Here is a 132,899-nt window from a genome sequence, read left to right as displayed (position 1 = left end):
AGGAGAGGTGGTAGTGGTGGTGGAGGGTGAGGGGGTGTAGTGGTAGTGGTGGTGGAGGGTGAGGTGTGGTAGTGGTGGAGGGAGAGGTGGTAGTGGTGGTGAGGGTGAGGTGCGGTAGTGGTAGTGGTGGTGGAGGGAGAGGGTAGTGGTGGTGAGGAGGTGTGTGGTAGTGGTGGTGAGGGTGAGGTGCGGTAGTGGTGGTGAGGGTGAGGTGTGGTGGGTGGTGAGGGAGGTGTGGTGTGTGGTGGTGGTTGGGGACCGGATGTAACCCTCACTACCTGTGGTGCCCTCCCTGCCTTCCCCTCCCCCACGCTATTCTTCCTCTCCCTCCTAGCTCTGTTCCTCCTTCCCTCCCTCCTCCTTCCCTTCCCTCACCTTCACTGCCTCTTCCCTGCTGACGTTTTTTAGGAAAGTCTTCGAGGTAGTAGATAATGACGAAAATTACGATGTTATTTACTTAGACTTTAGCAAAGCGTTTGGCAGAGTACCGCATCAGAGGCTTCTGAGAAAAATTAAGGCTCATGGTATCGAGGGGAAAGTTTTAAATTGGATAAAATCATGGCTCACCGATAGAACACAGAGGGTCAGCGTAGATGGTGTTAAATCTGAGTGGGGTCGTGTAACCAGTGGGGTTCCCCAGGGGTCAGTACTAGGTCCACTCTTGTTCATAATCTACATAAACGATCTAGATACTGGGATCAGCAGTGACATAAGCAAGTTTGCGGATGACACCAAAATAGGGCGGCAAATTAATTCAGGGCAGGATGTAAATGCATTACAGGAGGATCTAAATAAACTGCAGGGGTGGTCTGAAAAATGGCAAATGAAATTCAACACCAGCAAGTGCAGCGTACTTAATATTGGAAGAACAAATACTGACAATGTATACAGCCTTAACAACATCAACCTAGAGAAGTCGACTTGTGAAAGAGACTTAGGGGTACTTGTAAGCCCGGACCTACGGCCTGGAAAACAGTACGTTAATGTTCGAAATAAGGCAAACAGAGAATTAAGTTTTATATCTAGAAGTATAAGTAACAAGAGTGCAGAGGTCTTATTGCAACTATATCTTGCTCTAGTCAGGCCGCACCTCGATTATGCGGTTCAGTTCTGGTGCCCCTATTATAGAATGGATATCAATTCACTGGAGTCGGTGCAGCGAAGAATGACAAAATTGATTCCGGGACTTAGAAACCTTCCATATCAGGATAGGTTAAAGAAACTTAACTTGCATTCCCTAGAAAGACGAAGAGTGCGGGGAGATATGAGAGAAGTATTCAAGTGGGTGAAAGGAATCAATAAAGGAGATACAGATTAAGTTCTTATAATATCCGAGCAGGATAGGACTCGGAGCAACGGATTCAAGTTGGATAAGTTTAGGCTTAGGAGGGAGATAGGAAGAAACTGGTTCACAAATAGGGTGGTGGACGAGTGGAACAAGCTTAGCAACTTTGTAGTAAGTGCTGGAACTCTGGAAAGTTTCAAAAGGAGACTGGATAGATTCATGGATGATAGAGAGTGGTAGTAACTCTCGACAGGAGCTGCCATGCACAGGCCAACCGGCCTATTGCAGACTCCTTATGTTCTCTGCCTTACTGTGTCATCCTACTACACATCCTCCTCCTCCTCCTCCCCTTTCTATTTTTATCACTACGAACATCTTCCGTTTCCCTTCCTGTCCATATATCTTACACCCTTCCCCTTCCTCCTCCTCCTCCCCCCTTCCTCCTCCACCCCCCTCTCCCCTAACCCCCCTCCTCTTCCCACCTTGCCGTTACCTGGCCACTATTTAAGGGGGGGGTTGATTAGTCACGGCTCCTCCCTCCCTCCCTTCACCCTCTCTTTCTCTTCCCACCTCTTTATGATCCTTCTCCCACATCCCCTCCCTCCACCTCTCCTCCCTCCTCCCCTCCCTCCCCTCCCTCCCCTCTCCCCTCTCCCCTCTCCTCCCCTCCCCTCCCCCCCCCTCCCCCCCTCCCCTTCCACCTCCTTCCTTTCCTCACCCACCACCTCACCTCAACACCCTGTGACCTACCCGTGAATAAGCTGGTACCGCTGTCTTGCTTGTGAGAGAACTACAGTACTACTAATCTTACCCTAGTTTACCCTAATCACCCCTAATTTACCCTAATCACCTAATTTACCCTATTTGACCCTAATATCCCCTAATCTACCCTAATCACCACTAATTTACCCTAGTTTAACCTAATCTACCCTAGATTTAACCTAATTAACCTAATTTACCCTAATCTCCCCTAATCTCCCCTAATCACCCCTAATCTACCCTAATCTCCCCTAATCTACCTTTATTATTACAGTACAGTATTCTACTTCTCTCAGTTGTTCCTGTAGGTATTGTACTGTCAGACTGTACCTTCTGTAATGTCTGAATGATCGTTGTTATTATTATTATTATTATTATTATTATTATTATTAGTATTATTATTATTATTATTATTATCATTATTATTATTATTATTATTATTATTATTATTATTGATTGTATTTTTATTGTTGTTTTTGTTATTATTATTATTATTATTATTATTATTATTATTATTGTTATTATTATTATTATTATTATTATTATTATTATTATTATTATTATTATTATTATTATTGTTATTATTATTATCATTATTGTTATTATTATTATTATTATTATTATTATTATTATTATTGTTATTATTATTATCATTATTATTATTATTATTATTATTATTATTATTATTATTATTATTATTATTATCATTATTATTATTATTATTATTATTATTATCATTGTTGTTATTATTAATATAATTATTATTATTATTATTATTATTATTATTATTATTATTATTATTATTATTATCATTTTTATTATCATCATTATTATTATTATTATCATTATTGTTATTATTATTATTATTATTATTATTATTATTATTATTATTATTATTATTATTATTGATTGTATTATTATTGTTGTTTTTGTTATTATTATTATTATTATTATTATTATTATTATTATAATAATTGTCATTAATATTATTATTATTGTCATTATTATTATTTTTATTAGTTACCATCAGTATATACAAGGTCAAGTAACAGGCCATAACCAGCCACCATTTCTTAATAATTAATCACCATGAACCATCCATCAGGGGTTTAGCCAGCGGACAAATTACCCCGCCCAGTAATTAGCCAATATCGTCTTTATGATCCCACCTAATTATTGCTCATCTAATTAGCCGATACACTGGTGATCGCTGGGGTTAATTGGTGGCCCACGGTAATTACCTGTTTGAGTGGTAAGTCAACAGATGATTTCCCAGAGTTGATTCACATTGAGGGGGGTGGATGGGTTCATAGTGGAGATGGGTGGGTTGAGAGTGTGGATGGATGGGTTCAGAGTGTGGGTGGATGGGCTCAGAGTGGGGTGAGTGGGGGTGGGTTAAGAGTGTGGTGAATGGGGTGGCTGAGGTCGGAGTGAGGTGGGTGAAGATAAAAACATAACATAAGAAAATAAGGAGTCTGCAATAGGCCGGTTGGTCTGTGCATGGCAGCTCCTGTCAAGAGTTACTACCACTCTCTATCATCCATGAATCTATCCAGCCTCCTTTTAAAACTTTCCAGCGTTCCAGCACTTACTACAAAGTTGCTAAGCTTGTTCCACTCGTCCACCACCCTATTTGTGAACCAGTTTCTTCCTATCTCCCTCCTAAACCTAAACTTATTCAACTTGAATCCGTTGTTCCGAGTCCTATGCTGCTCGGATATTATAAGAACTTTATCTATATCTCCTTTATTGATTCCTTTCACCCACTTGAATACTTCTATCATATCTCCCCGCACTCTTCGTCTTTCTAGGGAATGCAAGTTTAGTTTCTTTAACCTATCCTGATATGGAAGGTTTCTAAGTCCCGGAATCATTTTTGTCATTCTTCGCTGCACCGACTCTAGTGAATTTATATCCATTCTATAATAGGGGCACCAGAACTGAACCGCAAAATCGAGGTGCGGCCTGACTAGCGCAAGATATAGTTGCAATAAGACCTCTGCACTCTTCTTACTTACACTTCTAGATATAAAACCTAATACTCTGTTTTCTAAGCCGTAGGTCCGGGCTTACAAGTACCCCTAAGTCTCTTTCACAAGTCGACTTCTCTAGGTTAATGTTGTTACGGCTGTATACATTGACAGTATTTGTTCTTCCAATATTAAGTACGCTGCACCTGCTGGTGCTGAATTTCATTTGCCATTTTTTCTGACCTCTCCTGCAGTTTATTTAAATCCTCCTGAAGTGCATTTGCATCCTGCCCTGAATTAATTTGCCGCCCTATTTTGGTGTCATCCGCAAACTTGCTTATGTCACTGCTGATCCCAGTATTTAGATCGTTTATGTAGATTATGAACAAGAGTGGGCCCAGTACTGACCCCTGGGGAACCCCACTGGTTACATGACCCCACTCAGATTTAACACCATCTACGCTGACCCTCTGTGTTCTATCGGTGAGCCATGATTTTATCCAATTTAAAACTTTCCCCTCGATTCCATGAGCCTTTACTTTTCTCAGAAGCCTCTGATGCGGTACTCTGTCAAACGCTTTGCTAAAGTCTAAGTAAATAACATCGTAATTTTCGTCATTATCTACTACCTCGAAGACTTTCCTAAAAAATGTCAGCAGATTTGTTAGACAAGATTTTCCCGTTGTAAACCCATGTTGAGAGTTGTAGATTAATTTGCTTTTCTCTAAATGCGATTGGATGCTATTTGCTATAATTGATTCAAGAAATTTCCCCACTACTGACGTCAAACTAATCGGCCGGTAATTTGACGCTGATGCTCTGTCTCCCTTTTTGAATATGGGTACTACATTTGCCTGTTTCCACAAGTCTGGCACAACTCCCGTGTCTACTGATTTTGTAAATAAATTTACGAGGGGTCCGCATATCTGTTCCTGACAGTCTTTCAAAATTCGAGGGAAAATTTCATCCGGCCCTGGGGATTTTGTGTTCTTTAATTTTTTATCTATTTAAGAACATCCTCTTTTCTGATAGTGATATTCTTTAATTTCTCTTCTTCATTTCCCCTAAATATCAGTTCCTCCTCTGGAATTTCCTCGTGAATTTCTTCTGTGAAAACTGATAAGAAGTAGCTGTTTAATGCTTTGCTTATTTTCTCACTGTCATCAATCACTTCCCCCCTCCCTGACTTTAAAGGCCCCACTTTGTCCTTGACCTTTGTCCTATAAACCTGGAAAAATCCCTTGGGATTCGCCTTGGATTCTCTTGCTATCCTGATTTCGTAGTCCATCTTTGCCTTCCTTACATTTTTCTTAACATTCCTAGATAGTTCATTATATCTATTTCTGGGCTGCTCCTCCCCTGCCTTTAATTTCTTATAAATTCCTTTCTTTATTCCTATGTCATGTTTAAGTTTTCTGGTCATCCACCTTGGCTCATTTTTATATGATGGCTGGGTTCAGAGTGGGGACGGGTGGCTTCAGAGTGGGGGTGGATGGGTCCAGATTGGGGGTGGATGGGTTCAGAGTCGAGGTGAATAGGTGCAGAGTGTGTTGGATGGGTTCAGTGTGGGGTGGGTGGGCAGAGTGGGGGTGGATGGGCTCAGAGTGGGGTGGATGGGTAGTAGAGGTGGATGGGTTGAAAGGGGGGTGAATGGGTTCAATGTGGGTGGATGGGTTCAGAGTGGGGTGGATGGGTTCAGAGGGTGGATGGGTTCAGAGTTGGGTGGATGGGGTTCAAAGTGGGGTGGATGGGTTCAATGAGGTGGATGGGTTCAGAGGGGTGGATGGGTTCAGAGTTGGGTGGATGGGTTCAGAGGGGTGATGAGTTCAGGAGGGGGGTGGATGGGTTCAGAGGGGTGGATGGGTTCAGAGTGGGGTGGATGGGTTCAGATTGGGGTGGATGGGTTCAGAGTGGGGTGGATGGGTTCAGAGTGGGGTGGGTGGGTTCTTATTAGGGGTGGGTGTCAGGCCAGGTCGTGTCGTCAGGTCAGGTCAGGAGTCAATCGGAGGTTCTGTCTCGCTGTCTGGTGTATGTTGAAGTCAATTTGGGATGATTGGAGGCAGGAGACTGTTAGGTGGATGGCTGTTAAGTCCTCAGATGAAAGAGTTGGGGTGTGTGGCGGCGCTGAGGTCGAAGGCTTGTCGAGTCTTGGGTTAATTCCTTATGAGATTGTGGTGACGGCGGGTCTAGGTGTGTGTGTGTGTGTGTGTGTGTGTGTGTGTGTGTGTGTGTGTGTGTGTGTGTGTGTGTGTGTGTGTGTGTGTGTGTGTGTGTGTGTGTGTTCTAGAAACTTAAGAGGAACCATTGTAATTTCTCTCTCTATATATATATATATATATATATATATATATATATATATATATATATATATATATATATATATATATATATATATATATATATATATATATATATATATATATATATATATATGTATATATATATATTCACACTGAATCTCTTGGCATGTACTCGTCAACTTGTGGTTCACCTCCATTCATTTGTGTCCTCGTCATCACCACCTCCTCGTCACCACCACCTCCTCGTCACCACCACCTCCTCGTCACCACCACCTCCTCGTCACCACCACCACCACATCACCACCACCATTCCACACCTCTGCATCACCGCCACCACATCACCACCATACCACCACCTCGTCATCACCACCACCACATCACCACACCTGTAAGTTTTGTCGCTCCCACACCTCCCATGATGAACTCCGTCAACACTTGAATGGAAGAACGTGAAGGACACAGACGACGCACTGTTTTACACCGAGACGAGTAAACAGGAGCGGTTTTTTTTGTGTTTGTAGAGAAAGGAGGGTGAAAGAAGATAAGAGGTGGGGGAAGGAAGTTATAGTTCGGAAATATTCAGGAGGAGGTAAGAGAGGGCGGGCTGACCGCTTAGCTAAGCTAATAGTGTGTTAGGGTTGTGTCATGGGTTAGTTATTGTCTGTCGGTACAGGCACTAGACATCCTACCCTGTCCCATATATGGGTGTTTTAACGGCCTTATGTCATATTCCACCGACCCTACTGGCGGATGCTGGTCTAGGGAGGTTGTCTATTGCCTGGCCGTGTAGATCGCGGGTGGTAATGGACCTTTTGAGATTTGGTAACTTTTTGGGAACCATGTATGGTTGTCGTTATCTGGTGGGAGTCTTTGAAGGAGTTCTTGCTCTGATCGTTCTATCTTTTGCCAGATTCTGCTGGCCAGGGTGTGCAGCTGCTGGTTGATGGGTTTCATTCTCAGGTCTCTATGTATCTCGGCTGTGGTTCTGGTGAAGGGGAATCTTTCACCTGTGACATGGTGATGAGGTTATGGAGGGAGGGGTGGAGGGGCTGAAATAGGAGGTAGGGAGGCAAGGAGGGAAGATAAGAGGGTGGGGAGGCAGTGAGGAAGGTAAGAGGGTGGGAGTCAGAGGGGAAGGGGTGGGAAGAGGGTGGGAGGTGGGGAGGGAAGGTAGAGGTGGGGAGGCATGAGGGAAGGCAAGAGGGTGGGAGTCGGGGAGGAAGGTAAGAGGGTGGGAGGTATGAAGGAAGGTAAGAGGGGTGGGGAGGCTTGGAGGGAAGGTAAGAGGGTGGGAGCATGGGAGGAAGGTGTAGGGGAGTGGGTGGGAGGCAGGGAGGAAGGTAAGAGGGTGGGGAGGCAGGGGAGGGCAAGAGGGGTGGGAGGCAGGGAGGTTGCAAGAGGGTGGAGCAGAGAGGGGAAGGAGGTGAGGCAGGGAGGGAAGGTAAGAGGTGGAGGCAGAGAAGGTAAGAGGGTGGGAGGCCGGGAGGAAGGTAGGAGGTGGGAGGCAGGGGAGGGGAAGGTAAGAGGGTGGGAGGCAGGGGAGGGAAGGTAGGGTGGGAGGCAGGGGAGGGGCCAAGAGGGTGGGAGGTGCAGGAGGAAGGAAGGTGGGGTTGAAGGAGAGAGAGAGAGAGAGAGAGAGAGAGAGAGAGAGAGAGAGAGAGAGAGAGAGAGTTAGAGAGAGAGAGAGAGAGTTAAGTGGGTTATGTTGGTGTGACTTTACCTTTGTGGTTTTTAGGGTGTGACTGTACTTGACCCTAGTAAAGGTTGCATTGTGGATATGACATGTACCTTTATTTTGAACCTGTAAGTGTTGTATTGTGGATTATATGACTGTACCTATCTGTAGCCTTTTAGTTTAGACTGTACCTGTATTTTTACGTTCTTTATACTATTTTTAGTCGTGCCTTTGTGATTATTACTGCACCTTCTAGCAATATATTGATAAGGTTGGATAAATCTTAAAATATATCTATTGTTTAGAACATAAGAAACTGCAGCTGGCCTATTGGCCCATACTGGACAGTCCCATTTACACCCAACCCCTATTGCTCATATATCCACCCAACCTATGTTTGAAGCTATCCAGCGTGTTCAAGTTAATGATGATGTTTGATAACTTGTTCCACTCGTCCACTACTCTATTTCCAAACCAATGCTTACCTATTTCGCGCTTAAATCTAAATTTGTCTATTTTAAAACCATTGTTACGAGTTCGCTCCTGGTTGGATAGTTTGAGTGCCTTTGTAATGTCCCCTTTGTTTAGCCCTGACTTCCATTTATACGCCTCTATCATGTCGCCCCTCGCTCTACGTCTCTCGAGGGAGTGCAAATTAAGATGCTTTAACCTGTCTCTGTACTCCAGGTTCCTAAAGCCCGGGATTAGTCTTGTCATTCTCCTCTGAATTCTTTCCAAGGATTCTATATCCATTCTGTAATATGGTAACCAGAATTGAACTGCGTAATCCAAGTGAGGTCTCATAAGTGCAAGATATAAGTTTTAGGATGACCTCGCTAGTCTTGAACTAACACTCCTTTGTATGAATCCAAGTACTTTATTAGCCTTGTTTCGAGCAAATTCATATTGTTTACTTGGTTTAAGTTTCCTACTTATCATTACTCCTAAATCTTTCTCGCAGTCGGATTTCTCAATAGCATCGTTGTTCATCTGTTATCTGGTTTCCCTGTTTACATCTCCTAAACTGAGTACTTTACATTTGTCCACATTGAATTTCATCTGCCATTTTTCAGACCATTCGAAAAATTTGTTTAGATCTTCCTGTAGTTTTGCGGAATCCTTGTCAGATTTAATTACACGCCCTATTTTAGTGTCATCAGCAAATTTACTTATGTTGCTGTCTATGCCGATATCTATGTCGTTTATGTATATAATAAATAATAATGGTCCAAGTACAGGTACTGAGCCTTGGGGAACTCCACTTGTGACGTTATTCCAATCGGATTTAGTGCCGGTAATGCTCACTCGCTGTTTCCTGTCCTGTAACCACTCCCTAATCCATTTTAGAATATCTCCTCCAATGCCATGAGCCTCCACTTTTCTTATTAGTCTTTCGTGGGGGGACTCTGTCGAAAGCTTTGCTAAAGTCGAGATATACCACATCATAATTGTGCCCCTCGTCCACTGATTCGAAAACAGCTGAAAAGAATGTTAATAGATTAGTCAGACATGAACGCACGCTTGTGAAGCCATGTTGGGAATCATTGATCAACTTGTGCTTCTCCAGGTGATTTCGAATAGAGCTTGAAATTATTGCTTCCAGTAATTTGCCTACAATTGATGTTACACTGATTGGACGGTAGTTAGAGGATAGTGATCTATCTCCCTTCTTGAAAATCGGTATTACATAAGCTCTTCCTTACATTCCTTTATACTCTGGCAAATATCTCATCGGGACCTGGTGACTTATTAGGCTTTAGTTTGTCTATGTGTTTGCTAACATCGTTACTAGTTACTACTATCTCACTTAATCTATTTTCTTCACTATCTCTGTATAGAGTCGGTGCCTCGGGTATCATGTTTAAATTTTCGGTGGTGAAAACTGATGACAAATATTTATTCATATCATTGCTCATTTCTCCGTCGTTATCAGTTAGCTCGCCGGTATCTGACTGTATTGGCCCAATCTTGTCTCGTGTTTTAGTTAAATACATTTGATAGAATCCCTTGGGGTGTGACATCGCCTTCCTTGCTACCTTCAGTTCATTATTCCTCTTTGCTTACAGTGTCACGTTGATAAAAATTCCCATCACAATAATGATATATTTTGCCGTCATGACATGAACCTGATTGTCTGTCTGTCCCTCTGTTTCTGTTGTCTTCTTCCGCCCACTCATCAGGTTTACTGTACATCAACTCTACTATAAGAATGTGTAAGTACTTATAATATAAATGTACAAAAAAATAATCAACATAGTGATAATCGTGGTACCATTCTATTATGTATTTACCAACATCCTCGAGATAAATGTACAGTATATATTAGGTGCCTTCAAGAGGGCTCAGGCTCTCACTTGGATCAGCCATGCCAGTGTTTTTATTGTCCACTCTATCAGTATTTTTCTGGTCCAAATAAACTGTTTCAGTTTCACTATCAATCAACCCCAGTGTATATAATGGCAGGAGTTATGTTGGCGATAGTGATGACAGGTGATAGTGGGGGATAGTGACAGGTGATAGTGAGGGGTAGTGACAGGTGATAGTGAGGATGGTAGTGGTGGTAGTTGGTAGATGAGTTATGTTGGCGATAGTGATGACAGGTGATAGTGGGGGGTAGTGACAGGTGATAGTGAGGATGGTAGTGGTGGTAGTTGGTAGATGTGGTGGATGGAGGTGTTGAGTCCTTCCAGTGGTGCAGGTGGTTGTAGGCGTCACTGGCTGGCTCGATCCACAACACCCCTCCCTCCCTCCACCAACCTGTTCCTCTCCTCTCTACTAAATGTCTCACTACTATAATTGATCACTTCTCCTCACTACCAGGGCGGCCGGGAGATAAATTTCCCCGGGTGTTGCCTCTTGTAGTTGTCTCAGTATCGATGGAGGGATCTCTGAGTACGGGGGGGTGGGGTGAGAGAGAGAGAGAGAGAGAGAGGTGTGTGTGTGGCGACCTGGTGTCTGGTCAACAGTTGTCAGGAGGTGTTGTGTTCTGGAGATGCAATCATGACGTACTTGTTGAGGTGGGTGAGTCTGTCTGCCTCCCTGCTGCCTGACCTCCCGTTGTTTCCTCCGTCCATCTGTCTCAAGAGCTGTCCATTCTACCCACAAGCACTCAGTCAAGTCATAATGTTGCTGCCTCCATCCATCCATCCATCCACATGCTCTCTCTCTCTCATACGTGTCCACCGGTAACCTCTTCCACCCATCCCACCCACTAGCACCTCCTCCACCCATCCCACCCACAAGCACCTCTTCCACCCATCCCACCCACTAGCACCTCCTCCACCCATCCCACCCACTAGCACCTCCTCCACCCATCCCACCCACTAGCACCTCCTCCACTCACGCCACCCCTCACCCTGGTCACCACACTTGGGACTCAGCCATTGAGGGAAAACTGATTGAGAACTGCAGTGTGTGAGCTACCATGAGGCGCCGAGAGGCATGGTTATTGACAACCTCTCATGGTCGTAATGGTGTGGTGAGCGGCTAAGGGGGTCGTGTCCTGCTAGTGTGGTGTGGTGTAGTGTACAGTAGTGTAGTGTGGAGTGTTGTGTTGTGGTGTGTGTGTGTGTAAGCTGCTAATGGGGGTCGTGTATCTGTTGTTGTTGACCTCAGTGTGTGGAAAATGTGACCAGAATAACGGGTGGCAGGCGGGACGGGGAGGGGTTATGCGTGTGTTTTGAACAAGAGGAAATTGTGATTCATCTATTTATTTTTATTTATTTATTTTTTACTTTTGTGGTTATATTGTGCAGGTAATGGAGGAGGATGATTCATGATGATTGGTTATACCTGAGTCACCACCATACTAGTTTGATGAAGACACACACACACACACACACACACACACACACACACACACAGACACACACACACCTGGTCGTTAAGTGTGTTGTGATTGAGCTCTTACACTGCCACCCCCTCCCGCCATCCCCATAACTTAGGAACTCCCCCCACTCACCCCCTTAAGTCCCTGACCCCACCTCCCCTCCCCGACCACTATCACCACTATCACCTTGTTGTCTCCGAGTCTCAATGGTAAATAAACCTGTGTGTGTGTGTGTGTGTGTGTGTGTGTGTGTGTGTGTGTGTGTGTGTGTGTGTGTGTGTGTGTGTTACCTATACCACACCTGTACACCACATGTAACCTATCATACCACACCTGTAGCTACCTGGTTAATGTATCACCTGAGAACCAGTTTACGGCCGTGGATAATGACTACTGTGTGAGCTGCCTTATTACTCAACTGCTTAACATGGTCACCCCAATCAGGTAGTGAGGTGACGGTAAGTAGTGGACCTGGCCACAGGTGAGCAGTAGTGATACCTGGCCACAGTGAGCAGTAGACAGGGGTACCTGGCCACGGTGAGCAGTACAGGGGGGGTGATGCCTGGCCACGGTGAGCAGTAGACAGGGGGTACCTGGCCACGGTGAGCAGTAGACAGGGGGGAAGGGTGATACCTGGCCACGGTGAGCAGTACCTGACGGTGAGCAGTAGACAGGGGAAGGGTGATACCTGGCCACGGTGAGCAGTAGAGGGAGAATTACCACGCGTAGACAGGTGGTGAGCAGTAGACAGGGGAAGGGTGATACGGCCACGGTGAGCACGGTGTAGTCTATGTCACACCACGGGCGGGGGACAACACGGTGTAGTCTATGTCACACACGGGCAGGGGACAACACGGTGTAGTCTATGTCACACACGGGCGACAACACGGTGTAGTCTATGTCACACACGGGCGGGGACAACACGTGTAGTCTATGTCACACACGGGCGGGGAACAACACGGTGTAGTCTATGTCACACACGGGCGGGGTCACACACGGGCGGGGGACAACACGGTGTAGTCTATGTCACACACGGGCGGGGGACAACACGGTGTAGTCTATTTCACACACGGGCGGGGGACAACACGGTGTAGTCTATGTCACACACGGGCGGGGGACAACACGGGTTCCTGTTATTGATGTGTTCACTTGTATAGGAATATTATCAGCTGTAGGACGTGGTGCCACTTCGTCTCCCCTCACTCTGGGGTTGTGACTCGAGGTATCTGAGAAACATATCGAGGTCAGTCTTCTTCAGTTTTATTTTCAAGCATGTTGGAATAAAATGTCAACTTGTCTTTGGCAACATTATGTGTTTCGGCAAAAACCTAAGCGCTAATACCTTATAATCCTTCAAGAAAACCTAACCTAACCAAATCTAACCCAGTTGAGTAGCCAGTGGGATTTAGTCGGTGTACTGAAAGTCTTATTTTGTGTTAAGGTTCAGTCACGTTCCACCTCATTAAGCTGTAGTCATGATCCTTCAGTGGAAACTTTACATATATTAGGGTGAGTCTCGCCTCCCTCCCTCCACTACGCTTTATTTAACTCCTGAAAAATATTTGCATGTTTCCCATCATTCCTGCTTACTAGTACTGGCTGCCTGCTGTGTGGTGGCCGCCCTGTTACTACTAGCTGGCCTCCCGTCAACGCTCTTAAAAGAATTATTTCCCCTAAGTATTTTTCCACTACAGCGCGGATTCTGTAAAGGAAAAAGTGACTAGGGGAAACTTTTCTCGTCAGTATGAGAGTTGGTCATTGGGCGTGGTAGTGACTCCCTGGGTCCGGGTGCTCGGGGTTCTTACGGTGACTCTTCCTCATGTAAGAACGCACTTGACTGGTTGACCGAAGCTGATCCGAGAAAAAAAAACACTTTCAACCGTTTCATAAAAGTTACATGGAAATTCTACCTTGATACTTTCACTACTTTTGCTTTGTTGTTAGGGAAGAAGAGTAGTGTTAGGGAGATCCCCCCCCCCCCATGTTGGTTTTGTTCGTTTTCGTATTCGTATTTCAGGAGAAAAGCGTTATACCGGGGAAAGACTCGGCTGTGTTAGAGTAGACAGAATTGATTACATTAGACGAGCGTAACAAGTATCCAGCGTGTATGAGGTGACAAAAGGTTGATAAAGCCAGACCACAGTGGGCGGAACTCTTAGTGCCATTTGCCATAGTGCCTGCCTGGCCTAGGACAAGCGCCCAATACTGATCTTGTTACTGAACTTGCCGTATACCTGTGGTGATGGTGGGGCTGGTGGTGTTGTTGGTGTTGGTGAGGCAGATATTTTTTTTTTTTTTACAGGGATTAGCCCACCCGGGCACAGGTCACTGACCCACATCGGGGCCTGGGGGGCGAAAATGTAATAATAATAATAATAATAATAATAATAATAATAATAATAATAATAATAATAATAATAATAATACATAGTAAATAAATGTTATAATCAGAAATAAAAATTTGTAAATAAAATAATAATGATAACAACAACAACAACAACAACAACAACAACAACAATAATAATAATAATAATAATGATAATAAAGAATCATAAAGAAATATAAAAATGAAAAAAAAAAGATAAAAAGTGAGAAACAAATGAAACCTTGCAATTGTGTGTAAATGAGGCAGAAAGTCAGATGAGGGAGGAGAGGGTGTGGTGCTGTGCCATTAAATATACTGTACAGTGTGCTTGGATCTGTCCCTAAAATGTTCAATTTTTTCGCAGTCTAAGACGTAGTGTTGGAGTGTGTGGCCTTACACTTTACATTTAGTTTTGTTCACATCTGCCTGAGGGATATACTGCCAGAGGTACTTATATCCTAACCTTAGTCTAGCAGTTACAACATCTTGTAATCTAGTGATCTTGTTACTGTTCCATATACATGTTTCACTTGATACATCTCATCATGGTAAACATTGGACTGACTAGTGGTGGTGGTGGTGGTCGGAAGGTGCTGTGGTGGTGGTGGTGAGAGACACCCCCGGGGTTGTGGTGTACCATCCGCGCCATGACCATGCACATCCTGACCCACCACCATCCTACCACCATCGTCCTACCACCATCACACCACCACCACCATTGTCCTACCACCACCACCCACTCTTCCCCCACAACAACACCCATCCTTTAATTCCTCATTCGTTTACACGGTTATATATCAGCGGGTGACAGAGGTAGTGTGGAGGAGGTGAGGTAGTGTAGCAACCTCCCAATGAGATGTGAAGGTTTTCGTGCACACTCTGGGATATGTCTGCTCGGGATGTGTAGACTTAGTACTGGTAGACAGACAGACAGACAGACTTCCCGGCCACAGGCGATACACGTGGCCCCAGCAACAAAGCTCATCCTGGACCATGCCTGCCTGCTCTCTCTCTCTCTCTCTCTCTCTCTCTCTCTCTCTCTCTCTCTCTCCCATTCAACACTTCAGCTGGATCTCTTCATTGTTATTCTCGAATAATTCTGCAAAGTTTCTTCATTCTCCCCCCCTCCCTGCCTGCCAACCTCCTCCTCCTCCCTACCTGCCAACCTCCTCCTACCTGCCAACCTCCTCCTCCCCTACCTGCCAACCTCCCCTCCTACCTGCCAGCCTCCTCCTCCTCCTTACCCCACCCAACCTCCCCTCCTACCTGCCAGCCTCCCCTCCCCACACCTGCCAACCTTCCCCTCCCCTACCTGCCAACCTCCTCCTCCTCCTTACCTGCCAGCCTTCCCCTCCCCTGCCTGCCAACCTCCCCTCCCCTGCCAACCTCCTCCTCCTCCTTACCCCCTGCCAACCTCCCCCTCCCCTACCTGCACCAACCTCCTCCTCCTCCTTACCTGCCAACCTCCCCCCCTCCCTTGCACTGCCAGCCTCCCCCTCCCCTACCTGCACCAACCTTCCCCTCCCTGCCAGCCTCCCCCTCCCTACCTGCCAACCTTCCCCTCCTTGCCTGTAACCTCCCCCCTCCTACCTGCCAACCTCCCCCTCCCTACCTGCCAACCTCCTCCTCTTCCTTACCTGCCAACCTCCCCCTCCCTACCTGCCAACCTCCTCCTCTTCCTTACCTGCCAACCTCCCCCTCCCTACCTGCCAACCTCCTCCTCCTCCCTACCTCCTCACTACATCCTTGACCACCGAAGGGTCAAGACGTACCGGGCGCTCCTCTGGCAGCAGCCAGGTCAACTGTTAAGTTGGCCCATACCAACCCCCTCCCCTGAACCCTCCTCCCCACCGGAATATCAACAAGTTCTCGCCAGAAGTTACTATTTCATTTAGGAAAGTAATGGAACCAGTGTTGAATAGTGGTGAACAGTGCTTAAGTCAGTGAGAACAACTCAACAGTAACAGTCGTACCCAAGTTAACCTTCACACAGTGAGGTCCCAGGTACCCAGTGATAACGATCCGTGAGACCCAACAACAACCAGCGATGTGTTAATCCGTCTACGATAGGAAGGCCTAAGACCAAACCTCACTCATATAAGACCATCTGTGAGGGAATTACTACACCACATGAGGTCCCTCATAACACCATCTGTGAGGGAATTACTACACCACATGTCCCTCATCACACCATCTGTGAGGGAATTACTACACCACATGTCCCTCATAACACCATATGTGAGGGAATTACTACACCACGTCAAGTCCCTCATCACACCATCTGTGAGGGAATTACTACACCACGTGAGGCCCTCATAACACCATCTGTGAGGGAATTACTACACCACGTCAGGGTCCCTCATAACACCATCTGTGAGGGAATTACTACACCACGTGAGGCCCCTCATAACACCATCTGTGAGGGAATTACTACACCACGTGAGGTCCCTCATAACACCATCTGTGAGGGAATTACTACACCACGTGAGGCCCCTCATAACACCATCTGTGGGGAATTACCACACCACGTGAGGTCCCCTTAACACCATCTGTGAAATTACTGCACCACGTGAAGCCACTCCAACGCCATCTGCAGGGAGTTACTACACCACGTGAGGCCCCTCATAACACCATCTGTGAGGTAATTACTACACCACGTGAGGTCCCTCATAACACCATCTGTGAGGGAATTACTACACCACGTGAGGCCACTCATAACACCATCTGTGAGGGAATTACTCCACCATGTGAAGTCCCTCATAACACCATCTGTGAGGGAATTACTACATCACGTGAGGCCACTCATAACACCATCTGCGAGGGAATTACTACACCACGCCAGGTCCCTCATAACACCATCTGAGGGAACTACTACACCACGTGAGTTCCTCCTAACACCATCTGGGAGGGAGTTACTACACTACGAGTTTGCTGTTCAACACCTATATTAATCTGTATGTTCACTATATGTTCCTTTACCTTTCTCTAATGAAGGCTTTTGTTAAACCACCAATGTATGTAATAAGTCATTTATGTCCAATGTATATTTTCAGCCTTCGGGCTGCAGAATTTTTTCAATAAACCGTTAATTATTATTATTATTATTATTATTATTACCCCAGCACACCTCCCCCTTTCGCCTGTTAACCTCCCATATTATTATTATTATTATTATTATTATTATTATTATTATTATTATTATTATTATTATTATTATTATTATTATTATTATTATTATTATTATTATTATTATTACTATTACTATTACTATTACTATTACTATTATTATTATTATTATTATTATTATTATTATTATTATTATTATTATTATTATGTGGGGTTCCCGAGTACCGCTAACATTCAGCGTCAGGAGTCACATCATTCAGGCTATGGCTCGTGTAATTATCTAGATACCTGACACACTGAATTAATCCCCGTGTTAAGCCGAATTTTTCCTGAATTATTATGCAAAAATGGATCCAGGTCACGTTTAAAGAGTAACACGTGTGTGTATGTATGTATGTATGTATGTATGTATGTATGTATGTATGTATGTATGTATGTAGACCAAGGCAGGGCTGATTGTTCATTTGACACCTCTCCCACCAAGATGTTTCACCACCACCACCACCACCACCAAAGCATGTAAGGTGTTGACCCTGGTGTTAATAAGTTAAGTGGTTGGTTAAGTGTCTGTGTGTGTGATGTGAGGGTGTTAATGGTGGGTGGAGGGGGGTGATAGTGGTGGAGGGGGTGATAGTGATGATGTGAGTAGAGGTAGTGGGGGTGATAGTGATGGTGAGTAGAGGAAGGATTGATAGTAGTGGTGTGGGTGGGGTGGGTGACAGTAGTGGGGGTGGAAAGTTGGCAGTGTCGTAGGTAGAGGGGTGGTGGTGATGGTGAGTGGAGGTAGTGGGGGTGATGGTGATGGTGAGTGGGATGATGGTGATGAGTGAGTGGGGGTGATAGTGATGGTGGAGTGGAAGTGGTGGGGTGATGAAGTGGTGGTGGGGGGGATGGTGATGGTGGGGAGGGTGATGGTAGTGGTGAGTGGGGGGGTAGTAGTGATGGTGGTGAGGGTGATGGTGATGGTGGTGGGGTGATGGTGATGGTGAGTGGGGTGATGAGTGATGGTGAGTGGGGTGTGTTAGTGATGTGGTGGGTAGGGGTGAAGTAGTGATGGTGGAGTGGGGTGATGGTGGGTGGGGGTGGGAGTGGTGGAGTGGTGGAGTGGGGGTGATGGTGGTGGTGGGTGGGGTGGTGGTGATGGTGGGTGGAGGTGGTTGGGTGGGGGTGGGGTGGGGAGGTGATGATGAGTGATGAAGTGGTGTTGATGGAAAAAATTGTGAGTAGAGGTGATAGTGATGGGTAGTGGGGTGGTGGTGATGGTAGAGTGGGGGGTGGTGGTGAGTGGGGAGGATGATGGTGATGGTGGGTAGAATTGATGGTGATGGTGAGTGGAGAATTGTGGGTGAATCTATCTCATTTGGTATCAATTTATGTATTATATTATAGAGTTATTGATTGCCTCCTTTCTCTTCAGGGATTATGCTGACATGTTCATGTCATTTGCTTCTGTCACTAGGTTGACCGTGTGTGTGTGTGTGTGTGTGTGTGTGTGTGTGTGTGTGTGTGTGTGTGTGTGTGTGTGTGTGTGTGTGTGTGTGTGTGTGTGTGTGTGTGCGTGCGTGTGTGTGGACATTGAATTGCACTTGTGTATCTGAAATATTATCTTGAATGTATTTGATTCAGTGATGCACACGTGGTAATGAAAGGGTGTGCTTACCTGCTAATTTAGAACACCACAGAAATTATTATTATTATTATTATTATTATTATTATTATTATTATTATTATTATCATTATTATTATTATTATTATTATTATTATTATTATTACTATTATTACTATTATTATTATTATTATTATTATTATTATTATTATTATTATTATTGATAAATATTGTTCTAAGCTCATATTGATTCTGGCCAATGTATATCTCGTTAAATCTCTCTCTCTCTCTCTCTCTCTCTCTCTCTCTCTCTCTCTCTCTCTCTCTCTCTCTCTCTCCTCTCTCTCTCTCTCTCTCTCTCTCTCTCTCTCTCTCTCTCTCTCTCTCTCACACACACACACACAGATTGTAATGGTGTATTTTTCTTGTTTTCTTCAGGTGAGGACCAACACGACTCCTCCATAGCACTGAGGAGGGTGAGGCAGCACCAGTACCGCCTCCTTCACTAGCACACTGGGTAAGGTCCTCCCTCCTCTTGTTAGGTGGGGTTAAGTTACATTGGGTTTGGTTAGATTGGATTAGGTTAGGTTGGGATGGGTTAGGTTGGGTTAGGTTAGGTTGGGTTAGGTTGGGTTAGGTTGGGTTGGGTTAGGTTGGGTTGGGTTAGGTTGGGATTGGTTGGGTTAGGTTATGTTGGGTTAGGTTAGGTTGGGATGGGTTGGGTTAGGTTGGGTTAGGTTGGGTTGGGTTTGGTTGGGATTGGTTGGGTTTGGTTATTTCAGGTTTATGTCTGTCTGGCTACACTGTTTATGTCTGTTAGGCTACACTGTTTATGTCTGTCTGGCTACACTGTTTATGTCTGTTAGTCTACACTGTTTATGTCTGTCTGGCTACACTGTTTATGTCTGTTAGGCTACACTGTTTATGTCTGTCTGGCTACACTGTTTATGTCTGTTAGGCTACACTGTTTATGTCTGTTAGGCTACACTGTTTATGTTTGTAATGCCTTAGGTGACCAATAACAGCTTTAATTAGGGTAGTTTAAGGTGATGTGAAAATATACCTTTTTTATTTTATTATTTACATATTTATTATTATTATTATTATTATTGTTGTTGTTGTTGTTGTTGTTGTTGTTGTTGTTGTTGTTCGCCATAGAAGTAGCTCACGCCTCATATTCCAAAATAAAATAGACATTATTAATAGATACAATGAAAGCAAATGTTTATAGAGACACAGTAATGGACCTGTTCTCTGTACACACACACACAGAGGCAGGGGACGAGCCAGGGACCCACTTGGTAGCAGCCAGTCATGAGGCATTTCCCGAGTCTCTCTGCAAACCTGCCCAGACCTAGATACCCCTCCTGCCCCACCACCCTTCTTGCCCCACTACTCCTCTAACTCTCCGGGATGTAGCGAAGGCATTTGACAAACTCTGGCATGACGGTCTAAAATATAAGATCCTCCAACTCGGACTTCCCACCAACATTGAAAAGTTGCTTTACAACTTTATTGACGGCAGAAATGCTAGACTGAGGGTAGGACAACACACAGGAGAGACCTTCCCACTCATGAGCGGAGTCCCTCAGGGGAGCGTCCTCTCCCCCACCCTATATATTATCTACACAAGTGACACCCCGCCTCCCACTAGAACAGGAAACGAAGATATTATGTATGCAGATGACATCACTCAAATAACAACACATCAAGGAAAATCGCGAGTGTTACAGGTCGACAACACCAGGCGGGAATTAGAAAGGGTAAATAATTACGAAAAACAATGGAAAATCCAAACCAGTCTCCCGAAATTCACAGTGGTGGTGGGTGTGGTGGTGATGGGTGTGGTGGATGGTGTAGTGGTGGTGGTAGTGGTGGTGGTGGTGATGGGTCTGGTGGTGGTGGTGGTGGTGGTAGTGGATGTGGTGGTGGTGGCGATGGGTGTAGTGGTGGATTTGGTGGTGGTGGTAGTGGATGTGGTGGTGGTAGTGGATGTGGTGGTGGTGGTGGATGTGGTGGTGGTGGCGATGGGTGAAGTGGTGGATGTGGTGGTGGTGGTGGCGATGGGTGTAGTGGTGGATGTGGTGGTGGTGGTGGTGGCGATGGGTGTAGTGGGGTGGATGTGGTGGTGGTGGCGATGGGTGTAGTGGTGGATGTGGTGGTGGTGGTGGATGTGTGGTGGTGGCGTGGGTGTAGGTGGTGGATGTGGTGGTGGTGGCGATGGGTGTAGTGGTGGATGTGGTGGTGGTGGTGGTGGCGATGGGTGTAGTGGTGGATGTGGTGGTGGTGGCGATGGATGTAGTGGTGGATGTGGTGGTGGTGGTGGTGGCGATGGGTGTAGTGGTGGATGTGGTGGTGGTGGTGGTGGCGATGGGTGTAGTGGTGGATGTGGTGGTGGTGGTGGATGTGGTGGTGGTGGCGATGGGTGTAGTGGTGGTGGTGGTGGCGATGGGTGTGAGTGGTGGATGTGGTGGTGGATGTGGTGGTGGTGGCGATGGGTGTAGTGGTGGTGGTGGTGGCGGTGGGTGTAGTGGTGGGTGGTATTACACTGAGGTCTGTTGAGTGTGACCTTAATTAAGTTTGAGGTGAAGTTAGCCAGGTGTCGGGGTGGGGGGGAGGTGGTAAGAAGGTGAGGTATGTGTGGCACTGCTGGCTGGCACTGACAGTGACCTTGGCATTGGGTGTTGCATGGCATCACCCACGTACCCATCTGCTCAATCCCCTCCCCAACCTCTCTCTCTCTCTCTCTCTCTCTCTCTCTCTCTCTCTCTCTCTCTCTCTCTCTCTCTCTGACACACTGGCCTTGACCCTTGGCCCATTTAGGTCACCTCAACAACTCCGGCAAGTTATCATCCATCGCTTCATCCGTGTTTCTGTTATTTTTCCCTATACGATTCCTTTTCTCCTCCTCCACTCCTTCTCCCGCTCCCTTTCCCTCCTCCTTCTCTCTTCCTCCTCCTCATATCCTTACTCTTCTCCTCTCCTCCTTCTCCTCTTCCTCTTCCTTCTCACTCTCTCTCTCTCTCCTTCTCTTCACCCTCCTTGTCTACCTCCTCCTCCTTCTCCCTCCTTTTCTTTTCCCCTCCTCCTTCTCCTCCTCCTTCTCTTCTCCCTCCTCCTTCTCTCCTCCTCTTATCTCCTCCTCTTCCTCCTCCTTCTCTTCACCTCCTTGTCTCCTCCTCCTCCTTCTCTCCTCCTCCTTCTTATCTCCCTCCTCCTTCTCTTCACCCTTCACCCTCCTTGTCTCCCTCCTCATTGGCAGAATATCACCCCACCTCCATTTTCTTTAAGGTAGTCTGTAATTAAGTAGATTCCAGTTAGTTCATTTTGTGTTGTGCTGGCCCAGTTGTTCAGCCTTTGCTTTTTTGACACTATCCTCTCTCTTTCTTTATATATTACAATTGTTAATGAATATGTTGTATTTCTTTGTGTATGAACCTCTGTCCTGCGTGGCAGTGAGAAGTGATACCACCCTCAGTGTCAAGACCTGACTGAATTACTCACAATAGGCAAACTGTACTACAAGCTTTGTCAATAAATTTGTTAAACTAAACTTGTCTCCCTCCTCCTCCTTCTCTCCCTCCTCCTTCTTATCTCCCCCCTCCTCCTCTCCCTCATTCTCTTTCTCTCCTCCTCGCCCCCTCCTTCTCCTCTCCCTCCTCTTTCTCCTCTCCCTCCTCTTTCTCCTCTCCCTCCTCCTCTTCCTCTCCCTCCTCCTATTCCTCTCCCTCCTCTTCTCCCAGCTTCTCCTCTCCCTCCTCCTCCCCCTTCTCCCTCTCTCCCTATTCCTTTTCCTCTTCCTCCTCCTCATGTCCCTACTCCTTCTCCTCTCCCTCTTCCTCCTCTCCCATCTCACCTATCCTTCCATCTCTGTACACGACCTGGTCTCCCTGGCATCCCAAGAACGTGTTGTGGCATTGTGTGTGACTGTTGACTCGCTGTTGGATGCTGGAACACGTATAGACAAGGACACGGCCTCCCCTGGTCCTCTTGATCACGTACCTACAAGGGCACGGCTCTAGTCCCTCTTGATCACGTACTATTAAGGGCACGGTGGCCTCCCCAGTCCTCTGATCACGTACCTACAAGGGCACGGCCTCCCTAGGTCCTCTCTTGATCACGTACCATATGGGCACGGCCTCCCTAGTCCTCTTGATCACGTACTCTACAGGCGACACGGGCCTCCTTAGTCCTCTTGATCACGTACTACAAGGGCAAGCACGGCCTCTAGTCCTCTTGATCACGTACCTACAAGGGCACGGCCTCCCCTAGTCCTCTTGATCACGTACCTACAAGGGCACGGCCTCCCCTAGTCCTCTTGATCACGTACCTACAAGGGCACGGCTTCCCCTAGTCCTCTTGATCACGTACACACAAGGGCACGGCCTCCCTTTGTCCTCTTGATCACGTACACACAAGAACACGGTCTCTCGCAGTCCTCTTGATCACGTACACGGCCTTCCCTTGTCCTCTTGATCTCGCACACACAAGGACACGGTCTTCCCTTGTCCTTGTAGGTAGTAAGCAGCTACCAAACAGGGAGGTACTACCGCCTGGGAAGATATTGGAAGCATAATGTGTTGTCTAATGGTAGACCCTGCTGCCATATGGCATCACGAAAATTGTGACCAAGTCCCAGGTTGCTGATCTGACTTTCTGCCTCATTTACACACAATTGCAGGGTCTCAATTGTTTCTCTTACTCTGACAACACAACATACATATATTGTTTCTCACTTTTGATTTTTTTTCATTTTTGCATTTCTTTATGGTTCTTTATTTTTATTATCATTATTATTATCATTATTATTATTATTATTATTATTATTATTATTATTATTATTATTATTATTATTATTATTATAATTATTATTATTATTATTATTATTATTATTATTATTATTATTATTATTATTGTTGTCGTCGTCGTCGTCGTCGTCGTCGTCATCATCATTATCATTATCATTATTATTATTATTATTATTATTATTATTATTATTATTATTATTATTATTATTATTATTATTATTATTATTATTATTACAACATTTTCGCCCCCCAGGCCCTGATGTGGGTCAGTGACCTGTGCCCGGGTGGGCTAATCCCTGTACAAAAATAAAAAAATAAAAGGACATATGTTCTTCAATGTGTTCTTCGTCCATTGATAAACATCCACACTTGTTGTAGTTGATGATTTTGTTTGTTTGTTGTTGTTTTAACTGTTAGTTCTTTGTCAGTGTATTAGAGGTAAAAATGTGTGTATGTGTGTGTGTGTGTTAGGTTGAGTTAAATTAGGTTAACCTGGTTAGATTGGATTAGGTTAGGTTAGATCAGGGTTGGGTAATTTAATAATAAAAAATAAAATAAAAATCATTGCCATACTTCTTATTAATAACTTGGCCATCAATTATTAGCATTAAAGTCTTCATAGCACTAGAACACATTATATAATATCAAAACCCTATTATTTTTTTTAAATTCTGAAAATCTTTAAATTTTATCCATAGTATTTTTAAACTCACTGATTCTATTTATTTATTTTCTGGTGCCAGGAATAGATAGTCACCCCCAAAAACTATCTGTACTCGGGGTGATCGATGACTCTCAGAATGAACACTGTGCCTCTTGTTATCTCGGTAGGGTTGTCAAGAGCTTCGTACGTTGTGTCATTTTTTATCAACACAATTTTGTATAGATAATTTGTTGAGTGTAGGTATATTAAATAGGGTTCATACACTCCTTGAATTACCTTGAAAGTTCTTGAAAATACATGAAAAGTGGCCATTACTCCTTGAATTTTAATTTATATTCTTGAAAATAGAGACATACGCTTCTCAGACAAGTACGTTAATGCCTATCAGTTGCTGCTCATGTAAATTAGTACAGTATAGTGTACAGTACTTCACAAGTGTACTACTGTATCGCCTGTATTTAGTTCAGATAATCCCCTTGAAAAAAAAAATCGAGAAAATAGTTGAAAGCTTGTTTTTTTTCCTCCCAGCTCCTCTATGAAGTTACAAATGCTGTTTAAATAATCTTCCTATAGTGTTGATTTTTAGTTCCGTAAGTTTTTCTATAGATTTTTTCGCTCCGATGATAGAAATTTCAGATTTTTTAGCTCTCAGTCGATAGGATGAAACACCAACGCAAGTCACTATATTAATGACCAAATTCATCACAATAAAATATTTTGAGTAAATTTTTTTTTTTAGAATTTTCTCCACTTTTGTAAAAGTTCAAATAATTTCACCAGATATATTGAATTAGGTTTTTAGGTCAAGTAGTTTTTTTTAATTATTATTACTCTTACTACCAATTCACAAAAAATATCAAATACAGTACTGTACTTATAACTGATTTCATTGAATTTACTGTTTATACACGACAAACACAACCGCCTTACAAACATCAACTCTCAGCTGAGCATTGACCAATTCAGTGGTAGGGGGTTACTCTCAGCTGAGCATTGACCCATTCAGTGGTAGGGGGTTACTCTCAGCTGAGCATTGACCCATTCAGTGGTAGGGGGTTACTCTCAGCTGAGCATTGACCAATCTAGTGGTTACTCTCAGCTGAGCATTGACCCATTCAGTGGTAGGGGGTTACTCAGCTGAGCATTGACCAATCTGGTGGTTAGCGTTACTCTCAGCTGAGCATTGACCATTCAGTGGTAGGGGGTTACTCAGCTGACATTGACCCATTCAGTGGCAGGGTTACTTCCTTAGCTGAGCATTGACCCATTCCAGTGGCAGGGGTTACTTCTCAGCTGAGCATTGACCCACTCAGTGGCAGGGGGTTACTCTCAGCTGAGCATTGACCCATTCAGTGGTAGGGGGTTACTCAGCTGAGCACACCCATTCAGTGTAAGGCCATCAGCTGAGCATTGACCCATTCTAGTGGTAGAGGGTTACTCTCAGCTGAGCATTGACCAATTCAGTGGTAGGGGGTTACTCTCAGCTGAGCATTGACCAATTCAGTGGTAGGGGGTTACTCTCAGCTGAGCATTGACCCATTCAGTGGTAGGGGGTTACTCTCAGCTGAGCATTGACCAATTCAGTGGTTGGGGGTTACTCTCAGCTGAGCATTGACCCATTCAGTGGTAGAGGGTTACTCTCAGCTGGATATTAACCCACTGAGTGGTAGGGGGTTACTCTCAGCTGGATATTAACCCACTGAGTGGTAGGGGGTTACTCTCAGCTGGATATTAACCCACTAAGTGGTAGGGGGTTACTCTCAGCTGGATATTAACCCACTGAGTGGTAGGGGGTTACTCTAAGCTGGATATTAACTCATGGTAGTTACTCAGCTGGATACAACTCCACTGAGTGGTAGGGGGTTACTCTCAGCTGGATATTAACCCACTGAGTGGTAGGGGGTTACTCTCAGCTGGATATTAACCCACTAAGTGGTAGGGGGTTACTCTCAGCTGGATATTAACCCACTGAGTGGTAGGGGGTTACTCTAAGCTGGATAAAGTCGTGTGACGTTAACCAGAATAATATACGTAAATGCTATATTTCTCCTTCAGGGTAATAAATCACTTACGTCATTTGTTGTCTAATGTTATTTAGTTAGATTTAGTAAATATTCATTACATAACCATAATGAAGAAAAAATAATTCCCATATTATTTTAATAATTTTTTCATTCACATGTAGTATTATAAACGCCATGGTTTTGGACGTTCAGGTGACGGGCGAGTCGAAGGGAATGATTGAAACCCGTCTTTTGACGCGTTCAATATTTATTGATGAGGTCAAAACCTGCAGAGAACAAGGCGTTCATTAGTATTACATGGTGATCTATCTGATACATAATTAGTTAGTCTCACACATTTTATCTTAATTTTTATTGATTATTGAGTATAGTGACATGATACAAAGTTCATAACTCTATTACTCTTAACTTTGCTTCATTCTGCATTGTCTTATTGCTCCAGGTTAGGCAGAAACGAGTCGATGTAATTAGTCAACAATATTTCAGTACCGATGGGTATGTTCTTTACTTATGCTGTACTTACAAGTGCGGGTCAATGCAGATCAGTATGGTGTTCCAAGAGACAACAGTACTGCATAAATTGTCTCAGCACAAATTCTTGGACAGTATTGTGTGGTGTTTATCATTGCGAGCAGAAGGCTGCTCCTTACAGCATCACTCGAGAGAGTGATCACCTGGAGTCCAGGCGGCCACGCCACTCTTTAAACCATTCATTTAGCAGAATGAGGACCTCCTCTCCGTAAACACCGCCCACCCCCCAATCTTTGTTCGGGTAGGGCAGCAAACGCCAGCACTCACATGCCAGTACTGACGCCAGAGGTGATAACACTCCCGGGGTGCCAGCACTGACGCCGGCGATTCCCCCCCGCCGCATCTCATGAGATTGCAGTCGCGGGGGAGACACAGGAGGCGATCTCTTGTCCGTCCGTAAACACCCGTCCCCCCAGCCAAACAGGTTGAGGAGATCCACGTTTGCTCAAAAGTAAGGCAAAGGACGCTGTTAATCTGGACACCTGCTTAATAAGCCAGCGGCGATAACAGTATAATTGAACCCAAAAAAGGTTTAACTTTCAGCCCCAAGTTTTTTCTTTGATATATATATTTATTTTTTCTTGATATTTTCAGTTTTAAATTTGCTGAAAATCTCGAGGAATGTTTTTTAAATGAAAAAAATAAATTTTTTAACTAGTTTTCATAATGGTTTCAGAAGTAATTAAGTTTAACTTTGGGGATTAAAATTTACGTATTTTGTTGTAGGTGATGTGATAAATAATTTGTTGTAGTTGTAAAGCAATCAACTTGCTTTATTAGGCTGACTTGGTTATGCTATACTGTGTTAGTTTAAATTTTCTCCTGTGGTAAGCTTGTTTAGTTTTGGCTTGGTTATACAGTATTAAGTTTAAATAAGTTTGGTTATGTTAGGTTAGGGCAGGTTAGACTTGTTTACGTGCAGTTAAGCGAGGTAGATTTGGTTTGAGTTAAGTACCTACTAAATGTCGTCTTGTATTCCAGTACTATATGGATATCTGCCATTCATAAGTACAGTAATGGCTGCGAACAGCCGGCCACTTCTTACAGCTCACTATTGGTCCTGAATATATTACTAAGATTACAGAGCCATTTACTTGTGTTGAGATTTTTATGTTAATTTTACCTTACCTTATCCACATAAATACTGTTGTGAACAAGGGTGATAATGACAGTTAGTCAAGTAACGAAGAAAACGAGAATATATAGTTGTGCCTCATATGTATTGTTCCTTACTGCTATCTCTCTTGTTTCTCTCTCAACATGCACACAGCCAGATACATTCAGTAGCCACGGTATGTGAGAACAAAAATAGATTTCGATTTCTGAATTATTTGCTGTCATACCCACACACCTTAACTTTGGTGTGTGAAATTTAAACTTAAGTTCAGAATTATTGTTATCTGTGTACTGCTCCTAGACTACAGTAGAGCAACTGAGGTTAATGAAGGAGCTATATTGTACAGTATCAGAGTTTCAGTGTTGTTTCTGACGTTGGGGCCCCGGGGTGTTAGTAAGGTGATAGTTTTGCTGTTGTTCACGTCATGTGTGTTTGGGTGGGCTTCCACCATGATAATTCTGTGAATTACACTGTATTGTATATAAATTAAGTGTGAACGAGTTATTAATTTGATGCTGTTCTTTTGCAGGAGGTGATGGGTCGGTGGTGGGGGTGAGGGGGCGGTATAGGGTGTGGGGCAGGATGAGCCTTCCCCGGGACGTGCCCTGAGCCCCAACTGTCGCCCACGCCCGCCCCGCACCTGCCGCCGTCATGGCTGCTGACAGCGGCGTGCCGGGGCGGCGCTTCTTGTGCCGCGAGTGGGCGTGGGCCAAACTGTGGGCGTGCCTGGAACAGCGGCCTGCAGCCAAGACCTGCGGCGCTCTGCTAGTGGGTGGCCCCGGCACAGGCAAGACCGCCCTCTGTACTGAGCTGGTGATGCCCTCCGCCTCACATGGCCGCCATGCTACCGCCCTGCAGGCCCGCCTGATGGCACATCACTTCTGTCACGCTCACAATGCTGCCTCCCTCAGCGTAGGCTGTTTCATCCACTCCCTAGTGACGCAGCTGGAGCAGTCGCCCCTCATTGCCGGGTATGGCACCAAGGCAGGTGAGGCCGAGGTACGCGCTGCCCTTGAACCATGTGCTCTCCACGCCAACCCGGACGAAGCTTTCCGCCGAGCTGTACTCTTTCCCCTGCTGGAACTTGACCCTCCAGATCGCACCCTCCTCTTGGTGGTGGACAGTATAGATGAGACTGACCTGCAACCATCATTAACAGCCACCCCACGTGATGGTAATAATGCTGAAGTGGGTAACAACGGGCCCTCGCGGACCATCGCTGAGTTACTGGCCACACACCACCACCTGCTGCCTCAGTGGCTACTGCTGCTGGTAACAGCTCGCCGGGGCTCCCGCACTATCATCAGACAGTTTGCTGGGTTTAGAAAGGTTGCTCTGGATGACCTCCGTCGTGGTCATGTGGTGCGTGACGTGCAGCAGTATATCCTGTGTCGCCTTGACCGGGAGCCCGCCCTCAGGCATCATCTCTCCCGGGAGACTGCCGAGATGCTCAACCAACTCCACATCAAGAGCAATGGTTGTTTTCTGTACCTGGAACGTGTATTGGACGGTGTGGCCGAGGCTTGGGTCACGCTCCGTGAGATCAGACACATCCCCGGCACTTTAAATGGTCTTTACTTGTGGCTGTGTCAGAGGCTGTATCCTCGGAGACACTTCCAGCGTGTAGTGCCCTTGTTGTCCGTCATCCTTGCCGCCCGCGCACCCCTCACCAAGGAGGAGCTGCGGCTGGCTGTGGAAACACGTATTCCTTCACTGACAGATGAAGACTGGGGCAAGCGGTGGTCTCTCCTCACCCGTGTTCTTGCGGTGGAACACGATCAGCGGGTTCTCCTCTTTCACCACAGCTTCGCTGAGTGGCTGCTGGACGTCAAACATTGCACTCAAAAGTACTTGGTTGATGTGGGTGATGGCCATGCCATGCTGGCCATGCGTCTCTCCATTGATGCTCCCACCTTGACAGTGACACAAGTGCACCAGTTGGCGCTCCACCTGTCACGTATCCACCTAGAAGCTCCACTCGAGCAGTTCCATCTTCCGCTCTGGATGGTCTCGTGTGGTGTCCCTCTTGACATCTGCCAAGATCTGCCACCACCCAGGGACCCTCGCGCCCTCAAAATTCTTCAGGAAGCTGGTGCCACCCTGCCTGACGATCAGCCACAGGATGACGATGACGAAGATGAGGACGAAGATGATGACGAGGAAGATGAAGAAGATGAAGTAGAGGAAGGTGGAGAGGAGGAAGGACCCGCTACTGATATTAGATATGAGGAACTGGAGCAGGAAGAAGAAGTCGAGGATGGAGAACATGAAGATGGTGAAATGCAGGACAAATCGGCCCCGGATGAGGAAGCTGAGGGGCAAGTGCATCAAGATGAGAGTGATAAAATATCTGGTGATGTTGATAATATTCATATTAAAGAAAAATCTGTTGAGGAAGACAAAGAAAAAGACGATGAGGAGGAGAAAGTGAAACTGGAATTGAAACCGATACATGAAAAGAGTGAAAATGATGAAAATGAAAAAGATGAAAATAAAAAAGATGAAAATGAAAAAGATGAGGAATATGTGACTATGGTGCCTCTCCCCGGGGAGTTTGTCAATGGTAGTACAGGGGGGAGGCGCAGTAATGAAGGGGGTGTCAGTACAGGTGGCCGACAGAGTACAGGAGGTCGTCAGAGCACTAGTGGCCGACAAAGTACTGGTGGTCGTCAGAGTACTGGTGGTCGTCAGAGTACTGGTGGTCGTCAGAGCACAGGGGGACGGCAGAGCACAGGTGGACGCCATAGCAGTACTGGGGGGCGCCACAGCAGCGAGCACAGCAGTAGTAGTAGCCGACGACGGGAGCGGCGCAGAAGGCGGCACCGTGAGGATCCCTTATATCCCTATCTCCGAGGAGGTCCAGTTGACCAGGTAGATAGTGCCGGTCGCTCTCTGCTGCACAGTGCTTCCCATCAGGGCGATGCATCACTAGTGCGCCTGCTGCTGGAACGAGGTGCATTCCATGGTCTCCAAGATAGAGCTGGACAGACTCCCCTAAACCTGGCAGCACGCCATGGTCATGCTGAGGTGGTAGCTGTCTTATTAGCTGCAGGTGCTGACCCTGACCATGCTGATGCTGATGGATGGACGGCCCTTAGATCAGCAGCATGGGGTGGCCATAGTGGAGTGGTGAATGCCCTCCTAGCAGGTGGCACTCAGGTGGACCTCGCTGATGGAGATGGTCGCACTGCATTAAGAGCTGCCGCTTGGGGTGGTCACGAGGATGTGGTGTCATCACTCTTGCATCACGGAGCTGCAGTTAATAGAGCAGACAGTGAGGGCCGCACGCCACTCATTGCTGCTGCTTATATGGGACACTCTGAGATAGTGGAATCTCTACTGGAAGCTGGTGCAGACGTGAATCATGAGGATGTTGATGGGAGGACAGCACTGAGTGTAGCAGCACTGTGTGTACCGGCCAGTGAAGGCCACACCAGCGTGGTTACCACACTCCTAGAGTTAGGTGCCAAGGTCAACCACCAAGACCATGACGGCTTAACACCCCTCCTTGTTGCAGCATTCGAAGGTCACACGTAAGTGCTCATTATTCTCAGCTATTCTATAACATTTCTGATTGTTACAAAATTGTAAGGTTCATCTACGTTATGTCAGTGTTTTATGACGAGATTGTAGTCATTCTGTCATGAAATGTTTCTGTAAGATATCTCACTTTTCTATGCCCAATTAAATTGTGTTAAGGATGAAGTAATGTACAGTACTAAGATTATGGTTTTGTGGAAGAATTCAATGAATTCAAAGTGGAAGAGTATTCAAGCTTAACTATGGTCGAGTATTAACTTACAAAAGGTTTAAATATCATCCTTAAGGTACAGTATTTGTATACAATATGAGTATCAAGACCTTCATATTTAAATTTTCTTAAAAAAAGAGGAATAAAAGTGTTTGGCAGTTAATGACTATCAGTTACATGTGTACAGTTGAATGTGGCAGTTAACGACTGTCAGTTACATATACAGTATACAGTTGAAAGTGGAGTATGGGTGACGTGCCCAATGGTCACATATGATCATATTCAATGACACCAATGAAATGTGAAAGTGGGTCCCATAGGCCTGGTAGGCCATTGGGTACAGTATGGATACAGCACACTGTAAGCCTTCAGTACACAAGGAGGCAGATAATTGACACTGCACTCATCTGCCTTTTCTTCTCCAACTGTATACTCAGGTGCCCTTAGACGGCTGGGTGGACTGGGCATGTCTAGAAATTGAACCAGTAACTCACAAGACATCTGGCGAGCTCTGCAAACTTTAAATAAGAATGGTTATTGGTTTCATCTTCGCATTGTGCGGATGTTAGCATTTTTCTCGAGGGTTGATTTTTTAGAAGTACAGTACAGGGAAATTAAAAAAGTACAGTACAGTACAGTACAGTACAGTACAGTACTCAGATTTAGTGTTTTTATTGAATGAAGTACAATTTTTATTTTTACAAAAGAGAAACCTAGTTTTATTCATCAGAACTACGTACAAGAAAAAGTATAAGAAACACTATTTTTCCATCAAGTTTAATAGACCTAAAGTAAAAACACTTGATATTTTATTATTATACATGTACAGTATTTTTTATTACAGTAATGTACTGTATTTTGTTTATTGAAACACTTTTCCTTAACCTGCCAAAATATTCTATTTTACTCTATATACTTTGTGCTGTAGCCACCACTTGGGTGAAAATTAAACCAAATACTAATTCTGTAATTACTAATATTTTCACCCTAAAATATTTTATTTTTGTTTTCATGAGTCCTGCTTACAACCCACTGACAGGCCTCCCCAACCCATCCTTAGGTTCCACTGATATCAAAATTTTTAAGGGTTTACACAGACAGGCGGAGTTACCTGCCCGTACATACCAACCACATTTATAGTATAATAGATCCCCATGTTGTATCTTATGTAAAAGATAGTAACTACTGTACCTGTTACTGTGTAGGTACTGTGTGCTGTGAGGCTACTGCTTACAGTATAGGTTGACCTGTTCAAGGCTCATCTGCATTTTTCTTTTTGTGATGAATAAAGTTTCATAATCAGAGACCTCTTGACACAGCATTTATACTGTATAACCTTTTTCTATTAACAGACTATGGTAAAAGGTGGAACTGTACTTATTGTTTGTTCTCAATGTTTAAAACCAGACCATCCTTTTTTGTATGTACAGTAGTGTAGTGTGCTGGTAAACAATATGAAGCACTAATACATGGCATTCAATAAATTAGTGTACAGGTACAAGTGTTATATCATAGACATGTGATGCTTGTGAGCACATGATGCAAAATTAAGTTTCTAATATGTGAGATATTATTGCCTTAAAATTTGTCAATTGTCACACAGCGAGGTATGTGAATTGCTACTAGAGTATGAAGGGGATGTTGACCATGTGGATCGCTCTGGCCGAACTCCTCTGTTGGCTGCAGCATCCATGGGGCACGCTGCTGTAGTGGAGCGCCTGCTCTTCTGGGGCTGCTATGTAGACCATATAGATGCTGAGGGACGAACTGTCCTCAGTGTTGCTGCTGCCCAGGGATCACAGGTGAGTCGTTTGGTGTACTGCACTTCTTTCTGGTATCTAGCAGCCATAAATGTAAAGTTATTCAACATTACAATGCTGTATAAGATGTAATACTACAAGCAGCTGGTTTTAGTTTCTCTTCATGGTGTAAGCCTTTAAGGAAATTACAGTAATCCATCCACAAATCAGTACAGTACAGTACAGTACAGTACAGTACAGTACAGTACAGTACAGTACAGTACAGTACAGTACAGTACAGTCTTCTTGAATTTGGAATTCCTCATATTTCAGATCATTCTGGTGGTTCGAAAACTAGCATTAATATCTAATTAATTCATAATACCACACTACAGTATACTTGTATGACACCCTCCACTATAATTGTATGACACCCTCCACTATACTTGTATGACGCCCTCCACTAAACTTGTATGACACCCTCCGCTATACTTGTATGACACCCTCCACTATACTTGTATGACACCCTCCACTATACTTGTACGACACCCTCCACTATACTTGTGTGTATGACACCCTCCACTAAACTTGTAGACACCCTCACTACTACTTGTATGACACCCTCCACTAACATGCACACCTCCACTATACTTGTGACACCCTCCACTATACTTGTATGACACCCTCCACTAAACTGTATGACACCCTCCCCTATACTTATGACACACTAGCTTGTATGACACCCTCCACTTAACCCTCCACTATGACACCCTCCACACTATACCTTATGCACGACACCCCCTCCACTATGCTTGTACACCCCACTATACTTATGACACCTCCACTATCCACCTCCACTAAGCTTTGTGATACACCCTCCACTATACTTGGCCTACACTAATGTACTTGCGACACCTCCCTACTTGTATGCTTTTCCCTCCACTATGCTTATGACACCCTCCACTAAACTGACACCCTCCACTATACTTGTATTACTACGACACCCTCCCTATCTTGTATGACACCTCTACTATACTTGTATGATACCCTCCACTGTATGTACGACCCTCCCTATACTTGTATGGCCCTCCATTATGCAAACTTGTATGTGCACCTCACTATACTTGTATGCTTGTGCACCCTCCACTATGCGACACCCTCCACTATGCTTGCCGCACCTCCACCTTGTATGACACCCTCTACTATACTTGTGTGGCCTCACTATACTTGTGTGACACCCTCACAATACTTGCCCTCCACTGCTTGACCCTCCACTTACTTGTTGACACCTCTACTATACTTGTACATGACACCCTCCACTATACTTGTATGACACCCTCCACATCCACTTGTGTGCTTGTGTGACACCCTCTCTACTATGCTTGTATGACACCCTCCACTATACTTGTATGACACCCTCCCACTATGCATTCCTCCACTACTTGTATGACACCCCTCACTATACTTGTTGACACCCTCTACTAACTGACACCCTCTACTATACTTGTATGATACCTCACTGTGCTTATGCGACCCTCCCTTGTCAGCTTGTATGATACCCTCACTGTGCCTTGAAGCTATACTTGTCTGTATACTTGTATGGCACCCTCTATTAACTTGTATGACATCCTTCACTAAACTTCCTTGCAAGAAATTATTTCCTTGATAATATTTTCAGTTAAGTAAATTTAATGGCCTTAATGTATTTTTGTGTAATGTACTGTACAGTACTGTACTTAATATAATTTAAAAGTTTATACGAGTAGGCAGTAAATTTGCAAGTAACAGAATAGATAATTTTAGTTTTAGAAGTAGTTTGCAGATTTACATAATATTTTATCCTAGTGATAAATAAACGTAAAAAAAACTACGGCATTGCATTTCTTCAATCCCTCTGTCTTTCTGACTGTCTATCTGTTTGTCTATCTATTCTCAGATTTAGTTACCAGGTACAGTATTGGACACAAACCGATGAAGAATATTTTTATCAAACTTGGTTGTGTAATGCACATTAAATGGTGTTTAAATTAAATAATTAATAATTGCCGAATGGCTGTGGCACATTGTCACACAGTACAGTATGACACTGGTGGGGTACTATTTTTTGTAATTTTCACCATTTATCAGCTTACCAGTACTAGCCATTTGAGCGGTTGGTGTATCCAGTGTTAGTGCAGGAGGACCTCATAGTAAGGGAAGCCTGTGATGTATGGTAGGTCACACTGGATAACCCTTGACATATTGGTGCTGATACATGCATTATTGCTTGTACAGTAATGTACTGTTCTTGAATCCTTGTTGTTATCATCGTGAGAAGTAAATTTTAATATTAATTACAGTATATATATCATCTGTTCTCTTACAAGAGATATGAAAGCCCAACAACATTTCAGAATCTTTACATTATTATATTTTAAGTTTTATGATGGTTTTATTTCAGGAGACAGTGCGGCTACTTCTAGACAGAGGTTTAGATGAAACTCATCGGGATAATGCAGGTTGGACGCCGTTGCATTATGCAGCATTTGAAGGTCATTGTGGGGTGTGTGAAGCCCTCCTGGAAGCTGGTGCACGTGTTAATGAAGTAGATAATGATGGTAAACATGCATTAGTGTTGGCCGCACAAGAGGGCCACACTGCTGTGGTTGCAGCTCTTTTAGATGCTGGGGCAGATATTCACCACACTAGTCATGATGGACGATCTGCTCTACGTGTAGCAGCACTTGAGGGGCATAAGGATGTTGTGCATCTTCTTCTCTGTCGAAGTGCTGACCTTCACTACAAAGATGCTGATGGTCGCTCAACGCTTTACCTCCTTGCCCTTGAAAATCGTCTTGATATGGCAAAATTTTTAATGGAGAATAATGCAGATGTTGAGAGTACAGACCTAGAAGGCCGTACGCCTCTCCATGTAACAGCATGGCAGGGTCACACCCGTATGGTGGCTCTATTACTAGATGGGGGTGCTCATGTTGATGCTGTGGATAGAGAACGCCGGACACCGTTACAGAGTGCCGCTTGGCAAGGCCATGCAGAGGTAGTGAGATTGTTGCTAGAACGTGGTGCCACAGTAGATCACACTTGCTCACAAGGTGCTACAGCTTTGAGCATTGCAGCACAAGAGGGACACGAAGAGAGTGTTGCAGCTCTTCTTCAATATGGTGCAAACCCAGCACATTCTGATCGTTGTGGTCGAACTGCAATTAAAGTGGCCTTGAAAGGTGGTCATATTCATCTTGCTCGCATGCTAGAGGAGAGCATGGCGGTGCATGGTGGTGCTTCACGGGGAATGGCAGCCTCTTCATCAGTAGGCTCAGGATCAACTGCAGAAACAAAACCTTGCTCAGCATTATTGTGTCCAGGCCTAGCAGCTTCACCAGCTGAATCTCCAGAATCTACCTTTGAGAAACGCCGCTCAGTTGCCTCTCTTGGACAACACTCTTCTTCCAAGTCTTCAGGCAATCTCACTACCTCGACTCGCTCTTCGGGTGGCCCCAGAGCTCCCACACCCCGTGAGGCTCATGCTCATCTTCTTCTCCAGCACCAGCAACAACCACCACCACCACCTGCACCTTCTGCACCACCAGCATCTGCCATGTCTCCAGTCCTCAGTTTTACACAGCAGCTTCAACAGTGTGGTCGTGGACGTGGTCGGCGCCATCCCCCGCCACCCCAACCAGCGCTCACTCCTTTAGATGAACCAGCTTCACCAATTTATGCCTCTCCACCACTATCACCACTGAGTGATGGTCCTGGTGGAGGACGACATTTACCAGCTGGAGCCATTTTAGAAGATGACTACACTGTTCCAATTCAGCACCCAGCAGGACGAGCACCAAGACCATCTGCCCCCCCTGTCAATATTACACCAGAGGTAACTGCTGTAGTAACTAAATAATTAAATCTCTTGAATGTTGAACTTTGTGCATTCAGCATCGCAACAGAATTGAATAATTCAGTAATGTGAATTGATAATGCTGACAAATGGTTAACATTAATATTATTATTATTTATTTTTATTTTTTTTTATTTTTTTTATACAGGGATTAGCCCACCCGGGCACAGGTCACTGACCCACATCGGGGCCTGGGGGGCGAAAATGTGATGATGATAATAATAATAATAATAATAATAATATTACTGTACTATTAATAATAATAATAATAATAATAATAATGATAATAATAATAATAATTCATAGTAAATAAAATTTGTGATACAAATACAAAATTAAAAATAAATTAATAATTTCAAGTAAATAAATTTTATAATAAAAATTAAAAATTAAAAATAAAATAATATAAAATAATAATGATAACAATAATAATAATAATAACAACACTGTAATAATAATAACAAAGAACCATAAAGAAATATTGTACAGAAATGAAAAAAAAAATCAATAGCGAGAAAAGATGTTATGTTGTGTTGTCTAAATAAGAGAAAAAATTGAGACCCTGCAATTGTGTGTAAATGAGGCAGAAAGTCAGATCATCAACCTGAGGGGTCTGCCATTAGACAATACATTATGCTTCCAATATCTTCCCAGGTGGTAGTACCTCCCTGTTTGGTAGCTGCTTTTGAATATGTTGAGAGTGTCTGAATTGCAAAAGGTGCTGTCAGAGGCAGTGAAGGATTATTGGCTTGACGCTAAAGTTGGGGGTGGTAACTTTAGTGTTTGGAAAGTGACCATGAATGTTTTGACATCTTTTTGATAGATCAATTATGGAATTCATTTTAGTACAGTAATAAAAAAAAGAGAACCTAAATTGAGAAAGGAGGAAAGAGAGTGGAGGATGGGAGGCTCTATGAAGATGACTTTGTTGATAATATAGAAGAGCTGTTGACATTGTGGATCATTTTGAGAGAAAATGTTGGAAGAAATTTAATGAAAATGCTGTTACTGTGCTGTGCTAATTTCTAAATGTCATCTTTTAAATATATCCATTTTTACACACTTTCAGATTGGTCGCCGTGTAGGTGTTCCAGGCCTGGGAAACATACCAAGTATGGGTGTCAGTGTCCCAGGAGTACCTGGAGCTGGATCACCAGGCTCCTCTGGCTTTACCTTTACCCAGGACCAACATATGCGCATTATCCTGGGTACTCGATCTCCTGAGCCACGCCCACGTCGCAATGGAATAGTGACCAACCCAAGCCTTAAGGCTGCCCATGCCAAGGCCGCTCACCTTCTAAGGAACGGTTTAAGTGGCCGCCCAAGACCACCACCAGCCAGACCTAATGGTCTCCCGCTCAAGAAAGAAACTCCACTATGACCGTATGTTTCTGGAGTGTTAAGTTTGGTTGACAGTGGGTCCCATAGGCCTAACAGCTTGTTAAAGATAGTGCAGATACATTACACTGTATAATAAGCCTTTTTTTAGGTACACAAGGAGTTATTCTGCTTGTCACTACACTTGGCCACCTTCTCTTTCCCAACAATACAATTAGGTATCCATTCATAGGTGGGTGAACTGGGTGTGCTCCAGGTACAAACCAGCAACTTTTAGGACAAGAAGCAAGTTTGTACCACACCACATAACTTTGGTAAAAAATCTTTAAATAGGTATTGTCCATCAAAACTTTCCATACTGCTGCTAACTCTTCCTTGTTATATTTTACTGAGCATGGCAAACTTGCATCATAGTCACGTACTGTACTGTAGTAGACTTGAATTACTTGGTATAGCATTGATGATCAAATAACTTAAAGGAAAAGTTTGCCTATGAATTAACTGATATTGACAGTTTATAATGAAGGTTAAAATATATTGTTGCCATTTACTGTATACTACAATATATACCCCTGTAATCTACAATCCTTCATGACTGCAATATATTTTTTCGTAATGTTCTCTAACTAATAATTTTTTTCAGAAAGATGAAAACAGATTGCGGTAACCCCCTACCATGGCACCAAGGATACAACTGAAGATGCCAACTGTCACAAAACATAGCCACTTCTCAACAAAAAACACATATATCTTCGTGTTCTGTGGTGTCCTTTAAGCTGACCTCCTTGCAGCACATATTTGAATAAATGGTACAGTACTTTGATATTATACTTATAAATTTTGTTTAATTATTTTACTTTGCTTTTTAATGTGAATGAGGTCATTCTAGTTGGAAATTGTGTAAAGCAAGTCACTGGTATATGCTGTGGATGCATTCTAAAAATCTGCATCATTGTCTGAACTTTACTGCAGATTATAGTGTTATAAAGCAAATCAGCACAGAACACTAATGATATGCACAAATAGACAATTTAAGGAACAGAGTTATGTGGGTAAAGTACTCATCAAAATCTAGGGCAAGCTGCATCTGTGTCTGCATTAGTGGCTTTTCCAGTCACAGAAATGTTATGAAGGTTAGCACACTGCTTAACCCTTCAGAACCAACCAGTGCTTGCCATACTCTCCTCCATATCACTCAGTGCACCATCATCTCCTTTATTTACCTATGAGTCTTTACCCTTCATACTACATAGTGCAATTCCTGGAGTCAGATTATACTTACTAACCTTTAATTTTTCATTGTAACACACAATGGTTAGGACTGTGGTAGGTAGCATGACTTGCATCTACTGAACATTCACCCCACTCCCCACATTTGCAGGAGTATTTGCAATATGTTTTCCATTCTTGGTTATGGATTTCTTGGAAGTTAGTTGCCAAAATACCATACAATAAACACAAAGAAACACTCAACTTTGACTCCAAGACAAAACACCTGATAATGAGACAGACAAAGCAATGCTGTGCATTACATCCAGTGAGGAGGAGCAATATTGTCATATCTACACTAGTGGGTGGATGGGCAATGCAAAGTTGTTGCTTCTGCATTGGAAGACAGATGGTTAAGGCTGGCACCACACTGGCACACTTAGTGCATGATTTAAAAGGAAGTTATATTGATCTAGGAACTTATATTGGCCAGAATGTTTCCTGGATTATATTTATCAAGTGGGTTGTTTTGTTCATTTCCTTGTGTATATGTTCAAGCCACAATTGTTATCATCTACCACATACAGGTTCTCTTCCTTCTCTCATCATCAGCGTTTATGGCCATTTTCCACGCTTGCAAGAATGAAGCTCACAGTGCTTAATTTTTTTCCAACTGTTTTGCACTGTGAATTTATGTGGGAACTAAGCAGTATATTACAGCTTAAAAACAATATAGTATGCTAAAAATAATTGGTATTAACCTTATGTATGTTTGCTACTCTTCATAACTTAACACCAAGAGGTACAGTATTTTTTGTGTTATGAAAAAGTAAGGAATGAGTTATTAGGATCAATGAATATTAAGTGATTGCAATATACAATTCTATTGTATCGTATTCAGATAACTGTAATATAATTATCTTTAATTACTGGAGTTTGAAATTGAAAAAATTGGTTTATTTTAGAGAAAATGTAAGACCTCTCCCCACAACTGATGTTACTTTGCTTTATATCTCATTTTTTATGTACCTGAGTGAGAAATATTTCACTTAAAATCTGAGGAAGTATTACCCATTTGATGGTTATTTCTTGTGAAAATATGCCATTAACATAAAAAAAAAATTTCAGGAGCATCATTCGGAAAATTACTCTTTCTCATAAGCTGTATTCTTAATAAATGCCTTTATTTAGATGTCAGAGTCAGTGCTAATACCTAATATAATGTCATCCTCCACTTAGGTTTGTGAGACATTCATTATACAACCGCTTATGTTTTTTTTAAATGTTGTGAAAAAGTATTTGTGCATTTCATGATTTTTTCTGTCCAGAAAATGTCATTAATATTAATTTGTAGCTTAGGAGCTTCACTCTGGAATTTTTTTTGGTTGGAGTTGTCCTTTGAAAAGGAGACATTCATTTAAAATGATATACTGTACTTACAACTACCTACTGTACAACTGTACGATTTGAATATTTCCCTAAATTTTAAGATGTTTTAAATTTGCTCTTGTACAGTACCGGGGGTATTTTACTATTTTGCAGATAGTTTAATTTAGATGGAGCATAGTGAAAAATACTTATTTCAAATATTTTCTAACAATTTAGTTTTTTCTATGTTTTGGGGGTTTTCTTATTGAACATACAGTAGTCTAGATTGCATTTGGTGATGTAATGCAAACTTATTTTCATTACAGGAAAGTTGTGGCAAAGAAGGAAACCACAAAAGATATACAACTACTACAGGTACAGTGAAGGAAGAAGAATTAGAAAACACACATTATGACGTATACAAATGTACTGACACCAAAAGATGTTCCAGATATATATGTATGATATATCTGTAATGATGGTGATGCAAACAAAAAAAGAAATGTTTACTGTGTTCAGGTTTCCTTTAGCAATGGTAATATGACTGTTGAGTGTTATATACAAGTTTAATATGTTAAGTGACAGCATTGGCATCTTCAACTGCCTGGGTAGTGTGAAGTTTGAGAAAATCTGGCAAGAAAATATTTCAGTGAGCAAACCTCAAAAGTTTATCTTGTTTGCAAGAAAAAGTCAGTCAACCTATTTGGTGACTTTAAACTGAGATTAGTGACATTACTTTTACAGGGAAATTAATCAAGCTTTTGAAGGTTATTTTAAGATAGCCATTAATGCTGTATATGGACCAAGAGGAAAATTTTGGGTTCAGTTCTGTTATATTTAACTTGATTACCTTGTGCAAACACAACTTTTACTTTTCGTGGCACATTACCGTCCCTGGTGCCAAGTTAATAACAGAACTCGAGCAGTGTTTTAACGGCTAAGCTGAGACCCCCCACACCAAAGTCTGCAAGGCTGTCAGTATGGGAGCTTGGAACCCAGGCTAATAAGTGACTGCTTTAGGCACTTTTTTTTTTATAAAGAATACATTACTGTACAGTACTACTATTGTTCTCTTATGAGTCTTGACAGTTATCAACTTGTATGTCAAGTCAGTTTTTTCCGATGGAATATATAACACTTGACTTATAATGAGTTATACACATAGTCTCTGTTCTCAAGTACAGTATTTAATATTTTCGTTTTCCCCTGTATTGTGATAATTTTTCCCTATATTCATGAGTATTGGGATTTTCTCTTATTAAATGTGGGTCCCAAACTGCCATATGAACATGTCAAAGTATGTTTTATTGCTGTTGTATCCTATGTGTATATAGCGGTGCCCTGTACTAGTCGTGTAGTTCGCTGTGTTGTACTACTCATGTGCAAATGTAAAAAGTGTCCTCACCTTGCACATGTACAGATTAGCAATGTAAACCTTAATAAACATTTACAGTGTGTGATGTAATAATGTACAGCTCCATAACTGTATCATTTACTCCTGGTCATTGAGCAGTTATTGGTTGGTATCCAATATGATGTGAGAATACTTTTGTTGGATGCACTTATCAACACTGATTTACTGGCTCCTGATGCTTCTGCATTAAAGAGGGAGTCACTCTAACTCAGCAAGAAAGCAATAGAGTATTTTAATTCACTTTACCACATGCTTAACAGGTTTAGCCATAGTTGGTCCTTCATGCTTTTGCCTTTATTATCTTATCTTCAAAAGTATGTTACAATTTTATTTTGAGGTACTTTGTTTTTGGACGTATGATTATCAGTAAAATGCACAGCTGCTCTGTATTCTCTTATAAGCTTGCATAAAAAATCAGCCAGGTGTTAATTTTAGTTAATACAAACTATCGGCATACTGAAAATGCATTAAAGTATCACCCGCACTTTTTTATATTCAAGAATTATTTTATGTTTCTATAATGTATTTTCACATATATGAGTGTCAGTAAACTATACAGTTAATATTACAACATATCCAGTTTATTGATAAGTGTGTTGGGAGGAAACAACTTGACCTCAGTGACTTTCCTGAGAACTGTATAACCCTCAGGTATTGTTAATACACATGATGTTGATAAACAAGTACGTAGTTTGACCTATTGGACAGAAGTATGAGAACACTATAATGTAATTAAAGTATTGTAATACTACTTAAGTATTAATGAACGTTTATGTTACTCCTCAGAAATTTTTAATTATACTTGAAGAACAACCAATGAAGCATATAATACAGTACACATACTTCTGCAATTGATTATTTCTAATATTAATATTATACAAATATATTGTAATGGCATACCTTAAAACCCCTAGGAAGTGAATAACATAGGGCTCGAGCTGTGTGTACCATATGACTTTGTATTTGATGCTTGGGCAGTCTTTTTCTTGATATTTAATAATCTGCACAGTTTTATATAGTGTTGCTGAAGTGCTATCAGTAGGTGAAGGAAGTACATGTTGAAAGAACCAGCTTGGTATGTGTTGATGAGGATAGTATAAAATCATCATGATTAAGTTGATGAAAATGTATACAATCAATGTGTTTGAAGTAACAAATATATCTGGAACTAGTAAAACTATTGAGGTAGTATATGTCTAGAACCATTATGGCTAAACTGCTGAAAAATGCCTATAACCAGCATGACTAAATATGCTAAAAACTTGCATAGAGCCAGTTAGAAAAATTTAACAGTAAATGTGAGGGATCAATATGACTGAGATTATGAAAACTGCTTAGAACCAACATGATGTATAATTTTTTTACAAATAACATTAATTAATACATGAACAAAAATGCCTAGACCCAGAATGACTCGTGTAATAATAAGTGTCCAATACCAATGTGACTAAAAGGATAAAATATTTCATGAAAAAAGCTGAATTTCTTTTTAATTTAAGATTGGGGATGATAACACTGGTGACATGGTGGAAATTACCCATTTTTGTTGGTATAAAAGATTCTTTATAATGTTCTCTCTCTAATTTTATTTGTATACCTTTTGATATACTGTACGTATCTGTGAATGAATTTTGAATGCATAGAAGACACAACACACTAATGGGAAATGATTGACAGATACAGGCCTAAGAATTTCCATCAGGTCGTGGGCTTCTAACATCTTCATAGCAGCTTGGTTATTCTTGAGGTTAGTGCAAATCCAATGTTAAACATTGGGAGTGGCAGGCAAGGGTGTGACCTGACAGTCACATACATAAGAATTTCTAAAGATAATTTAACATTATCGGAATGGATGGAAACCCTACATGTGAGCCATCACCAGGGCAGAGTAATTATTGAACTAGTTGATGCTGTTACTATACTTAAAATTACTGTAATGTAGTCACCACTGGAGACTGTCTCATGCCATTGTTTTCTTTAACTTCTGAAAAACCACATAATTTTCTTTAAACTTCAAGGAACCTTATTACCATTGCAATAATTAGTCAATTTTGGAGTTATTTTGAAGGACACACAGAGACAGGACCAAAAATAATACCATGAAGTGCAGTGTAGGCAGGTAAAAATAGTTAAATATATAGGAGAAAGAGATATATGTCACCAGCCCAACCAAAACTAACATACAATTTACCCTCCTTTAGATCCAATATGGACAGTAATGCAGGAACATAATGCATTAAGAGCATTGAATACTGAAAAATAGGAGAAAGCAATTGTTTACTTTGCTCACGGACATGAATTGTCTCACCCTCAAGACCAGTTGCAGGTGAATAAAGGGCCTGGGGAAGTTAGCTAAACTCCTTATATCTCAACAATAATAAGACTTCAGTTTATAAGTAGGTACTTGGTGTGGCGTCATCTTCCAAGTGCATTTATGTGGCCATGACTTGGGTGCTTATTTATTTTTGTAATATGCTTTATATCAGTACCGTATGTGTGTCATTAATTTTGATGTCGATGAATTAAAGAAGTTGCTTATTTGTTTATTACTGTAGTGATTTGCTCTCAACTGTTGACAGTAATCTTGTAATAGAGCTTTTTTTTTTTACTGAATGGAAAATGGAATGTACAGTACTCGTACAATTTTGCATGTTTATAGGCATAAATATTACCTCTCCTAGCTGTACTATACATTGTCACAGGGTGTCTTTTTATTGAAATCTTCCTGCGAATCTCTATTTGTTGTAAAAATTTGGTCCACAAAATTTTTTTGCATTTGTGTTAATACTTGTTTAAAAAACACATAATGTATAATCATTTACCAAAAAACAATAACTTATTATTAGAATATCTATTATATACTGTACCTTGTAATAACCAGCTACATCGTCATAGAAACCTGAACTTGTTTACTCAATACAGGACTTAAAATTTAATATAAACTCATTGTTACCTTTGTTTTTATAAAAGCTCGGTTCTAAATAAATATTTAAACCCACAAATAAGCTGGTAAAATTATTAAATTAAATTTATAGAATATAAAGAGCAAAATGGATATTGCCATACTTTGTTAAAGTAAAATGTATACAGTACTTTTTTACTTTAGAATTCCAGAACTTCCCTCTTACCTGAAGTTAAATAAGTCATCTCTAGGTGTCCTGAAACAGGCAGCTTGACCTCTGCTTCAACTTTCTACACACAGTTTTGTCTTTCTTATCAAAACCTTAGTGCCATTTTCCATTGTCAGTCTTGGCTATCCAGTTGGAATTCATTACAGTTTCCTGCACTGAATCAGCATGGATAAATGTCAGGCCATTCCAAAAATCTTCATCTGTCAAAGTTTTATCTTCAAATTTATTGGTGTGATTTGTCAAATTGAGTCATATATCTCAGTACTGTACCAGAGATTTAATGATACTTTCAACTAAAATCTTGACCATTGAGGTGGAATGAAATGGACAGTCAGTTCAACTCCCTCATAAATTTTAAGAAATGAACCAAGAAAATTCTTTGAAACTTGAGCCAATGATTGTCATCATTTCTTTAAACTGAATTATATACAATATTTACTGTACTAATCAAATGTAAGAAACTGGGGAGAACTGTGTAGCCTTATCATTTACTGTACAGAAATACAATAGACAGAAATCATAGCATTTGAGATTTAATGGTTAGAACACTTGTACAGTTTATAGGCAAAACAATTTGTACCTTATGTGGGTCAAAACAAGCTAACTAGAAAACTCATGGAGTAGGCTATATACTGACAAAAATAGTGGCAGTGCAACTACAGTATATGTACAGTATAGCTTCAATGCCAAGCATCGGTGATTTTTTTGTTTTTTACACCTTTGTTTTGATAACTTTACAATAAAACATATTGCTGTTACTCTTAGCATGTCAACATATACAATACTATGGGTGTTTCTGACTTCAATAGTGGGTTACAAATACACCAATTGCCTGTTATTTCTTGTGAGTTTTGTGAACTCCAACATTTCACAATGGCTTGGGTGGAACTAATTTACCTCACATATTAAACATCTCCGTACATCATCACACAAACCGTTTAAATACTGTATTAGTCTTTCATAAATAAGTACCAATAAGTTCCATGGGAACTATAAGAGTGAAAAATAAATTTTTGCATTCTGTAATTTAATACAATACATTTAAATTTTCTTTCTGCTCATTACACCTTCCTTCCTTTGTTCCTGTGAGGCTAAAATTTTATTTGGATAACATCTGCCAAACCACCTTAGAAAAAGACACCCTGCTTTATCAGAACTCATTGTCTTCTAACCTAAACCCTGTAAGGGGGCCTAGGCTGGCCCCGTGGACTCTTATTATTTCAGGTTTTTCCATATTTGCTCTTTTCAGGTAAACCTATAGGGTGTTAGAGGAAGGGCAGTGGAGACTGTCAGAATTATAGTTCATTTACTTGTCTTATCTTTTAAGCCACATTAAGTTTGAGGTTTAAAAGAAAGATTGTGTTCTGTAGACAGACTTTCCTGCGATGGTGCTTGGTGGCGAGATAGGTGCTCATCCCCAGATTCTTCAATTTCATCAAAACCACATAAGAAATGAATTCTTGTAAACATTGTGAAAATGGCACCAGAATGGAAAGGTGAATTGGATTTCCCAGTTGGAATAAAAAACACATGTGTTATTACACTTGATTAATGTCTGTGCCTGGTGGAAGTAGATGGTCCCTTTTTGTGTGGGTGAACAGAAAACTTGTAAATCAGTATTTTTGTAATTTTAAAGATTTTTTTTGCTTTCATATTGGTTTTCTATTTCAATATTTAATGTATTTTAGCACAACTTAATTTCTTAACAAGGGAACACCAAGTACAGTATGTTATAAATGAAAGATATGCAGAACATCACCTTCCCCAAGATCCTTACTAAGCAGTGAATACCCCCTTTCTTTTCAAAGTTTTTACTCAATGCCAATATTGGTCAATACTGTATTATATGTTATATGACCTAAATAAATAAATATGTAGTATAATTAAAAAATATGCAAATTGTTAAGAGTACTGCACTGTACCCTATTTCTGAATTATTTTAAGTTTGTCACATTGGTCTTTATTATTTATCTATTTACATCAGTACGTATAACCAATCTTCACAATCAGAAACTCACTGTTATCTATACATGTTTAGAAGACGTGTATCAGTTGTTAGTCAGGTGGGAGTTGTAACATCTCATGATCTCCAACCTTCCAGCATCAAAGATCTGGGAGAATTGTTTCAAATATTTACAGAAGTTTTTCATGTTAGTTTGGCTGTCACATTTTAATAACATTGTTATACATTTACCAGCTGCATGAACACAGGAAATGATAAGGTGTTATGAGACTATGAGGGAGTAAATTCTCAAGTGTGAATGAGATTTAGGTATGTATATGAAGGACAGGGTGGGATTTACAAACGTTTTGCTGACTTCAACCTCAGTCGGATCTGATTGTGACCAAAGAAAATACATTAATGAAGGCAGTGAGAAAGAATAATCAATATACATCCTTCAGAATTGTTTCCATGGGTGTCCAAAGTTAACCAGTTATAATACCTTGCTGAGCATATCATAGTGTTAATATTTAATGAGAAACTATCTCTTGCAGAATAGTGAAATGGTGTCACCTCATTCATTGCCTCAACTTTTCTGAAATGACATCTATTTTTCAGAATAACTGTACAGTATTGTACAGTACTGCACTGTATTTTGATTACAGAAGGTTCATGGAGACTTTCTTGAATACTTTATTCAACTTTACATTACAGCTTGAGAGATCTTTTTTAATGCTTAAAACATTGCAGTAGAAATTTTGTAAGTTGGTTTGATTATTAAAACAACAGTTGCATGTTGTTTAAACCAATAAGAAAAGTTAATATGATGTATGGAAGAGTTTGACAGTTTCTTTAAGAAGTACATTACCTAGCACTGTACTGTACCACACATGAAAACATGAAAGAAGGAAAGTTAACTAAGAGATTATTTACCACTGTTAGGTAGCCTGGAATTTGGGAATGTGTAGTTGATACTCCAAGTTGGACTACTGTTTGCTGTGTAATGGGAGAATGATGGCCAAAAGTAGGAGCCTCATCCTGTTGACAGCCCCAGCACTCCTCACACTATAGTGCTTCCATGGCCAACTGAATCCAATCAATCTACTAATTACAGGTTTTCATATTACATACAGTATTTTACTTAATATAATTCATTTCTGTATTTGTTAAAAGTAATTATTTACTATGACTTTTCTTAACTACTCAGCACCAACCAGAAAACAACTGATCAATGTACTGTACCAAGGTCCGTATCATTTGGAGATGTGTTCTTTTTTGTATCTCCCACACACACAAATTTTAATATGTTACTGAAAACTGACAGGGCTATGAGTAACTGGACTCACTATATGTCATGATAACCCAAGTAATAATTATGATATTCAATTTACATTATTACCATAGTTGACTTTGTATGAAATGTCAAACCCAGAGTTCCCCCTCATGTCAACCTAACAGCTGTTGGTTAACATCTGATATCCATGCTCCATAAGTGCATTTCGTGAGGTAAATTCACATAAAGTTCACATGAACTTCGTTTTAATATAAAAATGCTGAATTTTATGCTATGGAAGTGTATTTACGTAAGTAGTTTTGCTGTACAGATTTCCCTTGTATTTATTTTGTACACTTTTGTATTTAAGTATTGCTTTGTATCCTACATGTTAAATGTAGTAGTTAGCGTTAGCTTATCTTTGGAAGTTGAGGCCAGCTTTAATATCTTTATGTTATGGTCTGTGAGTGATCATGAACCCAATTTGACTGCTGAGTCCAGACAATTGGCTATGAGGCTTAGGGGAATGCATTGTGTTGAGATACTGAATTACACCGTTTCTTTAGTACTCATAGTCTGAATGACCACATGGCATACAATACAATGTTGCTCTCTCATTGAAACTTTGTGCAAATTATGTTTTAACAACATATTCTACATTATCAAATAAGTGGGTAACTGTGTACTTAGGCAGTCCTTACTATTGATTCATTCATTTACTGATAATGAAGATACAGTACAGTATATGATAAATAGTCTTCACATTCAATCTCCATGGACATGAAGTATCATCCTTTGTATCTTTGCACTAAATGCTGGGGTTCATTGCTATAAAATGCTCAAGCTTCTTATTTAAGCACATTACATGATTATAGTTTTGGTGGGAAAATGGGTACACAACCATCTTTTTTCAGGTGGGTTATACTAGGAGTTTTGGTACTTGTTGAAAATAGTAATACTGTGTACTTAATAAATTTATGACAAAATATTTTCATACTCATGAATATAATTTCTTTTTCATCAAATTAAGTTTCTAAATTAATGAGTACAGTATTTTCCATCATAAGTAAAATTTTTATAAATATTGCATGACACACACACACACACACACACACACACACACACACACACTCCATGTTGTGTTTCTAAGTTTCACAAAAGAAAAAAAAATATTTTAGGAAATTATTTTCTGTTTATGAAAATAAAATTTTATTTACTCGTCTGATATTTTTTGTCATATAATTGTATTAAGCATGCATTGTTATTCCTAACAAGATTTTCATGTAGTATGTATAATTTTTTATTGTTGACATCAAATGAGAGCAAAGCAGTTTATTTTCACAATACACATGTGATGGCTATATTTTATCTTCAATTTGAAAGAGACTGTGCATTCTTTCAGGATGCTGAATACTCAACTGTTTGGATTTTTTTTCGTTTATTCTGATAGTAATGTCACAAGTAAATCACATTTATTACATCGATAAAATAAAATGAAGATTTGTTCTGTTATCAAAGTTCATTAACTATATAGGTTCATTAGTGTATAGGAGTGAATGTCTGATCTCAAAATGACAAATGCCAAAAATAAGGGGGTTAACTCTGATGATTTTGCAGGGTAACTAAGATATTTTTGTAGTCATAATACTGTGAAGTGTAATTTGTTATCTTTATAAATTAAAACATTATTCAGAGTCATCTTTAAACTGTTTGGTTTCTATAACATGCACTCATTTATGCAGTGATAATATTAAAAGCCTTAGTACAGTAATGTCTCTTTGTTTATGTACCCTATGGCTGTAATCCTGTTTAACAATACACTATATTGTATATTGTTAGGCATTACTTGATGTAATTCCAAGAAAGAGTAAATATACAATAATCCTGTTGGCTATCTTTGTTTTACTACCAGCTATGGCTATTCATTGTCTTAAATACCCTTCATTAGCAGTAAGTAATCTTGTCTGACCCAGGATAGCTGAAGAGTGAGTGAATTTTGCAGTCGAAATTGGTGGAAATCATTCTAAATACTGGAGACCCTTAAATACAACAAGGGTTCACTTTCAGAGAGGTACCACAAAATGCCACACTACAATATTCAAAATTTCAACTTTACCTGAATAATGGGATTAGGTGCCTTTACTCTGTAGCTGGTGGATCATGGTTGGTGAAGGCTGGTAACAGTGATGGTGGCTGTAGGGGCTGTCAAACCTTTAACAGATCAATTTATGAGGATATTAATGTAAGGAACCCTTTTACTGTTCTTAAGAATTGTTACTTTGGTAAAATAATTCACTGTGTGTATCACATTTTATGTCTTAAGTCTAAAGGACGTTCCAAACTTACTAAGTTATAATTTAAAATAAAAACAGAAATACAGTACATAAATATACATGTAACGTATTGTACAGTATACACACACACACATATATATATATATACACATACACACACGCTTGGTATTAGTGTTTAGTACTATTATTATTTATATAAATGTCACAGTACGGCGGGCATGGGCAACCTGCAGCCCGCATGCGGCCTGAACCATGTCTTTGTGCGGCTCGCAGAGTGATTGGGAAATTCCATTTAATGTGGTCCGCAATTCAGGTAGATGCAGCCAGCTTATGGTGAGTAATGCAATATTTATAAAAAGAATAATCTTCACACACAATTCGTTACTGTTTCATCACCTCTGAGTAAGTAACTACAAAAAGGTAACAGTGAAAATAGTATAAATAGTCAACAATATTAACATTTTAACTTGTGTGAGTTTATGGGCCAAATTCGGCGTGGTATGACTTTCTGCCGATGCTAAGTGTATGCTTATGAACCGTTTGGTATGGGCGGCTGCTCTCACGTCTAAAAAAAACGTAAAATTACACCATATCATTGTAAGTTCTTTCTGTTTAATATAATGAGGCCCCTGGCTAGGAAGTTGGGTAAGGTTAGGTAGGTTTGTTCAGTTAGATTAGTGAAGTCTTCTAACAATGCTTTTACTGCTTGTTTTTCATATCAACTAAGGTTTGGTTCGGTTTAATTTAGAAATAACCACTTTTTAACACATTTACACAAACTACGACAGTGTTTGGAAGCATGTAATGTGTAATGGTAGACCCTGCTGCCATATGGCATGACCAAGTCCCAGGATGCTGGTTTTGTAACACTGGTCACTGTTTTATCTCGCCACTTACAGCCTGTAAGTGTTTTTTATGTTGCTAAAGGATGAGCAATCGGAGGCTGGATTTTTTTGACATCATAGCCTAAACCAACCAATAAATGAATAAAGAGTGACTTAAAAAATCAGTTCACACGTAAATGTCGTTTGTGGAACAAGCGAGTTCCAACTTCAGAAGTTTAAAGAATACCCTCACAAGAGACACTGCAGCCCTGCGGTTACCATAAGATTCTGTAAAGTACATGTATTTTCAAGGTAAGGAGAAACTTTTCTCTATACATAACGCTAAAAAAGCTAGTTTAAGTGCATAAGAACGGCAAAGTAATCAAAGTGCCCATTTTTTTACTTTTACTTTTATCCTCTTCACCACTGATTGGCTCGTTAGCCGCTTGGGCGATCGATCACGTCTCTGTTACGCACTGTTGGCAAGTACTGGGCATGCACTGGCTCCTGAATGTACCTGAACCTGCTCCAGTGTTGGTCAAGTCTGATCTTGAAAGACCTCACACTTTCTGGTAGATTGTTCCAAGAGTTTACATCCCTCACTCCGAAAAAGTTTGCCCTCACAGTTTTCTGGACTTGCGGCTTCTTCAATCTTGAGCTGTGACCCCTTGTGCGGCTAGCGTCCGCCAGCTCCAAGTAAGGACACTCGACTGAGTAGTGCCCCCTGAATTGCTTATACACCTCAACTAGGTCACCCCTTGCCCGTCTGTAGTATAAGCTATGCAGGTTCAGGTGCTCCAATCTCTCAGGGTAGTCGAGGTGCGGAAGTGCAGGCACCAGTCTGGAGGCCCTCTGAGAGATCGGAGCGCCTGAACCTGCCTAGCTTATACTACAGACGGGCAAGGGATGACCTAGTTGAGGTGTATAAGCAATTCAGGGGGCACTACTCAGTCGAGTGTCCTTACTTGGAGCTGGCGGACGCTAGCCGCACAAGGGGTCACAGCTCAAGATTGAAGAAGCCGCAAGTCCAGAAAACTGTGAGGGCAAACTTTTTCGGAGAGAGAGTTGTGAACTCTTGGAACAATCTACCAGAGAGTGTTGTGACGGCACCGAGTGTGAGCTCTTTCAAGACAAGACTTGACCATCACTGGAGCGGGTTCAGGCACATTCAGGAGCCGGTGCATACCCAGTATTTGCCAACAGTACGTGACAGAGACGTGACCGATCGCCCGGGCGGCTAACGAGCCGATCAGTGGTGAAGAGGATAAAAGAAAAATAAATGAAATGAGCTGGGGTGGGAAACATTTGTTGTGGCGTGGTTCCCCAGGGATCCCAGGCTTTGTTTTACCCTAATTTTTATACTTTACTTACTTAACCCTGTAACAAATTAACATTCCGGCTTTCGTTCTCATAAACTAATTAAGTAGGAGTGTTAGTCATTCAACTGCGTAAGTAGTGATTGCGTAATAATCATTGAAGGTCTCATACGTTCAGACTTTGGATGACTATTATGTTAGAAATGAAAATAAAATATGCGTGGAACTTATTGGCTGTTAGGGTAATACAAATTTGATGAAACAGTAAGTTGTCGAGATGTTATGATATTTCTACTGGCAAACAGTTTTTTTTACTCTGTTTGTTTACACATGTATGCTGCTGCTGGTGTACGATAGTAATTAAAACTAAAGCCATTATGGATTCCTCATCCCTGCTGCCACACACGAATATTCTAATTCATTCTAAGCATGAGCTTTTTTTTCGTTCATTCATAAGAATCTGCTTGTAATATGCCAAAGATTTATAGAATGTTAAGGTAATTTTGGAGTGTATGGTGGTGTGTGCACGGTACCAGGGTGAGGCAGAGCGAGCGACAAATGGAGTAACTCTTGAGAGTGCCAGTGTGTTACCAGACTCAACAACCTGCGAGGTAGCTCAACCTATTACATACTTTATCCTAAATGTAAATGATTACTTTAAATATACCGCCTAGATTCATTTCCATTTGTACTTGTGTTTAGACACCAACTGTAATATTGTCACCACGTAAAATACTGCGTCCGTTCTCTTGACCAAAATCTATACTGGCAATTGTAAATACGTGACTTACATGATACATTGTAGGAAAAGTGTGTTAGTAATTATTATTGTGTTCAGGGTTGTATTCACCATCTGGGTTAGTCACGCATAAGCTTTTAATATGCTTTGAATTTCGTTGCTCTAGATACATACAGTAGATCTAAATCTACACAGTACTTTATGTTGTACATTTTCTGTAGGGAGTAACACACAGTGCTTCTAGAAAAAAACTACCCTAATATATTGGGACAGTTTGTCAACTTAGCCAGGTTTACTGGAGGGTACACTGATAAAGAGCTCAAGTCATAGTTAACAGTGTGTCCTGTGTGACAGGCTTGTCTGCTATACATGCAATTTTTAGAGTTTTACTTAATCACTGTCATGATCTTTACTGGTATGTTTGTTTTAATGTGGGTAATTTAAATTGGGGGATGAGCAATAAAAAAATGAATATACAAAATAGGAATAAGATCATAAGTTAACAATTATCATTAGAGGAAATACTTCAGATGTCATGCACACCTAAATCTAGCACTTCATATTCGGGTTTTTCCCTCGTTTTTCCCAAGAATCAAGATGCAGCCACTTGTCCACTTTATGATGATGACATGTTTGCATGCCTGTTGACAAGTTCTATTCAGCAGTCAACTGACTGACCAACCTCAAACACTTCCATACAAACCTAGCTAACCAAACCTAACCTAAATAATATAGAAGTCTGCTGTTGCTGGGAAGCCCCACCACCATGTTTGTGTTATGTATCGTCAAACTAATAATACTGCATTACAAAAATTGCAAATCCTACTACTGTATTATTACTGTACAGCGTATTATGCATTCTTAATGTAAGAAAGAATAATTTTTGATCATCGTCTTTAGAAAATTTTTCCAAATTTGATGGGGCTGCTGTTGTTTCGGTAATGGTGGAGGAAACGATTAGCACCAGAAGGACTTTATGAAATTGCACCAAATTTTCAGCAGGTGTTGTTTGGATGCTAATAAGAAAATCGAAATGATAATGCACAGAACTTATTAGAACCTGACCTAACCTAACCTCACCTAACTTCCTAACCTGTGTATTGTCATCTCAATTTCGGCATTATTTTACTTTAGGACATAGTGCGCCCGAAAGTTATAAACTACTGAAACATTTAGGTCTCGCTATTCTGAGCATTTTGAATCTCATATATACGTTGCGGAAATGGATAATAACGACACAATTTAATGTAATTAATTTTACGTAGTTTTCAATCTTCGTTTTTGTGAGGAGATGTTAATGACGCATGCCCAATATTGACTGAAGTCATCCAGCCGTGGCCAATGAGGTATCGATATCATCACGCAAATTTTTTTTGACTAATCGTATTTGATTTTTTTCAAAGGAAGCATCCTGGGTAATTTCATTGACCAGTCTCACAATGGCTGTGGTGGAGGTTGGTTGTCATTTGTGCTTCTACGATTATTTTAAATTTATTGCCGAATCTTACGAGAAAGACGATCATTCTATCTAATTCTTACGTATCCCTGTATAATGAGGTTAAATCTCAAACGAAGAGGTAAGGTAGGAGTTTAGAGTCGTAGAGTGAGGAAAGTAGGTAGTGTGACCCGAGAGTGTGAAGATAATAATATATATTAACACAGGCTCGGTACAAGTGTAGTATAAAACACAAATGCGTGTTACAGCTTTATTTTACTAGTTCAGTAGGGGGGATTAATGGGGTTCGTACACAATATATAATAGACAGGTATATTCCTATAACCTAACAAGTAAAATGGGCACTTCCACTAAGTCGACTGTTGGGAAGGTTCAGGATCGCCGCGCTACTACCGTCTACACAGCCAGCACTTATTTTTACACGTTGAGTGGATTGCACACCGTCAATGGACAGGGCTGAGACCTCGTTGCACTTAGTGACAGACTTCTTCGATTAGACGACGAGCAGGAATGGGGGTGTGTGTTGCTGGTCCTTCGCGATTACATGAATAAATCATCGTGAAAGGATCTGCAGGGGTAGAAATTCACATACGCCCGGTTGCCTGAGGCAATTAAGATGCTTTAACCTATCTCTGTGCTCTTCCTCCTCTTCTTCTTCATTCTTCTTCTCTTCTTATTCCTCCTCCTCCTCCTCTTCTTCCTCCTACTCCCGGGTTGTTTATGTTGTACCTGGGGTCGTTAACTAAGTGTCCAGGTACACTTTGTATAAACCCGGTAAGTGCCAATATTTAATGTTTCCTGACAAATTGTTTAAGGGCTAGTAAAAATTTACAAGGATTAGTAAATTTTCAAATCTACTAGTCCTGCTGGCGACTATGAAAAAATGGGGAATTTCTACCCCTGAGCTGCAGGGCCTTTATTATTGGAGATCTCTAGCTGGCAGATGACCTCTCCCATTTAACACTAATCTGGGTGTGCCTAGACCTGCTGTTAGGTCAGGTAACAGAAGTGCTGGCTGGATAGCAGTTCCTTGACCTCCCTTGGGTCCGTTCTTTATCTCACTTTAGTCACTGTAGGGCGTGTCAACTTCCGCGGGTGAACACGTGCTCCTCTGGTTACTGCTAAGTCTATGTTATACTTCTGGCCTGGATGCTTTGGTCTGATGGATAAACATTATACCTGGTTCTTCCACTTCTAATTAAGGTATTGTACTTTCGGACATGGCGCGCCCCAAAGTTTTTAACTACTGAAACATTTAGAGGTTACCTTAAGCTAGGCCTACCGGGGTTCTGGGGTCAGAGCCCCCGGCTAGGGGTTAGGTTAGATGACTTGTTTTCGTTTTCTCCCCCATCCAAAAACCCCGATTTCCCAGACTCCCCCATTATTGTTTGGGGGGGGGGGAACGAGCAATTTCTGACAAAAATGAAGGTCAGATTCGTTTAAAATACACTGGAAAAACATATTGGTCAACTCCTAGGGACTCCTCTCCTAAAGTAGAAATTCACCCAATTTTCATACAGTATTGTCATCCAAACAACATCTCTAGAAAAATGAACAAATTCAATTCAATATAAATCGTAATAAACACGCTTGATGAGATTGTTGTTCATGTCTTGACATGTAAACAATGACCACAGATGTGCCTGTGTAGCAGACAATGTTAACCAAAACATGGTCGCCACAGGAGGTCTTACGGAGTCATAATTACGGGAAATAATTTATTTCTTTGCCTACAAAGCTCGTAGGTGTGAAATTAATGCCATTTGATCAGTGTTCACAATGTTTCTACCCCGTTATTTCCCTCTTCTTTAATACCTTGCCCACTAACAGGTAGCCAGTTTATGATTGAAGGACTGGCTAAAAAGAAAGAATAAAGTTACAACATTGTTGTTTCGATTTTTTCTTTACTCAGTATCATCCAAATAACAACTTCTGAAAATTTGGTGCAATTCCATAGTCCTGCTGGTGCTAACCATCTCCACCATTACCCATGTTTCATATTGAGTGTGCAACAGATTAGTGTTACAGTATTAGTAATGTTTATGAAATGTTTGGACTTGTACCAATATTTTATTAGGTACTGTAGCTGGTTAACCCAGACCCTTATCCTTAGATATTATTGTTCTCTGTAGAAGACGTTGTTGAAAAGACTGCAGGTAAAAGATGATTAAATGACAATATAGTAGTTTACAGCAGTGCCCTGTTTGCAGGAGTAGCTATAGGAAATAATTCTATTGAAGAAAATTTTTGTCCTATTTCTTGAATATCAAAAGAAGTTGGAGGAAATGTAACTTTCATACTTTGATTTGTCTAATTTTAATGCCCTCGACACTAACCTGTCATCCACCACCTCCATGCAGTGGCTGTTATTGATTACTTGCGAGAATGCTTTAAAACATACTTTTCATAGACATTAAAGCTTCTATTCCAGGCACACGAAAAATTTGCTGCCAAGTTTTGAAAATTTTTGTAGAAGATATAATTCATCTCTCCAATTATTAATACAGGTATCCTCCTATTTGCAATAGGGTTACATTCCTGAAAACCCTAACGTAAACCAAATTAAAAGTCAGTCGAGATCCTTTTATAATGGGTTTCAATGGCATACGTTCTTGGCCTCCCCAACAAAGACATGTACGTAACACAAAAAGCACGATCCTTCACTAATTAAATAAATAACAACAAATTAACAACACTCACTGAATTAATATTAACAAGCCTGACTCTTAACAATGTCTAACTTCATCTCCAGAGATATGGTCTTCCTCGAAGCCTTGCCTTTTCCCAAGGCAGGGGAGTCTGCTGGACGCTTGCTAGCCATTTTCAAAGTTTTACAGAATTACTGTACACTAATCACTTCACAGTCAACAACACAGAGCAAAATCTAAACTATAAATCCTCTTGCCAATAATGGCAAAGTATCCCAGCTATCACATTGTTGCGCAATGATTAATAACAATGTTTTTCACACGAGCGAGGGCTGATGTGATCACATGCATTAGTCTTTTGATCCAAGGTGTGATCCAGGGCAAATTAGCTGGGTGAGATCTGACAGACTTCTTGGGGGAAAAGTGGTGATGAGCTTCTTGGCGGTGTTGGTATAATTTACCGTATCCATTTGGTGTCCACGTCATCCACACTATCCACTGCCCGAAGAGACTCATTGCAGAGTCAATAATCGGCCTGTAGGTCTTGATGTAGGGTGTCTGTACTTGAGTGGGAATGGCAGCTGGGGACCAGAGCACTGATAGGTGTGTGCTACACCCGATAGGAGGCATTGGTCGGTTAAGATAAGGTCAAGGATATTTTGACTGTGTGTGGGGAAGTTCACAACTTGTGATAGTGACAGTTGGTCCTGGATATCAGTGGTGTCAATTTCATTGTAATCCCCGCATAATACTAACTTGGCACATGGGTACCTAACTCTGAGGTGGTAATGAGATGATTGATAAGAGTGTCTGGTGGTTGAGTGAGGCAGATGGTATGACACACAGATTATAATAGAAGCAGTGTGACGTGGGTGGGCCCGTGGCACAACACGTACCCATAATGCCTCCACATCTGCTGGGACTTGAAAATCCAGGCGTGACGGGCGTAGGTCATCTTGACAGAAGAGGGCAACGCCCCCTCCTCGTCTATGTGAACGAAGGTGATGAAAGAGTTGATATCCCTCAATATGACACGTTTCAGGCACAATTTACCAAGCCTCACATATGGCAACGACACTCGGAGCGACTGACCTGACTGTGGTTGCCAGCTCGTCAAACTTGTTAGCTAGGGAAGTGACATTGGAGAGCAGTAAAGGCGGGAGATCATACCATATCCGCGGAACTTTAGTGTAATGGTACGGTCTGTCAGGGGTGGGTGTCTGGTTTCCAAGTGTGTTTGTGTCAGCTCGGTTCGGCTCGGCTCGGCTCACGGCCTGACTGGGGTAAGGTTGGGTTTTGAATGAGATTAGTCCAGTATTACACGACAATGTTTAATCGGTCATATCTGGAAATAAATGTCCCACTACCAGTTGTAAATACCAAACACAAACAGTATCCCTCATACCTCATATTTTAACTCGCTTCTAATAATAATAACAATCGTGATTAACTTCAAAAGTTAGCTGAATTCAATTGCTCAAACTCACTTGTGACGGATCTGTTATGAAACGCGTTAGAACAGTAGCAAATGATTTTGGGTGAGTTATCACCGTACACTAAACTCTGTAGATGGGTCACTGACGCACAGTTGCTCAATATAGATTAGAAGTCGTCTCCAGACACGTAATCAGACCACCTGTGTGCTCACTGCATCTCACACACTGCCCTCCTATGCCTCGTCTGCTCACTGTCCTCACACACTGTCATCTTATAGCAAAAACCCACATCTGGCCACCACATAAAATTAATTTGTAATACTATTGGAATTAGTTAATTTTACCACCACACCACCCCGTTAGGTACAGTACTGCGGTGTCCCTCAGGACTCATTTAGTTAAAAACTCGGGTTGAAACACGACGGCCCTCTTCAAGGGAAGATGTTGTTTAATAATACGGGCGTAAGTGTCTTATGAAATTTTTTAATTTCTGGCCCACCAGGGGTTGGGTGTAGAGATAGTTAAAGATCCTCTGGTGTGTGATTGTATAAAAAAAAGTAGAAGTGTCTTGGGCATCTAAGAGATTTCTCTGTTGTTTAAGTGGATCTACTTATGAGAGTGTATTCTCTTTTGATAGGTTATTTTGTGCATTTCTTTTTTCATTTATGGAACATAGGGGAACTTATCAGGGAGGTGTGACCTGGTTATTAATGGGATTGTTCAAGGAGAGTAATTAGGCCTTTTGGGCTTTTCCATATTGTTGTCTTCCATCATGTGTGCCCCCACAGTGTTGGTCTCCTACCTGTAAAGATGTAAAGCTGCTCCAACACCTTGATTCCAGGTCTTACACCTGGGACGAGTTTGATTGTGGTTGAATTAGGTGTTCTCTTTTACTTTGTTTAATATCATAAATATTTTCTTATACTGTAGTAGTATTTTAATTTGATTAATTCATGTGATTGATTTATGTTTAGCTATTATTGTTGTGCTTCTTGACACAACACACAGTTTTGGATTACTGTATATCAGGTTTGATTTACTTGGTGATATGTTCAGTAAGGCTTGTGCAATCTTGGATTTTGAAATGGTGCTTGAGGTTATATATTTACTATTTTTCCCCAAGATATTTACTGTTTTGTTTGTTTTGATTCTAAGGCTGTGCTGGCTTGCAGTACCCTTTTACTTAGCTACTGGTCTTGAAATCAACTTATCAAGAGATGAGGAAAAGCGTGTCATGTAGCTATGTGATTCCTGGTCTTGGAGTTGTTACTGTTGTAGGGTTACGTTATGTTGTCTAGCACTCGGGATGGGTTGGATGGAAACTCTAGGTGGTGGTTTTCTTATATAAAATATATTATATACAAGACAGTCTGGTGCTGGACATGCCGTGTGGTGAGAAGCTTGCTCAGAAGACACGTTCGGTGAGCAGCGTGCTGAAGGAGGTAGCTGTGCAGGAGCTTCGTTAGAGGAGATGTTGCGTGTTGCTGTCCTCCAGGTTGAATGTCCCACACGGTGAGAGTAGGGGCTTATATACACAGCAGCCGGGAGTAAACCCGTGGGAACTCGCCGGTTGCTGGACTCCGTTGCTAGGGTATTCGGCTACGCTTGTCAGGTGTAAGGAAGAGTATCGCAGGTGGCGACCCCTCCTGTGAGTACCTCGCCGGTGGTTGAACTCTGTTGCTATGGTATGCGGCTACGCTGTTGTAAGGGAGAGATCCGCTACACTGTATTCACAAGATAAGGGAATTTATGACTGATCCGACATCTTGCCTCGGTGGTGTAATTCACAAGATAAGGGAATCTGCTATATCTGACATTGGCTTATGTTTCAGGCCTTTTTGACCAGACCTCTGTTATTCATTCTAACATATGACCCTAAAGCTGTAAGGAGGGTTAGTGATCAGTAATTAGTTGAGGTTAGGTGGATAGGTAATTTTTATGCAGAGAGCTGGCAAGTGAAATTCTTCCCGAGCACCTAAAAGACTACCGGTATACTGTACTGTACTGTATTTTCAAATGCCAGACCCCAGTTCAAATGGGATGCCCAAGCAATCCTATCAGCCAGATGAGCTTCTATAAAGGCTCATAAACTATTTTTGTGAAATAAGATGTTCCTTTCCCCCCTGTTATTTATGTAGGGAGGATGGTTCAAGGTGTTTACATTTAAATACATTCAGAGGCCTGTATCTGTGTCTCTTCTCCTCAGTTGCTATCCAGATGGAACAGTCTGCTGCTGCTTGAGCACTGCATTTCCTGAACACTAAACAGATACTGGTGCTAGGTGAGGATCAGCAAGTGGGATTATCGGTGTACTTCATATCCCATTCTTTACTTTTGGCCTAGATTAACAATTTGAAATGAGAATTTATGAAATTCAGTTTTGCAAAGAATCCAGCATCAACTGGTGGTGTACTGGTTATATCGTCAAACTAATACTGTACTGTATGTTGAGAAATGGTTACAGTATGGGAATCTACTGTAATTTTTAGTTCCACCTTCTGTGTAAGAGGACTCTGTATGACGACTCTGATTGATTGGTGACCTTAAGTGACTGGTTTTAAGGGTTTTCGTAGAGGAAGGCTCTCTTTTCATAGGTGTCTGCTTATTTGTTTATATGTCAGCTTTTGAATTAAGAAGTTCATGTGCTGTGTCTTTTCTAGGGGATTAGAGTAGTGTTTTTGGAGGAGAGTTAGAAAACTAGGATTTCTTCTGAGGTTAGAGAGAATTGTAAGGCGAGCTTTGTACCTTATAGTACAGTACAGTATTTGTACAGTATATTTATACAGTATCCCCTTGTGGGGCTTGTAACATAAGCATTTGGAGCTATTATTATAATCTACAGTAGTTGTCTTTGAATGCTCTAGGTTTTTAGAACAGATGTAAGACCATATTTTTTTCCCTCCAAAAATGGATTAAGTGGCTTGATTAGCCTGCCTGTTCTTAGTGGGCAAGTCCTAGCACGGGCTGGAAGTGAGTACAGTACAGTAGTTAATCCTGGAATCATAGATTATGTTTGTCAACAAGTGACAGTCATGATGTACACAGCTGATGTTACATAGTGACTTCTTTGGCTTTAGTTTTAGGATAAAGGTGCCACTAATCAATGGATTAGTCACAGCTACAGATGTCTAGGGATTTCCTGAATCCTAACCGTGTTGACTTGGTGGGTTAATTCATTAGCCATGTACAGTATTCCAGACTCTTTAAAATGGCACTTTTCAGAATAAGTCTTTCAATTTGTTATTCATTTTGATATTTAATACTGTACTGTACTTGAGCAATTTCCTGTTTCACTGCAAAGATGAGCAGTCAAGATCAACACACTGGGTTTGTCTCTCTCCAGTTTAGCTATTGCAACACCTGCTTTACTGTGGTGTTCCCCTTGCACTAAAGACACACCAACATCATGCATCAGAATAGTACGGAAATGCTGGGGAACGCACGTGTACTTTTTTGTACAAATACATTAGCTATATCAATTAATATACAGCATTGTACACTACAGTATAATAATAATAATAATAATAATAATAATAATAATAATAATAATAATAATAATAATAATAATAATGTTTTTTCTTTCTTGGTTGTTGCAGTCTCCCAGGAGTAAGAATGGATCACCCATTAACCAGAACTAAGGTTGTAGGGTACTGGTTCAATGAAAAGAAGTGCCAAAAGTTTGGTGTGGCAGAGTTGAAGGCAACATGCAAGTGAGTGTGTAGTAAGGCATCTGTATTTCATGATTTATCACTTGAGCATTTATGTTGTGTGATACTCAAGTACAGTAAAAATAAATAAGAATACAGGTACTGAATACATCTTACAAATACTGTAGGTTCAGTACATGTGCAATACAGTCTCTCTCTCTCTCTCTGGGGGAGTACAGTACTATAATGTTTTTATTTCTTTTGTAATTACTTAGTTCATAATTATATTGTTTGTGCAATTTCACGGTGAAGTTACTGTATCCTTTTTTTTTTTTTTTTTTTCTCCCAAACTTGACTTTTTGTTTTTTAAGAAGGGCTTTGGAAGATCCAAGAACCTAACCTTGTACTACAGTATATTTATGAGTTATTTAAGAGTATGAAAAAAAAAATGAGGGGAGCAGCAGATGGACATGCAATGTACAGTATTTGTTCAGTATTCAGTGTTTTTATATTGCAGTATATTTATATAAGGGAATTTTTAAGCACAAAGTAAAATTTGGATCATGTGAAATACCTTGTACATTGATTACAATACAGTGCCTGCTGTATAGGTACCATATAGGATGTTGTGATAACTGTGCAGTATACAGTATGTACTGTACTGTATATTATACATTATAAATAACATATATAGCTATTACTTGCAAATAATTGGTTACTATTTCTATTTTCAGGAGACGGGGAATAGAGCTTGTCAAGGTACTGTACTGTACGGTACTTCTAAAGTACTGTAACTAGAAAAAGAATGTGTTTTGTAGTCCAGTGATTTTCAGGGAATGAAACCAAATTCCAAACCATTTCATATTTAAAAGTGTTATTTAAATATAAAGGAACCTTATTTTTTTCTGGTACTGTACTTTGTGATATAGTATTTGCCTTGGCTGGAATTATTATTATCCACCCGGAAACCGTAATCCTCACTAATATACATATTATCCAAAAATTTATTTTGATTATGTACTTATAGAAGCCAGAGAATCTCCATTATTTGGTGAATAGTCCTTAGTATGGAGTCATTATACCTGTTGTCCCACAAAACTTCAGCTGCAGTTTTTGGAGCTTGATATTAAAGAGTGTACACATACAGTATTAATGTATTATGCCGACCTGTTGATTATAGGTGAGAAGAAATTTCTGTATTCATGTCCTCTGCTAGTTGTGAAGGGAGTAAAGAATAATTAAAATTCTTCTCCTGTGCAGGTATTGTGTAACTGATATCACTTATTATCTTGTACAGTTCTGGATTACCACATCTTCATATATCTTTTTTGTTTGTTATTTACATGAGGGTAACAAAATGAAAAGTTAAATCTTCCAATTTTTTTTAACTAAATGGATAGTGCTATATACAGTAAATAAAATGCTTGATTCCTCACTCATGTCATTAAATTGTTTCAGGCTTAGAATCCAAGGTAAAAATTGTACTGCATTGGGATTGTTGCCAGTGTTCTCACATTGAGGATAATTATTTGGGTGTTACAGTTGTGAAAATGTGTTTCTGTGCCCCCTGTGGTAACCTGTTCTCCAAATGGCAACATTGCAGTAGTAGTATCACTGTTTATGAATGAATGGGTATTGATTGTGTAATAACGGACGTGATAGGTGGATAAGTTTGCTAATAGTCATATAGGTTGGCCGTTTGGAGACACGGGCTACCACAGGCGGGGTAGGAACACATTTCCACAACTGTACCATTGTGAGTACAGTACAGGAGGTTTAACACTGGTAAATACCAACTGAGTAATCACATGTGCAAGGAAGAGAGCATTCAACACTAAATTTTATATGGAACTGAGAGTTGGTATGGGTGTGCATCTTACATCTGGTACCCATGCTTCTGGTATGCACTGTGCTTTCTGCTTCTTAGTTGTTTTTGCATTTCGAATTTGGGATGGGTTGAATCATAGGGTATTGGCTGTGCAACATATGTTTTTGTGAACCACCTTCTTTGCAAGATTGAATCCATATAAAATTAATTTGTGCAAAGTGAGGGAAAGTGTGTAGGCCTACTAGATATGTATAAACTCTTGCTAGGCCATTGTCATTTATTATAAGAATTAAAAGCTAAATATTAAATGTAAATGAACTAGGATTTCATTTGCTTGTTCTTTTCAGATTGATATGAGTTCTCCTATGGAAGACCAAGGACCCTTTGACCTTTTGCTTCATAAGCTGACAGCATTGTATGCTCAGGCACGCAATGATGATCCCAAGGTAACATTATCATATTTGTTATTTATATAAGATTTGACACAACAATATACTGTATACAGATTGGTCTCCCCATTCAAGAGGTATATGTTCCTTGACAAGACTTTATTTGAGGAATCTAAGGAATCCACAATTAGGGAGCCCTTTATATAGGGTGGAGTAGGGGATATGTTCCTGAACCATCCAAACTTTAGAATACCTGCAATTGAAGTACAGCAAGCCCTTAAAATTTGCGGATTTTTAATTTGCGGTCCTCTATTATTCGCGGATGACACCCTGGACGTACCCAAGAATGTCTAAGGGAAGTTTTAAAGTTGCTGGCATTTTCGCGGCTGGGACAGGGAGCCATTCGTTCTAGAGACAGTAATTTCCTATACCTGTATTGTATACTGTACTGTACAGTATTTGTAATAATAATAATAAATAATAATAATTAACGGTTTATTGAAAAAGTTCTGCAGCTCGAAGGCTGAAAATGTTCATTGGACTTAAATGACTTATTACATACATTGACATTGGTGGTTTAACAAAAGCCTTCATTAGAAAAAGGCAAAGGAACATACAGTGAACCTACAGTGAACGTAGGTCATGTACGCTGAGGTGTTGAACAGCAGACACGTAGTGTAGTAACTCCCTCACAGATGGTGTTATGAAGGGCATCACGTGGTGTAGTAGTTCCCTCACAGGTGGTGTTATGGGGGGCTTGACCTGGTGTAATAATTCCCTCAAAGATGGTGTTATGAGGAACCTCACATGATGCTGATGTCACAGGACCTCTCACTCAAGTGAGTGAGGTGTGGTCCCAGGCCTCCCTATCGTGGATGGATTAACACATAGCTGGTGTTGTTGAGTCTCGGGGGCAGTTATCATTGGTTACCTGGGACCTCACTGTGAAGTTTAGCTTGGGTACGACTCAGCTGTTACTGTTGAGTTTTTTTTCACTGACTTAAGCACTGTTCACCACTATTCAACATTGGTTCCATTCTTTTCCTAAATGAAATAATAACTTGTGGCGAGAACATGTTGATATTCTGGTGGGGAGGAGGGATTCAGGGGAGGGAATTGGTATGGGCCAACATAACAGTTGATCTGGCTGTTGCCAAAGCAGTGCCAGGTACGTCTTGACCCTTCGGTGGTCAAGGATAAAGTGTGTGTGTGCGTGCACGTGCAATACAGGTAAAAGAAATAATTGTTTTAAGGGCAAACACGTAAAGGAAATATACATTTCTTTGTACACAAGTAAAGTAAAAATGTACCCCCGGTCAGCAAATGTTACGCGCAGATTTGACGATTCGCAGTCATTTTGAGAACCCAAACCCCCCACCCTATGAATTTGAAGAGCATGTTCAGTCATATATATATATATATATATATATATATATATATATATATATATATATATATATATATATATATATATATATATATATATATATATATATATATATATATATATATATATATACTTCATTTTTAGTCCATATAACACGCGGACTTTGAACATATAATCAACGACCTCACCAGCGGATCGAACCCTGAACCTACTGGTGGGACTAGGGAATGCTACCGACCACTGCCACAGTGTCCTTGTGGGTAGCCGGTAGCGTTCCCTAGTCCCACCCAGTAGGTCGAGGGTTCGATCCTTGCTGGTGAGGTCATTGATTTTATATATATATATATATATATATATATATATATATATATATATATATATATATATATATATATATATATATATATATATATATATATATATATATATATATATGTATGTATGTATGTATGTATGTATGTATGTATGTATGTATGTATGTATGTATGTATGTATGTATGTATGTATGTATGTATGTATGTATGTATGTATGTATGTATGTATGTATGTATGTATGTATGTATGTATGTATGTATGTATGTATGTATGTATGTATGTATGTATGTATGTATGTATGCTACAACGCGATAGTTGCCTTCTTGAGAAACCTCGGGCTGTAAAAATTCACGCAATAGAAATAACAGGGCTTATGGAGAAAATAGGGTTAGGTGCATGCATATTACTTGACTGTGATCTCACAGATTTGCTAGCACTCAAGCTTGTTCCAGCAATAGTGTTATAGCCTTTCTTTTACGTTCACCACCGGCAATTCGATCACCAGAACGCTTCTGGGAAGCATTTTTCTTACCTTGTCTTTCCATATTCATCGCTAACACGACAAAATTGGAGAAAACAGCGAAAATCATGGAGCTATCGACAGAAACCACGTGATTCAACTGATCACGTGATGTAAACAGAGAGCGCTGGTGTAAACCGTTATTAGTCCTCACTGCAAAACATTCTTTTAACTTATTCTTTTCATACAGTATTTGTGGGTAACAGCTAAATTTGAAAAAAAAAAAAAGAAGGAAATTCGGAGTACTTCTCAAAGAACACTTCACAAACAAACCACATGAATCAATTGAACATGTGATATCGAATGTGAACTGTAAATATTGCATAACCCTGCTACACTTATAACGTTGAGGGTGGAATCGCGTTACAGCCAACATTCGTATGCAAAAGTTCGCATTTTACAAACAGCGTTTCCCGATTCATCAATCGCATTGCAACCAATTTGCGTTGACAACACACACGTTGTAGCAGAAATGACTATGTTGTTTTCAATATCTTCTTTATGTACACCATTCTGTTTTTTATATATATTTCAGGCTGTAGCTGCAATCAAAATGTTTGAAAATTACATTAAAGATCACCCAGAAACCTCTGTAATGGATCCTCTTCCTGGTGTTCTCCGACTCTTGCTGAGGAACCAAACTTATGACCTTCTACGGCAGTGCTTCAAACAAGATGGCAAGTAGATAATTTAATCACAAATAATAATCCAATACAGTGGAACTCTTTTAATAGTACACTCCCCTTGTTGTGTTAGAACATAACATTACACATGGTGGAACATTAAGTATGTTTGACTTTCTTTATTTGCTAGTATTGTGCAGGGTGATTATCCTCACTGTTTTATGGCCATTACCTGGTGGCATCTCTCCAGGCTGCACAGTCCCTTGCAGGTATTATCGCTTAGGCTCATTTCTCACAACCTCTCCCCATGTCATTCTTGGCCTAGCACTAGTACTTCTCCCCTTCACATTCAAACACCTGCATCTCTTGATTTAATTTATCTTCATTCACTTCATGCCCAAACCAATTTAACTAATGTCTACACAATGCTCTCAATACCCACCTGCCCTCCTCGCTCTGAATACAGTGGTCCCTCGGTTAACGAGCACAATCCGTTCTAGAAGGTTGCTCGTTAACCGAAAGCTCTTTAACCGAAACCATTGTTTCAATGGGTTTTCGGGTAATTGGTTCCAGCTCACCGAAAATTACCTAAATTCAACAAAAAAGGTAGAAAAGTACACTTACTTTGAGGTGTGTATGTAGAAGGCTCCTGGATGATGATGATGATGATGATGGGAATTAGAATGGGGGTGGAGGAGAAGGGAGAAGAGAAGGCATTGGGGTGGAAGAGAAGTCACCCCATGGTGCCATTTCACCCATAAAATTTTAGTTCTCTTGGTGTAATTCAAGATTATTTTCTTTAAATCAACACTGCACTGCATTATATATTGTCAATATGTAAAATATATTTCAAAATGACCAATAATTTGCTTGCAAACACAGAAAAAAAGTGTTTAGTTGAAGAGAGTCTCAAGCAAGATGTTACCTCCACTGAAAAGACACAAAGACTGGCACCTGTATGGTGTGTTGGCAGGCTGGATGGCGTGCCACAAACTAGTGACCCTACCTTCAATTATGTTCAATAAGTGTTAAAATAACTAAAAAATTTAATATTAAACTTTTAAAATTATTGAATAGTATAAACTTCTTGATATTTACTAAAATAGTAAGGAATTTAAGCCCTAGAACTGATTACGTACTGTATTGGCAGAATAATATGACAGCTAGTGTGCAAGCGAAAACGTGTTGAGGGGCGCTCGTAAGAAACTCATTAATCGAGGGATTGCGCGTTAACCGAAGTTAAGAATCTTATGGAAGGTAACGCGTTAACCGAAATCTCGTTAACCAAGGTGCTCGTTAACCGAGGGACCACTGTACGGTTTTTTATCTCCGCATCATGTTACAGAACCATCTAACCATTGTCATCTCATCTCTCTCAAGCCTACATATGTCATTCTTATCAGGTGCTCATGTTTCACTGCCTTACAATAACACAGTTTTCATAACTTTTGCATTCAGCATTCCTTTCAAGCAGAAAGAAGTTTTTCTTTATGTCAATAAAGGCAACAGCTCCGTAAATTAATTAATTTATCTTCCCTTCCATATTTTGACTCGTGTATGACCCAATTGGTCTTCTCCATTCTCTCCATATGCCCAAACCATCTCAACCTACTGACTGTGAACACCCTTATTACAGACAGCACATGGCCATTTTCAATTTTATGCCACAGGTCCCTCACCCATGCCATTAACAATTACTTTTGTTTTTTTTCACACATTCTCTCATACTTTTTGACTGCATTCCATCCTTCCATTTCTTAAATTTCTCCACTACCTGTTCTTGCCTTTTGGAAGTCTCAAATAGGAAATGTGGGTTTCTGTCCTTCCCTCGATTCTTCTCTTCTAGTTACCAGGCCATGAATACTGCTTCTGTCTATTCCCCCTGGCATGAACTTGAACTGCATTTCATTAATGTTTATTTTTTTCCTTTATAAATTTCTTGATCACCAATACTTGTTTACTCATAAGAAAATATCCTTCATTAAGTAGCACTAGCAAGGCATTAAAGAAGGAATTACAAAACTTAGCTATACTAAAAATAATCAAAATCAACTGGTGTACAACATTATAGTTTCTTTACTCACATTCATTCACTGTTGTATCAAACTTAGCAGAATCTTTGCCTTGATCAAAATTCCTCTGAAATAAAATGGTCTCAAGTGGGAAGAGAATCAAGAGCCTTTTGGGGTTTAACTCGTTGATAATCAGGCACTACCGAGTGTCTAACCATCTTACCTGATTTGCTGGCACTACCTTGTAACCTCAGACCACCCAGCTGTCACACCCAAGACGTGGGGAAAGCAGCTAAATGATGAACATTATGCCAAGCTAAAACTGATGTACAGACAATTTCATTGAGTGTTTTTTTCAGAATGTGATATAAAATTAAGTTATTACACTAAACAAAGTGAAATTTGGTTCTGCTGTATTGGTTCATATTTTTAAAAAAGTTTATACTGTACTGTACATAGTATGTAGACTCAGAGTTTTGCTGCAAGTGAAGAAAGAAATTCTTTATTTTGGTGTTCTTTAATGTCTATATATGTTTTTAATTTATTTTGAGCTCCTGAAAAACATATGACAATTCTACATGTCTAGTTATTGCCAAAAATTTTTTTTTTAGAATTTTTCATTATTATTATTACAGTATTCATTTTTTAAGATGGAGTTTTCAAGAAATTTATAGTACAGTATGCAGTTCATCAGTTGTGTGGGAGAAACAATTCGTCTCTAAATGTTGGGGCAAGGTCCATCTGGTTCTGATACCTGTAAGGGATTGTTTTTTGTGGTTATAATAGTACTCTAGTAATAATAGAAGTCATGCTGAAGTGAATAGTTGTACTGTACCTTGAAAACAACTTAATGTTTTTTGTTGTTGTTTTTTATTTCAGGGATAAATGCATGAAAGTACTGTAGGTATGTGTGGATTTGGATTTTGGCTTGAATTATCTATGACTGATGCAGTGGATTTGGTGATCCATGTATAGTACTGGATGTGCTTCATCAAGTTTGTAGATAACCAGGCTGATACCCCAAGGTTCTCCAGACTCATCCACTTGAATTTTAGGCACAGAAAAGTGTTAATATGGAAAGACCCATCTACAGTAGTGAAAAAAATACCACTATTTTTTATTTTTTTTATTTTTCATGTAAATTGCATCACAACTAATCTTGTATCAGAAGAGAGTTTGCTGTAATAATAATAGTACCTGTACTGTATTCTCTTTAACCTAATGGTTGCCATTTCAAGTTCTGTAGCTAGCCACTGAGTGGGATGTCCCCAATCAACTTGGATGTAATATTTTGCTTTCATATGTATCCCAGCATTTGAAAGTTTAGCTTAGAGGGGCAAGGTCAGTTTCAACAGTTAGTAAACTCATTTTTTGTCTGGTTAGGCAAGCTCTTAACTAGATTAGAAAATATGCTCAACTGGCTAGTGATAATCTTGAAAAATTTCATGTGTGAAAATTTTTTTTGATAATGTAATAAAATATTAATTTAAACATAAGGACTTTAATGTTTTTACTTTTAGATTACCAAGTTTGGTATAAATGGAAATTGGAGTGGTGGGAACATCTGTCTAAAATGGGTAATGTAACTTTTGTCTATATATGTGGTCAGCTGATGATAAGTTCTACCTTTCCTGTAGCCAGTCATAGGGAACTAATGAGAACCTGGAGCCTGACACACCCTCTTTTCCATATTACATTGGTTCACTTTGTGCGGTGTTGTCTAGGAATCCAACCACCGTGTAAATTGTGGACTTCTTGTACAGTATTATTATAATTACTATTTTTGTTATTATTAATGATCTTATTAGTATTACTGTATTACTTTATGTACTGCTAATATTGGCTATATTTTTTATTTTAGATAAGGTGTTCACTCCCACATATGTAGAACTCTCCACAACAAATTTACACCACAACAGAAAGTTGATTCAGGAGGCAAATGTTACATTCCCAGTGGGTAAGTTCATAATACAGTACTTAACTACGTACTTTAATTTAACCCGGGTAACTCAGCTCCATGCACAAAGTACCCCATGCACAGTACTTTGTTGTTAGACGTGTATTGTTTTATCAGTGTACCACAGAGTCGTTATTTGGTACTTAAAACAACCTTTTAGTGTGAAATTACAACATATTTTGCTATCTTTTCTTCATCACAAAATGAGAGGCTATGATGTAAGATCATTGAGTTTAATTCTGCTCTGTAATTGGCTGAATGACCTTAGAGAATCTGAGTAGTGCTACGATTAACTCGGACAAGATGAAAATTTTTGTTAAACTGTACGTACTAATAAACACCAGACTTAATCTTGCCTTAATTATGTGTGTGTTTAGAAAAATGGTAACTTTCCTTGTGAGAATGTAACGGTGATTCAGGTTACACAGAAATGCACAAGTTCATCAAGACTCGATGCTGATCTAACTAAATACTAATAAAAAAAAAAGATATGTTTTTGTGTATTGTAATTCATATTCAATTAAATGCAATATTTCCAATGTTTCAGTAAATTAGGGTTAGATGAATTAATTTTAAAATTTTACTGGTTAACCATATGTGCTGGTGTTGGTGGTGCAGTGATAATATTTATATCTCTCTATTGTGTCCTGGGTTTGATTATCATGTATACGTATCACTGACTTACAAGAGATCAACGTATTGGTGATATGGAATGGCTCCTTGTAGCTTTCTATGATTATTAACTGCATTTGTGTTCTGTTGTCTCCCACTAACATAAGCACGTGAACCAAAATTCTTTGTGGGGACAAGGTACAATTTGCCTGTATTTTAAGATGCACAGAGATAAGTCCTCATGTGTCGCAGTCCACTGAAGGACCTTTCTGCTGAACATGAAGTGGCTGGAATTGATCAATAAAATCTTTTGATACATTGTAATCAATGACTGCTTTCCTGTTTTGCCAGAATCTGTGGAAACAGTTTCACTGAATTGACTGTACTGTATGTCCTGAATTTGGTGGGAATCCCCCCCCACCCATCCATGGACCATACACCTGTGCCCACTAGCCTGACATGTCCAGGGGGTAGTAGTGGAATCTCATCCTCTCCCCCCACATTTTTATAGGGAAGTTATTTAAGATTGAATACTATAAGTCAATAAATTAATTGGGGAAATTTGAATTAAGTTAATGTAACTAAGATGATCAATTTATCAGCAATTTTTTTTGACTGAGCCCTGCAGCAAATATGATCAACACAAACATAAAGAAGGTGCTATGAACTGTGGAACTTCCTGTGACAGTGTTACCTGGGTGACATAACCTCTTATCAGTTCAAATTATACTGTTTCAGATATCTTCAGTCTTTGGGTCCAGGGTGATGCCCGGGTGATTAGATTGAGTGACACTTTTTATCACAGACTTCACACATGTCAAATGTTCTGGGGAAGCCGTGATAGAAAATTTCTTAGCAAGCTTTTATATTTGTTTTACTATCAAATGCATACAGTAAAGCCTCCGATAATGATGGTTCGACCGACGACGATTCATATTTAAGACCCTAGTTAATTTAGGACCTAATTCAATTTACGTCGTTATTTTATTCATATTTACGATAAAAATATAATAAAATAAAATTAAATTTCGTATAAATAATAACTAAATCCCGATATGTATTATACAAATAAAGAAAATACTGTTAAAAAAAAGTGCCTTGTGCAAGGAAGCTGCTGGGATAATGAGTGGTAATGCGCATCACCAGTAAACAAGAGTCGGAGCTTGGCGGTCCCTTTGTTTTCACGCATCTGAATAGGAACAGGAGAAAAACTTTCTCGGGTTTCTTACGGCACCTTTGAGTCCCTATTCAACCTGAGCAAGAGAGCAAGTGATGGTAGTGCTGGTTCAAAAGCTAAAAGAAAGTGTATAAGCTTAACCGAGAAACTAGAGGGGTTAAAACGGTATGACAAAAGTGAGAGGTCTGGATATTTTGCGTGCTTTGGGGATGGCGGAATCAACAGTGTAAAATACAGTATCTGTAAGAATAGAGAAATAATTAAAGAAAGTGCTCTGTCTACAACGCCGTTAAGTGCAAATAAAGTTTTCCAAAGCAGTAGTGGGGTTATGGAAGAAATGGAGAGACTTTTACGTACAGTATATGGATTGAAGACAAAAATCAGAAGCATACTCCATTGAGCACTATAATTATTTAAACAAAAGCCCGAGCATTGTTTAATGATCTTAAAAATTCAAGTAAAAGGGAAAGTACTAAAACAGAAAAGTTCAGTGCGAGTCGAGGCTGGTTTGCTAGGTTTAAACAACGCCACGAATTCCAAAATAATCGAGGAAGGCGGCTAACTGCCCAGTCAAGCTTTTAACGTTGATGAAACTGGACTATATTGGAAGAGAATGCCTTCCTGGACATTTATTTCCATGGAAGAAAAAGCTGCCCCAGGATTCAAAGCAGCCAAAGATCGTATCACACTCCTCTTGGGTGGTAATGCAGAAGGTGACTTTAAACTCAAACCTCTCGCTGTATATAATAGAACGTTGATCTAAAGCGATTCAATTTAAGATTATTCATTTAAAGCGACACCCATAATTAAGGACACTGTTTTAATTTAAAGCGAATCTTTCTTATTTTGAGCGAGTCAATCTGATGCATCATATTTAAAATTTTTGCACCTAATGTTTCTCTGGCACACTACACTATCCTAAGGGCAAAGCTGTACTGTACATGTACCGGTACTCAAAATAATGTATTAAATGATTACTAAAATTTTTGTCTAGTGCAAACTATAGCATGATTATATTCAAATTAATCAATATCTTATAAGAATTCCAGCAATGTAAATTATATTCTCCCCGGTCACTTCTGTGACATTTTATAAGCAAAAAACATAAACTCAATCTGAAGGACATAAATAAACAAATAAATACTTCACTAGACCTTCAGCCCCAACTGTCAAACATGTCACTGTCACCTCCCCCCCCCCCCATCTTCCCAGCCAGGGTTTGGTGTTTTAGGCTTTAAGTTTTAATATTATATAGTATCACAGACTAAAGTTAGGAGAATATAATTTGTATTGCTGGAATCCTCGCAAGACAGCGAATAATTTGAATTTAAACGTCATATATTTTGCACGAGATAAAAGTTTGTGCTCTTTGTACTAAAATTCTTGAATTAGAACTAAAATTTGTATGTCTAATGTGAGCTATAGCATGTTTATATTCAAACTAATCACTATATTGTAAGAATTCCAGCAATGTTAATTATATTCTCCCATGTCAGTTCAGTGACATTTTATAAGAGAAAAACTTATTCACTCTTAAGGACAGATAAATAAATAAGCACTAGACCTTGGCATCAACTGTCAAACATATCACCTCACCTCCCTCCCTCCTCCTCATCTTCCCAGCCAGTAAACAGACCATTTCCCATCCCTTAATTTTAGTCTTGTTGATTTATGAGTGTTTGTTTTAACATAATACTACAAAAAACAATATTTTGTTTATTCTAGGAGATGGGCTGAGGTGCATCTGGGTAGACTCTCAGTCTATTTCGTATTTTGTGTTTCTAAATTATTCCATTGAAACAACACTTAGATTTAGTGCGAATTCGGTTTAAAGCGACCTCTTGGAACATATCTCGCGTTATATCGACGTTCTACTGTATCACTCTGAGAGCCCTAGAGCATTCAAAGGTGTGTGTGTAAACAAACTTTACCAGTAATTTGGCGGTCAAACAGTAAAGCATGGATGACAATGACTCTTTTTGTTGATTGGTTCAAAAAATATTTTTGCCCAGCGTTAAAAGAATACTGTGCCAAGAAAAGCATAACACACAAGGCACTGTTTATATTAGATAATGCTCCAGGCCACCCAGCTCACCTAAATGAATTGTCTGAACATGTACAAGTCGTTTTTCTTCCACCGAATACCACGTCCATGCTTCAACCTATGGACCAAGGCGTTATATCATCATTTACGCCATGCTATGTCTCAACTGATTGAAGAAACAGATGGTTATGGAAAGCCGTCCACAGATGTATGACTTAAGTATTTGGCAGAAAGATTTGCTCACATAGAGCAAGCAATGAACAGGGATGTGAAAAATGCATATGACCTCTACATAAAGATGAATAATGAGAATAAGAAAGCAGCTGTGCAAGGTTCTTTAGACAATTTTATTATTCGACGGCCTACACTATCAACTTCAGCTACACCATCAACATCAGCTACACCATCAACATCAGCTACACCATCAGCATCAGCTACAGCTTCAGCCGGAGTTGAACCTGATGACTTAGCAACTGTGCCGTCCGAGTAAAAACACACACAACAACATTGGCTGACCTTATGTTTTCAACTTTGCCACCACTGGTGAGTAGAATTTTTGTTTTAAATTCAGAAGCATAAAATAAAACATATATGAGCAGTAGTAAGTGCTGCTTTCATATTCTATGTAAAGAAATGACGATATGTTTACACGTGCTCACTTACATAGAATGGTGTTGCAGTCTCATTTTTTCTATACCATTAGTGGTTAGCTACTTCTATTGTTCCATTTATGAACAGTAAATAACATTAGTTAAAAAATATATATTCATTTTTTTACATTAATTTTACTACAGCTACAACCAGGGTCTTATTTTCTTCAGTTTCGTATGTCGAACCAGTCAGTCACGGGTGTAAACATTAACGAAAGCAATGCTGCCTCGTGTGTTTTAATATTCTACGTATTATTAATGAATTGTATTGTTCATTTTGCACACAAACATTAATTTAATCAAAAAGACATTCAGTAATAAACAATAATTAATCTTTTGTACATAAGAGAAATGTCGCTGTTTACACGATTGTGCACGTATAAACGTTGGTCCTCTGCTGTCTCTCTATTTTCTTTACCATCAGTGGTTACCTCCACTGTACATTAATTAAATAACATTAATTAAAAGAGAATTTTTTTTTACAATAAAGTAATCTTCCGATTTAAGCGGTCAATTGAACCCGCGGAGTAGCGCGTAAAACGAGAAACGCGTAAATGGAATAACAGAACATATGGTATTAATTGAAATAGAGACTGGGCCGACTCCCAAACTCCACTTTTTCAGACACAATACCTACGTTGTAATAAAAAGAACATCTTAATTTTATGATGGTATGCACACAATTAATAATTAAGAGAAATATCAATAATATTAGGTTTTTTAACACTTACATTAGTAAAAATGATGGCTGGGCACACGGGGATGGGGAGTTGGTTCATAGGCAGAGGGCAGATTATTGGCCCTCACTTCTATCACTATCCACCACAGAGACTTGCAGGGCCTCTTTGCCAAACCCCTCAAAGTTCATATTCTCACTATCACTGACTTGGGCCGGCTGTGGTGGGTGGCGGGTGAAGAACTTGGTTAGTGTTTTGATGACTGGGCAACCTTGTGCGCACCCTGCCCACGCCGCTTCCTGCGTACATGAGTAGATGCACCGCGTAAATTGGGCATTCCGGTTCTGGCGGGGTACCGCGTAAATGTGGAAACGCGTAAGCGAGAACCGCGTAAACCGAGGTATTACTGTATTTTTACTACAGCTACAACCAATCTTATTTTCTTCAGTTTCAGACGGAGGAGAACCATCGTCCCAGTTGTAAACACTGACGACAACAATGGCGTCCCATCTCTTGTGTGACTACACATTATTATTGATTTATATTGTATAAGGTGCATTAATAACCATTTTTAAAGAATATAGTTTTTATTTTTCGTTAATTTTCCTTTTTGGGGGGGGAAAGAGGGCAATATACCACACACTATATATGAAAAAGTCAGACCTTGGAATGCATCTAATTATTATTGCTTTATTTTAATGGTAATTACGGATTCATGATACGGCGATTCACCTTACACTGCAATATTGGAGGACACATTACCTTCGTTATTCGAGGCTTTACTGTATTTCTTTGCTCAGTAAAAATTACTGTATTGCATTACTTTCTTTGTTATATAATTAAAGAAAGTTAAATGGCAAAGGAACAATTAAACCCTTTGTATTCAGACTCCCTGCTGAGCTGAATAAAATCGTCTGACGATAACCAAATAATAAAAGTGGTGTCCCTGTAGTGAAGTGGTTAAGCAAGAAGTGTTCATTTTGAGATGTGAAAGAAATAATGAATTGTATCTATGCTGAAGTTCCTCTGGCAAATTACTGCTAGGTTTAACTACTAAGCAGAATTTCCTTTAAAGAATTACTTATAATACTGTATTTGTTATTATTTAGAAGAAAAACCCCATCTTGTCTGAATTGTTTAGAAAGATTAGAAATTTACAAAAATAGAATGAAAAAATTATGAAAATTGCCTCATTCCTGAAAGAAAGGTACACATGAGCATTTATTACAACAGACACAGACAACCAATTCAAAAATAATTCATCTTGATCGTACAATATTTGTTTTAAGTGAGGTAGAGTTTGGTTAGTTCATGTCATGTTTCATCATTTATACTTAATGCCCACCTTGTTTACAGGACTGTGCCACTTAAGATGATTGTTTCACTGAACTGTTATGTTTGGCTTTTACCTGTATTGATCTGTCTCACTGATTTATTGTTCACAAGTAGTAATGGGCAGATCCAAAGGGGGGGGGGGGCTAGACCACCCCTTTTCATTAGAAAATTGCAATACTTTTTCTTTAATGCAGTATTGTACGTGGGCATTTTTATATTGTAAAAAGTAATTATTGACTTAAGAATATCTCATAATATCAAGTGCACATGGCTTCAAAATGGTCTCAAAATACCTCTGATATTGGTCAGATTTGAAAAAATATTCTAGGCCCCCCCCCTTTTCATTTTCCTGAATCTTCTGAGTAAATATTTGGTCTCATTAATTTTCCTCCTTTAGTCGATAATCTTTCTTCTCTTTCTCTTTGTTGCAATGTTGCTTCACTCTCTATCCTTTACAGGTACAGTACTTTAACAGGCAATGTTTGGTGGATTTGGCATCCTGTGTACCACTGGCAAGGCAGTGGTCTCGTGACACACATCTTGCCCGTGGTGCCCACCGTTTCTCTGTGGATGTCGGTCACACTAGAATAACCTGTTATAGTACATCCTTCTTTCCTCACACAGCCAAACTGTGGAATGCTCTGCCTTGTGTTTTCATACTTATACAATGTCTCACTTCAAAAAGCTGTTTTTCCAGCATCTTCGTTGTGTAGATTAACATGTCTTTTTCTGTTCTAATTTAGATTTTTTTTCTTTTTACTCTTTATTTTTTGTCCCCCAGGCCCTGTTGTGGGTCGATGATCTGTGCCCAGGTGGGCTATTCCACTAAAAATAAAAAATAATTTTTTTTTTATTCAGTATATGAAATACAGTAGGGTCAGGATATATCGTGAGATAGGGTCCAAGGATGTTCGCCATATACTAAATCGCGATATATAATTACATGTAATCAATGGAGAAAATAGGGCTAGGTTCTGGAGGCCAATAAAGTGACTAAACTTGACTTAACGAGTTTATTTTCTCACTAACTAAAGCACCAGTGAACACTAGACTCGGGAACAACAGACTGTTTCAATATCAATATCAAGGAACACCAGACTCAGCAGCTGACACACCATCCTGGGAACACCAGACTCAGTAGCAGACGCCACACTGCCACCCTCACTTTACAATCCTACACCTATATAAACGAACAAACCAAAAATATTAGTTACAGTATTAAATCTTTTCCATTAAGCTTTCCATTCTCTTCACTTCACTTTTTACATCACTAGCAACCCATTTACACTCACCTTAGAAGTCATAATCTGCAGCAGAGTCGGCTGCTTACTCGTCACTCACTCAGAAAGACTGAGCGGGCGAGTGTGAATGCGTGGGTGAGCAACCACGGTGGTGCCTCTGGTGAGCAAATAACGCATTTGTTTGCCATGGCGGTACATTTTAAATATTTCCTGCCTGATATCCCTTGCGAAATAAATAAATTTATCGCTGTGTATTGGAAAATGACGATAATTTTAGTAGTTGCGATATAAATTTTTATACAGTGGTCCCTCGGTTAATGAACACAATTCGTTCCAGAAGGTCGTTCGTTAACTGAAACCATTGTTTCAATGGGATTTTGGGTAATTGGTTCCAGCTCACTGAAAATTACATACAAAGTAAAAATAAATGCAGTAAAGTACACTTACTTTGAGGAGTGTATGTAGAAGGCTCCTGGTTGATGATGATGATGATCGGAATTAGAAGTGGGGGTGGAGGAGAAGGGAGAAGAGAAGGAAGTGGGGGTGGAAGAGAAATCACCCCATGCTTCATGCTGTCATTTCACCCATAAAATTTTAAGTTCACTAGGTGTAATTCAAGATCATTTTCTTTAAATCAACACTGCACAGCACTATATATTGTCAATATGTAAAATAAATTTCAGAATGACCAATAATTGTACTGTAAAAACGTAAAAATAGTCTATGTTCAAGAGAGCCTCAAGCAAGATGTTACTACCACTGACCAGAGATACAAACTGATGCCTTTGTGGGTGAGTCAAGTGGCTGATTGGCGCACCAAAAACTAGTTGCCTGTACTCCAATTATGTTAAATAAGTGTTAAAATGACTAAAATTTTTAATATAAAACTTGGAAAATTATTGAATAGTACAACCTTCTTGATATTTACTCAAATGGGAACGAATTTAAGCCCTAGAACCGATTACTGTATTGGCGGACTAATATTCCAGCTGGTGAGCAAGCGAAACTATGTTGACATGATTTCGTAAAAATTTTGTTAACCGATTTTTGGTTCATTAACCGAATTGAAGATTCTTATGGAAGGTAATTCGTTAACCAAAATTTAGTTAACCGAGGCGTTCGTTAACCGAGGGATCACTGTATATAAAAAGTCGCGATATATCCCGACCCTACTGTACCCACTTTATAGTTAGATGTACACCACTGAAACACATTGCCTTAATGCAGTATTGAACTGTACAGTATAGTCTGGGCTATGCATCCACAAAGGTGCCAGTTTCATGGAGAACTCACTATTCTTATTTTTTCTTTTATACTCTTAATCTTTTCAGTACAGTACCTTTATTACCCTGTCCACAGCCTTGAGACAGGGTATTAGCTTTGGACCTGTGTATGTGGGGTGGGGGGGGGGTATATTTCCCCCAAAATAATTCCAAAACAGGTTTACAGACTTGCACCAAACTTAATGGTTCTAGCCACATGTGACAAGGTCCACATGATAAGCTTTAGATGCAAATAATGCCAAAATTTACCAAGTTTTGCCATGGTAACAGTTCATGTAATGATAAATCATAGGATTTCTAGGGGTTTAAAGAAAATTATGATACAAGACAATCTCCTGCAGTGACTACATTAATTTACAGTACAGTAATCGTGTCACAAGTTTGATGTTTACTTTGCCATAGGATTATGTATAATTTTTTTTTATTTTTCAATAAGCAGAGCTTAAAACATTTTATTTAATTCAATTTCCTGCTCATGAAGTTTTATACCAGACAATGACAAACAAACTAATGATGTGGCTGCCCAACAGAGGTTGACATTCTGCTATAATTAATAATTTTCTGAGTTTAAAGTATTGATCCAAGGCATTGTTTGGAATTTTTACATTATCCAACTCTATAGATCACGGGGCAAGTACTGACACAAGCAGATCCAACTGACTACTTTTTTAATAAGAGTGCAGGTCGTGGGATGTTAAAAGATATCTGCTGTCTGAGTTCTTGGGTTGAATTTCTATCATATTTTTTCAAATGTTTCAATTTTCTGAGTCTGCAGGGTAACTGATTAAGAGATTTTTGTAGTTTTCTATATATTTAATTCCCAATGAAAAAAAGTAAAAATATATTAAACTAGTAGCAAAGAAGTTTTAATAAAATTATTCTTGTTACAGTTTTGCATATAGAGTATTGTGTTCCTATCTAAGAGGTTATTTATTTTCTGTTGCATTTTGTCTACTCATTATCTCTTTTATTTGTCCTGGTATGATGGGTATTTTTTTAAGAGCTGTTAAGTGCAGTCACTTAACACATCTTCTTCACCCTCTTTTTGGTCCTGTGCGTGTTTTTCCTAAAAGAATGATCTTTCTTCTTTTTGCAGCCACTTGAATGTTGAATCTGTATACTAAACTTGGTTATGAATTTTACTGATTAATATTATTTTTCTACTCTCTCCTCAGTATGCAAGCCAGTAACAGCAGGTGGTGGAGTAGAAGCACATGAGGTAAGAATTTGTTGTTGGAGAATTCTGTACATAATGACTCCAGCAACTTTAAGGGCCACTTCTTTACTTTATTTTAAGACCTAATACAGGGCCTCTTTCCCTGCTGAATAAGATTGCCTGGGCAAAGAGGTTAATGCAGTACAGGTCAACAAACAGGTTTGGGACTGGATTTTTTTTTAGTTTAACAAATTTATTGACAAAGCTTGGAGTACAGTTTGCCTATTCTGAGTAATTCAGTCAGGTCTTGACACTGAGGGTGGTATCACTTCTCACTGCCACGCAGGACAGAGGTTCATACACAAAGACATGTGGGTCACTGTTCACTGCCATGCAGGACAGAGGTTTGTACACAAAGAAATGCATCATATTCATTAGCAGTATATATAGGTCAGAGTCATGTGGGTTATGTCACTGTTCGCTGCCATGCAAGACAGTGGTTTATATACATTGGACGTCGTATTCTCTTTGAAGACTAATCAGTGTGGGCTAGCAAATTTGGGATAAACAGCAAGAATGTCCCCAAGCACCCCCGATTCAATATAGTAATTACAAAGTTCATGATACAATGAGCAAGGTGTCCTGAAGTTTTTGACAGTGTCACGTTCAATAATATAGTGTTCAAGTGTATGCTTTAAAGGTTTATCACAAGGTTTACATGCTGAGTGTTCCGGTATGGGTACAGCGTTACTAACTTGCCAGATGTGTCTGTATCCAAGCCTAATTCTGGCCACGACTACATCACATTGTCTGGTTCTGTCCTTATGCTGGCCGTACCAGTACCTCTCGCCACAAAATTTGTCATATTTACTAATGCTACAACTAACAGGTCTGTCTGCATTTCTCAGTTCTTCTAGATCAGAGTTCATGATTCTGACTTGAATGTTTTTAAGTACAGCATTGGACAGGCCAAGGTCACAGTCAACATTTTCTTTCTTATATGTCTTATTGGCCAGTCTATCACCACGGTCATAATACCTAATTCCAACATGGGACGGAATCCACACCATTCCGATACGAGAGTTGTTCTCATTGGCAGTTATCACATTTCTTTTAATATCACATACAACTTTAGACATAGAGCCTGTCGGCTGTTCATTGATTTCAAAGCACTTTGAGAGTCACAGATTATCCCCCCACCTCCATTTTCTTTAAGGTAGCCTGTAGCTAAGTAGATTCCAGTTAGTTCAGTTTGTGTTGTGCTGGCCCAGTTGTTCAGCCTTTGCTTGTTTGACACTATCATCTCTTTTTCTTTATTTATTACAATTGCACAGCCTGTTCTACCTGTGTTTGACTGGAAGATCATTTCATAAAGTGATATGAATGAGGGAGATCATCTTATCGCCCTTTATAATTTGTTTGTATGGTGTCCATTTGTGTGATGTTTATCAAGAACATGACCACTGTGTTAATTGAGGGCCACTTTTAATCTAAAAAAAATTCCAGAATTTATTACCTTCCTGAGGATCAATAAAATTGCTAATTTGAATAAGTTTTGATATCGTTCATAAAATGTATATTTTTATGTGGTAAATATGCTTAATTTCTGTGCTGGAGTTACTGACCTGGGTCCAATAACTGCCGGGAGATCTGAGGTCTATACCAACTATTGTAAAAATGATTCACAAATGGTTCATTATATATATATATATATATATATATATATATATATATATATATATATATATATATATATATATATATATATATATATATATATATATATATATATATATATATATATATATATATATATATATATATATATATATATATATATATATATATATATATATATATATATATATATATATATATATATATATATATATATATATATATATATATATATATATATATATATATATATATATATATATATATATATATATATATATATATATATATATATATATATATATATATATATATATATATATATATATATATATATATATATATATATATATATATATATATATATATATATATATATATATATATATATATATATATATATCATATATATATATATATATACACACACAGTACTGTAGTTCAGTACGTTCTCGTATAACGCCTGCCCGCTTAATGTTGTTTCGGTACTATGTCGCTAATCTTTAGATAACAAAAATTTGTTTAACGTCCCGATGTCTCGGTACTACATCGTTTTGCGTCGTCACGGACTACTTTTTACGCATCACCCTCTCTCGTCTGGCCGCACTACATTCTCTTGGCTTGGCTGCTACCTCTCACTCGCGGAACATCACAGCGACGCCAAGCCAGTCTCTGTTACGACTTCACTTCATTCGTGTGTGCTTAAGTGCTTTTGCTCTAAAACTATACTCTAACCATTCGAAATGGCTTCCAAGTGCCCATCAAGTGCTAATGATGCTAGTGTAGTCAAGAGCCAACTTAAGACCATTACCATTGCTACGAAAATGGATGTATTAACCCATTTTGAAAAAGGGGAACGTGCTGTGGACATAGCCTCTGTACCTGGTCTAACCCCCACAACGGTGTGTACTATCTAGACCAACGCTGACATGATTAAGGTTAGTGCTGGAAGTGGTTCATCTCTGAGTGCTACTAAGACAACTCATACTAGAAGCACTGTGATAGAAAAGGTGGAAAAGATGCTGGCAATGTGGATGGAGGACCAGAATCAACGCAATGCCCCTGTGTGCCTTATGGTTATCCAGCATAAGGCCAGATCCTTGTTTTACGACATGAAGGAAACAGAGGGTGAAGGATCGAAGGAAGAGACCTTTACGGCCAGCCAAGGTTGGTTTAAACACTTTAAGCACCGTTATAACTTCCATAACCTTAAGATGACTGGTGAAGCTGCTAGTTCAGATACGGTTGCTGTCGAGACATTCCCGCCAGAATTCAAAAACATTATCCAGGAAGGAGGCTACTCATCAAAGCAAGTCTTCAATGTGGATGAGACTGGTCTCTTTTGAAAGAGGATGCCTGAGAGGACCTATATCTCTAAGGAGGAGAAAAGAGTGCCAGGTTTTAAAGTAGCAAAAGACTGCTTGGCGCTGCTGCTTGGCGCAAACACTGTCGGCGACTTCAAGCTGAAACCTACACTGATTTCTCCCGCTGCGAACTCACGGGCCCTGAAAAGTTACTCTAAGGATCACCTTCCTGTCATTTACAAGGCAAATAAGAAGGCATAGATAACCGGCGCCATATTTAGCCAGTAGTTAAATGTGTATGCTGTCCCTGCATTGGAGGAATACTGTGCCAAGGAGAACCTTGACCTCAAAATTCTTCTGATCCTTGACAATGCTCCAGCTCGTCCTCCCAATCTCGATGACTTGCATGACAGTGTAAAAGTTGTATTCCTGCCTCCCAACATGACAGCACTGATGCAGCCTATGGACCTAGGCGTCATCGCCACATTCAAGGTGTATTATTTACACCGTACCATGGCCCAGCTGCTCAAGGCTACAGAAGGAGAAATCAAACCCACGATCCGAGAATATTGGCGTGGCTTCAACATTCTTCATGCAATTGACAACATTGGCAAGGCATGGGAAGAGGTTTCAGAAAGTTGCCTGAATGGTGTGTGGCGTAAATTGTGGCCCAAGTGCATCAACAGTTTTATGGATTCATGGGCTTAGTCCCAGTAGTGAATAGAGATATCCTCTGCTTGGCTAGACAGGCAGGCTTTGATAAGCTGGAATCTGAGGATATTGAGGATATCCTGGCATCCCATACAGAAGAGCTCACCAATGAGGATTTGCAACAACTAACAGAACACATTCCCGTTGAAGACGACGACGAAGAAGAAATTGCACAGTCAACGCTGGATTAATTTTTTCGTCACGGGATGGCAGAAGTAGCAGCAGCACCTTCACAACAACCGGCAAGCAAGGAGAAGCAAACAACAACGGAGGAGGAGCAAACAGTGGTGAAGGAACCCCAGTCAGCGGAGGAGGAGGCAGCCGCAGAGTCTCAGTGACTCACCACCCTCCTCCTCTCCCGCTGTCCTCTCCTCCTGCCATACTCCTCCCCTCCTGCCATACTCTTCCCATCCCGTCATCCGCCTCCTCCGCTTCACTCCCCATCACACACTCACTCTACCACCTCCGCCCATCGGTGAGTACCCATACAAACTTAGTAGTTGTATATGTATGCACTATTTTCTGTAGAAATGGCAATGATTTTCTGTATATGTGATGTATTTCATGGGGCAAAGGGAGGCTCAGGAACGTAACTCCCGTATTTTATCTATTTCTTATGGGGAAATTGATCCGCTTAACGTTGTTTCTTGCAAAACATATTTTTCCATAAGTTTTGGTTACAGGTTAACCATTGCCCTCCAGTATTACCCAATCATTAGTTCCATCTTCATTAGTGATGCTTGAAGTACTATCTGGCAGTTGTGTGCGTTTTGGCAGAAGCTTACAAGACCTCCAGAGTCACCATAAGTTACGAAGGAAAGTCGGCCTTTTTAAATCGACTTGTGGACTTCATAAATCTTTAGTGAATCACCACTGCAGGAGATATGAACTCCTAAAGCACTTACAATGTGCATAACCTGTTAGTGAATCTTGGCCCTGTAGTTTTTGCTCCACCTTTACTTACTCCAGAAATATTGGTATTATAAAAGTGTTTTCCTTTTCAGATGGCTGTAGTGTTTAATGAAAAGGGCATTTCTGAATGCACGTTACCATGTGTTGCGCAGTCGTTCATTAACCATGGAGCTGTTCTCTACAAACTCTTTGTCCTGGGACCTGTGTGGTTTGTTATTGTTCGCCCATCACTCAAAAACTTCTATGCCGGAGGTATCAAACTTTTCTTGCTGTTTATTAGTTATAAGATATTAACAGGTTAAAGAGGGCTGTCAGAATAGGAAGTCAATGGCATCTGTACATTGAAATATGTACAAACAATATTCTAGTTCATTTTAAAGTCATATTTTTTATATTTTTGTTTTGCTCTTAGTTAATTAGTAACATATTTTTACTTTAATCTTGTTTTCTATTACATGGCATAGATATTTATTTTTTGTATTATTTTTAATTACAATACAGTATTGTACTGTCTTGAAAGATTTTAATTTGTAGATTTTCCTCCATGTGCATTCTTATTACAGAACCCTCTCTTGTGCTGAGAATTCTAGCTGGGGTTATTTAAAAAAAAACTATTAATAAATATTAAGATGATGTGAATATCCATTTACAGTAGAAATTTGACACTTGAAACTGATAGGGCAGTCAAAGTTGGTGAACAGTTGAAAATGTAGAAGGGAAAAAATCCATATCAACAAAACTACTTTGTGAATTGTGAGGATTGTGGGTAGTTACTGTGTAGATTTTTATGATGGGTGGGAAGGGGGAGGGGTTTCAGTAGAGGTCCTGGGATGCAACCCTGTTAAATACCTGTAATAAATGGCTCTCTTTATGGGAAATCATTACCTCTGCTTAAAAGCAACCTTGCCCAACACAGCTGAGCTCTCCCCCAAAGACATAAACTATTTCAATATATTTGTTAGCTCATCTTAGCACTAACTTCTACCATACTCCTGGACAGCTGACTAAGGGCTCGTTTACACGATCAGTCTCGGAGCATGTTTTCGAAGCATGGTAACGAAGTCGTGCTCGGGCAGTGATCGTGCAGACGGCAACACTGAACCACCAACACCTTCCCGGGCAGTTACGTGTGGGAGCCTAATAGTTGCGTGGCCACCTACGTGCTTCGCCACTGATCTGTAGCGTGCTAGACCACCATACGTGGTAACTGATTGTGTAAACGAGCCCTAAGATTCCTCAAGCTCATCCGTCCGCACTCACTCACCCAACCACCTACTCACTAAGATCCCTTCCACCCACCAACACTGCCACTCATCCACTCACACAAAGCCACACACATGACCTAACCCAAATGCACCTTACCTGACACTGCTGAGTTAACCCAGTAGAGGTCCTGGATTGCGTGTTGTAGCAGACCAGTGAAAATGTATAGTTTTATCACATTTCCATTCCAATTTATAATTATCTGAAAAGCCTGATGACAAAAGATGATAGAGGCAAAGTAACAAACTTCCACTGTAAGATTAAATTAATTAAAGGTATAGTAGCTAGTACTGTACTTGCTTATCATTGCCATTAATCAGTCATGCTCTGTTGGCTGCACCATGTGTGTGTGTCAATAGAGTAGTTTAAGAAGTCAGTCAGTTTCCTATTCAATGTCCTTCTCTTCATCATGAGTCCTATGTGGGCAAAAGCAGAACATTGTTATAAACAAAAATCCATATTATCTTTTTCTTCATCCCATCCTCTTCCACCTTTACTTGACCTGACTTGGGGTCCTGTGGTTTTGGGTACTTGTCAATCAATTGAGAAAACCGTCCTCATATCTGAGGGTTGGCGACCACAGTTCTTCACTCTAAAACATTCTCAGGCTGTTTTTACCAATCCTCCAAGGTTTTGTATCTCTGGGCACCCAGTTTTTAATTTCATTCATCCATCCCAGTTTGTATCTCCCCATGGCCTTCTTCCCTCAACTTTGCCCATTAATATTTGTTATTATCCCCTCATTCCTAATAATATGACCGAATAAGGGTGTAGTGAGACTATTTCTGGACACATTCATTTTCATCCTGCATTGCTTGACCTGCTGATATATTTACCTAATGGTGACTGTGCTGCGCTATCTTCATCACACAATATTATGACACAATAGCCCGATTTCTTCAGTCTTGTTCACATGCTGCAGTACAGTATTTAACTTCTGGTGACATCCTATGATATTGGAAGACTTTGAGCTTCTGGTTCTTATATTCACGGCATTTTCATTTCCACAAAACTTTGCACATGCTATTCCTCATAACCTGTGGCACCCAAGTTCTATCATAAGGTGGAAATACATCCTGATGTTGACTTGACCTCATTTTCAAAATGTTATTGCTAGTAGTGACTTCAATTTCATAAATCCTGGATATCCTACTTCCTCTTTTACTAATTGATGTGTGATGGTGTTCTTTAGCACCAAAATGCTTCTCAAATACCTGTAGATGCACATCTTGACCTCTAAAGCAGGCCTGATTAGGTTTTATGTTATTTTAATGGAATAATAAAAAAGATAAAAAATCATCCTACATGTAAGGAGACCCAGGCTATTTGCCCTGCAAATTACATCTGATAATGGTTGATATAAATACTTGCTTGCCCACTCATAGGTATAGAAAAGCATCTGTAATCTAGATAATTCTCATGTTGGAGGAAAAATCAGATAATGCTACAACTCTTTTTCTTTAGTCTTTGTTTTTATTCATTGATCATATTTTATTTTTATTTTATTTTAACTGTGCTTGCATGATTATGTGAATATATTAGTTTAGATCTATAGGTTTTCCTCAGTGATCATTATTTCCTTGTTTCATAATATTATTTTCTTTTCAGTTGATGGTTGCTTTGATATTAACAAGCTTGCAGGTACATCATATATATATATATATATGTACAGTAATATAGTAGAATTAGTGTAGACTTGGGGTATTCCTTGTCCAATTGTAAAATGAATAGGTGTGAAATATGGCATTGAGCCTTGTTGTATCAATCTTAGGTTGTAGAGGACTAGTTACACATCTTTCACACCAGCTTCTCCTGATTTTCCTTATTGATTTATGCTTGTTTTAATGTAAAGTTGCCAGCAAAAGTCCTCCCACAAACTTGCTACACAGGGCTGTGGGGGAACTTTTGCTGGCAACTGTACATATGTCAAGAAATTTATTGGTCTGGAAGAATGCTAAGTTCAGCTGTCATTTTGCTGTAAGTTACTGCTGCCTTTTGTGTGCATATGCACTCACTGTTTCTTTATTTTTTAATATCATTTTTAAATTTAGATTACAGTGTACAGGGTGTATCAATAAAATGTTAACACACTACTCTATAGACTGCTGAGGAGATTGCGTGAATGCTTTTATTACAACAGCAACATTGTCCTTGTGTGTGGAACACCTCTCACATCAACAAGTGAGGACAATGTTGCTGTTGTAATACATTATTAAATATTCACATGATCTCCATGAAAATCTGTTAGGCAATGTGTATTAGTGATGCCACGAAGCTTCGCATTTGCAACTGCATAAATTTTCACAACCGCCACAACCACACGAATCCACGTGGTTGTTGGAGCTGTGAAACAATCACAAACGAGGGTTGAGAGCTGAGAAATTCATTGGGCAGTGGGGCCCTCCAACCACTATGTTGTCTTTATGTACAAAATGCTACAATAATAGATACAGTGAACAATGTATTTATATCTTTGCAGTGATAAATCTTGAGTAACTTACTGAATTACAGATGACCATTTGTGACATTTTTTACACATGGAGTATAAAAAAGTATAAGTATTGGATAATCTGATGAGCAAAAACCTCTTGTTTTCCCCCATTATAAAGCCATAATTTTAAGCAAAACATGACTCTACTTTAATGTACGAATTGTACTCAAATATACGAAGTTAATTACTAAAAAATATATTTCTAGTGCAAACTAAGGGATGTTTATACTCAAATTAATTGCTGTCTTGCAAGAATACCGGCAAAGCAAGTTATATTCTGCTAAGTCGGTGACATTTTATAAGAGTTAAAATTAAATTCCCTGTCTTGTATAGTCCTGAGTCCCTGATCTGTACCACCCCTCCTCCACCACTGACAACTTAATCTCCCCTTGCTGGCTGTGAACCTTCCCTTCCCCCACTCCTCCCAGCCAGCAGGGGAGGCAAGAGGGTGGTGATCAGGATTTTACAGGGTGAATTTGGTTTAGGCTTAAAGTGTTTCTCTTACAAAATGTCAGACTTCACATTGCTGAATATAACTTCCATTACTGGAATCCTTGCAAGATTACAGTTAATTTGAGTATAAACATCTCATAGTTTGCAGTAGAGATAAAATTGTTAGTCCTTTCGCTTAGTACATTTGAGTATAAGTTGTACACTAAAGTAGAGTAATATGTTGCTCAAAATTATGGCTTTTACACAGGGAAAAATCAAAGGAAGATAAGTTTGAAAGTTCACACAGGTTACAGCATTAATCCAAGCTTAAGGTTAAACTGAACAACCGCAACTGCGCAGTTGTGACTTCCTGACAACCACAACTGCAGAGCTTTGAAATCTGACAACCGTGGCATCACTAGAGTGTATACATTTTTCTGAGACACTTTGTATATATTATTAAAGAAATAAGGAAAGATAGAAATGACATTTAAGAGTGAAAAGGGAAATGTTTAGCATAAAATAAAGAGGGAGATTAGGACATGGTTTTGAGCAAGTGCTAAATGTGACAGATGGCAGATGAAAAACTAATAAAAGACAATACTGTAGTGAACAGGTTATGTATGACTAAGGGAAGTGTATAAAAAGAATGGCAGAGCATATACAGTCACCCAGTACATGTGTAAAGGAAAAGATGTCATTAATGATCATAACATATAAAGAGGAACAAATTTAGTTGTCAACATTCATGTGAAGCATCGGCTACACTCATGTGAGACACCTGCTACAACATCACCATCCATGTGAAGCAGCAGCTACAACAACACCCACGTGAAGCAGCAGCTACAACAACACCCACGTGAAGCAGCAGCTACAACAACACCCACGTGAAGCAGCAGCTACAACAACACTCACGTGAAGCAGCAGCTACAACAACACTCATGTGAAGCAGCAGCTACAACAACACTCATGTGAAGCAGCAGCTACAACAACACTCATGTGAAGCAGCAGCTACAACAACACTCATGTGAAGCAGCAGCTACAACAACACTCATGTGTGAAGCAGCAGCTACAACAACACTCAAGCAGCCACAACAACACTCATGTGAAGCAGCAGCAGCAGCTACAACAACACTCATGTGAAGCAGCAGCTGAAGCAGCAGCTACAACAACACTCATGTGAAGCAGCAGCTACAACAACACTCATGTGAAGCAGCAGCTACAACAACACTCATGTGAAGCAGCAGCTACAACAACACTCATGTGAAGCAGCAGCTACAACAACACTCATGTGAAGCAGCAGCTACAACAACACTCATGTGAAGCAGCAGCTACAACAACACTCATGTGAAGCAGCAGCTACAAACAACAAAAATATTTCCTACTCCACTCCATCTTGTCTTCCTTTGATGTATTTATCCATTCAGTATTTAGTATGAAATGAAAGAAATATAACAAGGTCGAATGCCATTAGTTAATTTTTAATTTGATATTTACAGACAGTATGTAAAATTGTTGTTATACTGTATAATGAAATTATTGTAGTAACATTCTTAATATCCCAAGTCTGCAAAATGGCAATACAGTATTGTTAGCAATTAATTTTTATAATTTCCACAAATTTTTTTTTTTTGGTTTAATTATTTGCATTTAAGTTGATTTCTAATTATGTAAGAGTTTCAACTTGTTTAGAATAAGAATGTTGTGTTGCCCATTTAGGTTTATTTTTTTTTGTGTAGCAAAAAACTAATTGGGTACAGTATACTGTAACTCATTAATAAGAAACTATTGTATTCCTTGTTGAAAGTTGGAGCAAATGAGTTGAGTATGAAAATGAGGAAATGGATGAAGATGAAACACTGATGAATATCTTGGTAAGCAGAATGAATATTTGTGTAGTCCCAAGCACTATATAGTTGGCTGATTCCAGAAGGGAACTTAACTCTGCTAATACAGGAGTTGACCATTATACGTTAGGGTTAGGGACTCGGAAAAGCTATCGTCATTTGATTGATCATAAATTGATGTAAATAATTTGTAGGGAAAATGGATTCTGTTCCTGAGACCCGGAAAGAGCCATAGTTATCACTCAGCGCGGTTATTTTTCAACTCATAATTTTGGGTAGACATGCTGTACTTATTTTTTTTACCTATTTACTTGCACACACAATATTTCATACAGAATGTGTAAAATAAAATTAATGATTATTATAAGGTAAAAAACATAGAGGGAATAAACATTTCTTACTAATTTATAATATCAACTGCATCAGAAAGATGGTACTTTGAGGTATATATATATATATATATATATATATATATATATATATATATATATATATATATATATATATATATATATATATATATATATATATATATATATATATATATATATATATATATATATATATATATATATATATATATATATACAAAGGAAGATCTTTCTGATGCAATTTATATTTGAAATTAGTGATTTTGCCATAAATAAAAGAAATTGGAGTTTTTAATCCAAATTATATTATATTGTGGCTACTTATCCCAGTTCTGCATTAAAAGTCTTTCTGCACTTTACTTTAGTAAGGTTACAATGATTTACTATCATACTCTTTAACATATGAGCCTAACAAGTGTTTTTAAAATTATTTTTATCTATATTCAACTGAATTAATGTTTCAACATATCCAAATGACTTACTCAGTACAGTACTTTATACTGTACTGCAAATACTAATACACGTTTGTGAAAAAAATATTTCTTCTCATAAGTTCCAGTATACACTTCTATACATTATTGTAAAATTAAATTGGTATTAAATTTGTATTTGTAATTTTCATGGGTTTAAGTTTTCATTCTACCTGCCAATTCATGTTACATGTAGTGTACAGTATGACAATATTGTTAACAAGAACATTGATTCATGTCGTCTTAATTAAAGTATGGTTTTGTATTTGGAGCAGAGCAGGAAACTGTGCACTTCAACTCCAACAATGTGTCTAAGGCAGATTCTCAGTCTCCACTCACTCAGTTAGATCCCAGTGATATGAAAGAAGATTTACCAAAAGCTGACCCAGCAGTGTTTAACAGGTATATATGTATCTTGTTTTAATTTATGTAATAGTTTGTCATTAAGAGTAACATTTTCATCAATATCATCTTCAAACATTCAAATTACACATCAGTGAATACTTACAGTACTCAACTTTTATGTTGTTCTGGTGAAATATCTTGTCTGCATAACTTTACTGTACAATATCATTTATATTTAATAGTAATCACAGGCTTCTCTGTCGGTGTTTATACAAAGGTGTATGAGGAAATATTTTTAGGATTTACTTGAAGGAAAAAAAATAAAATCCCTTTGTTTCAATTTTTATTTGTCTCTGCCATTAGTGTTACCGTATTGTACTTCAAACATTATTGTGCAGTATTCACATTTCATATACACCAGTGGTCCCCAACCTTTTGTAAGTTCTGGCGACATCATAGTAGGTATTTACCAAACAGGGAGGTACTACCGCCTGTGAAGATATTGGAAGCATAATGTGTTGTCTAATGGTAGACCCTGCTGCCATATGGCATCACGAAAATTGTGACCAAGTCCCAGGTTGCTGATCTGACTTTCTGCTTCATTTACACACAATTGCAGGGTCTCAATTGTTTCTCTTACCATTGAAAACACAACATACATATATTGTTTCTCACTTTTGATCTTTTTTTTTCATTTTTGTATTTATAGTTCTTTATTATTAATATTATTATTATTATTACAGTTACTGTATTATTATCATCATTATTTTATTATTTAATTTTGTTTGTTTTATCATAAATTTTATTTATTATGAATTATTATGATTATTATTTATTATTATTATTATTATTATTATTATTATTATTATTATTATTATTATTATTATTATTATTATTATTTATTATTTATTATTTATTATTATTATTATTATTATTATTATTATTATTATTGTTATTATTATTGTTATTGTTATTGTTATTGTTATTATTGTTATTGTTATTGTTATTGTTACATTTTCGCCCCCCGGGCCCCGATGTGGGTCAGTGACCTGTGTCCGGGTGGGCTGGTCCCCGTAAAAAAACAAAAAAAAAATATAGTGGAGGGCGCCAAAACTTTGGATCTACGTTCAAGAAAAAATCATATATACTGTACAGTTATTTACAGTTTTACACATCTAACTGTTACCAGTTACATTCTCTCTCTCATGAATACATGGGGCTGAACTGACACACAGTAAAAAGTATCCATGTTAATGCATGGTTATAGGTTTTTGTCATTTTGACAAATAAAACACTCATGTGAAAGAGGCCTATTACTGTACATATAGTAAGGTCTCTTATTACGTGTGTTTTCATAGCCCGATTTGGTTGTAAGGCGATGAATGTACAGCAAGTCCCCATTGAACGAAAGGGTTAGGTTCCACTAAAATGCTTTCATTAGGTGGATTATTTTCATCAAAACCATTTTTCCCTTATAAATTAATGTAATAAGGGGGGATGTGTTCTTGTACTAAGCTCAGTGATAGATTAATATATTGTACTAAGCTTTGTGACAAAATAATTTCAACACATCAAATACTGAAGATAAAAACAATAAAACATAAAGGTACATAAACAGAGTTGTCAATTGTTGTTTGTGGGAATATTAATTCATTCACTCTAGTAATGATACAATGTTTCTTATTATGTTGTTGTAGGTAAATGCATGGTTTATATAATTTGTTTATCACTGAGCCTGTCACCATTTTCAAATTAGACTGCATACGAAATATGTATTTCTCCCATACATACACCTGGCTATGCCTGGCAACAGGAGTGGGTAAGGGGAGTGAATGACCCAAGTTGAGCATCATCTGCAGTTATAACTCTCCTCTTCTCTGCCATATGTCACTGGATTTACTGTTATTATTAGTGTTTACTGATATAATAATGATTAATCATGGCATTGTAGCTAGGTTAGACTCGTCAGCAACCACCAAGCTACTGGGCCAAGCTGTGAGGTGTTATGGTTGTTTTTCAACTCGTACTTTCGTGTACATATACGTAACTTTCTTCATATATTTTTACTCCGTTACATGTAAACACCACCCTACAAATATATTGTGAAAAAAAATTAAAGAAATAATTGTCCTGTGGGCAATCACATAAGGGAATATACATTTCTTTGCACATGAGTTAGCTGGCTCAGTGAGGGAGAGGAGGGGGCTGTTGCTAGGGAGACGGAGGAGCTACCAGCTGGTCTCCGTTGCTATGGTGAACCAGGGAGTGTATGCAAATGGCGACTGTGTTAAACTTTCATTTGCCTTTTATTTTCTGGTTTGGTAATACAATATTTTTTTGTTGTACAATATTGTATCATGATGACAGTCACAGTAGAATGAGTGAGAGAGACAGATTGTCGGTGAGATGCAGTGGGTGGGTGGGAGGGAGGGAGGAAGGTGATATGATTTAGGTGGTGATAATAGAAATAGTGGTGGTAATGGTGGTGAGAAAGGTGGGGATAACTTACCTATCATAATAGTAGAACATTCTTTGGTTAATCGGCAAATGGGGATTCATTCAAAGGATGCAATTTGGATATAACGCAATTGATTAAATGGAACTATGTCACTTGAGTAGGAATAAGCGGTTATGCAGTCACATGGGCGCAGCATCATTCGAGGTGGGATACGCCACCCTTGCAGCTTTTGTTTACCTTTTATGCGCATCAGACGTCTGTCATCATGGACTGTGCTTTAACTTAATACAGTAGAACGTCGATTTAAAGAGATTCAATTTAAGATTATTGATTTAAAGCGACACCCATAATTAAGGACAATGTTTTAATTTAAAGCGAATCTTTCCTATTTTGCGAGAGTCAATCTGGTGCATCATATTTTCAAATTCGCACCTAATGTTTCTCTGGGCACACTACACTGTCCTAAGGGCAAAGCTGTACTGTACATGTACTCAAAATAATGGACTAAATGATTAGTAAAATTTTTGTCTAGTGCAAACTATAGTATGATTATATTCAAATTAATCACTATCTTATAAGAATTCCAGCAATGTAAATTATATTCTCCCCGGTCACTTCTGTGACATTTTATAAACAAAAAACATAAACTCAATCTAAAGGATATAAATAAACAAATAAATACTTCACTAGACCTTCGGCACCAACTGTCAAACATGTCACTGTCATCCCCCCATCTTCCCAGCCAGGGTTGGGTGGTTATAGGCGTAAAGTTTTTATCTTATATAATATCACAGACTAAAGTTAGGAGAATATAATTTGCATTACAGGAATCCTTGTAAGACAGCAAATAATTTGAATATAACCATCATATATTTTGCAGAAGAGATAAAAATTTTAGCCCTTTGTAATAAAATTATTTAGAACATGTCAGTTCAGTGACATTTTATAAGAGAAAACTTAATCACTCTTAAAGACAGATAAATAAATAAGCACTAGACCTTGGCATCAACTGTCAAACATATCACCTCACCTCCCCCCATCTTCCCATCATCTGTAAACAGACCATTTCACGTCCCATAATTTTAGCTGTGTTGATTTATGAGTGTTTGTTTTAACATAATACTACAAAAAACAATGTTTTGTTTATTCTAGTAGATGGGCTGAGGTGCATCTGGGTAGACTTTCAGTCTTTTTAGTATTTTGTGTTTCTCTCAAGTACCAAACTAAATTATTCCATTGAAACAACACTTCGATTTAGTGCTAATTCAGTCTGAAGCGACCTCTCTTGGAACGCATCCGTTGTTATATCGACGTTCTACTGTACAAGTACTGTAGTACTCTATCAACTTTATTGCTTTCTATTACAATTAGTGGCAAGGGTGTTTAGCATTCTGGTACAGTATTGGAAGTAATGCAAGTGAAGTAAAACAAAGAAAAGTTATAACTCTTGGACAAAACTCAGAAGTGATTAAGTGGTATAAACCCTCACCTCCATCATCAGACTGACTCCACCTCCTCCATTTCCTCCTCCACCACTCGTCTCTAACAACAATTTTCTCTTCTTGTGGCGAGTCAAAAATTTTTTTTTAATTTATTTACCGTATTTGCCAGCGTATAAGACTCATTTTATTTTTTTTCACTATCCCAGATTATCCTGCGTCTAATGCGCCCGTATTACGGATGGGAGGCCGTAGGCGGAGGCGCCTAGCTAGGGAGTCTGGGACGAGCAGTAGTCCACTAAGCACAAAAATTGTGTTACTAATAATATTACCTATACTAATAATAAAATACTGAAAAACAAGCCAAATTATCACAATCTATTATCACAAACTTGAGGCAAATTTGCTGAAGACGTAAATAATGGCTTCGGCAGAGGGAAGCTCAACATTTCACTGTACCTTCTTCCCCAGCATATGTAACCCACACCAGATACATGTCTTTCATTATTTAACGACTGTGTTACCTTTAAGAAACATTTGTTTATTATCTAAATGAAAAATGACCCTAGAAAGATTAAAGAAATGTTAACAGAAACTTCAGCCGCCAGTCAGCCATTTGCAATAAGTCGATGACGCCAAAACAATAGCGATGGTGCTACACCCTTGTGGCCGATCATGGCAACGAAAAAAAATCGCAGCTAAAAGTACGAGTTGCACATCCTGTCGATAATTCTCTTGACCAAAATATAAACAAGCCACACAGCTGCTCTGATCAGAGGTAGAGTTGGGTTAATATAATGTTACTACAGTATACTAATGAGATGCGTTCCCAAGTGTGACCTTTTCATATCTTTTGTGTGGCTTTTTACCCTCTTTTCCCCCCAAAACAATACAATTAATGAAAATTGTAAACTATATTCTTTAAATAATGTTTCTGAATGCACCTTGTACAATATAAATGAATACTAATATGGTCACACAAGAGTAGATGGGACGCCATTGTTTTCGTTTGTGTTTACAGCCGGGAGTCCGGGACAATAGTTCTACACGAGAAAATTAAGAAAATAAGACCCTGGTTGTAGCTGTAGTAAAATGAATGTAAAATAAAATTTATGTACGTATATGATTTAAGTAACGTTATTTAATGTTAATAAATGGAACAATAGAAGTAACTAACCACTAATGGTAAAGAAAAAAAAGAGATGGATTGGGAACGCCAACATATATGTGCACGTTTAAGGATACCGCGTCATTTATCTTTTTAAGAATATGTACAAAAGATTCATTATTGTTTATTATTGAATATGTATTTGATTGAATTAATCTTTATATTCCGGTATGTGAAATGAACAATACATTTCATGAATAATACATAGAATATTATAACACACAAGAGGAGACAAGACGGCATTGTTTTCGTAAGTGACGATGGTTCTACATAAGAAACTGAAGAAAATAAGACCCTGGTTGTAGCTGTAGTGAACTTAATTTAAAAAAATTGAATTCCTGGTTGTATGTTTTAAGTTATGTTATTTAATGTTAATAAATGGGACACTAGAATTAGCTAACAACTAATGGTAAAGAAATAAAGCGAGACGATTGGGAACGCCAACGTATGAACAGTAAGTGCATACATGTGAAAACATATCATTTCTCTACATATGAATATGAAAGCAACACTTATTTACTGTTCATATATGTTTTAAATAATATTTACGAATGTAAAACAAAAATTCTACTCACCAATGGTGGTAAAGTCTAAAACTTAAGGACAGCCAATGAATATTGTGCGAGCTTTTACTCAGATGACGAAGTCATCAGGTTCAACTCTGGCTGAAGCTGTAGGTTCCATAAAGCTGTTGCTGAAACTGTTACTGAACCTGAAGTTGATGTTGAAGCTGCTATGATGCTGAATTTGACGGTGTAGCTGAAGTTGATGGTTTAGGCCTTCGAAAAATAAAGCTCTCGAAAGAACCTTGCACAGCTGCTTTCTTATTCACATTATACATCCTTATGTAGAGGTCATTTGTGTTTATTTAAATTTTAATGCTTTTTTCTGTTAATGGATCCACTTCAGAAAATATGTTCATTGCTTGCTCCATATAATATCCACAGACCTCTCACCTTTTTCATATCGTTTTAACACATCTAGTGTCTCGGCTAAGTTTATACACTTTCTATTAGCTTTTGAAACAAGACTACCATCACTTGCTCTCTTACTCATGTTGAATAGGGATGCAAAAATGCTGTGAGAAACCTGAGAAAGTTTTTCTCCTGTTCCTGTTCCAGATGCGTGAAAACAAAAGGCCCGCCAAGCTCCGACTGTTGTTTACCACTCATTTTCCAGGCAGCTTCTTTGTGCAAGATGCTCTTCATTTTTTTTACAGTAATTTTTTTTTTATAATACATACTGTATCTGGATTTAGTTATTATTTATTTGAAAATGTAATTTTATTTAATTTTAATATATTTTTGGTCGTAAATACGAATGAAATAAGGACGTAAATTGAATTGGGTCCTAAGTTATCTAGGGTCTTAAATATGAAAAGTTGGTGGTCGAACCGTTGTTAATGGAGGCTTTACTGTATATTGTATTTACATGCACAAAATCATATGCTTTCCCCTACAAAACCACCTTAAAATCACTTTCAATAATTGTATGACGAAACATACCAAAAAAAAAATCCACAAAATACCCTTGTAAAATAGGGGTGCGTCTTATGCGGTGGTGCGTCTTATATGGCGGCAAATACGGTACATTTCTTATATGGTTAAAAATCATTAAAGGCTGTTAAGTGAGTCACACTCCACTACGTATCATTTTTGTTCTGCACCCTCCTTCAAGGTTCCGTTTTCTATCACATAGCAACGTAGACTTAGCACACTTTAACAAACATTTGTCCCCTTCTTCATATTTTTATTTTATTAATGAATGATATTAAACTAAAACACAGTTACAGTATTGTAAAAGAACACAAAAACTAATAATAATATGAAAGTGAAAGTGTGTCCCATGTCAGTCATGTTGGTGTTCCCAAACCTACTACCCCCTAACCTCTTACTCCCATTTAATCTGTGGTCAGTACATTGCGATTTTTCTATTACGCAGTGTTTTCAGGAACACAACTACAGCGTTATGGGAGCACTAACTGTACACCTATACTGTATCTCTCATTATCTATATAAAAAGACAATGAGTTGCATTATATGTTGCTGAATACTTTTTGATGTTTTTTGTTTTATAACTTCTCTAAAACATTTAAAATTTCAGGATTGTAGTAGATCTTCGCAATGCACTTAATATGGATCTTCTGGGTATTGATGTTGTGATTGATAGCAGCACTGGAAAATATGGCATTATTGATGTCAATGCATTTCCCAGTGAGTACACAATAACTTGTTCTAAACTTTGATGCTTTTAATAGATGGTATGTAGATGGACCTCTAAAGAATCTCATCCTTCTTATTTGTTTTACAGTCTTTTACGTGCCTACTAATATTGCATAAGCAAGTGAATTTCTGTGTGCATTCCGATAATGGTGTGTTAAACATTCTAGGTTATGATTCGGTGCCTAATCTGATGGAACACCTTGTGGACCTCCTAGTTATGCGCATGAATGACTCGGCTCTTGCCAATACTACAAGAATAGTAGAAAGTAAGAGCAATTCGATCAATATGACTTCCCCTGACCATCCTCAGGAAGATTCTGGTGTAGATACTGGCTAGTGAAGTAACTCTTACTAAACATTTTTATATTTGCCTAGTCAAGTGTTCATGAATACAATACATTCCAGGTCTCTTGTCAGTTATAATGTTCAACAAATAGATTAAAAATGGGACATTATTGTGTGATTCACTATCTCAAATTTAGTAGAGACTTAAAAAATGCATATTTTGCATAAACTGCTCAATCTATTTTTAAGCATTTTTTGGGTCAAATTTTGTAGTAGGTAGTTTTTCTAAGGTTTAATTTTATTACTGAAGAGACTTCTCCATAGTTTTAGAATTGAAATGTCGACTTAGTAAGATGACATGAAACAACGAACTTGTTTAAAGGATACAGTATTAGAGATTGAGCCTTACAGTGATTATGTTATAGCTTACCGTACTTGTGTTTCCAAAGTTGTGTTTTTTAATGTTTTTGTGTTTTATTACATTCATTTATTCTGATCTGAATTTCATGTGGATGAATTTATGGTTCATTTTCACACTGAATGGAGTGTAGCTATAAGGTGGAAGGAAATTTACCCCCCTGGTACATGTAAGGTCTCGTAAGAGTATAAACCGAGTACTTACTGTATTGTTCTTTAGAATTATTATATTTTAGCCATACTTTGTATAGGATTGAATATATAACTTATTATTTTAGTGAAGAATTTTATATTAAAAGGTTGTGTTTAGGTTGCAGGATTAACGTTAGGCTAATTTTAAATATAGTAATCACTCTTGGCTGTTGTGTTGACGTTGTAGTGATGGTGCGGGATGATTACCTTCTTTTTCCAGTGTTTAGTGTGGATGATGACACAATAATGGGGATGTTTATATATACATACTGTTTGTGATGACATTATAGGATTGATGCAGACTTCATGTTCCCATCTGAATGTTTGTCTATATTGTTCACTTTACATAGGGCAAGTGAGCAGTTGCTGGTAGAATGTGGACCAAAATTTACCAAAAATTTTTATTTTTATTTTTATTTATTTTTCATTTTTACAACAGGTGTAATGGAGCATGTCCCTGCAAGTACTGTATTATTTTGTTGATATGTGATGTTTTGTTTACTAGATGTGGCCTCTCACGGCACACTTTGGTTTTCTGCTCTGTATCCCATTTCTTTATCTTAAAGGGGGAGAAATACTGAGATTACTACCACCCTATTGTCTCTCATATGTTCATTTCACTCATATGATACATCAGTTTTTGGCCTTGGTTATGTTGGGCATTATAGTACAGTACTGTAGTAAATTCAAGGAAGAAGATTCTAGTTTAATGTTTTACAAAGTGTTAAGGGAAAATTTAGTGGGGGAATATACGTTTTTATTTATCATTACATCTTCTTCCCTTTGTAATTTAATCACATATTTTCAGTATTAATATATATATATTTAACTAGCTATTATAAACCTGAAATATTTGTAAAAAGTATTATTTTGCATTATAATAACTGTTACCTATACTTCTCTCCTATTCTTTTTGTTATTATTATTATTATTGCATCCTGGGGCTTGGATACTCCCGCCCCAAAAAGGGTAAAATAATATGGGAGCGAGATGTAACACAAGTTTAGGAAACGGTCTATTATATTTTCTTCTCTAGTAAATGGGGTAGTCAGTGCACCCATATAAAAGGAATACCTTGTATATTTAAAAGCCAATGACTTCAGATTCAGAAAATATGATGAGAGCCATTACTGAACTCTATAGAATTAACCCTTAACCCAGTCACTTGAAAGATGGGAAATTTAAATTTACTGATGTTTTATAAAATTTACCTTAGTGAGAACTATTCTTATACTGTATGTAGATAGAAATAGGCACAGCTGAAGTAATTAGTATTAATATCAGAAAACTCGGGTTCCAATTCTTTTTAATCGTAATTCTTTATTTCTGTTAGGTGTTTGGTAAAGGTGTTGAAACCCAACCTGAATCTGGGAACTCATTGGTCTTAAATATAGTCTAGGATATACCGTATTAATAGTAATACAGGTTTACTGGTCTGAATGATTATCTAGATAATATTGACTCCTCTCTTGTTGGTCTAAGCAGCAGTCAAAGTTTTGGAGGATATTACTTTACTTTAGTATTACCTGTATATATTTCTAATCAGCTAAGGATTAATAATTTTCTAATTGTCACTTATATTAGGTGTTATGTCTGCCTTCTCTGAATGTTTTACTGATTAACTCTTTTCTGTGTAAGGATTTTCCCCAGTTTTTCCTTACCAGTGAACCCAAGTTGGTTTTCACCCGGCCTGCACACTACCTCCATGCTGCCAATGACCATGTTGATGGTTATTCTCGTACAGTATTTAGGAAAGGTCATTTCTAAGATACATAACACATTATACTAGTGCACCCTCAACCTTACCTGTTGCAACCTTCTGGTGATTGTAAGAATTCTATGGGTCACTGTTGTGGCCTTATACTTTTTAAAGCCCAATGCAGTAGTTCCATTTTTTGCTCATATAATAGTCTGGATTTTTTGTATTTCTAGCCATTATTCTCAGCCAACATGTAAACTCTTTTTATCATGCACTTAGTTCATTGATTTCATTATGAATGGGCTGTCAAAGACTGCAAATTATGCTCCACATTTTTCTTGTGTGTGTGTGTGTGTGTGTGTGTGTGCCTCGGTGCCCAAATGTTGTACCTTGTTTTACCCTCCCATTTTCACAAGTGTGACATTTCATGTTCATTAGGCTGATCGAGCATACACTCCCCACCAATGCATTATGCGCGAGGTGGCTGACGGGAAGTGATCTTTGCTGAAGTGTCTCACACCCCTCCATGCCAGCTAGCTTGGGCTGAGGCAGGCATTGTAAGTCTGGCAGCAAAGGGAAACTCTACGACAAGTTAGCCATCAATCAAAACGTTCACCAGTTGCCCGCGTAAATTTTGTGAACGGAGATTTATGAGTGCCAGAAAAAAAAAAAAGTGAGGGGGGATTCAGAGACTATTGTTGCAACAGTTAAGGTTAATATTGTTTTGTGGCAACTTTTCACCTGCATATAATATTTATCTTTATACTCAGCATTGTAAATAACTAATATGGGTACAGAATCATCACTTTTGCTGGAAGTGTTTGTTAATCGTTGCTTAGTACAGTATATGAAAAAAATTCATAATACTGTCCTGGATCTTTTGATCATACCATTAAGGCTCTGCCACTGTAGGAAGAAGATAGATGAAAAATTACCTAGCATGATTTATGCATTTATCATATCAAGTAAAGGAAATTCCATTCATTGTCAGTTTTTTTGCTGTGGTGTTTTTATGGTACAGGCCTCAGGCCATTTTTCCCAGACAGTCTTGTTACAACCTCCTTCCCTGCTGTTGAGATGTTATGCAAAGATATCATCATTATAATACCCAAGATTTGCTTATAAGTATTTTGCACTAGTCAGACTTTTTGTGTACTGTAAATACTGTATGACTAATTTTTGTCTGTTCATAAGGCTTGGTATTTTAGGCAGTTGCTCCTTGAAAAATGAGACATTTGTTGTGGTTGCAGCTGTATATAGGACATTTCTAATCTTAACAGCATTGAACGAGAATTACACCCAATATAATAATAAGGGGAACATTTACATTAAGTGATTCTTCTGGAAATTATTTGAGATCCATATTATTTTTAAGACATTCAAGAGTGTTGCATTTAATTGAGCGGAATCTGAAAAGGTGAAACCTTAGGTTATTTATAGGTATCGGTGAAAATGAAAAATGACTCGCAGATGGAATGAGGTATTAAATACGTAGTAAATAAATGCACTTTTGTTTAATATGTATAGAGAACCTAAAAGTGTTTGCAATCAAAGCAGTTTTAAAGTCGAGCAAGTGCCTTAGCCATGCAACTGTTATGTCTGCATTATAATATTTAATAGATTAATTCTCTGCATATGAAGTTACTGAATTTGGTTTCCTGTATAATATAAGATACTGGGCATGGATTCTCAAAGGTTCACAGGGTAATGTTTACATCATAACTGGAGATAAGAGAATGCATCGTGTTATGGGTAGAATCTTAGTACCCAGTATAATATTGATGGAATTTATTTATATTTCGGTATTGTAGAGTAAATGAGCCTGATAGATATATTCTCAGATCTCAACTTGGGGTCAAAACCTGATGTGTAAACCTCTGAAAGTCTTTTAGTGTGATTCACTTTTATTTGACATACCTCATTTAAATTTTCTATATACCTGTTAGCTAATGATAGAAGAAATGTAGCAAGCATTTGATTGTTTGCTTATAGGGCCTTATATGGTTGTACAGTATTAGTTGTAGGTAAGTGTAGTGTAAGGGTGTTTTGTGTCTGTTGTGTGTTGGTCATATCATCAGCCACATTTCTTTCTCAGTCTCACTACTCACAGTGTATCTTAAATTTAGCTTTGGATATTATATGAAATTATTACTATTACTGGATAGTTATTTACAATGGCGAAATGTAAAATAGGATTTCTATAGGTTGAATGAAAGACAGTACTGCACTCAATTTGAAATTATAAATATTTAAAATGGTTTTATAATAACTTGACCCCCCAAAATTAAAACAATTCTTAGATTTTTTATATTTTACAAACTTATGACAAAAGGTAATGATAGTAAAAGTTTTGAAATGGCAAATGTTATAAATTCTAATAGTATTGACATCGTTCAGCAGCATTAAGAAACATTAACTCCAGAAACATCAGATATTTTTGGTCAGAACTCTTGTGGTTGTTTAGTTTTATCATCTATGTATACTATATGTATGTATGTATGTATGTATGTACTGTGTACTATACATGTATTTCAAGATTCAGTTTACTGTATCTCCAAAACTATACAACCAGTTTCATGCACACCTGAGGGTAATTTAATCAAGGTCAAGTATATTATACCCATATTTTTTGTTAATTGGAAACTCAGGGTCATATTAAAAGGTCCAAATAACATATACAGTGGTCCCTCGATTAACGAGCGGTTCAATTTTAAGATTTCAGTTGACGAGTTACCTCCCGTAAGGACTTTCAGTTCTATTAACGAGTACAAATTCTATTAACGACAGCCTTAAGAGAAACACGTTTTGGTGCGCGCATCAGCTGATCGACTCGTCCGCCAATAATCAGTTCTATGTTTACCTTTGTTTATAATGGAGTAAACATGGAGAAAGTTGTGCTCTTGAATATTTTTGCATTTTTACATTAAAATTATTGGTCATTCTGAAATTTAGTTAACATATTGATAATATACAGTGCAGTGTTGATTTAAATAAAATAATCTGTAATTACAGGTAGTGAACTAAAAAATTTATTGGTGAAATTATCAAGCATGGGTCCAAAGAAATCTCAGAAGGTGATTTCAATTCCAAAAGGAGGACAGAGGATTTTCATGTTAGAGAATCTGTCACTCCAGAGGTTCCTGACATTATTATGGAAGGTGATTCACCTTCCAAGAAGCATTAAAATGCTTCTCTTCTCCCTTCTCCTCCACCCCCACTTCCAATTCCGTTCATCTTCCTCCTCCTCCACCTTTCAACTCAACCAGCAACACACTACATACACACCTCAAAGTAAGTGTTAAAATATTTTATTGTCTTTTATTTATTATTGTACAGTATACTGTACAGTACAGTACCGCATTTTGTTTATGTTTAATGTTTTGTTAATTCTATTACCGGTATACAGTACTTTGTATGTACCGTACTTATTCTGGGAGTTGGACCCAATATCCCATTGAAATACAGTGGTCCCTCGGTTAACGAATGGTTTGATTAACAAAATTTTGGTTTACAAATTACCTCCCTTAAGGATCTTCAATTCAGTTAACGAACTAAACTTTGATTAACGAAATCCTTACGACAAACACGTTTTGTTGTGAGCATCGGCTGATGGGCTAGTCTGCCAATTCAGTAATCTGTTCTATGTTTACATTCGTTTCCAGTGGAGTAAATATCAAGAAAGTTGTGCTCTTTAATATTTTTGCATTTTTATATTAAAATTATTAATCATTTTAAAATTTAGTTAACATATTGACAATATATGCAGTACTGGGAACTAGTTTTTTGTGTGTTCATAACCCTCTTGACTCACCCACCAGGCGTCAGTGTGACTTTGTTTACAGTGGAGTGAACATCGATTTTGTTGGTGTTTTTGCATTTTTACATTAAAATTATTGGTCATTCTGAAATTTAGTTAACATATTGATAATATATAGCGCAGTGCAGTGTTGATTTAAATAAATTAATCTTGAATTACACCTAGTGAACTTAAAATTTTATTGGTGAAGTTACTGCATCAAGCATGGGTCCCCTGAAAGGTGATTTCTCCTCCATCCCCACTTCCTTCTCTTCTCCCTTCTCCTCCCCCACTTCTAATTCCCATCATCAACCAGGAACCTTCTACATACACACCTCAGAGTAAGTATACTTTACTGCATTTTTTCTTACTTTGTATGTACTTTTCTGTGAGCTGGAACTAATTACCCAATATCCCATTGAAACAATGGATTCGGTTAATGAAATACTCTGTGGAACGAATTGTGTTTGTTAACCGAGGGACCACTGTAATAGATTCAATTAACGATTGACTGTGGAACCAATTGTGCTAGTTAATCGAGGGACCACTGTACACTAATATCTCTGTTAGCCGGTTAAGAGGTAACCAGAACTCTCCGATAGCTGGAATTGAAATTTTCCGAGGGACACATTTTCTAGAAAATTCTGGTAACATTTTCCCGGTACTTAGAAAATTCCAGGGATGTGGAATTTTTTCCTGGTTTGAGAGTTGAAAATCAGGCGCATTTTTCCAGAAATTCTGAGAAAATTTTTCTGGTACTCAGAAAATTCTGGTGATTTTTTTTTTTTTTTTTGAGATGAAATAATGCGTTATTCTGGAAAATTCCGGGGATGAGGGATTTCATTCCGGGTTCAAGAAATGATGTAATGGGCAATTTCTGGAACTTCCAAGAAAATTTTCCCGGTACCCAGAAAATTCCAAGGGTGGGGGGTTTTTACCCGGCTTTGTGAGAGTCGTCTCATTACCCGGAACTCTTGCATCCCCGGAAGTGCTCTGCATCAATTGTTCCGGATAAAGGAGATATCACTACAATATTGATATTTCTCAGGATGGTAGGTCTAGTTAGGATTTTCAATGTACTGTAGTTTTAAACATGGTCTACATTTCTTGTTTATTAGTACGTACAATAGTACAATACATTGATTTACGAGACACTCAGATGTCTGGAACGTCACATGACTGGACTGGGAATACTTTGTTAATTATGTTCCAGTAAAATTAATATTGGAAGAGCAACAATGGAGCAAATGGTATGCCTATAGATACATGAAACACAATTTGGAACAGTATCACCTTGGCTGGTCAGGTGGCCTCTGATGAGTCCCTGGCAAGACTTTAGTTCTCTATTCAATCACTAGCCTTAACAGTACAGCATCTCCCTTAAATGAGGGCTGGATACTCTCTGATGGGGTTATTTCATAATAGATGGCACTCAAGTGACATTTTTGGGCAACTCATTAGTTCAAGGCATTGGATTGAGGGAAGAGACTTATATCTTGCCATTGTTTGCACAATATTTTTCCAGTCAGCACTTTATAGCAATTGCCCTGGACTGCCATTCACCGCCAACTCCTCTTCTAGGTAAGACACCACATACTATCGGGATCCCTCCCCTATCTCTAATCTTCCCCAGCGCCTCCCTATACCTCTTGAAAAGTTCCTCACTCCTAACCTTTCCTATGTCGTTTCCTCCCACACTAAGACACACGACTGGATTGGTACCCTCCCCTGACAAAACCCTATCTATCCTCTCAGCTACATGCCCTATCCCAGCCCCAGGAAAACACACCCTAGTCCTACGTTTTCTATCTCTTGCACAAAAAGTTCTATCTAAAAACCTCACCTGGCTGTCCCCAACTACCACGACCTTACCTCTGGGCAGGGTTTGTACAACTGCCCTTTCCTCTCCCTGCACCACACTTTCCTGCCTCTTCTCTTCCCCGCCAGCTTCCTCCAGCATATATATAATTTTATTTATTTTTTCCACATAATTTTTACTAGCCATTTGGGCACTCTATCTAGTGTTAGTACAGGAGGAAACTGGGGGCTGGGAAACCTACAGTGATGTTTGGTAGTGAGGTTCACACTGGATAACACCTTTCTCACCTGTGTCGGGCCGAGGCTCGAACCCTGGACATATTGGTGAGAGTTATGCTCGTTACCACTGTACATAATGCATAATACATACCGGGTAATAAAAAAATCCCAGCAGATGTATTGGTGCTGTTGACCCCTCACAGATGTCACCTATAATAAGCAGTACACGATGTTTTCCTGCTTTCTCAGTGCCCCTAAAAACACAATAGAAAACTTAACATTCATTGACCTAGAGATCCCGTGCCTTACCCATTAATACCACAACTTCCCATTCAATACTGAGATAAATACTGGACTGTATATTGTTTTGAGTTGCAGATTCTTTACTTTTCCATGTTATATTTTTTTAAGGTATTTTTTTTAAATGGCGTGGGTGTAATCTTTATCTTATGAGCAATTAAAAGGTAAATAGTTGGAGACTTACTTCTCTCTCATTCCTCCCCCCCCCCCCAATTCTGTTTTTTTAATAAGGAAATAACATACACTTAAAACGATTTCATGTAATACATCTTCTGTACTATGCTAAGTAAGAAGGTACTGTGGGATGGTCCCAGATGCCTACCAGTATGTCAGCTTCTCAGCATCTTCCACTGATACTAAAAACTATCATAGCTCTTGTGTTTTTGTCCATAAATTGAAAGTTCTGTCCTAAAGGGTACTGGGTGGGACATTCCCAGTTCACTCAGCTGTAATGATTAATTCAATTTTCAATCAGGAAAGTGGAGTGCTGGCCATGCTGCCTCCAATTGTGTACCAAAAGCCTAGTACTGTACTGTATACAGTGTGTTCTATCCACACCGCCCCTAATAGGCAGTCATTCCATTTTCACCTTTCTTACCCAGGAACATTGGACTTTTTTGCATATTAATAAGTATGACCACATAACTCCTCTTTGCAGGTGAGTGATCTGTAGTTAAGTACAGTACCTGTAATAATCTGCTTGTTTTTGATGCACTTCTGTATTGTACTGTATATGGTACTCCATCTGATAGCTAGACAGATAAGTAGTTAATTCTTTAATAAAATCTTCAGGCAAGTTTACATTGATTCAGCATGTTATAGGCAATGTAGGATTGGAGGGTACAATATACATAGACAGTGTAGATATATAAACAACATAAACAGTGCAGGTATATAAACCGTAGTAAACAGTGATTCGACCCAGGATGGCCAACATAATCATCATATGCTTGTGTCCAGTAGGGTCCCCATTATCACCAGTATAAATTCCCTGCATTGAATGAAGAATTTACAGTACTTTTCAAATTTTAATTAGCTGGCTGCTGTGCCAATAAGTAAGGTTTATTAGTAACATTGAGGAAATTGAGTATTTCCTCATTCACCAGATAAATTTTAAGTACATTCCTACTTATTGGTAAATTATATGTTCACATAACTAAAAAATTATTGATAGTTTTTCATATAATTTGAGTAGCTCATTATAGTGTCCCATGCTAGAACTGACAAGAGGCATCAAGTGTTTACCTTTCCACCCGTGTGTGTCTGTCAGTCCACTCAGCTCGTTAAAGTTTCTTACCTTTGGGGGAATTTGTTGAATTATTATTTTCTATTTTAATTCAAAATATAGTACTGTAATTTGGTTTTTAGTTACAATTAATATATCTTTATATCCTAAGTCTGGTACAATACATATTCAGTGATAACTATTTTGTATACAGTATATAATGTGGTACAAAATTGTGCTGTTATTTGTTTCATAAGAATTGATGTTCAGTTTATAAGTTGTCTTCATTTATTCCTTCAACATCAATATAGAAACATGTGACAAAGTATCATGAACATCATTAATCTAAGTTTCAGTTATTAGAAACACAAATTTGTTTATTTGACCTGGAAGTTTGCACTGTAATATAATTGCAAATGAATTAACGTGTTGTGACATTTTGTCTAAGGTAAGAATTGTTTATTTTATAATGTAAATACCACTAAACAGAGAAATGTGATACTAAGATCTGTTTAAATTATATAGAAATGTCTTGGTACATAAATGTTTCTATAAAATCGTAAAAAGTTTACTTCCTTATGCAAAAATAATTGGAAAGGGTGAGTTTTCTGGTTATTGTGAATGTATCAATTACCTCAAAAGAATTTCCTCCAATATTTGTAGTTAAGAAGTCAGCCACAATCACGGTACCTTGTTTTTAAGATTATAAATTACATCGGTTTATCAAAAAGTAATACTCATGTACTGTATATGAAGAAAAATATAAATAATATGGCCTCTATTTTGATTTTGTTTCCAGTCTTTTGCCAAGTGAAATAGGATTAACATACTGTAGTGGTATATTATATCTATGTGTTACCACTGTTGGTTGTTTTTGACCTGGTGTGTGTACAGAGGACAAGTATTTTCTACCAACTCCATATACAGTATAGTTTTGGTAGGATGTAGATAATGTCTCCAGTCACTCATGGAATTACAGCCATGGCAAAAAGTAAAGGGATTCAAAATTGGTTTGTATGAGGGCTGCTACTGCCACCCTTCATGAAGGCCTGTGTGCCAGTAACAATTCCTTTTACTCTTATATATCACCATTGGTAGCGTGACGATAGGAGGCTCGTGGGTAGGTGTAATGATAGTATCAAGCAATAGGGAAGAAATAACGGTAAATACTGTAGGTAAATAATATACACAATTATACAAATACAAAGTTTATTTAAACATGAATATGAAATTAGAAGAAAGAATTGGTTTGTACTAACAGACGAAATCTCGTACTAGGCCCTCAGGCACAACATACTCACACCATTACTGGGTGGACATATTCAATACCCTTCCAACCCTACGGGGTGGACATACTCAATAACACAACTATGATAGTCACTTAGCACCATAAATACTAGGCAACTGCCACTACAACACTCAGTCGTCAGGAGTGATACTCAAGCAACAGCCATGGGGTCCAGCCACCATGGAGTACTATCCGACGAACTCTGGAGATCCCAGTGGGTTAATTCCACCACACAAATATAGCCCTACTGAGGTAGACACTCATCCACCAATGATGGGGGCTGGTAGTGGTGTGTGGCTTGGTGGTCCAGGGTCACCTCGTGGACCGAGCGTTAGGGCCAGACGAGCCAGCTATGGGGGCTATAGGTGGTCTGAAGTGTCTGACGGCCGGGTCTCACGAAGGTAACTGATCCTACTGGACCTCGGACATGTCCCCAGACATAGTGGATACAACATCCACCCTACAGACACGGCCTAGGCTGCGTTAGGGACCTGTATGGATGAAGGGACGGGCACTTACTAACGGTTAAAATGCCCGCGTGCCCTCACTCAAACCAGACCAGGGAGTCCAGCTACTCCTATTCCAATGAATTAATTTACGGTACCCTCTGACGTTGAAATTGAGACTATGAACTCATTTTCATTCTCTACTATTATCTTCACTAACAATGCTCTGACTCAGCTATCGAAAGCAGAAATAAATTGATTACAAAGGAATGGATGGCAACAGGTCCCAGCATACAGCGTCTGCTCCCATAGACAAAGGCGGGGGAAACAGAGAAAACGGGGGACGTTTCCACTGGGGGACTCGGAAGGTTTTGTGGACGTTTGAGCGTAATATGAATCCTTAAGGTTTTCAGGTTAGCTCTTATCATGACCATTACATTTGAGTATTTCCTTTTCTCCTTATGGTCACATTAGCCATTCCTGTACCCAGAGAAAGGTTATTTAGGCTTCCCTCTTACTAATAGAATTTTATTCAAACTAGATTCAATTATGAAGCCTGTAATAAAATTTCAAGAAAGTAAGGCAGATTTATCAAGTTGTTATTTACAGCAAGAGAGCTTCCTTCTTGACCAGTGGAATGAAAGGCATCATTTCAGTTAATGGGCACCCTGATAGATATGAACTGTCTTCACACTCCCTGAATTGTAAATTACTGTACTGTGTTATTCAAAATAGGTAAACCCAATTAACATAGTACAGTACCGTAATGTGAATTAAAAAAATGTACAGTACATTACTATCTTAAGTGAAACACTTTTTCCCATAGACAATTTTACTTTACTGAATCCTTTTAGCCACTGATCGACCTGTTAGCTGCTTGAGCAGTTGGTCGTATGTCTGTTACATTTTGTTGGCAAGTGCTTGGTATGCATTGACTCCAGAATTTATATGTATAGTCACTCAAAAAAACTGTCTTTACAAAATTGTGTAAGACAATATGATGCAACAGATGAAGGATTTTGACAACCCTACTGTGACAACAGGAGTCGCAGTGTTCATTCTGATTTTCATTGACCCCCAAGTAGAGATAGGTTTTGAGTGACTGTACCTGCACCAGTGTTTGTCAAGTGTGGTCTTGAATGCTCTCACACTAACTGTATACAGTATTATCTTCTTTGCCATTGATCAATTACCGCTTGAGCAGTGTCTCTTTTAGACACTGTAGGTAAGTACTGGTTCCAGGATGTATCTGTATCTGCGCCAGTGTTGGTCAACTCTGGTCTTGAATGAGCTCACACTCGGTGCCATCACAACATTTTCTGGCAGATTGTTCCAAGGGTTCACAACTCTCACTCTTAAAAAAGTTTGGCCTTACAATTTTTTGAACTTGTGGCCCTCCTTTGGATGTTTTCAATCAACTGACACATGGTGCCATCAGATGTATTCCTGACAAAAAAATTTGTGGACTTAAAGCTCCTTAGTAATACACATACTTATGATAATAAAAGTTCACCAGAGATGAATTAAGCGGCAACATATTTAGGCTTTCTCTGGGTTTGCACCTTTATACTGTTCACAACTCTCGCTTACCTCCTCATCCAAGTGCAGTAAATACAATACTGTACTGTACTGGACAACCATGACAGCATTACCATCTTTTATATACAGCTCCTCCCCGACTTACGACCTACTCGACTTACGATCACCCGCACTTACGACCTGCCTCAGTCGTACCAAAATTTTGTCAAATTACGTATTTTCGAGTCTCAACGTCAGTACACAGACAAAATTTTTGTTTGTAATTCACTTTAAAATGGCTGGCAAGCTTAAAAGTGAGAGTTTTGTGGTGCTGAGAAGAAAAAGAGACCCATTTTAGATTTTCTATGTATTATTTAAGCATTTTCGACTTACGACCATTTCGACTTAAGTCGGGGAGGAGCTGTACTGTACTGTACAGTAAAACATCGATATAACACGAGATAGGTTCCAAGAGAGGTCGCTTTAAACCGAATTCGCACTAAATTTAGAGTCTACCCAGATGCACCTCAGCCCATCTAGAATAAACAAAACATTGTTTTTGTAGTATTATGTTAAAGCAAACATTCATAAATCAACACAGCTAAACTTAAGGGGTAGGAAATGGTCTGTTTACTGGCTGGGAAGATTGGGGTGGGGGGTGGGGAGAGGTGAGGTGACATGTTTGACAGTTGATGCCAAGGTCTAGTGCTTATTTATTTGTCTGTCCTTAAGAGTGACTTTAAGTTTTTCTCTTATAAAATGTCACTGAACTGACATGGGAGAATATAATTAACATTGCTGGAATTCTTATAAGATAATGATATATTTGAGTATAAACATGCTATAGCTCACATTAGACATACAATTTTTTTTCTAATTTAAGAATTTGAGTAGAGAGAGCAAAAATTTTTATCCCGTGCAAAATATATGACATTTATATTCAAATTATTTGCTGTCTTGCTAGGATTCATGCAATACAAATTATATTCTCTTAACTTTAGTCTGTGACATTACCGTATACTGTATAAGATAAAATCTTTAACCCTGAAACACCAAACCCTGGGGGGTAAGGGAGGGAAATGACAGTGACATGTTTGACAGTTGGTGCTGAAGGTCTAGTGAAGTATTTATTTGTTTATTTATGTCCTTTAGATTGAGTTTATGTTTTTTACTTATAGATGTGACCGGGGAGAATATAATTTACATTGCTGGAATTCTTATAAGATAGTGATTAATTTGAATATAATCATGCTATAGTTTGCACTAGACAAAAATTTTAGTAATCATTATTAGTCCATTATTTTGAGTACATGTACAGTACAGCTTTGCCCTTAGGACAGTAGCGTGCCCGGAGAAACATTAGGCGTGAATTTTAATATATGATGCATCAGATTGACTCGCTCAAAATAGGAAAGATTTGTTTTAAATTAAAACATTGTCCTTAATTGTGGGTGTCACTTTAAATCAATATTCTTAAATTGAATCGCCTTAAATCGACATTCTACTGTAGTCCTATTTTCACCTGGAACCACTTTCCCTCTTCCTGATTTGTCAAAACAATATTAAAATTCTGATCATATTACAATTTACCATTGATTCCAAACATTATTAATGCTGAATTTCTTATGTTGCTTTTCTATATTGTTTCCAGATCTATAAATGGTGATGGTGTGTGGGAAAGTTATTAGTGTAATAGAGGAGTTTTGTTTGTATGGTAACGATGGGTTGTTTTAATGAAGATTTTTTTTATTTATTATAGGAATGGCTTCTTTTTTGGTAGAGATGGGATTTTAGATGGGGGATGGGTTTATAGGCGGGGATGGGTTTTTCGGTTGAATTTTTAGGGTGTGGAGAAGTACATTTTAGCGTATGTATGTTATAATACCGTATATGTGAGAGTTGTGTCGTGTTACGTCTGTAACAAAGCGTGTTGGCACTTGGGCCTTCGTTATCGAGCACTGGCAATTGGTGCCTGTACAGAATGTTGGAAAATAGAAATACCAATTCGTTGAGAACTGGAAAAGAGAACGAGTAAAAAAAAAAACTAACTCAGACGGCAACACTGGATGAACGAAGGTGCCAGCAACATCTAGACCCAGTAGGACAGCTAAGTGATTTTTTTTTAAATAAAAATATCCTACCACAAGGGATGATCACTCACATATCTTAGCTCACGAAGATTACAAGGTGGTAGATGTGATTATAAGGGGAGCCATCCAGCAAAGGGTGAATTCTTCCTTAGAAATTAAGTGAGAGAATCTGGTAGTTGGCATACCTCCCCCCTACACACCAGACAAGGAAGCCTATGTACAAATGCAGTGGAGTGGGGCTTTAAAGTGTCCTTGACACTTAAGCCCTGTCACCAAGGCACAGAAACAATTATAGTAATAATACAAATAATTATTATTATTATTCAGCCGACGATTAGAATTACTGTATATCACATTGTAAACTGAGCTTAAGGCTCGGGAGATTCTTACAGAGTCAGGACTCCTCCTCCCTTCCCGCTAGCTACCTTGCTCAGGAAAGCCAACGGTGACAGCTGCAAGCACCGCTTGTCCCATTGGTGTAAGTACAGTAAGTCCTCGCTTACCGTCGGGTTTACGTTCCTAAAAATGCGACGTTATACGAAACAATGTTAAGCAGATCAATTTTCCCCATAAGAAATAGATAAAATATGGGAGTTACGTTCCTGAGCCTCCCTTTGCCCCATGAAATACATTACATATAGAGAAAATCATTGCCATTTCTATAGAAAATAATGCATACATATACAACTACCAAGTTTGTATTGGTACTCACCGATGGGCGGAGGTAGTAGAGCGAGTGTGTGGTGGGTAGTGAAGCGGAGGAGGGCAGGAACTCACTGAGACTGTGCCAAGCTGAGAGAGCATAGCGCGGCTAGACGAGCGGGTGATGTGCTGTAAAATGTAGTATGTGGCGATGCAAAATGACGTAGTATCGGTTCAATGGGACATAAAACGATTTTTGGTCTCTAAAGTTTAGCGACGTAGTACCGAAACGACGTTAAGTGCGGACTTACTGTACGTAAAAGGAAGAAGAAAATTTGTGACCAGACATAAATAGGCGTAGCAAATTGGGCTAAAACTTTATCACCTGGAAGCTTGTTGACATGCAATTACTGCAGGGCAACGTCTAATGTAAATTGTGTGGGTCTGGGCTTAACAGGGTTTAGGACGATGTAGCATGAAGGCTGCTGCTGTTATTGCCCTGACTGCATAACCAAAATAAACAAGGCAATTGCAGCTCATAAGGGAAAGAAATACTTACGAGACAAATATAGAGGAAGCTAAATCCTTGTTGGTTGCCAAGCTGGAGCAAAGTAGCTGATAGAACACAGGAAGTAGTTAAGAAGAGCTATGCTCAGGTTGCAACAGGGTCACAGAAGGTGACGGAGATCTGAATAGGTCCTTCAGCAGCTAGGGACTCTGCAGAAGTGTGTTGAAGAGATAGCAACTAGCAGACCTTGTGATATGGGAGAGGAGGAAAACACGATACAGTGGTCCCTCGGTTAACGAGCACAATTCGTTCCAGAAGTTTGCTCGTTAACTGAAACCATTGTTTCAATGGGTTTTTGGGTAATTCGTTCCAGCTCACCGAAAATTGCCTAAAGTCAACAAAAAAGGTAGTAAAGTACACTTACTTTGAGGTGTGTATGTAGAAGGCTCCTGGATGATGATGATGATGATGGGAATTAGAATAGGGGTGGAGGAGAAGGGAGAAGAGAAGGCACCCCATGGCGCCATTTCACCCATAAAATTTTAGTTCACTTGGTGTAATTCAAGATTATTTTCTTTAAATCAACACTGCACTGCATTATATATTGTCAATATGTAAAATAAATTTCAAAATGACCAATAATTTGACTGGAAACAAAAAAAAAGCGTTTATGTTGAAGAGAGTCTGAAGCAAGATGTTACCTCCACTGAAAAGACACAGAGACTGACGCCTGTATGGTGTGTTGACAGGCTGTTTGGCACGCTAAAAACTAGTTTCCCTGTACAATACTTAAATTATGTTAAATAATTGTTAAAATGACTAAAAATTTTAATGTAAGACTTAAAATTATTGAATAGTACAAACTTCTTGATATTTACTAAAATAGTAAGGAATTTAAGCCCTAGAACTGATTACGTACTGTATTGGCAGAATAATATGACAGCTAGTGTGCAACCGAAAACGTGTTGAGGGGTGCTCGTAAGAAACTCGTTAATCGAGGGATTGCTCGTTAACCGAAGTTAAGAATCTTATGGAAGGTAATTCGTTAACCGAAATTTCGTTAACCGAGGGATCACTGTACCTGTAATCTGAAATTTCAGATTTGTGAGGAGGCTCTGAAATTGTCAGTTCCCACACAGGACATGAGGAGGCTAGGACAAAGGCAGGAGAACAAGTCTTGTCCCCTCAGGATCACACTAGCGGGTGAGGGTAAGAAATGGAAAGTTTTAAGCATGCAAAAAACTTAGCAAGGAACCATACATTTTGGGGTATATTCATAAACCCAGATCACACGTTAATGCAGAGGGATCAGCACAAAAAATTCCTGGAGTCCTTGAAGCAGGGGAAGGAGGAGTCTCTGAGGTACAGGGACAGACATGTATGAGTTATACACAAGGGGAGGGTAGTGGAAGCAAGTGCACAAGTACGGAACCGGGGCAGCGGGTGATACCCCCATCCACTCTACCCACTACCCAAGAGGAGATGAGCATCATGTACTTCAGACGAGCGAGAGGCGACCAAATTGAGGTGTATAAGCATCTCAAAGGGCACTACTTGGTAGAGTGTCCTCACTTGGAGCTGGCAGACGCTCGCCCCACAAGGGGTCACAGCTCAAGATTGAAGAAGCCGCAAGTCCAGAAAACTGATGGCACCGAGTGTGAGCTCTTTCAAGACCAGACTTGACCAACACTGGAGCAGGTTCAAGTACATTCAGGAGCCGGTGCATGCCCAGTACTTGCCAACACTGCGTAACAAAGACGTGACCGATCGCCCAAGCGGCTAACGAACCGATCAATGGTGAAGAGGATAAAAGGAAAAGAAAAGTAACAGAGACGTGACCGATCGCCCAAGCGGCTAACGAGCCGATCAGTGGTGAAGAGGATAAAAGTAAAAAAAGTAAAAATATTTTGAAGCATTGTGGGGTATGAGTTATTTGTGTTCACACTCAGGATGGGTTGGAGAAAGGAAACTCACAATGTGCTCTCTATATACATGTTGTATTGGATGTACAATGCAGCTTGGTGCTGGGAAGGCAGCATGGTTACAAACTTGATGTAGAGAGAGCTGGTTGGTGAGGATGCTCAGAGGAGGACCAGCCTGTGGCTCGCCATGCTCGCCGGCGGGACCGAGGACCGCCAGGCAGGCGGAGGAGGAGGAGGTGTTGCTGGCTGGTTGGTGTAGGTAGAAAAGCGATCACCACGAGGTCAGGTCTTAAATAGCGGGGGTTGGCGTGGCTTAGTAGTTGACCCCCGCTCTGTGGTGTATGGCGGCGCTGGTTGACCTAGGCCACGAGGCATACACAGGAATTCGTGGGGTCAGCTACGCAGCGACAAACAGCGTTTGTAGGGGAGAAATCCACTACAATACTCTCTCCTTCCCTCCAGGCGGTGTAGGAGACTTGTCTGCAGGGTTGCATAGCACATGTGAGGCAGAACGGGCGGTGCATGCCTCATGTGAGACAACGGCGATGGCGTGGATGAGCCGGTCACTAGAGACAACTGTCTAGATACACAATATCTGTGGGAGAAGAGAGGGAGAAAGAGGGTGTGTGGAGGCGATGAATGTTGTGCTTCCCTCGCGACAGGTACAGAGTCGTCAGATGCGCCTGCTGGGGTGTGTGGTCCTGGGTCAGGAGCAAGGGCTGCGTCAGCAGAAGCGGATGAGGGCTCGTGACAGCAGCTGGGTCCACGACAGTAGCAGGGAGTACCTGAGGGAGAAAAGAGGGATGTGTGGGTCCGCACTCAGAAGCAGGGGCCACGTCAGGAGAAGCGGCAGGGGGTACTGCTGGACCGGAGCGGCGTCTGAGGCAGGACGGGTGTGTTGGGGCCGGTGGGACGTGGTGCTTGGGGCAGGAAGAGGAGCTGGTGTCTGCTTAGAGAAACAGTGCTGCTCAAGGGTGTCTAACCTGCGGTGTAGAGACAGTAGCTGTAGAGCCGATGAGAGCTGCTTCTGGGTGGATAAGCCAGTCTTCCATGTTGCTTGAAGAATGGGAGCAACATAAGGGGGGACCCTTACGCGTTTTTTCCAGGGTCAAGACAAAACTCGATATACGCGATTTTGTTCAAAATCACAGTATAGGTACTCCTCAGCATGCCGAGTCCGGTCCTATCATTGACAGTTCGATTGCGGAATAATTAGTGGTCGTAATGACGCTTGGAATAATTTAATGAAATTTTTCACAATGCTTATTTCAGTACTCTCCAACTATTGGTTTCTCAGGTATTTGGTTGGTGCTGTTATGTTCTAATGGATGTACTTAATTTCTGAAATTAATCCCACCAAATTTCAAGTATGAGAGAAAATCATATTTGGGTGGAAAAACGCATAAGGGTCCCCCTCTTACGCGTTTTTTCCAGGGTCGAGAGAAAACGCGATATATGCGATTTTGTTCAAAATCACAGTATAGCTACTCCTGAGCATGCCGAGTCCGGTGCTATCATCGACAGTTCGATTGCGGAATAATTAGTGGTCGTAATGATGCTTGGAATATTTTAATGAAATTTTTCACAATGCGTATTTCAGTACTCTCCAATTATTGGTTTCTCAGGTATTTGGTTGGTGCTGTTATGTTCTAATGGATGTACTTAATTACTGAAATTAATCCCACCAAATTTCATGTCTGAGTGATAATCATATTTGGGTGGAAAAACGCATAAGGGTCCCCCCTTACGCGTTTTTTCCAGGGTCGAGAGAAAATGCGATATATGCGATTTTGTTCAAAATCACAGTACAGGTACTCCTCAGCATGCCGAGTCCGGTCCTATCATCGACAGTTCGATTGTGGAATAATTAGTGGTCGTAATGATGCTTGGAATATTTTAATGAAATTTTTCACAATGCTTATTTCAGTACTCTCCAACTATTGGTTTCTCAGGTATTTGGTTGGTGTTGTTATGTTCTTCTGCATGTACTTATTTACTGAAATTAATCCCACCAAATTTGAAGTATGAGAGAAAATCATATTTGGGTGGAAAAACGTATAAGGGTCCTCTCTCTTACGCTGTTTTTTCCAGGTCTAGAGAAAATCTGATATGCGATTTTGCTCAAAATCACACTATAGGTACTCCTGAGCATGCCGAGTCCGGTGCTATCATCGACAGTTCGATTGTGGAATAATTAGTGGTCGTATTGATGCTTAGAATGTTTTAATGAAATTTTCCACAATGCTTATTTCAGTACTCTCCAACTATTGGTTTCTCAGGTATTTGGTTGGTGCTGTTATGTTCTAATGGATGTACTTAATTACTGAAATTAATCCCACCAAATTTCATGTCTGAGTGATAATCATATTTGGGTGGAAAAACGCATAAGGGTCCCTCCTTACGCGTTTTTTCCAGGGTCGAGAGAAAATGCGATATATGCGATTTTGTTCAAAATCACAGTACAGGTAATCCTCAGCATGCCGAGTCCGGTCCTATCATCGACAGTTCGATTGTGGAATAATTAGTGGTCGTAATGATGCTTGGAATATTTTAATGAAATTTTTCACAATGCTTATTTCAGTACTCTCCAACTATTGGTTTCTCAGGTATTTGGTTGGTGCTGTTATGTTCTAATGGATGTACTTAATTACTGAAATTAATCTCACCAAATTTCATGTCTGAGAGAAAATCATATTTGGGTGGAAAAACGCATAAGGGGGGACCCTTACGCGTTTTTTCCAGGGTCGAGAGAAAACGTGATATATGCGATTTTGTTCAAAATCACAGTACAGTATTACCCCGCCTAACGCGGTTTCACTTAACGCGTTTTTTCATATACGCGGTGCCTCGCCAGAGCTGAACTTTCACTTAACACGGATTTTTTCCACATATACGCGGTGAGTGTCCGGCTCGAGACGCTATTTTTAGATTTGCCCCACCCGCCACCCTGCCTGACTGCCTGTTTTAGCTCATAAAATTCATACAAATTACCCGACGAATATAATTTACATTGCTGGAATTCTTATAATTTGGTGATCATTTTGAATATAAACATCATATATTGCATTAGACATACAAATTTTAGATAAAATGTTTTCTCTAGTAAATATTCTTTTGTGCAAAATATATGATATTATATTCAAATATTCCATTCTTGGTTACAACCAGCAATGTCAATTATATTATCCTAACTTTAGTTTGAGGTATATTTATTACTAAAAGTTAAATATTCTGGTTCCACATCTCTCCTTGAAGGTTGGTGGGGTGGGGGAGGAGGGAACGACCGACCATAATATTTTTTTTTTTTTATTAACTGGAGATATTTGTTTTAAGTCATAAAATTCATACAAATTACTCGGTCAGAATATAATTACATTGCTGGAATTCTTATATTTGATTTTATTTTGAATATAAACATCATATATTTTATTAGACATACAAATTTTAGATAAAATGTTTTTAGTAAATATGTTATCTTATGTGCAAAATATATGAACTTTTATATTCAAAATATTCTGGTCTTACAAGGAATCCAGCAATGTCAATTATATTATCTAACTTTAATCTGAGGTATTATTTAATACAAAATGTTAAAATTTATTTTTTCACCCACTCTCTTGAAGGGAGGATTGGTGGGTGTGGGGAGGGTTGGGACTGACCGGGTTGGAAGAGGGGGCAAGGTGGGGTACTTTTGATTGATGTAGTGTCGTGAAGAATATTTTTTTTATTAACTGAAGATATTTGTTTTAGCTAAAATCTATACACAATTACCACAGAATACTTACTACATAATTTGGTGATCATTTTGAAAAAACATCATATATTTTGCATTAGACATACAAATTTTTAGATAAAATGTTTTTTTCTAGTAAATATGTTATCTTTTGTGCAAAATATATGACATTTATATTCAAAATATTCCTGGTCTTACAAGGAATCCAGCAATGACAATTGTATTATCCTAACTTAGTTTGAGGTATTATTTATTAAATTTAGTGGTTTTCCAAAATTTCTCAGAGAGGAAGAGCCAGCAGTGTAGTGTGAGAAGAGGGGAGGAGTTGAGTCCATTATTTGAATGGACATTAACTACGACTGTATTTCATTTCTTAAGTATTAATTGTGTGCATGTACCATCATAAAATTAAGATGTTATTTTTACTACAACATAGTTATGTGTCTTCAAAAGTGGAGTTTGGCTCTGGTTTCTATTGGAATTAATCCTATATGTTCTGTTGTTCACTTACTGGATCACTTAACGCGAACCTCCTGGGTTCTATTGACCGCTGCTAAGGGGTACACTGCGTGAGGCACCTGAGCATGCCGAGTCTGGTGCTATCATCAAGGTCTGATTGTGAATAATTAGTTCGGTTAGCAATGATGCTTGGAATATTTTAATGAAATTTTTCATAATGCTTATTTCAGTACTCTCCAACTATTGGTTTCTCAGGTATTTGTTGGTGCTGTTATGTTCTAATGGATGTACTTAATTACTGAAATTAATCCCACCAAATTTCATGTCTGAGAGAAAATCATATTAGTGGAAAACGCTGAAGGGTCCCCCCTCTACACGTTTTTTTCCAGGGTCGAGAGAAACGGATATATGCGATTTGCCTAAAAATCACAGTATAGGTACTCCTGAGTAGGGAGACAGTTTGCAAAAGTTTTCAAAATCAAGGGTTTAAGCAGACATTTGTCTATCGCCACGCTGGTTCCGAATATAAGTTTGAATCTTAACATCAGTGCATTAGAAGGTTTGTGGATACTTTCGGTTCGACATAAAAAACAAGAATAATGGTAGACATTCTTTATTATTGGCATATGCTTCCAATTTATCAGCAGCACACTAGCAGCTGGCACACTAACATTGGCTGTCCCCACAGTGTCCCCTCAGTCCCAGTGTCCCTACAGTCTAGCACTGGTAGTCCTCTTCTAGCCTCCGCTGTTTCTCTTCCTGGCCTCCAGCTTGTTCCAGGTGACTGGTCCTGCTGCCAGGCAGAGCTGCCACGTTCAGCCGCCTCCTGTGGTGAGCTTTCACCTCTTCCACTGCGTGTGGTGGTGCAGGGCAGACCTGGCTCACTGTACGGTTCCTCCAGAAATTGCCCAGTTCCTGGTCACTGTGCTGGAACAGGATGGGAGGGAGGAGCTGGCTCTCTGCAGATCAACCAATCCTGACAGCTTGTGGCTGCCAGATTCAGTTGAGGGTTCCTCACTTTCCTCACTGTCTTTCTCTTTGTGCCTTTTTTTTCCTTCTTCCTCAGCTGCTTGATGATGTTTAGGCCAACTCCTGTCACTTCCAGGTCCATGGAGGCCAGCAGTGAGACCAGCACCACCTCGTGCTGGGCCGAAGTAGAAGCCGCTGGGATCCGGAGGCAAGGGAGTAAGCAGCCCACTTCCTCCAGGGTGGCAGCACGCCCTCACCCGGGTTGATGAGATGGCGCAGGAGGTGGCGTGGCCTCCAGTAGCAGATTCTCTGCCTGACTCAGGAAGGAGGGCACGAGATAGTGATGATGTAAGGAGGTCATCCGCCCTGTGACTCGCTGGGGGAGGTGGTGCTCATGTAGGCCCTCAGCTCCTGCTCTCCGTGTTTTGCCATCTGGCGTTGGTCATGGCTCCGCCTGCGCCTGGGCCCATCTCTCAATGCAGGCCGGATTCCGAGCTGCCTTGGCCATCTCCAACAGATACCGGGTGTCCCAGCTGAACTCCTCCCAGACGACGGAGGGGATGGTAATCTCAGGAGACCGAGGTAGGTGTTGGTGACGGCCCGAATTCAACCACACCGAAAGGTCCCACACGCGTCGGGTCAGCTTCCGAGCCTCCTCACCACCCAGGAGACGGACCAGTGGTTGGGCCAGCGTGAATGGTTGCTGAATAGATGGCCGAAGAGCTCCAGACTGTGGATCAGGCAGTGGATGTGGAGGAGAGGTCGTCCCAACAGCCTTTCAAACCTCGGCGATGAAAAACCGGATTATAGCCACTCAGTTTGTTACAACCGTCGCTATGACAACCAGGAGGTCGGTGGAAGTCAATAATAAGGCCCTCCAGGAAGGCCAGCAGGCTGGCACAGGTTCCACCCCTTCCCCACCACCGGGACCAGGTGACCAAGGAATCCCTCACCAGGAAGCCGATCACTGCACAGTCTTCCTCTTCATGGCGAATCTCAGGTTCTTCTCACCCACACCAGTCACTTTCATTCACTATTGATCCCCATCTACCATGAGACCTCTGGACCTTGAACTTGAACTTTTTTTCTTTTTCTGTTCTCGTGACCTCTTCCTGACTCTCTCCACTTTCTTCCAGTTAGTCACTTTAGACTTGTCCCCTTCAGTTATGATGCTGTTGTCTGCAGCTCTGATGGTGTTTATGAGGCGAGTCACTGCATCATTGGATACCTTTGAACTGTCAGCAGTTTCTCCGACCCTGTCCTCGGCTTCTTTCTCCTTTTCCTTTTCTCTCTGATCTTGCTCTCCTGTCGACCATAGCCTTGAACCCATTGTCATTGACATCCTATAATCACTACTCTCTTCCTGAGCACTGTCATCCACCGCCGACACTTTACACGACATCTCCATCTCTCCTTACTCTTGACCTCATCTTCTTAGTTTTCCTCTCTTCTCAGCTCCTTTCTTGCCCCTTCGCTTCCCTTTCTCCTCTCTTCTTCAGCTTACAGTCACAATTTTGTCAAGGCCATCAATGCAGCCCTCCCTTCCCAAGGTTTTCCTCTGGGCTGCCAGGAAGCTTTTCTCTCGTTCAGCACTTTGCTGTCGTCTGTCACATCAAACAACTTCAGCTATATCCTCGAACCTCATCTTCAGCTTCCTGCCTTTCGTTTCTTCCTTTTCTGTTTCTGTCCATTTCTCTCATCATCATCGTCTCTCCGCATCCTCCACAGGTCGTGGACTCTCATTTTCACCTCCTGATTTCTGTATATGTATAGTACCTTCCTATACACATCCAGTACCTTCTCAGTCACCTTGTTGGTGGCATCCATATAATCAAAAAGCATTTGTTCTTTTCCTTAACCTCCCTGTTTTCGTTTTTCCATAAGCCAGCACTTCCAACTTCCTTGTTCAGAGGCACCCAGTTAGATGGCAGAGTATCCGAACCCCGAACACCTTAGAGTATCGTTACCCTGGCGCAGCTGAGTGTTGCTAATCTTAGGACGACCCATCTTGGTGGCGGCCCTTGAACTCAACTGCAAACAGCACAGAAAAATAACTTTCAGCACTTCAATATCACCACCTATTGAACAATATTTTATCTGCACGACCGAGATTTTGTCCAACTGTCCGGGTTGCTACGGCTGAATTCGTTGGATCAGTCCTTGACGACATTAACGGCGATATCTCCGTGGAATAAATTCTCCAGGCATTCCCGTCCAGGAGCCTCAACAAATTTGTAAATATTGCCATTGGCTCCGCCATTGGCACATATACGGAGTTTGGTAATACCCATGAGCGGAATGTCTGAATTCATTCCACGAATCTATCCACGCCGTTGGTAATATTAAATTTGGAGCTGAAATATACGTATGTGGTGACTTGCAGCAAAAAATATCGGCATAATTTGTATGACAGTTGTAAAACAATAGCATATTACGAACCAGTGTACAGTAGTCGAATAATCCAATTCAACTTGATTTTTTAACAGGTTGTTACATTGCCAGTCCCTTTATTATTTACAGTTTTTCCGCTTTTCATGCCAAAACCCAAAAGTATCCACAAACCTTTCTAATGCAACATGTAAAAACTCAAACATATTCGGAATTAGCGTATGATAGACAAATAATCCAACCCAAGCAATTAGATTTTGAAAAATTTTTGCAAACTACCCCTTACCCTATATGCCGAGTCCGGTGCTATCATCGAAGTCTGGATTTCCAGGAATAATTAGTGGTCGTAATGATGCTTTGAATATTTTAATGAAATTTTTCATAATGCTTTAATTTCAGTACTCTCCAACTATTGGCTTCTCAGGTATTTGGTTGGTGCGTTATGTTCTAATGGATGTACTTAATACCGAAATTAATCCCACCAAATTTCATGTCTGAGTGATAATCATATTTGGGTGCAACGCATAAGGGGGACCCTACGCTGTTTTTTCCAGGGTCAAGACAAAACTCGATATATGCGATTTCGTTCAAAAACCACAGTATAGGCAATTCTGAGCATGCCGAGTCCGGTCCTATCATCGACAGTTCGATTGCTGAATAATTAGTGGTCGAATGATGCTTGGAATATTTTAATGAAATTCTTCATAATGCTTATTTTATTACTCTAAATCTGGCTGGTTTCAGGTATTTGCTGGTGCTGTTAAGTCTTTAATGGATGTACTTAATACGAAATTAATCCCACCAAATTTCATGTCTGAGTGATAATCGGCATTTGGGTGAAAAACGCAGAAGGGTCCCCCCACGTTTTTTCCAGGTCGAGGAGAAAAACGCTATTATATGATTTGTTCAAAATCACAGTACAGGTACCTCAGCATGCCGAGTCCGGTCCTATCATCGACAGTTCGATTGCTGAACAATTAGTGGTCGTAATGATGTTTGGGAATATTTTAATGAAATTTTTCACAATGCTTATTTCAGTACTCAGCACTATTGGCTTTTCAGGTACGGTTGGTGCTGCTAGGCTACTGATGTACTTTAATTACTGAAATTCAATCCCACCAAATTTTCATATGTAAGGAGAGAAAATCATATTTAGTGGAAAAACGCATAAGGGGACCCTACGCTGTTTTATCCAGGCTCCAGACAAAAATTCGATATACGCGATTTTGTTCAAAATCACAGTACAGGTAATTCTGGAGCATGCTGATCTAGTCCCATCATCGACAGTTCGATGCGGAACAATTAGGTTGTAATGATGTTTTGGAATATTTTAATGAAATTTTTCACAATGCTTATTTCAATACTCGCTAATTATTGGTTCTCCTCAGGTATTTGGTTGGTGCTGTTTATGTTCTAATGGATGTACTTAATTACTGAAATTAATCCCACCAAATTTTCAAGTCTGGAGAGAGAAAATCATATTTGGGTGGAAAACGCATAAGGGGACCCTTACGCTGTTTTTTCCAGGGTCGAGAGAAAATGTATATATGCGATTTGTTCAAAATCACAGTACAGTACTCCCAGCATGCTGAGTCCGGTCCTATCATCGACAGTTCGATTGGTGAATAATTATGGTCGTAATGATGCTTTGGAATATTTTAATGAAATTTTTCACAATGCTTATTTCAGTACTCTCCTAACTATTGGTTTCAGGTATTTGGTTGGTGCGCTGTTATGTTCTAATGGATGTATCACTTAATTACTGAAATTAATCCCACCCCAAATTTCATGTCTGAGAGAAAATCATAGTTTAGGTGGAAAACGCATAAGTGGTCCCTTCACGCTGTTTTTTCCAGGGTCGAGAGAAAACGCGGTATATATGCGATTTGTTCAAATCACAGTATAGGTACTCCTGAGCATGCCGAGTCCGATGCTATCATCGACAGTCTGATTAGGAATAATTAGTGGTCGTAATGGATGCTTGGAATATTTTAATGAAATTTTCTTATAATGCTTATTTCAGTACTCTCCAACTATTGGTTTCAGGTATTTGGTTGGTGCTGCTATGTTCTAATGGATGTACTTTAATTACTGAAATTAATCCCACCAAATTTCATGTCTGAGAGAAAATCGTTTAGTGGAAACGCATATAGACCCTTACGCGTTTTTTTTCCAGGTCGAGACAAAACTGCTATAAGCCGATTTTGGTTCAAAATCACAGTATAGGCATCTTGAGCATGCCGAGTCCGGTGCTATCGACAGTTCGATTGCTGAATAACAGTCATACGATGCTGGAATATTTTAATGAAAATTTTCGCACAATGCTTATTTCAGTACTCATAATTATTGGTTTCAGGTATTTGGTTGGTGCTGTTGTGTTCTACCAGATACCTCATTGCCGAAATTAATCCCACCAAATTTCTGGCGTCTGAGAGAAAATCATAGCTTAGTGGAAAACGCATATAAAATCTTTACGCTTTTTTTTTCCAGGGTCGAGACAACCGAGCATATCGCTGACTGTTCAAAATCACAGACAGGTACCCTGAGCATGCCGAGTCCGGGTCCTATCATCGACAGTTCGGGATTATGAATAATTAGTGGTCGTAATGATGTTTCTGGGAATATTTTAATGAAATTTTCATAATGCTTATTCTCAGTACTCTCCAACTATTGGCTTCAGGCATTTGGTTGGTGCTGTTATGTTCTAATGGATGTACTTACTGAAAATTAACCCAAATTCTCATGTCTGAGTGATAATGATGATGCAGGGAAAACGCATAAGGGGACCCTTACGCTGTTTTTTTTCCCAGGTCGAGCCAAAACTGATATAAGCGATTTTGTTCAAAATCACAGCAGGTAATACTCCTGGAGCATGCCGAAGTCCGGGTCCTATCATCGACAGTTTGATTGGTGAATAATTAGTGGTCGTAATGATGCTTGGGAATATTTTAATGAAATTTTTCACAATGCTTATTTCAGTACCGCCAATTATTGGCTCTTTCAGAAGTGGTTGTTAAGAGTATTTGTCGGATATTCATTATTTCACCAAATTATGTTCGAGAAAATACTAGTGAAAAAACGCGTAAGGGGGATGCTTTTCCACCCAAATATGATTTTTCTCATACTTGAAATTTGTGATTAATTTCAGTACTAAGTACATCCATTAGAGCAAAACAGCACCAACGAGGTGGTTCGTTACGTGTCTGGAGACGACTTCTAATCTATATTGAGCAACCAGCAACAGTGACCCATCTACAGAGTTTAGTGTACGGTGATAAATCACCAAAATCATTTGCTATTGTTCTTACGCTGTTTCATAACAGATCCGTCACAAGTGAGTTTGAGCAATTGAATTCAGCTAACTTTAGAAGTTAATCACTTGATTGTTATTATTTTTAGAAGTGAGTTAAAATATGAGGTATGAGGGATACTGTTTTGTTTGGTATTTACAACTGGTAGGGACATTTATTTCCAGATATGACTGAATAAACATTGTCGTGTAATACTGACTAATCTCATTCAAAACCCAACCTTACCCCAGTCAGGCCGCTGAGCCGTTATAAACATCATATAGTTGTGTTCAAAGGAAAAAATATACAAGGAAGTTTGTGTTATTTGTTTTTTCATATGAGAATAATATTCATAACTCAGTAAAAAGTATTTTTGAAATTTAAGGAGGAGAAGCGATGTGAGTAAATGAAAATAAAACAATGAACGATGTCCTCCGTGAAACTCTGACCTCTCGTGACGCCTCCCCGGAAAGGGTCATGAAGGGGACGTGATTGCTGCCCATATCATTGGGTATGACTTGCTTTGGGAGATTGGTATCCCCACATCCCCGAGCAACGCCTCTTGTGCGTTATGCAGAAGACCCGACAGCCGCACCCTTATTCACTACCTCCTAAGATGTCCCCACACACACAACGCCTGTGACGCCTGCTGGACCACCACTCCACGACCCCTGACGGAGACACGATGATCCTCCCAATACTGGCCAGATATTTGTAAATAATATTGATTATGTGTTAAAGGAACATCCTTCCTTCCTTAGGCCTTTAGTAAGCCCTTATAATATTTATACTGTATATACTTTTCACACTTGCCAGATGATTCTGGTGTCATTGTACAGGTAAACCTAGTGACAGCACTAGGATCCCGCTTCCTCTATCAAGGAATAAACAATTGAAATTGAAATTGAACAATGAACGTATATCTGAACTAAATTTTTGGTTTGAGCAATTTATATTTTTTTACCAGTGTTGCCAGATGCATTTTCCGGCTAGATTTAGCAGAATTTTGCTACATCTAGCAAGAAAATATTGCATCTAGCCGATAGCCGAAAACCTACAAGGTTTGACTATTTTCTGGCCATTTTTTATTAAATGGTAATGAATTTATTTATTTCTCGTCGTCACAGGCTTAAAGTTATTGAATATTCTAACCAATGGTTAGAGATGAAAACACATTTTGGTATCGCAAAAGCGTCTGAAAGGTGCTATGCATCAGAAATGTTACATGTTGTTTTTGAAGTCTGTTTTACGTGACATTCAAAGAGTGAACAAGATATTTGAATCTAATGACTGTGATCCCACAAAGTTATTGGACGATCTGACACTTCTGATTGAAACGCTGGTGAATAGTGATAATACCTATCAACATCGCATAGATCCCTTCACCTGCAACTTTGAGGAGTATCTAGAACCAAACTGTATCTTGTTACGAAACTGATAAAATGTTTCAGAATTGCCAGTATCTGTCCGTGAGCGAGAGCAAAACCTTCGGGAACGATGCTCTAAATTTTTATAAGTCTTATCGGGCAACTTCGGCAGAAACTCCCAGATAATGTAGGCCTACGAGTATTGAAAACAGTGTCACTGTTAAATGTCGCAAATGCTTTGGTGTAGTAAAATACTCCATTGCCCCTCTTCTAGAATCTTTGAGTGTTAGTGCAGACATTACAAAGATTGAACTCAGTGGTCAAATATAACACCAGTAAAATGGCGTGAAACCCAGGACACGGGGTAAAATTTTGTGCTGAAGTCCGCAGGTACAAAGATGCTTCAAACTCGAATCCTTAACTAGAATTGTCATCAGCTTCATTAAATATCCTAGGTTTGCTACATTCCAATGCAGATATCGAAAAACGTTTAGTCAAATAAACTTGGTAATAGCAAGCCAAGGAATAAAATG

General features: G+C 39.4%; 2 protein-coding genes across 9 annotated transcripts; both read left to right on the top strand.

The window, feature by feature from the left end:
* Window positions 1-19,345: 19,345 nt before the first annotated feature.
* Window positions 19,346-51,011, top strand: LOC121861056 (ankyrin repeat domain-containing protein 50-like). 3 transcript variants are annotated; one of them, XM_042358598.1, is made up of 7 exons: window positions 19,346-19,432; window positions 28,589-31,592; window positions 33,414-33,612; window positions 35,993-37,423; window positions 38,514-38,827; window positions 39,426-39,591; window positions 41,686-51,011. In XM_042358598.1, exons 2-5 carry the CDS (start codon window positions 28,711-28,713, stop codon window positions 38,823-38,825), a joined length of 4,824 nt encoding a protein of 1,607 aa, XP_042214532.1. In that variant the 5' UTR covers window positions 19,346-19,432; window positions 28,589-28,710; the 3' UTR covers window positions 38,826-38,827; window positions 39,426-39,591; window positions 41,686-51,011. The 3 variants fall into 3 exon arrangements, with proteins under 3 accessions (XP_042214532.1, XP_042214522.1, XP_042214513.1); XM_042358588.1 differs by having other exon boundaries at window positions 35,990-37,423; window positions 39,430-39,591; XM_042358579.1 differs by having other exon boundaries at window positions 35,990-37,423.
* Window positions 51,012-54,031: 3,020 nt separating this feature from the next.
* On the top strand, window positions 54,032-106,646 carry LOC121861033 (inositol-tetrakisphosphate 1-kinase-like). Of its 6 annotated transcripts, XM_042358527.1 has the most exons (13): window positions 54,074-54,164; window positions 62,039-62,113; window positions 63,429-63,542; window positions 64,214-64,238; window positions 65,655-65,753; window positions 68,454-68,595; window positions 72,415-72,510; window positions 82,705-82,748; window positions 87,382-87,541; window positions 90,161-90,193; window positions 94,439-94,565; window positions 101,677-101,786; window positions 101,963-106,646. In XM_042358527.1, the coding sequence occupies exons 3-13, from the start codon at window positions 63,445-63,447 to the stop codon at window positions 102,130-102,132; spliced, it is 1,104 nt and encodes a 367-aa protein (XP_042214461.1). In that variant the 5' UTR covers window positions 54,074-54,164; window positions 62,039-62,113; window positions 63,429-63,444; the 3' UTR covers window positions 102,133-106,646. The 6 variants fall into 6 exon arrangements, with proteins under 6 accessions (XP_042214499.1, XP_042214454.1, XP_042214490.1 ...); XM_042358520.1 differs by lacking the exon at window positions 62,039-62,113 and having other exon boundaries at window positions 54,033-54,164; XM_042358536.1 differs by lacking the exon at window positions 62,039-62,113 and having other exon boundaries at window positions 54,103-54,197.
* The last annotated feature ends 26,253 nt before the right edge of the window (window positions 106,647-132,899 follow it).

Source organism: Homarus americanus, unplaced genomic scaffold (genome assembly GCF_018991925.1).
Source record: "Homarus americanus isolate GMGI-L3 unplaced genomic scaffold, GMGI_Hamer_2.0 scaffold40248, whole genome shotgun sequence".
Taxonomy (NCBI): domain Eukaryota; kingdom Metazoa; phylum Arthropoda; class Malacostraca; order Decapoda; family Nephropidae; genus Homarus; species Homarus americanus.
Note: the sequence above shows the minus strand (reverse complement) of the source record. Positions and strands in the feature narration are given on the sequence as shown.

Excerpts from the sequence above, each read along its gene's own strand:
- LOC121861056 (XM_042358588.1), top strand. The coding sequence starts at position 28,711 with ATGGCTGCTGACAGCGGCGTGCCGGGGCGGCGCTTCTTGTGCCGCGAG. Across the intron at positions 33,613-35,989 it reads CTGCTGCCCAGGGATCACAG|GAGACAGTGCGGCTACTTCT; the intron begins GTGAGTCGTTTG and ends GTTTTATTTCAG. Across the intron at positions 37,424-38,513 it reads CTGTCAATATTACACCAGAG|ATTGGTCGCCGTGTAGGTGT; the intron begins GTAACTGCTGTA and ends ACACACTTTCAG.
- LOC121861033 (XM_042358520.1), top strand. The coding sequence starts at position 63,445 with ATGGATCACCCATTAACCAGAACTAAGGTTGTAGGGTACTGGTTCAAT. Across the intron at positions 65,754-68,453 it reads CACGCAATGATGATCCCAAG|GCTGTAGCTGCAATCAAAAT; the intron begins GTAACATTATCA and ends TATATATTTCAG. Across the intron at positions 82,749-87,381 it reads GTGGAGTAGAAGCACATGAG|ATGGCTGTAGTGTTTAATGA; the intron begins GTAAGAATTTGT and ends TTTCCTTTTCAG.